At 45.4% G+C, this 144,179-nt stretch overlaps 1 protein-coding gene across 1 annotated transcript; it reads right to left on the reverse strand.

Moving 5' to 3' along the window:
- Positions 1-18,832: 18,832 nt before the first annotated feature.
- Positions 18,833-111,335, reverse strand: LOC125467437 (carbohydrate sulfotransferase 3-like). Its single transcript, XM_059640262.1, has 3 exons — positions 110,991-111,335; positions 25,387-25,655; positions 18,833-20,054 (listed from the first exon to the last, which is right to left on the reverse strand). Exons 2-3 carry the CDS (start codon positions 25,470-25,472, stop codon positions 18,833-18,835), a joined length of 1,308 nt encoding a protein of 435 aa, XP_059496245.1. The 5' UTR covers positions 25,473-25,655; positions 110,991-111,335.
- Between the last annotated feature and the right edge of the window lie 32,844 nt (positions 111,336-144,179).

The following is a 144,179-nucleotide window of genomic DNA, read 5'->3' on the forward strand; positions in this document are numbered from 1 at the left end:
CCTCTCTACCTATCTTGTTTTCTCTCCATCTTCGGTCTGCCTCCCCCTCTCTCCCTATTTATTCCAGTTCCCTCTCCCCATCCCCCTCTCTGATGAAGGGTCTAGGCCTGAAACGTCAGCTTTTGTGCTCCTGAGATGCTGCTGGGCCTGCTGTGTTCATCCAGCCTCACATTTTATTATCTTGGATTCTCCAGCATCTGCAGTTCCCATTATCACTATTTCAAATCCTTTTGTGACATTGTTTTCAAATTTACTGTTTCCATGGTTCTGAATGCATCGCAAAAATGCCTCTAGTTTGCTGCTGTGGTGTCTAGTGAACATGGCAGGGTCAGCCTTCAACTGGAAACATCCCCATTGGAATTTTAAGACCATGCTGAGAAGAACCAAATTCTAAAGGTATCCGTCAGACTAAACCTATGTTGGATGGTAAAGAATCATTTTGCTCTTGAGCTGATCTTCCTGCAGAGATGCAGTGTTAATATCAATCGATCTACATTCCCAAGTAATTGAGCCTAACAAAGCCAAGAAAACCTTCAAAGTTTACTTGCAATCAGTGAGTCTATTCTTATACACTGGTTCCCCAAGTTTCCTTCAAACCTTCTGTACCAACCTTGCTTTAGCCTTTTAAGACTTATCAAGGGATACCTTTTATAACTACACCCTTTGAGGTGATAGTGCTGGCTATCTGGCTCATCTATGTACATCCCAACTTCTCTCCAGCTTTGCATTTCATGCTATTTGACAGTTAATTTGCCTTCTAATTTGTTCGTAGCCACTAAGACTGCCAGCTAACATTCACAACTGGACCTGGTGACATTCCTGGCCTACACCGTATTCCTTGACCTTGTTAAATTAAACCCTCTGTCTTGCCTTCTATCTCTTTCTGGAATGTTACTGTTTGGTCTTCTCGTCCTATTAAGAGGGTTCCTTTCAACGGTTTGTGATCACTTTCCGGGGGCGCATTCACCACCAGAGTCACTGTCTGACGTTACCCCGGGTTATCCTCTCTTCTATTTTTGTGTTTCGTTCTCCCAATTGTGAGCATAAGCTCTAGCCCCTCATCTTGTACATTCACCAAGTTGTTATATTTTCTAGTTGCCTTCCCTGCTCTACTTCCAATAGTCATGTTTGTCCATTGTCTAGCTCCTTCTGGCAAATATTTGAATTTTGTGGAATGTCTGGCGTATCCTTGATTATCAGAATGTATCTGTTCTTCATGCATCAAACTGCCAGTTCTGACCGCTTTGTAGCTGTATAATGTGTGGTATCTCGTTTCCTCAACACTTCCTATAATTCTTCAAGAATCAACAAAATTGTAATCTAGGCCCAGGAACTTTGAAGAGTATATTCAAATGCTCAGAAAAGGGAGAGCTAATTGTAATCCCTTCCCAAGCTGGGGGCTGATCAATTATTGACATGGACATTGATGATAACCTCAGGCCTTCTGCAGGGAATGCAGCCGATAATTTAGTTTTGCTGATTTGCCAAACTATTCTGAACGATTTTGTCTGGATCTGCACAGTTAACTTTCAGATGTTGTCGGAAATCTCTCACTAACGAGAGCGACTGTCCACCTCAGAAATTCCATGTCATGGGTCTTGGGTTCTGTGGGCCTTTCTGTGGCTGATGATCCCTATCATAGAGGTGCATCTCTGACTACAGACATGGCAACTGTTCCCTGGAGGTGGAAGTGAGCCTTGGCTTTGAGACCATTGGCATTCACCTCTCCAGCTCCTTTGCCACTCTTCCACGTGCCAACAGGCGTTCTTGAAGAATTGTGTCCCTTCATACAGGAGTTTGCTCCAAATCAGTTTCTTCTGAACAGGCTTCACCCATGCATGTTACGTTTCTTGATGGAGTCTTTGAAACACTTCTTTTGTCCCCCTCTTGTTGAGTGCCTTCCTTGAGCTGGGTCAGAAAGATTTGCTTTGGCGGTCAGAACTCAGGCATCCTAAACACGTGTGAAGAAAAAAAAAATCAGAGTTAATGTTTCAAGGTCCTTCCTCAGAACTGGGTGACCCTTACTCAGAACTTCAGAAACGTTAGCTCTGATTTTTTTCTTCATAGATGCTGTCAGGCCTACTGATCTTTACCAGCAACTTCTGTTTTTGTTCCTGCTTTATAGCATCTGCAGTTCTTTCAGTTTTTATCCTAAACGCGTGGCTGGCCTGGCATAGTGGGTTACAAATTATCATGGCCTCAATGTTGGTGCTATTGGCTGTTTCAAGGATGTTGATGTTAGCCCATGTCCTTCCAGGTGATCCAGAGAGTCCACCTCAAACATCATGGTACTGCTCAAAGATCTCAAGTTGGCATCGATATGTAGTCCATGTTTTGGAGCCATTTGAAGAGTTAATAGGATGACTGCCTTAGACACAAGGCTCTTGGTATCTGCACAATGCCATGGTCATGCTTAGACATCTAAAGATGGTACTCACAGATTGGATGTATTGTTGAATTTCCCATTCATATCATCTGTGGGTGAGAGGTAGCTTTCCAGAAAGGGGAAATGGGAAGGGTCTCTCATTTGACTTCAATGGAGGGATGGACGCAAACTTGACCTGGGATGGGTTGGACTCAATTTGTGGTTGAAGTTGAGATCAATATGCTTCCACAAATGCATTAAGCAAAACTTGAAGATTCTCTTCGTGACAACAGAGATGGTATTTTCATCCCTATGCTTGGGAAGTTCGTTCTTGATAAGATGAAGAATGCTGGCGATGAAGATGGAGAAATGGGTTGGGAGGTGAGGACACATCCCTGCTTAACCCCTGTCTTCACCTCAAAGGACTCTGTCATATTACCATCAATGATGACCATTGCCAACAACTTGTCATGGAGGAGATGGAGGATGTTGATAAATTTCATGGGACTTGCTGGCCCTTTGACAGGACCTTCCATGGCATTTCTTGACTGAGTCAAAAGCTTTGGTCAGACCAATAAAGGCAATGTAGAGTGGTTGATATTGCTCCTGGAGTTTACTTGGAGTTGCCAAACAGTGTAGAATCATGTCCACAGTTCCATGGTTGGATTGGAAGCCACATTAGCTTTCAGGAAGGCTTTCCTCAAAGCCAGAGAGAAGCTGCTAGGTGAGCTTCAGCAGATGATCTTCCGATTGAGGGACGGTAGAGAGATTCCTCAGTAGTTCCCACAATCCACTTTGTCTCCTTTTTGAAGACAGTGATGATAGGAGCATCTCAGAAATCGGCAGGGATTTCATCTTTCCCAAATATTTTTCGGGAACAGTTGATGGAGTTGTTGGGAAAGCACTGCTTTCCTAAATTTGAAGATGTCCAGTCACAGTCTGCGTCTTTTCCATTCTTCAGGCATCTTGTAAAGGCTTCAATTTCTGCCACACCAGGTGGGAGGCCTTCTTGCGAATTACCAGATGTCCTCAAACATGCCTTGTCAAAAATTATGTCGTGATTTACGAGTTCACTGAAGTGCTCTCTCCATTGGGGGCTAATGTTTTCCCTGTCGCTCAAAAGTGTTCCATCTTTACTCTGCACTGGTTGAAGCCAAGGCTCCTTGGTCAGAACATCAGCTCGGTGACACTGAAGAAATTCTGGGTGTCGTGCTTGTCAGCAAGGATTTACAGCTTCTTAGTTTTCTCAGTCTGCTATTGATTCTTTATTTCCCTTGCTTTTCTTTCCAACTCCAAACCTTCAATTTGAGTTAACAAAGTGTGGAGCTGGATGAACACAGCAGGCCAAGCAGCACCTCAGGAGCACAAAAGCTGACGTTTCGGGCCTAGACCCTTCATCAGAGAGAGGGATGGGGTGAGGGTTCTGGAATAAATAGGGAGAGAGGGGGAGGCGGACCGAAGACGGAGAGAAAAGAAGATAGGTGGAGAAGAGAGTATAGGTGGAGAGGTAGGGCCTCCTTCAGTGCCACAAGGATGCCACCCGAAGGTTGCAGAAACAGCAACTCATATTCCGCTTGGGAACCCTGAAGCCCAATGGTATCAATGTGGACTTCACCAGCCTCAAAATCTCCCCTTCGGAATATGAGTTGCTGTTTCTGCAACCTTCGGGTGGCATCCTTGTGGCACTGAAGGAGGCCCTACCTCTCCACCTATACTCTCCTCTCCACCTATCTTCTTTTCTCTCTATCTTCGGTCCGCCTCCCCCTCTCTCCCTATTTATTCCAGAACCCGCTCCCCATCCCCCTCTCTGATGAAGGGTCTAGGCCCGAAACATCAGCTTTTGTGCTCCTGAGATGCTGCTTGGCCTGCTGTGTTTCATCCAGCTCCACACTTTGTTATCTTGGATTCTCCAGCATCTGCAGTTCCCATTATCTCTGACTTCAATTTGAGTTCTTCTCTTTGCCTTTGCTGGAGATGTTGTTTTGCTAGGAATGGACAGTTTTCTTCTTCTTGTCAATGATATCTTCGATGACATGGTCATTCTCGATGAGACAGTTGTCTAACACCTCAGTGACCAATACAATGCCCTCTTTTTGATCCACATTCTTTCCATCTTCTGTTTTCATGTCTCATTTCAAAAACGTTTACCATTGTGCCTATCCATATCATAATATTTTGAACCATACTTAAAACATTAATTGTCCATGACCCGGGTATTTCTTGGTTCAGTTTTAAATTGTAAGCCATAAATTCTATCTGCTTCTCAAAATTGTCATAAACATTTTTGCCCCTATTTCTCTTATGAAAATTTCTTCTTTCACCCTGTATCTATGTCTCTCCAGCCCATAAGGATAGTATCCTCGATTTTCTGTCAAATGGCCAATAACCTCACTTGCACAAGCATGCTGTTGGAATGGAATGCTTTTCAAATAATTTCATTTCTGTGTTTCCTTCAGTTGTTCCAGCAATGTGTGTTATCTATAAAATTAACTCCCATTTAAACCTGAACTCCAATAATGATTCTCTGGCAAAGTCTCATAATCTAAATGTTAGAACAAACTGGAAAATTTCCAGTTGAAATTTCTCCAGTCTTGTATACAATGTATTAATTTCCATTATTTACTCCTTAAAGGAGCAATCCTCACTCTTTCTGTATTTGTCAAAATCTGTCAATACCTCTTAAGTAAAATAGTCTTTCTTGGTACTTTTTTTATCAATTGAAAAATAAGAATTTGTCCAAACATTCATTTTTGTTCAAAGCGCTAACTTCCATTCCTAAACAACTTTGCTTCTTGTCTGAGTTTTGTGTGGGGACAAAGTACCAAGACCATGTTTGTTTCCTCTTTGATAAAGAAATAACAGGCCCACAGGATTACTTCATTCCTCTACCGCTCATAGGGTTCACTTTTGGAAAACAAAGGTGTATAAACATACCTAATTACTTCACATTTAGATTCTGCAATCTAAATAAAGTTTTCTTCAAATTGCTCTTGGGTTCGGATATTGCATAGTTTACATGGAGCCATAGAATCATACAGCATGGAAACAAACCCCTTGCTCCAGCAAGTCCATGCCAAACATAATCCCAAACTCGACTAGTCCCACCTGCCTGGTCCTGGCCCCGATCCCTTCAAATCTTTCCTATTCATGTATCCACCTAAATGTCTTTTAAATGTTGTAATTGCACCTGCATCCATCCATTCCTCAGGAAGTTCCACCCTCTGTGTAAAAAATTTGCATCTTACGTCTTTTCAAAATATCTCTCATCTCACTTTAAAAATGCGCCCCTTAGTCTTGAAATTCCCCATCCTAGGAAAAGACAATTCCCATTTATTCTATCTATACTTTTCACAATTGTATAAACATCTGTCAGGTCATCTATCAACCTTCTACGCTCCAGTGAAATACCTCCCAGCCTATCCAGCCCACTATCCTCTGCGACCAATGTTAACTACCGGAGATTAAAACGCACATTAACAATATTTAATCATATGCTTCTCCTGCCAGAGTTTTGGCTCAAGTTGACACATCACAAGCACCAATCAAAATTTGTTTGCCAAATTTACAACACGATCTCATCTAATTAACCCTTAATTCTATTCATGAGCCTGTGGCTTTGTTCCATTTGATTTCAGACATCCCTCCCACACGAAATCTAGATGATGTGGAAGTGTCGATGTTGGTCCGGTGTGGACAAGATCAGAAGTCAAATGACACCTGGTTATAGTCCAATAGGTTTATTTGAAATCACAAGCTTTTGGGCTACTGCCCCTTCATCAGGTCAGGCAGCATCCATGGACAGAGAGCAAGTTAATGCTTTGAGTTTGGATGACTCGTAATCAGGGCTCAATGACTGATGAATTTGCTTTAGAAAATGTGACAAACAATAGCAGAGGAGTAAAAATGAGTTAATTTCTCAGCTGACATCGGATGGGTTAGAAGGTTGGGCTCATTAATATCTGCCAAGAGATTTTACTCATGAATGAGATGTATCCCTTGCTCTGTCTCTGCTCCCGTAACATCTCGAGATTACATCATATTGTGGCCTAGTGTGAAAGTTTTAAAAGAACAAAGAATGCAAATGCAACAGGAGCAGACTGGAAAAGTGTTGGAATCCCATGCCCAGTATACTTCTGGAACCAATTTTGAGTCTCACTGCATTGAAGAGTTTAGAGATTGTAAGGGAGGAAAGGCCACAGGTCCTCCCCACAGTGAAGGTTAGAGATAATCAGACATTGAATTTCTTTCAGGCTGAAGTAGAGTCTTGGACTCTCAAGGAATCAAGAGATCCAGGAAGTGCGCAAGAAAGCAGAGATGAAGCTGAAGATTAGCCTTGATCATACTGAATGTCACAGCCAGCGGAATGATCTTCTCATGCACCTATTACAGTCCAGTCTTGTTACACATCCCTTACCTGACTGACTTACACATTGTCCACCTCAGCCTAATGTTAAAGGCTAGCTCTCTTCAGAAACAAAAACAGAAATTTCTGGAAAAGCAGGTCTGGCAGGATCTGTGGAGAGAAATCAGAGTTAACGTTTCGGGTCCAGTGACCCTTCCTCAGGGCAAGGGTCACTAATCCAAAAACATTAACTCTGATCTCCCTCCACAGATACTCCCGGGCCTGCTGAGCTTTTCCAGCCATTTCTGTTTTTGTTCCTGATTTTCAGCATCCACACTTCTTTCAGTTTTTATTTAGCTCTCTTTGGAGTTGACATCTTTCAGGGGCTATGATTCTGAGGCTTAATCCACTTGTGTGATGTTAGATCTAAAAGGGTAACAATGAGGCCAATGTAGCCTCTAACCCTCTCTACAGCCATAATCCAGTGGAGTTTGGCTTTCCCCATAGACCCATTGGTCCAAATAGAGCATGCCCCATATCGGTTTGATACATGTAGCTCTGGTATGAGTTGATGGCTGTGATACCCTTGGCGTTATTGGCAGGGGCCATACTTATTTTGAATGTTCTCTGCAGATGTCCTCCCATCAAGCTCTCCCACTGGCACCCTGGAACCTATGGGGGGCATTGCCCTTACTTGTCAGAAAGTGGATGTAACCACAGTCTGAGGATATGGTTAGTGGCACAATGGCAGCTCTAGGACCTGCTGATCTCCCTGTCAATGCATTCTTTCATCTGATATCATTCCAACAGTTATATACCAGACTGAGGCTCATTCAGACTAACTTAACTCTGCGCATGCACTGCGAGTTTTTGCACCTTGTGCCTCAAGCTGCTGGTGTTACTGGAAGAACGGTCTTCTCATTTTATCTCCTTTGCAATGTGTTCCCCATCTAACAATCTCTCAGGAAATGTACAACCTGGCACACAGCAATGATGGGTAAGGTCAGGACGTCACACTTTTCAATGCTCTAACAGAGAGCTTGCAGGAAAATGGTGATAATAAAGGCTTTCTTTTCCACTGCAATACCTTCCAGGCATCCTCATGTGAGAATAAGAAGCACCTCCAAAATGTTCTTCCAAAACTATGCATCTAAAACATTGAAGAAATCTGTAACAGTTCTGTAAATAATGCAATAAAATTATTGCAAACCCTATCATTCATTAAGCACCTGAAAATGCGAATGAAACTTCTCAATCAGTTCTGAGGGTGTTATAGTCATTGAAGTGGGGTGCAGGAGTAAAAATGTCTTTAGCAATTGTATAGACTCTTGGTGAGATTGCACCTAGAGATCTGTGTGCAACTTTTGTCTGTTTATCTAAGGAGGTAGGTGTGTATTTTCCACAGAAGGAGTGCAATAAATGCATTAAAGGCTCATCAGACTAATCCCTAAGATCGTGGGACTGTCCCACAGGAAGTGAACAAAGTCAGAAATCACATGACACCAAGTTATAGTCCTGCAGGGTTATGTGAAAACACGAGCTTTCATAGCGCTGCCCACTTGTCGGGTGACTTCACCTTATGAAAGAGCAGCGCTTCGAAAGCTTGTGATTTAAAAAGTAACCTGCTGCTGTGTAACTTCTGACCATGAGAAGCAAGAGGAGAGACTGATCCTGGATCCTCTTGAGTTCAGAAAAATGAGAGGTGATCGCATCAAAACGTTCAATATTCTTACCGGGGTAGATGCAGGAAAGCGGGTCCGAGGGCCCTGAGCCAGGAGATACAGTCACAGAATAATGGGATGCCATCTATAATTGAGATGCTAGGATTATGAATCTTTAGAATTGGCTCTCCAGAGGTTTACTAAGCCTCATATATTTTGCATGCTCAAGGCAGAAAACGATAGATTTTCAGATATTAAAAACATCAAGACACATGGGGATAGCAGGGGAAAATGGTGCTTAGTTAGAAGATTAGCTAAGGTTGAGTGGATGGAAGCTCAGGGGCTGAATGGACAACTTCTGGCATTTCCTATGACTCAACATGTTCTCTGCTTTTCTCTCCAGAGATGCTGCCAAACATGCTGAGTATTTTTCAGCTCTTCCTGCTTTTAATTGTTCTTTCAAACACCTTATGGGGTTGTTGTAACTTTTTGAATTTGTTTCTGCTTTTCATTCCAGATTTTTTTTTAAAAAATCAATTTAAATGTATTGTCATTCAAAACCACAGCGCTAGTTTAGGCTGACATTTCATGCCTAGTCCCTTCATCAGAGAGGGGGATGGGGAGAGGGAACTGGAATAAATAGGAAGAGAGGGGGAGGCGGACCGAAGATGGAGAGAAAACAAGATAGGTAGAGAGGAGAGTATAGGTGAGGAGGTAGGGAGGGGTTAGGTCAGTCCAGGGAAGATGGACAGGTCAAGGAGGTGGGATGAGGTGGTAGGTAGGAAGTGGAGGTGTGGCTTGAGGTGGGAGGAAGGGATGAGTGAGAGGAAGAACAGGTTAGGGAAGCAGAGACAGGCTGGGCTGGTTTTGGGATGCTGTGGGGGGAGGGGAAGAACTGGGCTGGTTTTGGGATGCAGTGGGGGAAGGGGAGATTTTGAAGCTGGTGAAGTCCACATTGATACCATTGGGCTGCAGGGTTCCCAAGCGGAATATGAGTTGCTGTTCCTGCAACCTCCGGGTGGCATCATTGTGGCACTGCAGGAGGCCCATGATGGACATGTCGTCTGAGGAATGGGAGTGGGAGTTAAAATGGTTCGCGACTGGGAGGTGCAGTTGTTTGTTGCGAACTGAGCAGAGATGTTCTGCAAAGCAGTCCCCAAGCCTCCACTTGGTTTCCCCAATGTAGCGGAAGCCACACCGGGTGCAATGGATACAATATACCACATTGGCAGATGTGCAGGTGAACATCTGCTTGATATAGAAGGTCATTGGCCTTGGGAACCCTGCAGCCCAATGGTATCAATGTAGACTTCACAAGCTTCAAAATCTCCCCTTCCCCCACCACATCCCAAAACCAGCCCAGTTCTTCCCCTCCCCCCACTACATCACAAAACCAGCCCAGCTTGTCCCCTCCCCCCACTGCATCCCAAAACCAGCCCAGCCTGTCTCTGCTTCCCTAACCTGTTCTTCCTCTCACCCATCCCTTCCTCCCACCTCAAGCCGCACCTCCATTTCCTACCTACCACCTCATCCCACCTCCTTGACCTGTCCATCTTCCCTGGACTGACCTATCCCTTCCCTACCTCCTCACCTATACTCTCCTCTCTACCTATCTTGTTTTCTCTCCATCTTCGGTCCGCCTCCCTCTCTCTCCCTATTTATTCCAGAACCCTCGCCCCATCCCCCTCTCTGATGAAGGGTCTAGGCCCAAACATCAGCTTTTGTGCTCCTGAGATGCTGCTTGGCCTGCTGTGTTCATCCAGCCCCACACTTTGTTATCTTGGATTCTCCAGCATCTGCAGTTCCCATTATCACCGTTAGTTTAGGCATTGGTCAAGTGGTATTATCACTAGACAACGAATCTATGGATCTGTGTTCAAATCTTGCTGCAGCAAAGGGTGGAATTTGAATTTAATAAAAATTAAGAATCTAATCATGACCTGAAACTATTACCAGTTGTTGAGGGGAAAATCCCATTTGGTTCACTAATGTCCTTAAGGGAAGAAAACTGACATCCTTACCTGGTCTGGCCTACATTTGACTCCAGACCCATAGCAATATGGTTGACTCTTAATTGTCCTCTGGGCAATTAGGGATGGGCAATAAATGCTGGACCAGCAGTGATGCCCACATCCATGAATGAGTAAAAGAAAAGCTCAATGGAGAAAGAAGTCATTGACTGTGTGAAATGCACCCAAAATGCCACAAATAATGAGGTAGCTGGAACTGCCCCATGAACAGATTTAGGAAATTCCTTTTCAGGACAGACATACCTTGAACCTAGAAAAGGACAGAGAGGTGGTGGGACTTAGAGATTTTTGTTTTGAGGGGCAGATGTAATTCCCGAACTTAACACTGATAAGAAGCTAAAGGCACAGTGTAGTGGAAATTGGGGATGCACAGGAAGCTAGGAATGGAGAAACAGAAGGATTCCAAAAGATCCTCAGGCTGAAGGGCATTACAAAGCCACTGGAAGGATGTTACTCAGGAATGATTGTGAGAAATATCCTGAGGCAGAGTTGTAAAAGCAATGAATGTTTGAGCATTGCAAGTAGAGACAGGCCACCTTTTAAGAACAACCAACAGCACAAAGCAAATTTCTGAATCAGAGGATGTGAAGCCACACTCCCAACCCCCAGTGAACATCTAAAAATGTTTCACTTCTCCTGGTCCCTGATGCAAGTTTTGCAAAAATCCTGTACTGTATTGAGCACCAGGGCTCGCTGTTTGAGGTTTAAAATAGTGTTGGAATCCGAATGATATCAATGTGCATTGGCTATCAAATATTTATGAGATGCTCACCTGCATGTGGATGTCAGATCTGCCCTGATGACCCAATGGTTTCCAACGGTCCAGGAATGGAGCCCCCGGCATTGAAGATTGATCTTCCAAGCACCGAACCAACTCAGGGTCAAACAAAAATCATTAAGAGTGAGTGCGTCTATTTCTGTTTCCTTGACACACATTCATTTATAAGTTATTAAAAACACTGGAAGAGGAAGCTGACGGCCAAACCTCAACCAATATTAGTATAGGATGGGGCTCATAGATGTGTTGAGCAAAAAAGTGGCAGGTGGGTAGGGTAGAAGGTCCTGTGATGAAATCTCCTGGAATATGTTGAAGCATTATTGATATCCCCAATAAACCCAGAAACAGGAATATGATTGCAGTGGCAATGGGATGGCCAATCCGCTGCATGCCTTTTGGTGTGGCATGTGGGGACTCAGCCATTTTGGTTCATTTTGAATTACATCAATTGATTTGCGTTGACTGACAAATCCAAAAATTCCCATATCTTGAGTATTGCTGGAAAAAGAGCGACATATGGGCCAAGCATTTCATTTTGCACTCATCAGGAATCAACTGCAAGAATACAAAATCTTAAAGGGAACAACAATTTACAACAAATAAAACCTGAAAGAACTGCAGATGCTGTAAATCAGGAACAAGTACACAAGTTGCTGTAAATGTTCAGCAGGTCTGGCAGCATCTGTGAAGAGAAATCAGAGTTGACATTTTGAGTCCAGTCCATTCTGAGAAAGGGTCACTGGACCCAAAACGCTATCACTGATTTCTGTTCACAGATGCTGCCAGGCCTATTGAGCTTTTCCAGCAGCTTCAGCTTTTGTGCGTAACTATTTCTACGGTATGAGAAGAGAATGCTGATTATTGAATGGCAAGTTGGGGTAAGATCAGTGTAGAGGTAATGATCCTAAAGCAGTAATTCTGGCACGATTCTCTGAGAAAACAAGTTCAAATCATAAAAGCTGATAAAATTTGAATTTGATTGTCAAATCTGGAATTGAAGTTAGTCTCAATGATGATGTCCATAGCTATCACTGATTGTTACAGAAGCCCTCTTAATACCCTTTAGAGAAGGAAATATGCCATCATTATTTGGTCATACGTAACTCCAGGCCCACAGCAATATGTCTGACTCAATTGCTCTTAAGGGAAGTTAACGACAGGCAATAATTGTTGGCCATATCAGCGACAAGTTTTTAGAAGAATATAGAAAAAAATTCACGTTCTTGTCAATTTAATTTTTGCTTATAGTACCACACTGACCATTGATGGAACAATTTGACAATTAGCTTCATTGTTTGGACTGTGTATGAATCTTGACTCAGGAATACTGAGCACTACCCAGGTGCACCTACTTTTAAAAAGACATTGGCACATTGAAGAAGTTTCAGAGAAGATTGGGTTTGTGGTTGAAGAGGTTGAAAAGAATCGAATGATGAATGGAATCCCACTATTTGGAATACCTCTAGACTGGAACTATGGCTAACAGGGAAGATAATGTGTGAAGTGATGCGGTATATTCAACTGGGCTGGTAGATGCAAGCACAACATTAGCAAATCTTCAGCAAATTTTTTTGCAACTCTAATTCACCACCACATGGAACAGATTCTCATTCGAAGTGCTCAAAGCCGTTAACTTCCCTGAAGTAAACTGGCAAAGTCGGGTGCATGTGGCACAGTGGTAGTGTCCCTTCCCCTGGACCATGAGGCCTGGGTTTGAGTCCCTTTTTGTTCCAGAGGTGAGCAGTAACATCTCTTAACAGGTTGATTTCAAGAAACTGAAGTAGGTGGTACCAAGAACAGAGCCTGTCTGCCCCCTTCCCTTTAATGATACAGTGGCAATTCAGCTCTGCTTATGAGACTGATACAGTTGCGATCTGTAAGGTGGTACTACAAGAAAAGTAACTTTTCTCAAAGCAGTTGAAAGATTAACAGCACCACTCCAGTCAGCCTCTCAAACCACCCGAAGTAGTTTGCTATGGAATTAATTGACAAGATTCTATCAACATTTCCACAGCATGCGGCTTCCTCCATTGGAAACAGGCAATCACAAATTCATGTCTTAGATTCCAGTTTAAAAGCTCTTCTTTTAAAAAAAATCTTGCATACAATGAGGGCAAAGTTGGCAGCTGTCACTCATTCCCCGTTGCCCTTCAATAGATTGGCTTTTGGGTCACTTCAACAGGCAATTAAGAGTGAGCTACATTATTATGGGTCAGGAGTCACATTTGGGCCAAATTAGATCTTTCCCTGAAGAGCGACGAAACAAACCAGACGTAGTTTTGTGACAGATTTCCAAATCCCCGGAATATGAGCCTGGGCTTTTGGATCGCTAATCCACTGACATTATCACTGTGCCAGAGTCGCCTTCCAGTGTGTAGAGATCGTTGTTTCATTCATCCACATGATGCGGGCATTGCTGACCAGGGCAGTGATTATTGCCCATTCCTAATTGCCCAGGTGGCAATTGGGAGTGAACCTCGCTGGTGTGAGTCTGGAGTCACGTGTAGGCCAGACCAGGTAACAACAGCAGACTTCCCTTCCCACTGGATAGTTTGGACCAGGAAGGTTTTCAACAACAATTGACAGTGGTCACAAGGCTGCCTCTACTCTCAATGGCTCTTTTTCCTGATTTTTACTGAATTAAAATTCACTACTGGCCATTGGAGCTCATGCTCCCCTGAACATTGACTGGGGCTTCTGGATTGCTCGTCTAGTGACGTTAGCACTGCACTACCTCCCTTAGACTGATACTGACATGGAGCTCAACCACAAACTGTTATATATCTCACAGGAGGTACCACTGTATCCATTAGCCCACAGGATGAGTACTTGAGAGTTCAATTGAGATTGTGTTTAGCACTGCTGACTCACAGCGCCAGGGACCTGGGTTCGAATCCAGCCTCAGGCAACTGTCTGTGTGGAGCTTGCACATTCTCCCTGCGTCTGTGTGGCCTCCCTCCGGGTGCTCTAGTTTCCTACCACAATCCAAAGGTGTGCAGGTTAAGGTGGATTGGCCATGCTAAATTGCACATCATGTGTCGCCAGGCCCGGACCAGATTTGTCCTCGGCTGCTTTGGGAAGCGAGAAATGCAATTGCTTCGCCACTTGCGAAGATCTTTGCATCCTTGCTCTCCACTGGAGTCGTACCTGAGGACTGGAGAGAGGCAAATGTAATTCCTCTCTTCAAGAAAGGAAATAGGGAAATCCCCGGCAATTACAGACCAGTAAGTCTCACGTCTGTTGTCTGCAAGGTGTTAGAAAGGATTCTGAGGGATAGGATTTATGACCATCTGGAAGAGCATGGCTTGATCAAATACAGTCAACATGGCTTTGTGAGGGGTAGGTCATGCCTCACAAACCTTATCGAGTTCTTTGAGGATGTGACTAGAAAAGTTGATGAGGGTCGAGCTGTGGATGTGGTGTATATGGACTTCAGTAAGGCATTTGATAAGGTTCCCCATGGTAGGCTCTTTCAGAAGGTCAGGAGGAATGGGATACAGGGGAACTTAGCTGCTTGGATACAGAATTGGCTGGCCAACAGAAGACAGCGAGTGGTAGTAGAAGGAAAATATTCTGCCTGGAAGTCAGTGGTGAGTAGGGTTCCACAGGGCTCTGTCCTTGGGCCTCTACTGTTTGTAATTTTTATTAATGACTTGGGTGAGGGGATTGAAGGATGGGTCAGCAAGTTTGCAGATGACAGAAAGGTCGGAGGTGTCGTTGACAGTATAGAGGGCTGTTGTAGGCTGCAGCGGGACATTGACAGGATGCAGAGATGGGCTGAGAGGTGGCAGATGGAGTTCAACCTGGATAAATGCGAGGTGATGCATTTTGGAAGGTCGAATTTGAAAGCTGAGTACAGGATTAAGGATAGGATTCTTGGCAGTGTGGAGGAACAGAGGGATCTTGGTGTGCAGATACATAGATCCCTTAAAATGGCCACCCAAGTGGACAGGGTTGTTAAGAAAGCATATGGTGTTTTGGCTTTCATTAACAGGGGGACTGAGTTTAAGAGTCGTGAGAGCTTGTTGCAGCTCTATAAAACTTTGGTTAGACCGCACTTGGAATACTGCGTCCAGTTCTGGTCGCCGTATTATAGGAAAGATGTGGATGCTTTGGAGAGGGTTCAGAGGAGGTTTACCAGGATGCTGCCTGGACTGGAGGGCTTATCTTATGAAGAGAGGTTGACTGAGCTCGGTCTCTTTTCATTGGAGAAAAGGAGGAGGAGAGGGGACCTAATTGAGGTATACAAGATAATGAGAGGCATAGATAGAGTTGATAGCCAGAGACTATTTCCCGGGGCAGAAATGGCTCGCACGAGGGGTCATAGTTTTAAGCTGGTTGGTGGAAAGTATAGAGGGGATGTCAGAGGCGGGTTCTTTACACAGAGAGTTGTGAGAGCATGGAATGCGTTGCCAGCAGCAGTTGTGGAAGCAAGGTCATTGGGGTCATTTAAGAGACTGCTGGACATGCATATGGTCACAGAAATTTGAGGGTGCATACATGAGGATCAATGGTTGGCACAACATTGTGGGCTGAAGGGCTGTACTGTTCTATGTTCTATGTTCTATGTTCTATGTCTGGGGATGTGCAGGCCAGGTGGGTGAGCCATGGGAAATGTGGGGTTATCAGGTCAGGGGATGGGTCTGGGTGGAGTCGATGGGCCAAACTGCCTGCTTCCACGCCATGGGGATTCTATGAATTGATTGGAAATTCTCTGGGCTAGGAAGAATGGCAAGCGAAGGACAGGACGTTAAACAAGGCTGCAAGTATAGGCAAGTTGAGTGAAATAGCAGTTGTTTAATGACTTACTAGCCATGGTACAAAGGTTATTCCCAACGGCAGGTACAGCTCAAAGAAACACAGTATCAGAGGCTCACCTCACGACTCCTACATCCACAGAATGCTCGAAAATGAATACTCTGCAAGCCAGCTGCAGAGTGACTCTCCAATTCTCCTTGTAAAGGAATCACAGCGAACACAAACATGAGGTAAAACAGGTGTCCTCTCGCAGCGAGCATGGGTCTGAGTTTTGAGCGATGAAAAACGAAGACTCAGCTTTGTGTTGCTATGACTATCAGGAGCCACTCAACCAGAAATGAAACAAACCCAACAGGTTCGGCAAACCACAATCACACGGTTGACCAGATGTTTCACAGCCTGACAACATGGCTCCAGAGAGGACAGCTTTGAGTGTGAACTTGCCCCAGCACAATACCGTGAAACTCCTGCCTGGCCCCCATCTTACGAGGAACCGTCGGATCAGCAGGTCAGAGTTCACAGGAGGAAGCCCTCCCAATGTCAAATATAAGTACATTTCTTTTTTAAAAAATAAACAGAAACAGACAGCTTTGAGGCACTCTGAGTAAAGTGCTGTAATAAGAGGTGGGGCATGAAGATCTGTAGAGGCTTAAACAGTTACAGATTATTTCCGAAGGAGAACAAAATAAAAACAAAACATAACTTTAAACAGACGAAGCACTGTGCAACTAAAACACACTCCTCCCTAATAAGCTGCGAACTCCACTGGTCCAAGGGTGAATAGTGGGCTCTCAATTTAGGACCTTTCTTGAAATCTGAGATCCTATCTCTTCAGAAGGATTTAGCCAATTGGCTGTGGTTTGATGATGCTTCCCTTAAGGCCTGTCAGAGTGGAGTTTCTGAAATGGCCACAGCTTTTTGCTAGTCCACCCTAACATGGATGATAGTATGGAGGGTAGTTTGATCTTAGTAGGATAATAGGTCAGCACAACATAGTGGGCCGAAGGGCCTGTGCTGTACTGTACTGTTCAATGTTCTATGTTCCACCCACTAAAGCAGGGCCTGTGAAGAAAAAGAGTGTTTTCCACTGTGACGTGATTTAGGTGTCAGATGTTGGGAATTTGAATCCAATTAAAAAATTATATGGATTCAAGATGGCCATCATTGAGGAAAACACCAGACATTCAATAATGTCCTTCAGGGAAGGAAACTGCCATCCTTAACTGGTCTGGCCTACATGTGACTCCAGACCCACAGCAATGTGGTTGACTCTTACTGGTTGGACACAGCAGCCCGAGGATCATTAGGGATGGGCACCAAATGCTGTCCATGCCAGAATTCCCATGTTCCATGGATGAAAACAAAACAGGGCCATCATCTATTTTCTATTTCACATTCAGGCACGGCACAGATTCCAATTTCAATGCATTGGTATCTCCTGATAATTTAAAGGACAGAGCAGCATCAAAATTCCATGGGGAAGTGTCCAACACCCTGTGTTACTGGGCATCAGAGCCGGGGGGATTCCAATCTCTTGCTCCAGGCTGCAAAGTCTAGAATCTAGTGAAATGTAGCTCTCACTTTTAAAAATCGGGTAAAGAACGATGTTTCTGTATCACTGTCACTCCAAAACTCCTTGCTGGACGGGCAAGTTTGGTTAAAATTGCCACTCAGTGTTAGCACTTCCAATATAAATTTCCAGAAACAGTTCCCCATACCTGAGAGATTAACATAGCTAGCACAGGGAATGCTGGAGAAACACAGTTGACGTTTTGAGTCTGGTATGGCCTTTTCTTCAAAATAACACAACTGCTCAGCCAGAGACATTCAGTTGGGAATTCTCTTGACCGATGGTGATCTGTTGCTCCTGGACCAATACTTGGAGTGTAACATGAGGGTTGTGTTAAATTCTTAGCACATGTATCCACTTGTTGCTTCTTGAAGCCTCCAGTTACCTGTCACATCCTACTAGGCACCTATTGTACACCCTGAGAATGAAGGGGAGCCTCAAATAAATAAAACAAAGCATTTTGTTTTTGGGTCTGTGTAACCAATTCATTCTTGGACCAGTGAGTGCTCTGCCACATAGATTACAATAGTATCTAGACTGATATAAAAGTCCAAATAGAACATATGCCTGAGTTATCCTGCTCAGATACATAGAAACTCCCACCTACTCCCATTTAGAAAGAAATTCCTGCTTGCAAAAGAAAAACGACATTGGTGGGCATCCCAAAAATGTAGCTCTAAAACCTCAAACATATACTGCAACCCCCTCGAATTTTAACTCCAATGTAAAATCAATATCTCAAAAATAGAATCTTCAAGTCCTAAAGCCAATTGTATTTTAGGATGAAAAGACTCCTTAAAATTCTAATAAAATATTCTGTAACTTAAAACTGAAATGGATTCAAGCCCTCTTCTATAATTCAATCTAAAGGCAAAATTCAATACAAACAAGCTTTAGGTTTTTCTGTAACCTTGTCTCATACCCTACTCTAACACCACACTAAATCTTTATAAAATCAAGTCATAAAAATAATCTTTTTTCTCCTTAATAAATAAATCTCTCATTTTGCGTGTGTTTAATAAATCTGTGTTCCCATTGTCAGCTGTTCTTCCAGCGACTTGTCTCGCTGCTTGCAGGGTGCCTTCAAAGGGCCATTGCACATCTAGGGTTTGTCCTGCACTTATTATCTTCTTTCTGGAGGTTAAAAAGGAATCTGAAAGTCTGCAAATGGTGAGCCGTTGGTTGATGCAGCAATTTCCAGCCAGGTTTGCAGCTGCAGATGCCTGGCTCTCCTCTGTCACCCCTCCAACCCCACTTGCACCAACCGCACCCTCCCCCACCCCTTAAAATACTCTCCCCCTACCCCCAGCCCCGCCCGCCCACCAGGGTTAAGCCACCCCAAAGTGTCTCCTCTCTTCCAGCAGGCTGGCTGATCGGTTTGCCAGGGTCTCCGCGTCTTTGGCCAGTTTGTAGCCGAAGAGTTTCATGGTCGGCTCACACACCTTCTGGACCACCTCAGCGATCTTGAAGGGCAGGGTGAGCCGCCACTTCTCAAACTGCTCCGAGGAGTTCTTATGTGTCGAGTAGAGGTTGTCACTGCCAGGCGAGCTCTGGGTGTTGATGTAGATCCACTTTTTCACCTCCGAGGTGATGGGAATGCCGGCGAAGCGGTACATCTCGTGCGCTTTCTTCATGGGCTCCAAGGCGACATCCTCATACCGCATCAGCATGAAGCGGTCCTTGAGCCAAGGGGGCTGACTGAGGCCTAGCTGAGCCGACGCTCGCAGGTTCTCGCAGTTGCCGCGCAGTTTGCCGAGCTCCTCGTCGTCGGGCACCACCCCCTGGTCGGCCCACTTCTTCCAGGCCTCGTACTTGCTGGGGAAGGCCACCATGCGGGAGGCCAGCACGGCGCGGGGGTCACGCACCAGCTGGATTACCCTCAGGTCAATGCGGAAGTCTTCCACCAGCGGCCTCAGGAACTCCAGCTGCCGTAGCCGCACCGTTTTCATGGCGACGTGCTGCTTCTGCAAGCAGGCCTGCATCGCCAGCGTCATGTTGAGTAGGCCGCAGCGACGTAGGCGGCACGGGAAGCGCTCGCTGGAGCCCCGCTTGGGTGGCGTGCACACGGGGCCCTCGCACAGCGAGCGGCTGGAGCCGCGCCGGAACAGGAAGGCGGTGACGTGGCGATCGGGCATGGGCAGTAGGAAGTTCTCCAGCACATACATGTCGCAAAGCATCAGCTGCTGCACCACGTCGCGGTAGACGATGGATGAGGCCACCGCATTGGCGCCCTTCGGCTCGAAGGTCACTGTCCTCTCTACGTGCCACAGGGGCTCAAACAGGTAGAAGATGTTGCTGTTCTGGTTGAAGAACTCGCCCACAAAGGATGAACCCGTCCTCGTCGTCGCCATCAGAATCAGGTGCTTCCTACCCGAACGTTCCTGTGTGTCTTCCCACTTGATGGCAGCCTGTGGCAATACACAGTTCAGGACAGATGAGCTGGTGCTCGCAAGTAGCGAGTCATTCTCTGTCAGCACCCGGGCTGAAATGGTGTTGTTTAACCCCACAACATCCACCTGCGGGAATTTCAATGTTAACTTGTCAGAAACCCTGAGGGAGAAAAACAAAACTTCGCGTCAATAGAATAAAATCGTTTGATCTTATGAACACAACTAATTGATTGTCCAGGAAGAACAGTGGGGTTGTGGGCTGGGGGAGGGGGGTTCAGTTGCGTGGAAAATTAGAAAATCAAAGGTAAATATAAAATTGCAGGCTAGCGAGAGTGGCTGTTACCAGAAAATAAAAGGAATGAACAGAGGGGCAGAGGTTTAAGGTGAGAGGAGAAAGGTTTAAAAGGGACCTGAGGGGCAAGTGTTTTTTTCATCCAGGGGGTGGTTCTGATGTGGAATGAACTGCCAGAGGAAGTGGTAGAGGTCCAATTACATTTAAAAGACATTTGGACAGGTACATGCATAGGAAAAGTTTAAAAGGATGTGGAATAAACAGGCAAGTGAGACGAGCTCAATTTTGGAAATCTGGTCAGCATCTGTTTGCGCTCTGTATATGTCTACGACTCTATGCGTGAAGGTCACATCTCACCAAGAAACTCGGGCAAAGTGAAACAAACTTTGTATCTTAGTGCACAAAACATTTGGAACAAGGCAGATGAAACTGATGGTGAAGAGTGAGGTAAATGAATATGATTTCATTGCCATTTTGGAAACATGGTTACAAGATGACAACTGCAACTTAACATTCAGGGGTATTTGACCTTTCCAAAGGATGCGAGGGATGGAAAGGTGGTGAGTTAGCACGGTTAATAAGAGATGAAATGAGGACAGCTGTGAGTCAATTTAGGTGCAGATAATTTAGACTCCGCCTGGGCAGAGGTAAGAAACAGCATGGGAAAGGAGGCATTGCTAGACGCCCAACAACAGTCAGTCTATGGGAAAGGCTACAAATCAACAAGTAATAGGAGCATGTAAAAAGAACAGTGCAATAATTATGGATAATTAATCTTCATATTGATTAGGTTAACCAAGTTGGAAAGTTAGAAACAACAATAACAAATTCATAGAGTGCATTCGGGATAGTTTCTGAGAACAATGTGGTACTGTCCAATCTGTAGGAACTGTTCCTTTGATGATAACCACCATTGCTACTTCTTGGTCCACCAGTAGTCTGGGATATAGATCACCAGGCCCTGGGAATTAATTTGCCTTCAATTCCATCAATTTCCCCAACCATATTTCCTAAATAATATTGATTTTCTTCAATTCCTCTGTCTCACTAAATCTTGCCTTCCCTTGGTATGCTATTTATCTCTCCCTTGTAAGCACAAAACCAAAGCACGTCTTTAGTTGGTCAGCCATTTCTTTGTTCCCAATGTTAAATTCCACTGTTTCTCACTGTAAAGAATTTATATTTGTCTTTTACAGTCGGTTCTTGTGTTCCTCTTGGTCACTCTCTTACTCTACTTTCCCTTTCTTATTGAATGCATTTGTCTTCCTTTTCTGAATTCTGAAGCGTTGCCACTCCTCAGGTCTGTTGTATTTTGTTGGCCAATTTGAATGTCACTTCCTTGGTTCTAATTGCAAGCCATGGTTTGGCCATCTTTCCCATTTTACTTTTGAACAAAGATTGAACAATTGTTGCAACTTGCAACTGTTACATATAGATGATGAATCATTGAGAGTGAGGCGGTAATGTGGTTTCATTATGCGAGCAGTAATTCAGCCCCTGTGCTTTCAAATCTGACTGTATTTGTTTGAGAATATGCAAACTGAGAGCCAAATGACAGCAAGGAAGCTCCCCGCCATCAACATCCTGGGGACAGCACTGACCAGAAACTGCTATGTGAATTCCACAGACATTAAAGATTACAGAGGCTGGATATCCTGTAGGAAAAGATCCATCTCCACACCTACAAAACCCTTTCCAGCAGCTACAGGGCACAAGTCAGGGGTGTGACTGAGCATTCTCCACTGTAGCCATGTCTCTGAATACAAATAGGATAAAGAAATCTGCCTAGCAACAGGCAGTAGGTACTGGCCTTGCCAATTAGGATGAAAACAAATTCTGGACACATGGGTATCCTAAATGGAATCTATTGATAGACAAGTACTAATCCTGGAACCAATTGATAGATTGGGATTACTTTGAACAAAAACCAGAAAATGTTTGAAATGTGCCGCACCCCGTCGACTGGCATCTGAACAAGGAAGGCTCATGCCAAGGGCATATCTTGCACCCAGCCTTTTGATTCAATTTATTTTAGTCACAGTTTACTGAAACTATTTCAAACAAGACTTGTTCATTAACATCATTCTACTTCAACCAATTCCGTCACCGATAGCCCATCTGTGTGGTCTATGTCAAGGGCTCACTCACTAGCAGTAGGAATGAGTTTCAGTTTGGATAGGAACAGGATTAGACCATTCAGCCTCTTAATTCTGCTATACCTCTAATTTGAACAAGGTAGATCTGTACCTTAAGCCCATCAGAAATAGGAACAGGAGTAGGCTGTTCGGCCCCTTGAGCCTGCTCTGCCATTCTATCGGTTTATGTAATTTATTATTGTCACATTTACCAAAGTACAGTGCAAACTATTGTTTTGTATGTTATCCAGACAAATCATAATTACATAAGGGTAATAGAACAGAATGCAGAATATAGCATTACAGCTACAGAGAAGCCCCACAGCAAGATCAACTCTAATATATGAGAGTTCTGCTCATAAGCCTGATAACAGCAGGGAAGAAGCTGTTCTTGAATCTGTTGGTACATGCTTTCAAACTTTTCTACCCTCTGCCCGATGGAAGAGGGTGGAAGAGAATGCAACTGGGGTGGGAGGAGGGTCTTTCAATGATGTTGGCTGCTTTCCCAAGGCAGCGGGAAGTGTAGATGGACTCGGTGGAAGGAAGGCTGGTTTGTGTGATGGACTGGGCTGTGGTCACAACACTCTGCAGTTTGCTGTGATCGTAGACAGAGCAGTTGCCATGCTGAGCTGCGTTGCATCTGGTTAGGATGCTTTCTATGATGCACCTAAAAAAATTGGTAAGAATCATTGTGGACATGATGAATTTCCTTAGCCTTCTAAGGATGTAGAGGTGTGTATGTGCTTTCTTAACTGTAGTGTCGATGTGGATGGACCAGGACAAATTGTTGGTGATATTTACTACTAAGAGCTTGAAGCTTTCAACCATCTCCACCTCAGCACGATTGATGCAGACAGGGACATACCCTCCACTCTATTTCCCGAAGTCAATGACCAGCCCCTTAATGCTGACATTATCATTGTTGTCTTTCTACTCCCACCCACCACAAGTTGGGCATTGGTTGGGAAGACGGCAGGAACGCTACCCAGTCAGATCCTACTTTCTCCTCCTGGTCACTCAATGCAAAGGTCATCACCCTGCCATCAAATTGGTTTACTCCAGCATTTCACTTCCACCAGTTTTTTTTGTACATGTCATCGGACTAAAATAAGGAATTGTGTTTGGAACTCATTTCATGACCTCAGGATGTCTGAAACTACATGACGGATAATAACGAAGGATAAATGCTGACAGGATTTTTAACGCAGTCCACGTGTGTTTACACCAGGCTGTTGACAATGTTGCACAGGCAGTCTGGGTCAAAAATTAAAAACTCAAATGATGCGAAGGACAACTGCAAATTGGATCCAAATCTAGGCTCAGTACCAGGAAGCATGTTGTAATGGTCACAAGGTGGTCATGTGATAGCCCACATGGGTCAGTACAAGGGCTCTTCTTTATGTTTATTATCAAAGATGAAGACTGAAACATTGGGATCCATGATTAACAATTGATCAAAACTTTGTGATTGACAGTGAGGAATAAAGTTATAGACCACAGGGCGATTTAATGGACAGCAAGGATGGATGGTGACTGAAAGATGACAAATGGAGTCGCTTCAGAGTAGCTCAAACCAGAAGAAGGAATGCAGAATAAATCCTGGGATGGTAAATAGTGTACTGTTTCTGCAAGGGAGCAAGCCAGTTCCATAAGGTGGCTATGGGAGACTTCATAATCCGAGACATGGGGCTGCATCTTGCTGCTTTTACAAAGCGTCAACTTTGCCAAGTTTCATGAAGGGTTTCTCTCTGCAAAGCCTAGCCAATTATCTCTTATCTTCCCAGACTCACCTCACTGGCTATCTACCCACCATTACGGCAAGCCCGTTGAGTTACTCTAGCCTCATTCTGCCGCTGTAACCTGGAATAATATACCACGGTCAAGATATCTTGGAATGAACCAGCATCCCCGGCACCAGTGCCATCTTTAAAAGACCATTGTGGACCTGGACAGGGTCCTGTTGGTCCCAGTCTGCACCACATGCTTCCTGACATTTGGCTCAGACATGAGAAAGAAGGCAAGGTTGTTGCCATGCTCTGCGGGCAAGAACCTGGAAGTCATGGCAGACGGAGGGGTGCAGAGGCAGGAGCCTCTTCCTTCAGGAGCCGCAAAAACATCTTGTCAGCCTGGTACAAGGCTGTAACCTGGGTCAGGTTGGAAATGGCCAACACTGTAGGAAGAATGCCAATGACCTTCTCCACTTCGCCAGCGTAACTGCCACCATACCTCACACTCACTCTGCCAACATGCCCACCTCCCACCAAGCCTCATGGTCTCCCACCCTCCCTATTACCAGGAACATTTTCCCTCGCTCGATCCCACCCTCTGACCCTGTGCTGCCCACTCACTTTGTTCAGGACAAATCTCCACCTACTGCAACAGCTGTGCCACCTACATTCATCTCCTGTAACTCCTACCTCTCCTTCTTTTCCAAACGGGTAAACAGCCCACAACAGAGCAGAAAGGCCCAAGATGAGTTGTGGCTTGCCTGCTTCTTAGTTGCTCACCGCGTATCTAGAGAGCATCCTGACACTGACTGCTCTAAAAGCTGACTGACCATCCAAGCCCCTGGACTTGTTTTGGAGGCTGACCTTGACTCTGTGTGCCAGGAACCCCTGACAGAAGGCTAGCCCCCATAACCTGACTGAGGGCTGTTTACAACCATGACAAACTTTCCTCAACTGTTCTTGTGGACAGGGACTGAGGAGTCAGGAGGTGATTTACTCACTGCAGAATTCCCACCTCTGATCTGTTTGTGTCGACACAGTATTTATGCGGCCAATCCAGTTCAGGCTAAATAAAAACCAGAAGAAATGTGGATTCTGTAAATCAGGGACAAAGGCAGAAGTTGCTGGAAAAGCTCAGCAGGTCTGGCAGCATCTGTGAGGAAAAATCAGAAATAATGTTTCAGGTCCAGTGACCCTTGATCAAAGTAGACCTTCTCTTCTCAGATGCTGCCAGACCAGCTGATCTTTCCTGGCAACTTCTGTTCCTGTTCTAGTTCAGACCAACCCATACCATTACATGAGATGTAGAGTATATAAAGGGATGGGAAAACGATTTACCTTGAAATGATATTATTTTCTTTCTCAATGATCACAAGAGCAGCAACAAAAAACAGAATAATTGCATATTTGCTCCTCATTCTCATTGCTACTGGCTGTGAGTCTGCTGTCCTGTATGATCACTACACAGGGAGCCCCTGTGTACCCAGGTCTTCAGTTGTCTGTCAGCGATTCTGTAATGCCAGCTTCAGTGCCAGGGAAATGCCAGTCGACCAGTGGAGGCATCTGTCACATCAGCTTCTCCCACTTTCCGATGACAGCACGCTGTACTGCAGAGTGAACACAGGGAAGCAGAGTTAGCATTCTGCGGATGCCGGAGCACTAGCTGGGCACTTACATCCAGATGCCAACACTGAAGTTTCCCGAAACACAACCTTCACCCTCTAATCTCTCCATCCAGCCACACACGATTGGTTACTTGATGCACATCTGGCCCTCCCTGCCAGTCACCCAGCCATCGATCATTCCCAACACCTCGTCATCGCCAGATAATGATCGGCTGGCTATTTTTCTTCCCTAGTTCCTGGAGCTTATGGGTGACAAGGTCTCAGACTTAGAAAGGGATGCAGGAATTTAAAACAAAAACTACATGCTGTTTGCCCCTTCATTCCCCAACCCCAACCCCACCCTGTCGTGATTTTCAGCAGTTGCTCAGGAGACTTTAAATCTTTAATTCCTGCGGGCACAAGGCCAAGATTAGAGGATTGACAGTTATGTCCACTCTCCTGTTTAAAAGCTCTGTCTTTCTCTCTTTTGTCTATTTAATTATAAAATTACAGCAGCACTGTACTTGCCAAAACAAGCTGGATCAAGACCAGTCATGATCAACTGGTATAATTCACAAAGAACTTGATGGCAGTCTTTTGATTGTAATTCCTCACCCCCCCACCCCCCACCGAACCCCCCCTCCCCCCCACCCCACCATGCTGGCTGACGCAGTGGCTCAGTGGTTAACACTGCTGCCTCACAGCGCCAGGGTGCCGGGTTTGATCCCACCCTCGGGCGACTGTCCGTGCGCAGTTTGCACATTCTCCCCGTGTCTGTGTGGGTTTCCTCCGGGCGCTCCAGTTTCCTCCCACAGTTCAGAAATGGGAGGTTAGGGTAGATTGCCCATAGTGCCCAGGGGTACACAGGCCAGGTGGATTAGCCATGGCAAATGTGGGGTGACAAGGATGGGGGACAGGGGTGGGTCTGGATAGGTTGCTCTTCAGCAGTGCAGTGTGAACTCGATGGGCCGAATGGCCTGCTGCCACAGTGCAGAGATTCTGTGCTGATGTCGCACACTGAACGCAAAACCGTAATTAAAAAGAAACATTGCCTGGATAGGTACTTCTCTTCCTGAAGTATCTCAGGGAAACTTCCAGAAAGTGCTCAGTCAGAATCTGTCTGACCATCAGGCAAGACGTGGAACACTCTGGTAGGCTTGGCTCTAAGCTGAATATAGTTTGGATCTCATTTTAGGTAACTGCTGTAATTTCTGGATTGGGAGGTTTCCCTCTACCCACGAGTGACTTTGTGGTCAGTACATCGCTCTCGCACAGATAGACCCTTCTCTCTTCTCAGGCTTACACATGACTGCTGATGTCCCTGTTACATCATGATACAAAATGCAGTCGCTTTATGATAATGATTAACCGATTATTTTATGACATTTCTATAAATGAGCCTTGCAACTGTCTGTGTGGAGTTTGCACATCCTCCCCATGTCTGCGTGGGTTTCCTTTGGGCGCTCCCGTTTCCTCCCACATCCACAAGTGCACAGGCTGGATGGATTGGCCATGATAGATTGCCCATTTGCAGGCCAAAGTGATCCCATTAGGTTTAGCAACTTGACTATAAAATGCCAGATTCCTGAGTACACTTAATTATACACTGCAATGTTGCGAGGTTTTGTGAAATGCTCTTTAATTTGCTCTCTCAAGTTGTTCCCACTACAAAACACTTCAATTTAGCAAAAACAGCAAATTGCAGCAGAAATGGAGGGTTTGAGACATAAAAAAGACCAGAAAGACTGAATAGACAGGAACAGCACTTCATTTTTCACTTGGGAACCCTGCAGCCCAACGGTATCATTGTAGACTTGACAAGCAAAATTTCCCCTCCACCAACCGCATCCCAAAACCAGCCCAGCTCGTCCCCGCCTCCCTAACTTGTCCGTCCTTTCTCCCACCTATCCACTTCTCCCAACTCGAGCCCCACTCCACCTCCTACCTGCCAGCCTCATCCCCACCTCAATAGCCTGTCCGTCTTCCATTGACTGGCCAACCCCATCCTAACTCCCCACCTACCCTCACCTTTACTGGTTCCATCCCTGCCTCCTTCACCTGTCCGTCTCCTCTACACCTATCTGCTCCTTTATCCATCCTCCATCCGCCTCCCCTTCTCTCTCTCTATTTATTTCTGAATCCCCTTCCCCTCCCCCATTTCTGAAGAAGGGTCCAGACCAGAAAGGCCTGCCCCTCTGATGCTGCTTGGCCTGCTGTGTTCATCCAGCTCCACACCTCGTTATCTCTGGAAAGACAGCAAACTTTTTCACTAGAGTCGGAGGTTGAGGGGTGACCTTGTAGAGGTTTATAAAATCACGAGGGTCATGGATAAGGCGAGAGTAAGACTCTTTTCCCTAGGTGAGGAAGTTCAAAACTACAGGGTGTATTTTTAAGATAAGGGAAGAAAGATTTAAAAAGGACGTGGGGGCAAACTTTTTACATAGAGAGTGGTTCGTACGTGGAGTGAGCTGCCTGAGGAAGTGGTGGATGAGGGTATAGTTACAACAGTCAAAAGACATTTGGACAAGATCATGAATAGGAAAAGTTTGGAGGGATATGGGCCAAGCACAGGCAGTTGGGACTAGTTTAGTTTGGCAACATGATCAGCATGGACTGGTTGGACCAAGGGGTCTGTTTCCATGCTGTATGACTCTATGACTCTATAAATGATGCGTTTCTCCTTAAATCTTGATTTTTGTTTCAGATTTTTAACATCCGTAGTGTTTTGCTTTTAATCAATTTATATAGTGCAGTTTAACAGAATAAAACACCAGGAAACTCAAGATTGCTCCCAAATAGTGGTTTTAATTTGATGTCGAACATACTCTGAAGAATGCAATTTAAAATGTGGAAGAAGGATCTACGAATGGGCAGAGTATAGAGCTGGATGAACACAGCAGGCCAAGCAGCATCAGAGGAGCAGGAAGGCTGACGGATCGGGCCTAGACCCTTCTTCAGTAAAAGAATACTTTTTATTAAAGCTTCCACATCCTTCCCAAAATGAGGGTTTTACACAGAGAATGGTTCGTACATGGAATGAGGGTTTTACTGAGCTGCCTGATAACCTCACGGCTCTTAAACTCAACTCCCCTCCCAGTGAAAGCCAACACACCAAACACCTTCATATTAACCCTATCAACGTGGGTGGCAACTTTGAGGAATCTGTGGATGTGGACCCCAAGACCCCTCAGTTCCTCGACACTGTCAGAATCCTGTCATTAACCTTGCATTCTGTATTCAAATTCAACCTTTCAAAATGAATCACTTCACACTTTTCTGGGTTGAATTCTATCTGTCACTTCTTTGCCCAGCTCTGCACCCTATCAATGATAAGAGATAATGGGAACTGCAGATGCTGGAGAATGCAAGATAACAAAGTGTGGAGCTGAATGAACACAGCAGGCCAAGCAGCATCTTAGGAGCACAAAAGCTGACATTTCGGGCCTAGACCCTTCATCAGAGAGGGGGATGGGGAGCGGGTTCTGGAATAAATAGGGAGAGAGGGGGAGGCGGACCGAAGATAGAGAGAAAAGAAGATAGGTGGAGAGGAGAGTATCGGTGGAGAGGTAGGGCCTCCTTCAGTGCCACAAGGATGCCACCCGAAGGTTGCAGAAACAGCAACTCATATTCCGCTTGGGAACCCTGAAGCCCAATGGTATCAATGTGGACTTCACCAGCCTCAAAATCTCCCCTTCCCTCACCGCATCCCAAAACCAGCCCAGTTCGTCCCCTCCCCCCACTGCATCACAAAACCAGCCCAGCTCATCCCCTCCACCCACTGCATCCCAAAACCAGTCCAGCCTGTCTCTGTCTCCCTAACCTGTTCTTCCTCTCACCCATCTCTTCCTCCCACCCCAAGCCGCACCTCCATCTCCTACCTACTAATCTCATCCCACCTCCTTGACCTGTCCGTCTTCCCCGGACTGACCTATCCCCTCCCTACCTCCCCACCTATACTCTCCTCTCCACCTATCTTCTTTTCTCTATCTTCGGTCTGCCTCCCCCTCTCTCCCTATTTATTCCAGTACCTTCTCCCCATCCCCCTCTCTGATGAAGGGTCTAGGCCCAAAACATCAGCTTTTGTGCTCCTGAGATGCTGCTTGGCCTGCTGTGTTCATCCAGCTTCACACCTTGTTATCCTATCAATGTCACCTTGCAACCTACAACAGCCCTCCACGCTGTCCAAAACTCCACCAACCTTCGTGTCATCGGCAAACTTACTAACCCACCGTTCCACTTCCTCATCCAAGTCATTTATAAGGATCACAAAGAGGCGAGTTGACCCTGACTTTGGGATCCCAAACCATGATAGAAATCCTGCGCTCTGTAGTTCAAGAAGGTTCAAGAGAGCAGCGCACCACCACCTTCTCAAGGGCACCTATGGACAAGTAATAAATACTGACCCAGCCAGCGATGCCCGTTCCTCACGCAAGAATTTTTAAAAACCCCCTCCTTAGCCTCTGGAGCACTCTTACCGACCCACTTCCCAGTTCTCCTTCCTTGCCCCATTGCGAGGGATGGAACTGAAATTGACTGAAACTCCTTCGAGAAACGTCGTTGGGCCTTTGGGCAAGTCTCTTGGAGGCCAAGGGGGGTGTAGGAGCTGAGGTGGGCAAGTGGCCAAGCTGGCAGCATCATCCAGTGTAACTGGTTTGCCAACACCATCCCAATGCCCCACAAATGGAAGGAAAGCCAAGTGGAGGTGGGTCAACCAATTGTCAACGAGCAGCAGATAGTTGAGTTCACGAGAGGTAGCTTAACGTTCCTTTCCAGGACTGACTGTAATTTACCAGGCAGGTCCCAAGCTGGGGGAGGGGCACCTTTCACTGCACTGGAACCCCACCCTTTCACCCACCTTCAGAAGGTGCGTCCATCGTCAGGCTCAGAGGAAGGCATGGCCCGCATCAGCCCAGGGAGGGGAGAGGGGCCTGGTGTTGTAGGCTTTGGTGGAGGGTATGTTTCTCAGGCAGGGCAGGGGTCATCACTGGAGAGATGCTGGCTGAGCCTCCTGTTTCTTAATTGGGTGGGCTGGTGCCCTCTGGCCAAGATATTTAATCAGCCAGGGAGCCAGGGTAATGGGGACAAGGCAGTAAACATGGAGCTGAGGCTGCACAGACCGGCCATGATCTCACTGAATGGCGCAGCAGACGCGATGGGCTGACTGGCCTTATGGCCAACAACTGGCCAAGGCACAGAATTAACCAATAGGAAGGGTTTAGAAGGATATGGGACTAAGTCGGATTGGGATATCTGGTTGGTGCAGATGTGTTGGATTGAAGGATCTGCTACCATGCCCTATGACTCTATGACTGCCGCTGGCATGATGCAGAGGTCAGGGCCCCCACTTAGAACATAAGAACATTGAACAATGCAGCACAGTACAGGACCTTCAGCCCACAATGTTGTGACGACCTAGTATCTTACTCGAAGATCAAACCACCCTGCATACCCTACCTTTTACTGTCATCCATGTGCTATTCCAAGAGTTGCTTCAATGTCTCTAATGTATCTGACTCCACTATGACTGCCAGCAGCACATTCCATACACCCACCACTCTCTGTGTAAAGAACCTTCCTCTGTATCTCCCTTATACCTTCCTCCAATCAACTTAAAATTATGTCCCCTCATGATAGCCATTTCCGCCCTGGAAAAAAGGCTCTGGTTATCCACTCTGTGCCTCTCATCATCTTGTACACTTTTAGCAAGTCACTTCTCATTCTTCTTTACTCCAGCCAACCTTTCCTCACAAGACCTGCCCTTCATTCCTGGCAGCTTCCTGATAAATCTCCTCTACACGCTCTCTAAAGCTTCCACATCCTTCCCAAAATGAGGGTTTTACACAGAGAGTGGTTTGTACATGGAATGAGGGTTTTACAGAGCTGCCTGATAACCTCACGGCTCTTAAACTCAACTCCCCTGCCAGTGAAAGCCAACACACCAAACACCTTCTTAATAACCCTATCAACTTGGGTGGCAACTTTGAGGGATCTGTGGACGTGGACCCCAAGACCCCTCTGTTCCTCGACACTGTCAGAATCCTGTCATTAACCTTGCATTCTGTATTCAAATTCAACCTTTCAAAATGAATCACTTCACACTTTTCCGGGTTGAATTCTCTCTGTCACTTCTTTGCCCAACTCTGCATCCTATCAATGTCCCCTTGCAACCTACAACAGCCCTCCACGCTGTCCACAACTCCACCAACCTTCGTGTCATCGGCAAACTTACTAACCCACCGTTTCACTTCCTCATCCAAGTCATTTATGAAGATCACAAAGAGGCCAGTTGACCCTGACTTTGGGATCCCAACCCATGACAGAAATCCTGCGCTCTGTAGTTCACCCATCTTAATAAAGCCCTGATTAAAACCCAACTTTTCAAGTAATTTTGCAGGTGCTCATGTAATTCCATGAAATTTACAGGACAGAAACAGGCCATTCAGCCCTAACTGCTCTGTTCTAGTATTTATGCTTCTCCCAGCCCTGCTCACTTAACTTGTGCAACAGGAAATATCTTCACCACATCTACCCGATCCAACCTGATCATAATTTTAAGAACTGTTACTTTTAAGAATGCTGGTTGACTCAACAATGACTCACTAGCCTTCTCTACTTCAGAAATGACAGCCCATGTTAATAGATATTTCCAGATAGTTTTGACTGTTCACTCCTGGTCTCTTTATTGTACATCTCTGTTGCACTTAGACCTCTGCTTCCATACTCCATATTATAATATGGAGTCCAAAAATATGCACGGTCTAACAAATGAAGTTTGTTGTAATTACTCTGCTTTTCCTTTTCTTACTTATTCACAGGGCATGGGCATCACTGGCCAGGCCAGCATTTATTGCCCCATCCCTAATTGCCCTGAGCACAGTTAGGAGCCAATCACATTGCTGTAGGTCTGGAGTCACATGTAGGCCAGACCAGGTAAGGATGGCAGTTTCCTTCCCTGAAGTACATTAGTGAACCAGACCGGCTTTTCTGACAATCGAAAATGGTTCCATGGTTATCATTAGATTCTTAATTCTAGATTTTTTTAATTTCAAATTTGGAAGAATTTATGAGGCCATAAAAATAGGCGCAGGAGTAGGCCATTCGGCCCCTCAAGCTGACTCCACCATTCCCTCGGATCGTGGCTGATCTGATATTCCACACATTCATTTTCCTATGTATAATCAGGAACCTTGATTCTTCTATTGATAAAGAATCTCTCTATCCCAGTCTGGAATATACACAAGGACTCTGCCCCCACAGCTCTCTATGGCAAGAAGTTCCAAAGACTCACATCTCTCTGAGAGAAGATATTCCTCCTGATCTCAGTCTTAAATTGGTGCCACTTTACTTGCTCTCCCATGAGGGGAAACATCCTCTCAGCAGTTACCCTGTTAAGACCCTTAAAAATCCTATATCTTTAATGAGATCACCTCTCATTCTGCTAAGATCCGCTCAAACGGTTTAAACTTCGCTCCTAAGACAATGTCTCCATACCAGGGATCATCCCAGTGAACCTTCTCCAAAGTGCCTGCAAGGAAATGGCATCTTTCCTTAAATAAGGGGAGCAAACCTGTTCACAATACTCCAGATGTGGTCTCACCAGCACCTTGGCCAGTTGTAGTAAAGCTTCCCCACTCTTATACTCCAACCCCCTTGAAATAAAGACCAACACTGCATTGGCCTTCCTAATTCCCTGCTGCTCTTGTGTGCTGGCTTTCTGTGGTTTCATACCCAAGTCCCTTTGTGTTACTGCATTCTGGAAGCTTTTCTTCATTTAAACAATATTCTGTTCTTCCGTTCTCTTTTCGAAATTGAACAACTTCACATTTTCCCACATTATACTCCATTTACCAACAATTTTCCCATTTACTTAACCTGTTAACATTTCTCTGTTAACTGTTTGTATCCCTCCCATAGCCTGCCTCTCTGCCTACTTTTGTATCATCTGCTAATCTAGTTACAGTATTCTCACTGCCTTCCTCCAAGTCATTAACTTATGTTGCAAACAGTTTGTGGTCCTGGCACTGATCCCCTTGGAAACCCACTGGTCATGTGTCACCAACCTGAAAAGGAACTCCTTATCCCACTCAGAGACAGTAGGAACTGCTGATGCTGGAGTCAAAGATAACACTGTGTGAAGCTGGAGGAACCCAGCAGGCCAGGCAGCATCAGACGAGCAGAATAGTTGATGTTTCAGGAAATTTCTGAAGAAGGGTCCCGACCCAAAACATCAACTTTCCAGCTCCTCTGATGCTGCCTGGCCTGCTGTGTTCCTGCAGCTCCACACTGTGTTATCTCCTCATCTCACTCGCTATTTTCCACCCGTGAACTAATCCGCTAGCCATACCAATGTACTATCTCATGGGCTCTTATGACTTAACGCCTCATGAAGGACCTTGTCAAATGCCTTCTGGAAATCCAAATCCAACACATCTATTGGTTCTCCACTACCCGCTCTGATTGAGACTTCCTAAGAAAACTCTAATAAATTAGCCAAACACAATTTGTCTTTTAGGAAGCCATTATGCTTGATTAGATTATGATTTTCCAAATATTGTCCTCCCACTTCCTACGGAAATTGATTCCAATACTTTCCCAGCAATATACGTTAGGCTGATCGGCCTACAGTTGCTCCCTTAATGTCACCCTCTCTTTTTGAGTAGGGGTGACCCATTAGCAGTTTTCCAGTTCTCTGGTACTTCTCCAGAATCCAATGATTTGTGGAAAATTACAACTGATGCATCTACTATCTCTGTGGCCATCTCTTTTAGGATCCAAGGATGCAGGCCCTCAGAGCCAGAGGATTTATCTGCCTTTAGCCCTCATTAGTTTGGCTAATATCGCTTCTCTGGTGATGGTGATGGTGCTTAATTCCTCCCCTATATTCCTCAGTATTGGTGCTGTGGTGAGATTCATTGAGTTATGACTCTCAGTGCTAAAAGGAACATCAACCTGTTACAGCATATTACAATCCTCAGGCATTACCACTGTGCTACAAGACTGTCCACATCATTGATGCTCTCCTTGTAAACATTTTTCTGCCTTGTTCACCCACTTGTATTTCCAACGATTTCCAAATCTGCACCCACCCCTGCTGGTCAACCCCTTATAGATTCTGACTTTGTCAGAAGTAAGTGCCTCCCTATTCCTGGTGCATCTTGCAAAACATCCTCCTGGGGCTGGTGATCTTATGTCATGCCCCCTACTCTGCTATCGCAGCTGTTGATCTTGTCAGTTTCTTGTCCACAATCTGAGAGGATAGACAGCAGACGCATGGAGCCTACTATTATTTTTCCCCCAAGTCCCGAAAAGGAAATGAGTGTTGATCAATTCCCAGCCAGTACGGAAGACAAAGCTGTATTCCGGATTACTTTAGGAATGTTGTAAGCTACTCCCTCTGTCAAAAAGATGAAACCGGTTCTAAAATAACAGAACTGAAAATCCTTCTCCAGCAAATGTAAAAGCTCAACAGTGAAGAGACTACAGAGGAAGTGGGGCATTGCAGTAGCATTTGCTTTGATGGTGGTTTGTATCTAAGACATAATGTCTCATAATGGAGCAGAATGTCCACCTAGTCAGTTACTATCCCATCCTTCTCTCCTGAGTCCCGTTGTCTCTCACTTAGAAACTAGAAAATAATGAAGGCTAAGGGCAAACATGACGGCAGGGGTATTTTGTTCCCATTGGCAGAATGATAAAACAAGGAAAAGAAGAAATATATTAGAAACAAATCATGAAGATGATATCCATTTAGCTGCTCGATTATAATCAGTCCTTCCAAAGGCCTAATGTGACATTTCAGACCGACTATTGCTAAGGACTGTATAGTTTAGCAACAAATGGGGCGGTATATGTTGTTGGCTGTTTGGTGAAGGGGTTAAGAAACAATAGATTACAGAATAGATTCCTTCATCGTCACCTGTACTATAATACAGAAGTGTAGGAGTACCATGAAATGCTTTCACAATGGCTGCCTCTTAACTGTAACTCTTAAATGTGTCTCTTATTGAAATGTAATCAGTAGGAACGGACAGGAAAATGGGTCAGTGGTAGTGGTGGACAGGATATTGATTTAAACAGAAGTTTGGAAAATAAAAAAACACAGGCAAAGAGACGGAATGAAAGAGAGAACAAAAACAGAAGTTGCTGGAAAAGCTCAGCAGGTCTGGCAGCATCTGCAAAGGGAAAAAAAGCAGAGCTAACATTTTGGGTCCAGTCAGTAACTTTGTTTTTGTTCCTGATTTACAGCATCCACAGTTCTTTCGGTTTTTTTTATATAGAGTGAAAGAGTGATTGAGAACCAGGTAAAGCTGATCAAATATTCAAACAGAAAATGCAGGAGCAGCGTGTTGGAACATTTTAAAGGATAGGCAGTGTAGATGCAGGAAAGATGGCTCCCCTAACAAACACAGAAAATATTGGAGGAACTCAGCAGGTGTGACAGCATGTGTGGAGTGAGGGAGAGAGAGTTAGTGTTTCGAGTCCACTATGACTCTTCAGAACTGCAAGGTTCACAGTCAGGCTGATCAGTAAGCAGTGTGCAGAGTGGCTACAACATTCATTCACACTTGCAACAATATGGACCCCACTTTAAAGCAATGCTTATGAGACTGGGAAAAGATGTTACCAACAGGAAAACTGTTCTTCCTTTGTTCACTGGGATTAATAGCTGTAGTGGTTCACTGTGAAGCTGCTACCTAAGCACCTTAACTCAATTTTTGAGCTCCAACTGATCTACCCCAGAGGAACAACAAACAGGTCTCCAACAATTAGCACGGTGGCTCAGTGGTTAGCCCTGCAGCCTCACAGCACCAGGGATCCAGGTTTGATTCCACCTTTGGGCGATTGTCTGTGTGGAGTTTGCACATTCTCCCTGTGTCTGCATGGGTTTCCTCCGGGTGCTCCGGTTTCCTCCCACAGTCTAAAGATGTGCGGGTTAGGTGGATCAACCATGCTACGTTGCCCATAGTGTTCAGGGTTGTGTGAATTAGGTGTGTTACAGGGGAATAGGTCTGGGTGGGATGCTCTGTGGGTCAGTGTGGACTTGTTGGGCCAAACGGCCTGTTTCCACATTGTAGGGATTCTATGATCTCCACACATTCCCCTGAAACAGAACAGTTGATCATAAGAACACAGTATGTAGGGGGTAGGAATAGACTATTCAGGCCTTCAAACCTGCAACAACTTTCAACAAGGTGATGTCTCATCTTGTATCTTACTTCCAGCTTCCCATACGATCCTATTATTTCTCAATTCTCTGAGAACCCAAAAATCAGTCAATCTCTCTCTCTCCTTTTAACTTAAAACAGCTAGTCTCCCACATCCAACTTTCTGCTGTAGGAAACTTCCCAAAGATTTACAGCAGCATCATTTTCATGTCAGCCCTAAGTGAGGGGACTCTGTCTTGAGCCAGTGGCTCCTAGTTCTAGTCTCTAAGGAATCAGCCTCTGGTAAGGTCTGTGATGAAAACTGTGTTCAGTTTTAGTTCGAAGAAACTCAGATTTGAAAGAAAAACTCGCTCTTCAATGAGGTAAGGAACATTTTTGGTCCCTTTACCCAATGAAAGATAATGTTACTATTGGAGGAAGCTCAGAGAAGGTTCATCAGGTTGATCCCAGCTATGGTGGGATTGTCTTATGAGAAGGAGTTGAGTAGGTTGGGCATGTATTGATTGGCGTTTAGAAAAGTGAGGGGGTGACCTTTTTGAAACAGATAATTTTCTCACAGCATTTGACGAGTTAGGTGTGGCGGTTTTGTTAACCCTTTGTGGGACAGTCTATCACCAGAAAACATAATCTCAGAATAACCACCCAATTAAGACAGAGATGAGGAGGAATTTCTTCTGTCAGGGGGTAATAAATCTGACCAATTCCTTATCACTGGACGCTATGGAGGCTGGGTCATTAAGAATATTCAAGTCTGAGATACAGGAAAGGAGTCAAAGGTTATGTGAAAAAGATAGGAAGTGGAGTTGAGATCAGTCATGATCTCATTAAATGACAGAGTTGGCTCAAAGGGCTGAATGGCCTACTCCTGCTCCCTACGTCTTGTGGTCAAATGAACAATCCAAGTCTGTGCAGGACATTTTATTTGATTCCTGGATATAGAAAGGTCTTAAACCAAAGGGCCCACAATGTCGACCTGAGTTCCATGATATTTCACTGGAGCTCAAAGGTGGTGAAGTTTGGTTTTGTAACAGTGGACACGTTGTTACCTGGCCACATTGTGATGGATTTCCACAAACAGGTGGGATTGGCAGAAACCCGTCTGTACAAGCTGCTGCTGTGGTCAGTTGTGTAGGTGGGGACCAGCTTGATCACAGAGTCTGAACATTGTGTACGGCTCTAACCCTATCGCACTATCTGATTCTATAAAGAGTTCAGGTCTTGTACATAAGATAGTCTACATGATCAATGAAATATGATCATGCAGCAATTACTAGATGTTTCTATCTAGAAGCTTGATATAAAGCCTTGTCCTTATATATTTGGAAGGTAACATTTAAAAAAAGGTAGCTTGTTGACAGCTAGCCTTCCTATAGTTTGTATCAACCCCAAAACAAGAGATGACCAAAATGACCTCCACAGATGGTGATAACAGAACCATCCCAGGATAAGTCATTATTTGGGTATAATCAAATTGGAGCTTGTGTAAATATATGAAAATAGAAGCAGGAATGAGTGATCTCAGCCACTCTGTCCTCCTCTACCAACCCGCTGGATCATGATTCATCTGTAATCGCACTTTCACCTGGCACACGACCTCTCAAATCCCTTGTCAATGAAAAATCTATCAATCTTTCCCTGGGACATGTTCAATATCTGAGTATTCAGGACTCTCCAGGGGAGACAGAACCTGGGAGGAAAGAAAAATTCTCCTCATTTCATTCTCAAACAGCAGAACTCTTGGCCTGAGGCTTATCATTGGAGTCACTGTATCAGGAGTTGGGAATTTTCATCATGGAGGTGGGAATCAGGGATGGAAACTCTGCAGATGTCACAATTTACCCTCTGTCACAGCCAGAAAGTGGGATTGTCTTGTCCTTGATTGAAGGACGGTCTGGAGTCAGGATCGAGGCAGTAATGGGAGTGGGTTTAAGATGAGGCAACCAGATTCAGAGACACAAATGTAGTTCTTCACATCTGTATAAAGCCAGGTTTTCATCCTCAACCCTTAACACACACCTACCGTACATCAACTAACCCCCTTCTAAATTCCAACACACTCCCTTATCCCCTAACCCTGTGCCCCCTCTTTGCATTCCAACCCACTTTTATAATCAACACTCATAATAATATTTGGAAGTCATTTCAAATGCAAATATCCAAATAAATGCAAAATAAAAGGCTCCAACAGAATGTATCCTTTTGCAGCAATAGATTTTAAAGGAAACAACACAATGTTCAATCAGCTTTTACACTCTACCTGCCTCGATGAATCACTCTGAGATTTTGAGAAAAACAGCCATCTCACTGAAAATGGTTGATATTCTGAAATGGCCACTTCCAGAATGGTGACGCAATGGTCTGCGGAACTTTTGACCTATCTTTCCTTTCCCACTGCACTGAGAAAGGACAGAAAGTCTGCCTTTTCCACAACAATCATTCATTTCCAGCTGCCAAATCCATGCAGATCCTGCAAAACCTAGCCCTAAGACTCCTACTCGTAGCAAAGGGATACAGTTTCTGATGCAATAGACCGAGACAAAGGTCCCAGCTAATTCATCAAATACAATGTTTTAAGTACATGGCTTTTAAGAAACTATATGATACCCTGCAGACTGATTACAGATCTCATATAAGCATGATAGTATTTCAAACCTTGCTCCCAGATCATATTCCTACCCTGCATCATGTTATTTGCAGGTAAATGTTTGGCCTTTCCAGTGTAGGGTGCAATATGATATGGGTATTAACTGCTATCTGATTAAGCAAGAGAAGACACAGTTCCTTGTGTTCTCCTGCCAACGAATTGATTGCATTTGAGAGTTCATCTTTAGATTTTATCAGTCCCTGCCTGACACGGTGTAGAGTTGACACAAGTCTGCTGTCTCCTTACAGAGAGTTTTTAAAACCATTTTGACAAGCTGAGGTGTTTGGAAAATAGCCCAGGTTAAATGAGGCTGGTGACTAAAGAATTTCTGTGTCATTTTGTTATGATCGAAAAGTCTCTGAAAGGAGCAGCAAATTTGATTTGAAAAGCCCATAGTTTCGAGCTGTCCTCATTGCAATATGTTCCTGCTCAACTTATTCCAGCAAAACATGTTAAGAATTTTCAATTATAATTTTATCTGGGTCTTGCTCATTTAATTGCTGCCACATATGGAGCAAAATTGACCAGCAGACGTCCTTTCGATCAAGGAATGAGAACATAATGAACCCAACCTGCTAAAAGGCAGACTTCAAGCCACCTTCAAATGGTGAAAGCAGTCCCTGCTGGATGGAATGAGGTTAAATAAGTGTCACCATGCCATCAACACTGATGACTGGGGCTTCACTCCACACCCATCAAGCACTCATGGAGAGATACAAACAATTTTGCACATTATTAATGAGTTTCTCCTCTACAGTCCAGCCTAAAGAGTGATCTAATTACCTTAAACATAACAAATGAGGAGGCTAACACTTGGCTGTGGGGCTTTGCATTGACTAAGTGAACTATCCAGCCAATGCCTTGCACCCCCAAGCTCCCTCTTTATATCTTACAGTCCTGCCATTTACTCTCTCCTGTTATTTTGCATTTGGCCTCCCGAAATTAATTACCTCACACTCATCTGGATTAAGCTCCCATTGCCCTTTCTCCATCCAACTTTCCAACAGATCCATATCCTGCTGTATCCTTTGACAATCCTCCTCACCATCCACAACTCACCAATGTTCATGTCAACTGAAGATTTACTAGTAAGACCACCTCTATTTTCATCAAAAACAATCATTCCATTACAAACAACAGAGGTCCCAGCACTGATCCTTGTGGAACACCACTGGTCACAGACCTCTCATCAGAAAAACACCGCTGCGCAACTGCATTCTACGAACAAGCCAATTTTGTATCCAAACCACCAACTCATTGTGACTTAACTTCTGGCCCTGCCTACCATGAAGGAGTTTGTCAAATGCTTAATCACTTGCTGTAATTGATTACAGTGGGCCATACTGACAAATGGGTCAGCTGCAATGTCAAACTCAACTGTAATAACGTACTCATAGAATCACGGAATGCCCGCAGTGTGGAAGGAGGCCACTCGGGCCATTGAGTCCACACAAACCCAGCAGAGAGCATCCCATCCAGACCCACTCCCTTACTCTATCCCTGTAACCTTTCATTTCCCATGGCCAATGCGCCTAGCGTGCACGTCCTGGACAATATGGGCAATGTAGCATGGCAATTCTATGTGCTCTACCTTAAGATTAATAGAGGCATGTAAAGGAATTAATTTTTTTTAAAAATCATAATCTCCCAGAGGCTGTTAAGCTTCCAGATCCTTTTTCTGTTTTGTTGACTATCTCTTCCTCATGAAGCAGAGGAATGAATAAGCATAAAACTGCCAGCAATGTGCTGTGGGTTACTGGACTACAGAGGAAGCAAAGTTCCCTTGCTGTACACACCCAGATCAGTTAGCACCAACCTAAGGTTTGCGGCAAAGCACTCTACAACAATTGCTTTCATTTATGTCACATTATTAATGTAATAAATCATCTCAAGGCACTTCACAGGGGCATGACAAATGAAATACAAAAATAACTCATGAGGAGATACTGGGTCAGATGACTATAAACTCGGTCATAAAGAAAGGTCTTAATGACTGGCCTAAGGGACGAAAGTGAAAGACTGAGACAAAGAGGGAGTTCTGAAGCTTAGGGCTCACATGGAAAAGGCTCAGCCAACAACTGTAGCCATTCTGTAATCAACTTAAAGTCACAGAGTCACACAGCACAGAAACAGAGTCTTCGGTCCAATTCATCCATGCCAACTAGATATCCTAAATTAATCTACTCCCAATTGCCAGCATTGGCCCATAACACTCTAAACCCTTCCTATTCATGTACCCACCCAGGTGTAATTTAAATGGTGTACTGGTGGAATTGGCAGCTCATTCCATACACGCACCACCCTCTGTGTGAAAAAGTTGCCCCTTAGATTCTTTTAAATTGTTCCCCTGCCACCTTAAACCCATGCCCTCTAGTTTTGGACTCCCCTGTCCTGAGGAAAAGACCTTGACTATTCACCCCAACCATGCCCCTCATGATTTTATAAAGTTCCATTAGCTCGGCCCTCAGCCTCTGACCCTCCAGGGAAAATAGCCCCAGCCTATTCAGCCTCTCCCTATAGCTCAAACCCTCCAACCCTGGCAACATCCTTGTAAATCTTTTCTGAACCCTTTTAAGTTTCTCAACATCGTTCTTACGGCAGATAGACCAGAATTTAATGCAGTATTCCAAAAGTGGCCTAACCAATGTCATGTACAGCTGCAGCATGACCCCCTAACTCCTTTATGGAATTCATTGACCAATAAAGGCTGAAGTACCAAATGCCTTCTTCACTATTCTATGGACCTGCAACTCCACCTTCAAGGGGCTATGAATCGGCACGCTAAAGCCTCTTTGTCAAGTAACACTCCCCAGGACCATACCATTCAGTGTATAAATCCTGTCCTGATTTGCGGTCTCAAAATTCAGCACCTCACATTTATCTAAATTAAACTCCATCTGCCACTCATCAGCCCCTTGGTCCATCATGGTTCCCTTGCTTGGAATGTCCAATATTATAATGGTACACACCTCAGGCAAGTGGGAATTGAACCCAGACCTCCTAGCCCAGAGTTAGGGATACTACCACAACGCCTGTTGGCCTTTATTATGGCTGCTAAATTGAAGAGTGGTATAAATTGGCGATTCTCAAGAGGCCAGCATGAGAGGTGCACAGATATCTTGGAGGGTTTTAAGGCCTCGTCACAGAGTCTGGCGCATGAGAGGGGCCTGGAGAGGTCTGGAAACAAAGATGAAATTTTAAAATCAAGATGTTGTTTAGACAGAAACCAGTGTAGGTAACTGAGCACAGGGAAGAGTGGGGAATGAGACTTTGCGAGTAAGGACATCAGCAGCAGAGATTTCAATGACCACAAATTTATTCTTGGCAGACCAGCTATTGACACACTGCACTTAAAATCAAATGAGGACAAATCTCACACAGACCTGGAAAACTTTTCACAGATAAACACTGGACAAAAGTAGTAAAAATATTCTTAATGACCGAAGAGTCCAGAATTTAAGGATGCAGGACAGGCCAGATAGGACTGAGATGAGGAGAAATGTCTTCATTCAGAGAGTGGGGAGTCTTTTGAGTTTTCTGCCATAGAAAGCCGTTGAGGCCAAAATATTGAATGTTTTAGAAGAAGGAGTTAGAAGTTGCTTTGAGGACTAAAGGCAGGGACAGCATACAGAACTGGATGATCAGCCATGGTGATACTGAATGGCACAGCAGGTCAAGAGCTGAATGGCCTACCCTTGCTCCTATTTTCTATGTTTCTGACTCCTGAATCACTTGTACCATGGAATGAAGGACAAATTGCGCTTTTCCTGCTGCACAACCTAAAACTGATGCAGTGTGTGGTCGTATCACAGCAGCTCAGTCTGGGGAGAGAGGAAAACCACCCTACCTTTGGATCCAGGGCCGTGGAGCTATAATGACCGGATTAGTTGACAACACACATGGGCATCCAATTATTTCCAGCTCAGTATGTTCTCTTCTGTAAGCATCTGATGCTGCAAGCCAAGTCATCAGCCAAGATTTCTTCCTAATGGTAATGCGTCTACATAAATCCACTGAGGGCTTCGTTTCCATGGTGACTGAGTTATTTCTGTTCCAACTTCAAGACAGCCATCTTCTTAGCTATTGGTTCCACAGCAGTTTTGATGGAGATTGCTAGCAGCATCAATGAGCTGCAGTCCAACAGTTCCACATAGATCCCTGCACCGGGTTCCCTGAGGAGGTGGGGAATGAGGTCCTTTTCAATGTGGTTATAAAATCCCGATATTCAGGCCACAGCAACCCTTCAAATAACATCTCACCCAGACCCATTCCTCCACCCTATCCCTGTAACCCTGTATTTTCTGCTGCCAATCCACCCAGCCTGCACATCCCTGGATGCTATGGGCAATTTAGCATGGCCAATCCACCCTAACCAGCACATCTTCGGACTGTGGGAGGAAACTGGAGCACCCAGAGGAAACCCACACAGACAATGGGAGAATCACAGAATCCCTACAGTATGGAAACAGGCCCTTCGGACTAACAAGTCCACACAGACCCTCAGAGCATCCCAAATAGACCCCTCCCAATTGCCCACATAATCTACACCTCCCTGAACTCTACGGGCAATTTAGCATGGCTAATCCACCTAGCCTGCACATGTTTAGAATGTGGGAGGAAATCCGAGCACCCAGAGGAATCCCACACAGGCACGGGGAGAATGTGCAAACTCCCGACAGACAGTGGCCCGAGGTTGGGATCAAACCCAGCTCCATGGCACTGTGAGGCAGCAGTGCTAACCACTGAGCCACCGTGCCGTCCCCTGTCTCCATGTCTCTGCTCTATTCTTTAGCTCCGGCTTCCATCCATTAGACAGTGAGTGAATGAGGTGAAGGAGTAGAGATACATCCATAAACACAAGCAGACTTCGAAATCACACTCTGTGCCTTTGCAAAGTTGGAGTTCTGGGATCTTCAGTGATTGAATTGTAAAGTGACACAGCACAGAAACAGGCCCTTTGGCCCGATCTGGGAATTCCACGAACTGCTCCACAGCATGATGAGGAATTTTAGAATGTCTTTCCAGTTCCTCAGCAGGAAATGAAATGTTTTTTGACCTTTAGCTCTTTGGAGGCTTGGTTTCTCCTTATCATAGGCTATACAGTCCCCTTGAACTTGTTCCACCATTCACTTAGATCAAGGTAAATCTGTAACTTCACTCCTTCACCTGCCCTGGTTCCATTAGTTTTAATATCTTTTTCTAACAAAGTCTATCATTTTTAAGCTTTTTGTCACCCTCCGCCACTCCCCTACACCAGCTTCAGCAACTCGGAGACAGAAAGGTCCAAATTCTCATTTCTCTTTGAATGGAGAAGGATTTCCTGACATCATCCCTGAACTACCTCAAGTCTAATATTGATTTTTACTCACACATCATTTCCAGTGTGAATGGTCTCTGAGATTCCACATCTGCAGCATGCAGCTCAGAGTGACAATGACTGAAAGCAATTAGGAAACTTATTAGGTTTATTTATTGTGAAGTACATCTTGTTACAAGATGCTGTAAAATCTGTTTATAGTGCCGCAACCCTCCAGTGCCATTTGAAGCACAGAAAAACAAACCAAAACATGGAATATAAAGTAGAAAAATAAAGAAACAAATAAAAAGCGTCCAACTTTACATGCACATTTTGTTTAGTGCTCCACCATGGGCCATGGGTCTGGTGACCATGCACGAGTCCCCTTTGCTGGAACAAAAGTTACCACTCTTACACCATCTCACCTCCACTGACGCCATCGCCACAATAAGTCCTCACTGGAACTCGCCAACGTAGATGATACTAGGTACTGGACCTGCACAAACTCGACTCCACCACTGCCCTGAGTCTGCTTTGGGCCCACCTTACCAATGATGCAGGGTCATGCACTGGGCCCAAACGTGCCTTCGTCACCGCCCCCATGAATCTGCGCTGGACACAGATGCCCACCAGGAACCCAAACTCGCCACTGAGCAGCCATGAGTCAGCACTAGACCCATCTCATTGATACAGAAGCCTCCAGTAACCCATATTTGCTTTCAATGCCGCCCACTCGAGACCGCGTTGGGCCCACTCAAGACTGCACTGGCCCACTCGAGGCCGTGCTGGACCCACTCGAGACTGCGCTGGGGCCCACTCCAGTCCACACTGGGCACACTCGAGACCGCACTGGGCCCACTCTAGACCGCACTGGGCCCAATCCAGTCCGCACTGGGCCCACTCCAGTCTGCACTGGCGCACTCCAGTCCACACTGGGCCCACTCCAGTCCACACTGGGCCCACTCAAGACTGTGGTGGGCCCACTCCAGTCCACGCTTGGCCAACTCGAATCCACACTGGCCCCACTCAAGACCGCACAGGGCCCACTCGAGACTGCACTGGGCCCACTCCAGTTTGCACTGGGCCGACTCGAGACCGCGCTGGACCCACTCGAGACTGCACTGAGCCCACTCCAGTCCGCACTGGGCCCACTCCAGTCCGCACTGGGCCCACTCAAGACTGCAGTGGGCCCACTCCAGTCCTCGCTGGGCCCACTCAAGACCGCGCTGGGCCCACTCGAGACTGCACTGGGCCCACTCAAGTCCGTGCTGGGCCCACTCGAGTCCGCACTGGGCCCACTTCAGACTGCACTGGGCCCACTCAAGTCCGTGCTAGGCCCACTCGAGTCCGCACTGGGCCCACTTCAGACTGCACTGGGCCCACTACAGTCCGCACTGGGCCCACTCCAGCCCGCACTGGGTCCACTCCAGTCCGCACTGGGTCCACTCCAGCCCGCACTGGGTCCACTCCAGTCCGCACTGGGCCCACTCCAGCCCGCACTGGGTCCACTCCAGTCCGCACTGGGTCCACTCCAGCCCGCACAGGGCCCACTCGAATTCGCACTTAACTCACTCGAGACCGCACTGGGCCCACTCGAGACTGCAGTGGGCCCAATCCAGTTCGCACTGGGCACACTTGAGACTGCACTGGGCCCACTCGAGTCAATGCTGGGCCCACTCCAGACTGCAGCAGACCCACTCACTAACAGCCACAAAGGGAGGAGTTTGATGGGAGGGAACTTTCTAAACTGACAGTTGTCAGGCCTCGCCAGAGGAGACCAGGCGAGCAGGGGTGCTTTTTGAGCTAAGAACAAAAGTTCTGGAGGAGTGGGAAACAGTAAGAACGGCAGACACTGGAGTCAGAGATACCAAAGTGTGGACCTGGAGGAACACAGGCAGCACGGGAGGAGCAGGAGAGTCGATGTTTCGGGTTTACACCCTTTCATCAGGAGTCTCGGTTGTTTAGGCCCAGGCATTTTACGTGAAGACAAACATCTCAAAATAGGTATAACACTCAGAATGTGCAGCGTTCCCTATGTAACAGCAGTGACTTTGTTTTAAAATTAAGTCAGATGTCACACAGCACCAGGTTATAGCCCAAAGGTTTTATTTAAAATCTCAAGCTTTCGGGCCACAGCTGGTTTGTCAGGTGACTTCACAGTCCCACCTGCCTATGCTTGGGCCACAATCGTTCCAACATTTCTTATCCACATACAAAGCCAAATGTCTTTTAAAATGTTGTAACTGTACCTGGACCCAACACATCCTGTCAAACTCCTCTCTGTGTAAAAGAATCGTCCCTCATGTCTTCTTCTAAATGTTTCTCCTCTCATCTTAAACATATGTCCCCTAAGTCTAGAAATCCATCACCAAAGGGAAATGACGCCCTGATCTATACCCCTTGTGATTTTATAAATCTCCATAAGATCAACCTTCAACCTCCTACGCTCCAGTGAAAAGTCCCAGCCTATCTATCCTGTCCTCATCATTCATACCCTCCACTCTCCATGGGCCCTCTCCAGGTTAATAATATCCTTCCTGTGACAGGATGATCAGAACTGGACACAGTGCTCTGGAAAAAGGCCATACCAACTTCCTGTTTGCACTTGGAGATTATATGTCACACTGAGCTGTTTTAAACAGACAGTTCAGCCTAAGCAAGTCTTACATTTCAGTGCAGTGCTGAGGGAGTGCTGCACTGTTGGAGGTGCGTTTCAGATGAGACATCAAACTGTTAGGTACTAGGGATCTTCTAGAGGTCCCTCAAAACCTGAAGTTTCCTAGTATTTACTGCATAGCATGACATTTCAATGAACAGTGGTTACAGCACTAAGGGGAGGATCACAAAAACACGGGGAGTCATGATTAAACTACCAGCCACAGGTTAGCTGTTGCCAAATTTGCTGGCACCCAATCATCAGTGCACTGTTTTGTTGAAAATAAGAGTGTTTTGTTCTGAGAAAGAATGAAAACTAACGTTCAAAAGGGGAAAATGGTAATCTGACATTGTGAGTGTCCCATTGCCAATGATCAAGAGGGTGCAGATACTGATTGGCACAGAGAGAATAGCTTCCTCCTAGCAACAGGATATACAATAAGTGCTCAGGGCAGAGGGGAGGTCTTTTTTGGGAATTCTCAACCAGCAGAATTTTGAAGCAGCAGTTCTCATCCGCGAGTCGCAATACAGCAGTCTGCACATGAAGCAGTCCTCATTATGCAGATCAAGGACGGACCAGATGGAGAGGAGGAAGACTCAAGGAAGTGTTCCCTTACACCTCGGTTACTCAATAGGATTCACAGGGTGGCGTGTGCGGCTCAGTGGTTAGCACAGCCACCTGGCAGCACAGGGACCTGGGTTCAATTCCACCCTTGGGCATCTGTCTGTGTGGCGTTTGCACATTCTCTCCATGTCTATGCAGGTTTGCTCCAGCTTCCTCCCACAGTCTAACGATCTCAGAGGAGAAGGTGCTGGACATCTTAAAATGCACAAGGGGTGGGTAAGTCCCTGCGACCCAGAGCTCTATAGGAAGCTAGGGAAGTGATGGCAGGGCCCCTTGCTGAGCCAGCTGTACTGCTGATGGCAATGGGTGAAGTGCTGGAAGACTGAAGGTTGGCTAATGTGGTGCCACTATTTAAGAAAGGTGGTAAGGAAGGGCCAGCGAGCTATAGACAGGTGAGCCCAACGTCAGTGGTGAGCAAGTTGTTGGAGGGAGTCCTGAAGGACAGGATTTACAAGAATTTGACTGCTTCTTAACAAACCCAGTAAACTATCAGGAAATTACTTACAAATCATCAACTGCCTAGCGACTGCGAGAAACCTGAAACCTATAATTGGTACCAGGAGTGGGGTTGTTCACAGAGCTCAGGGTTTAGATTTGAAGGGGGGTGGTAGCTGTCATGACTGTAATAAGGTCAATCATGTGGACCTTATGGAATATGAGTCCCCTGATTGGGGCTGTTAACCTGGTCCAATCAGGGAGCCCTGGCTGACAGATTAGAACAGGAGTGTCACACATCCTGTTCACTCTGGGAGCTGACTCTGAGGGAGCTGGATCAGTGTCAGGGGCTCTCCACATGTAAATAAAGGGTGAATGGAGAGTTACTTCAGTCTATTATTTGAAGTTCCCAAGTCACTGGGTTATTCTAAAATATGACTGATAGATAGTTTAGTGGAAAAGTTAGGCTCATCGACAGTGAGAGCTGTACTGGAAATACAGAAATATGCGATGGTAACTATGAGTATGTGTTTAATAGGTGAGTAGCTTGGAGGGGAACTTGAAGGTTCTGGTGCTCCCATGTATTGTGAATCTTTGAATGTCTCTATCCCAGACAGCTATGAAAGTCTTCATTATTGAGTAGATACAAAGTAGACATTGACAGATTTCTAAACAGTAATGGAATAATGATAAAAAGGCATCAAAGTGAATAATTAATCATGGTGTTTTCAGTGGAAATGACAGTGTAATGGGCTGAATGGCCTTGTCCTGCTCCTATGTTCCTAAAAAGAAAATGAATCTAAATGTACACTAGCCTCGCCTTTCAGCACTGGGCCCATGGCCTTAAATGTTATGATATTTCAAGTACTCATCTCAGTACGTTTTTAAAGGTTGTGAGTTTTCCTGCCTCAACTACCCTCCCAGGCAGTATGCTCCAAACTCCTACCATCCTCTGGGTGAAATATACTTTCTTCAAATCCATTCCAAATCTCCTGCCTTGTTCCTTAATATCATGTCTCCTTGTTATTGATCCTTCAACTGAAGTATCCAGTTAAAATGCTAACAACGCCTTCAGGCTCTAAGCACAGAATCGCCCCCTTGGTCCCTAAAGTGGCCCCTACTTTTTCTATGGTTATCTTCTTTCCTGCATTGAGTTATACGTTGGGAACCTCCCAAAATTTGCCTCCCATTTTTTTTTCACGTTACCCCTTTGCTCTCCTAATTGGTCTATCAAGTTCCCACTTGCATGTCTATACTTCTCTATGGCTTCCCTTAATTTGCACCCTTGGTGCATGTTGAAAGTCTTTCCTTTCCTTCTTATCCAGTCCTGAACATTCCTGGAGATCCGGGGATCTCGGGGCTTGTTACACCTACATTTCATCCGCAGGGGAAGATGATGGCCCAGTACTCTTGCCCATTCCATTTTGAACAGACCCCTTCACCCTTGTCCCAGTCATTTTCCTTTTCCAGAACAAACTTCAAATATACGGTGTTGTGATTGCTATCACTAAAGTGCTCTTCCACTGCCACCTCACTAACACCTGCCCAATTTTCTTCCCCATAATTAGGTCCAGCATGGCACCATCCCTTACTGGCCATTTGCATAAAAAGGCAGGGAAGTGGCACTAAGTGACTTTCTCATTCAGCCAGCAAGTGCAGATGCAGAAACGTAGAAAATAGGTACGGGAGTAGGCCATTCAGCCCTTCGAGCCCACACTACCATTCTATATCATCGTGGCTGAATATACAATTTCATTTATCCCACTCCCACTTTCTCTCCATCTCGCTTGATCCCTTTAGCCACAAGGGCCACATCCTCCTCCCTCTTGAATGTATTTAACCACTTGGCCCCAACAGCTTTCTGTAGTAGAGATACAACTTTCTGTGGGAGAGAAAATATGATGGGCTGAATGGCTTTATTCGATGCTGAAGTAATTCTGCCATCCTTAGATTATAGATGCCTCATCACACCTCCCATTCTCACTGTCCAACTGGGCTCAAAATGGAGGAGCCGTGAGCATAATAACACCAACAGCAGAGTAGTCAACAATCTCCATGGTAACTAACAGCTCTTGTTGTGAATTAAATCTTCTTTCATTTAGGGAGAACTTTCCCAAACGTACTCTAAAGCTGCACACAATACATCTTGGCAGAACAGCTCTTAGCTGCTGAGAGAATCTGAAATGATAATAACACACTTTGAAGCACCATATTGCTGCTCACTGCAAGCATTGACACATGAGGACTAGCATTCAATATACAGCACACAAACAGACCATCTTTTATTTTTAGCAAATATCTCCACCCTAAATCCAACACTCCTATTTGTTAAATTGTTGCTCAGTCTCCTCTCTGTATCCTCCAACAAAACAGCAAATCCAGTCTTTCTTATATCTTTCCCACTTCTCCCTTTCACATCATCTTCCTGCTCAACAGTATAACTTTTCCAATCCTCATACCCCACATACTCCCGACGAATCACTTCTGTGATCAACAGCAAGACCCTCTTGCAAACACGCGTGTGAATAATACGAGGCACTTTTGACAGGAAGTCATCCACTCTCAGGATAACTGAGGGGTGACCTTGTAGAGGTTTATAAAATCATGAGGGGCATGGATGGGATGAATAATCAAGGTCTTTTGCCAGGGCAGTGGAGTCCAAAACTAGAGGACGAAGGTATACGGCAGAGAGAAAGATTTAAAAGGGACATAAGGGGCAACTTTTTCACACAGATGGTGGTGCATGTATGGAATGAGCTGCCAGAGGAAGTGGTGGAGGCTGGTACAATTACAACATTTAAAAGGCATCTGGATGGATTTATGAATAGGAATAGGATGTTGGATTTAATACAATGCGGAGCTGGATGAACACAGTAGCCCAGGCAGCATCAGAGGAGCAGGAAAGTTGATGTTTCAGGTTGACACCCTTCCTCACAAATTTCTGAAGAAGGGTCCCGACCTGAAATATTAACTTTCCTGCTCCTCTGATGCTGCCAAGGGATGCTGTGTTCCTCCAACCCCACATTATGTTATCTCCGGCTCCAGCTTTGGCAGTTCTTACTGTCTCTGAGGAATAGAATCTCAGTGTCCCAGAGCTTTTTGTAGAGTTTGTGTGAACACCTATGTAGCACCGAGAAGACATTGGAACTAAGTGTGTGAATGAGCTGATCACACAAGCCTGTCTCTGCAAGCCTGAGGAGACTCCTGGCTCCCTGGACATTCCACACTGTGGGAAGATAAGAAGCAAAGGGGTATAGGATTATCAGGGATAGGCAGAAATGTGGAGAAATCAGATCAGTCACGATTTTATTAAAGGCACAGCAGGGTCGAGGGGACTAGTGGCCCACTCCTGCTCCTCATCTATATATTTGTAATGTATCAACAACAAATTGCATTTGTATAGCAGCTTCAGCGCAGTGTTCCATCACAAGATTAAAATGCATCAAAGAAGCGTCGTCAGAGATAAACTGAAACCAAGCCAAAGGATCACACTGAATGCTGTCAGGTTACCAGCAGGAGATCCTGGGGACTTTGTGATACATGTAAATTAAGACAGCAATGCTACTCAAACTGAGAGCGGCTTAAATAACAATGGCAGAATTAAAACCTGGGATTGGTGACAGATGATCACAATATAATGAGGCATTGTAATAGTTCAATGACAGTTCAGTATCTGAATGGATTGGGAAAGTTTAGATATCGGTTTTAGAGGGAAAGGCAACTCAGTTCAGGGAAGGAGAAGGGAACTGAACCAGTTTGCTATTATAGACGAAAAGAAATGACTCAGTGGATACCTGTGAGGATGGAGGAACAATATAAAAATAACTAAATCTAACACAATACATCTTGGCAGAAGAGCACTTAACTGCTGAGAGTGTTTGAAATGATAATGACACCCTTTGAAGCACCATGTAGCCGCTCACTGCAAGCATTGACACATGAGGACTAGCATTCAATGCACACATCATACAAATAGCCACAGCACGCAACTTTCTGAATACACTTTGGGTCTTCTGTCTTGACCTGACCTATATGGATGATTACTAATATGTTTTTTTAGATAACACATGACTTTGGGATATTTGAAAATGCTAGGTAAATGCAAGTTCATTGACTCACGTGGAAGCAGGCCATTTGGCCCATGGCTGAATACTGATGCTGTAAGGACTATACCACCCAACCTATCCCTGTGCCCTTGCATTTCCCATGGCTAATCCACCTAGCCAGCACACCCCTGGTCATCATACCTGGTATCTAATGCTCATTCCAATGTAACAAAAGATGTTTACCACTGGAGTCCATGCATCCCATTTTATCTCTGCTTACCCTATTTTAAAGGCAACCTGAAACCACTTCCCCCGCCATGCTCTCTCTCTGGAACCCCAACATCTTCATCCACCTGAAATATTTATCCAAATGTATCCTTAAAGGGATGCCACGGAATTTAAAGTTCCTTTAAAACTAAATTGTCTGCAGTATTTACTATGAGGCATGAGATCTAATTTAACTATAACCAACTTTCCAGATATCTAGCAAATAAACCCATGTCACAAAGATCAGTCAGATCACTGTACTTCATTGAGGAAACATCAGATTTATCTGATGCTGCAGGTACCTCATTGTCAGTGCAGTATTTGAGAAAATTGCTAAGTTTTATTCTAAGAAAGAATGTTAAACTAACATTCAGAACAAGACAGGGGCAAGGGGACAAGAGCCATTTGAAATCGCGTGAGTGTCCTGTGGTCATTGAGGATTCAGGTAAGTGACTGATGCAGTGTAGATTGGCAGCTCCCAAAATGAAATTAAAAACAAGGGATCTAGGAGCAGGAGTTTGTATGTATGTTCGGAGAATATATTTTCTGAAACTTACGCCCCAGGTAGGCAGGATGGTTAAGAAGGTGTTTAGCATGTTTGCCTTCATTGCTCAGACCTTTGAGTACAGGAGTTAGGAAGTCATGTTGAGGTTGTGCAGAACATTGGTGAGGCCTTTTATGGAATACTGTGTGCAGTTCTGGTCTCTTTGTTATAGGAGGTTGAAATGGGTTTATTTGCTAGATATCTGGAAAGTTGGTTAAATGAGATCTCACGCCTCATAGGAAATACTGCGGACAATTTCGTTTCAAAGGAATTCTAAATTCCATGGCATATTTTAAGGATACATTTGGATAAATATTTCAGGTGGACGAAGATGTTGGGGTTCCAGAGAGAGAGCATGGCAGGGGGATTGGTTTCAGATTGCCTTTAAAAGAGGGTAAGCAGAGATAAAATGGGACAAATGAACTCCAGTTGTAAACATGTTTTGTTATATTGAAACGAACATTAGATACCAGGCAAAATTGGTAAATGGTATTAAATTGGAGAAGGTTCAGAAGAGAATGGAGGATTTGAAATATGAAAATAGATTGGGTCGTTTTTCACTAGAACGTACGGAGTTGAGGGGTGACCTTACAGAAGTTTATAAAATCATGAGGGGCATAGATAAAGTGAACAGCAAGGACATTTTCCCTGGAGAGCGTAGCGGGCAGTTCAAAACCATGGGGCATATTTTTAAGGTGAGAGGTGAAAACTTTTAAAAGGACATGAGGGGCTTTTGTTTTAACACAGAGAGTGGCTCATGTGTGGAATGAGCCTCAGGGGAAGTGGTGAATGCAGGCACAGCATTTAAAAGGCATGATTAGGAAAGGTGTAGAGGGTTGTGGGCCAAATGCAGGCAGGGTGGGTCTAGTCTCGTTTGGGAACATGGTCAGTGTGATTGAGCTGAAATGATGGGTCTGTTTCAGTGCCGTATGACTCTATGAGCAGACCCCACTATTCGGTATGATCGCGGCTGATCAACCAACGCAGTAGCAAAAACAGAAATTGCTGGAGAAACTCAGCAGTTCTGGCAGCATCTGTGGAGAGAAAGCAGAGTTAACGTTTTGAGTCCAGTGACCCTTACTTTCTAACCGATCCACACTGTTCACGTGCAACAGTCCCACCATTCCAGGAATCAGGCCAGTAAACCTTCTTTGTACCCCATCAACAGACAGGGCATCCTTCCTCAGGTAAGGAGATCAAAACGACACACAATACTCCAACCCATTCGGAGGGATGGGCGGGAAGTGAGTGAGAGGGAGTGTCCAAGGGAAAAGACCATCACCTTCTCCATGGACTTCAGACAGGCGTTTGATATGGACTTCAGACAGGCGTTTGATATGGACTTCAGACAGGCGTTTGATATGGACTTCAGACAGGCGTTTGATATGGACTTCAGTCAGGCGTTTGATATGGACTTCAGTCAGGCGTTTGATATGGACTTCAGACAGGCGTTTGATATGGACTTCAGTCAGGCGTTTGATATGGACTTCAGACAGGCGTTTGATATGGACTTCAGTCAGGCGTTTGATATGGACTTCAGTCAGGCGTTTGATAAGGTTCCCCATGGCAGGCTGATGGAGAAAGTGAAGTCACATGGGGTCCAGGGTGTGCTGGCTAGATGGATAAAAAACTGGCTGGGCAACAGGAGACAGAGTAGTAGTAGAAGGGAGTTTCTCAAATTGGAGACCTGTGACCAGTGGTGTTCCACAGGGATCTGTGCTGGGACCACTGTTGTTTGTGATATATGTAAATGATCTGGAGGAAGGTGTAGGTGGTCTGATCAGCAAGTTTGCTGATGACACTAAGATTGGTGGAGTAGCTGATAGTGAAGGGGACTGTCAGAGATTACAGCAGAATATAGATAGACTGGAGAGTTGGGCAGATAAATGGCAGATGGAGTTCAATACGGGCAAATGCGAGGTGATGCATTTTGGACGATTAAATTCAAGGGCGAAATATACAGTAAATGGAAAAGTCCTCAGGAAAATTGATGAACAGAGAGATCTGGGTGTTCAGGTCCATTGTTCCCTGAAGGTGACAACGCAGGTCAATAGGGTGGTCAAGAAGGCATATGACATGCTTTCCTTCATTGGACAGGGTATTGAGTACAAGAGTTGGCAGGTCATGTTGCAGTTGTATAGGACTTTGGTTCGGCCACATTTGGAGTACTGTGTACAGTTCTGGTCGCCATATTACCAAAAGGATATAGATGCTTTGGAGACGGTGCAGAGGAGGTTCACCAGGATGTTGCCTGGTATGGAGGGTGCTAGCTATGAAGAGATGTTGAGTAGATTAGGATTATTTTCATTAGAAAGCTGGAGATTATGGGGGGACCAGATTGAGGTCTACAAAATCATGAGGCAGGGTGAATAGCAAAAAGCTTTTTCCCAGAGTGGGGGACTCAATTACGAGGGGTCATGAGTTCAAAGTGAGAAGAGGAAAGTTTAAGGGAGATATGCATGGAAAGTTCTTTACACAGAGGGTGGTGGGTGCCTGGAATACATTGCCAGCGGAGGTGGTAGACGCAGACACATTAGCGTCTTTTAAGATATATTTTGACAGGTACATGGATGGGCAGGGAGCAAATGGACACAGACCGTTAGAAAATAAATGACAGGTTAGACAGAGGATCTTGATCGGCGCAGGCTTTGAGGGCCGAAGGGCTTGTTCCTGTGCTGTAATTTTCTTTGTTCTTTGTTCTTGGGAGAAGATCAGGAGTTTGAGGGAAGAACAACAACTGCAACACTTCAGCACTTCAAATCACAAAGCACTATTACCTTCTGCTAATAAATTTTGCAGAACAGATTTGAAATCTATAACGTTTTCATCTGTCACAGATTGTGTATTTCTTTCATTGATTTAATCAAATAATGCATCAGATCCAAAATGCAGCATCTTAAAAGCTCAACAGACTATCTAGAAATTCATTACAAAGATTGACAGCCTATATTAAGTAACTGAGTATCATGAGCCACAGTCCCACACCCCCACAGTCCTACAGTCCGTGCCCCCTCCACTACTTGTGGTAAACCTTCCAATGTCTGGACAACCCTTGTCCTGAAAAAAGGCATATCTTAACCTGTCTTGTTGCATTCCCAGTGATATTTTTATATTTATGTCCAATCTTCACTCACTCCGCTATCAGAGGAAGCACACTTCACTGTCGCTCTTGTTTTATAAGAAAGAAAACATTTATGTAGCGCCTTTCACACCCTCTGACCATCCCAAAACACTCTGCACACAATGAAAAACATTCCATAGCATATACACCTTGGTTCCGGTGTTAGAAATGCAGCAGTCAATTGCACACAGCAAGTTCTCTCAAATGGCAATTTTGGGAAGGGGCTAAATGTCTGCTGAGTCTCCTCTCCATGGATGGTCTTCCGAGAAAGGGAGCTGCTCAGCCATGGGAAGTATTCAACAATGCCAAACGTCCCCCCACCAATAGCAGGAATCGGAGGTGGAGACGTTATTTCATGGAAAAGACTTTGATTTTCTGACCTTGAATGAGAGACACTCTCATATGCAAACTCCAAGAGATGGATGCTGGATTTGCTTGCGCTGTGAATGGCAACTACACAAGTCATTGGCATATTATACATTATGGATACATCAGTTACATTTTACCTCTTGGCCATTTGAGTTTGGGGAATAGTGACCATAATATTGTAGAATTTTGCATTAAATATCAATGTAATGTAGTTTGTAATGAATGAACAACCTTAAATCAGAAGAAAGAAAATTATAAAGCTACAAAGGGCAAGACTGATTGGAAAAATGTATTAAAATATTTGATGGTAGACAGAAAATGACCAGTACTTAATAAAATACAATGTGGCCCACTAGAGAAATCTAATTCTGTACAGACCCAAAGGTAAATCACTGGGCTTAGAAAAGAAGTTAAATATTGCTTTAGATGAAAGGAAGTATCTGTAAGAATGTAAAAGACGATGATAAGCCTGAGGTTTGGGAGCAATTTGGGGCCCAGTAATGAATTTTGAAACTGATTAAAAAATGGGAAAAGACAATATGGATACAAACTAGCAGGGAACATAAAGGCAGATTGTGAAAACTTCTTTAGATTGTGTGAAAAGTAAAGGTTGTCTTGCATGAGTGTCAGCTAATTACAGGCGGGAACAGGAGAATTTATTGTAGAGAGCAGGGAAATGGCACAGAAACTAAACAATTACAATGCACCAATTTTCATGGAAATCTCCCAAAAACCAAGGGACGTGAGAAAGTGGGGACCTAAAAGAAAATAGCATTAGTAATGAGATAATCCTTGAAAAATGAACTGAGTTGAAGAATGTTAAAAGACATGGCGAAAGGGAATGTGAATGCACTGGTGGTTACCTTTCAAAATTCTGCTGGTTCTGGAATGGTGCTTATGGACTGGTAAGGAACAAATATAACTGCACAATTTAAGAAGGAAAGAAGAGGATAGATGGATATATTGTTATATTGGTGTCAGTAGTATAGAAAATGTTACAATCGGCTGGAAAGAGCGCCACAGGTAAGCAGGCGAGAGAGGGAAGCAGCATCAAAGACGTCATCGATGTGCTATCAAAACAGCCATGAGGACAGAGCTGGAATAAGGAGCCCAAGTACCCCTCAATGAGACAGGCTTAATGCAGCTATTCATGGCCACACCTTTGATGTGAATACAGAGAGTGGAGATGAAGGAGAAGCTGTTCAAGGTGAGAATGAGCTCAGTTAAGCAGTGGAGGTGGTGATTATTGAGTCGTAGAGTCATGCAGCATGGAAACAGACGCTCTGTGCAGCTTATCTATGCTGATCAAGTTTCCCAAACTGAATTAGTCCCATTCGCCTGTGTTTGGCCCATAGCCCTCTAAATCTTTCCTGAACAAAATAACTTAAATTTTGCTTTAGATCAAAGAAAGTAGTCATAACGATGCCAGAAAAGGTGATAAGCCTGAGGACTGGGAGCAAATTAGGACCCAATAGAGAATTCTGAAACGGATTAAAAAATGGAAAAGTGAATGCATTTCATGTACATGCCCGAATAATACAACTGCACCTGCATCCATCACTTCCTCTGGGAGTTAATTCCATGTGTGCACCACCCTCTGTGCGAAAAAGTTGCCCCTCAGGTCCAGTTCAGACAGGCTCCTACTCCTAGCTCCCATTATCACTGATTTAGATTCTCATCTGCCCCGGCTTACACCAATAATCCTTTTGTTTGCCTGCCCATTTTCTCTCTCTCTCTCTCTGGGCTCCTTCTCCGTGTACCTGCTCATTCCTTTTCTCAGCTCAAGTACCATCTTTTCGTAGCTGCTTCTAGTTCTGAAGGAGGGTCACTGGACCTGAAATGTTAACTCTCTCTATCTCTCTACAGATGCTGCCAGACCTGCTGAATTTCTCCAGTAATTTCTGTTTTTGTTTGTTTCAGACCTCCAACAATCCATAATTATTTGCTCCTTTCTTGCCAGAGGCATTCAGTGCTTTTTTCCTGTGCTCAGCATATTATATCCAGGCACTGAGCGTCCATTCAGCACTGAGTACTGCTGCACAGAACTCCAAATTCATTCTTAGATCACTATTCATCCATGGGATGTGGCTCACTGGCTAAGCCAGCATTTATTGCCCATCCCTAATTGCCTAGAGGGCAGTGAAGAGTCAATCACGTTGCTGTGGGTCTGGAATCACATGTAGGTCAGAGCAGGTGAGGATGGCAGTTTCCTTTCCTTAAGAGCATTAGTAAATTAAAAAGGACTTGACGCTCTCCCTCCTATTTTTGCAACCACAAAGTGAACTCACTCGTCTTTCTACGCTGATTAGTTTATGGCATTGGGAGTAACACAGAGTCCACTAACCCAGATGTGTCATTCATGACTATTATGAGGGGGCATAATTTTAAGGTGATTGGAGGGAGGTATAGGGGAGACATCAGACGTAGGCTCTTCACACAGAGAGTGGTGGGCTTGTGGAATGCGCTGTCAGTAGTGGTATTAGAGTCAGATGTCTCAGAGGCTCTTAAACAACTCTTGGATAGGCACATGGAGGATAGTGAAATGTAGCGTATGCAGGGTAGTTTGATCTTAGTAGGGTAATAGGCCATCACAACATTGTGGGCCGAAGGGCCTGTACCGTGCTATGTTTTATGTTCTATGTTCATTATTTAACTCACCTCCTCCCGTCTGAAATCCCTTCTACTTACCCTGCTTCTGATAAGGGGCATGGCATCCAGTCATTTTCCCATCTCGTTTGTCAACCGTCTCATATCTGCTGTGCGGAATTCCAGTTTTCCATCCCTGAGGGGCATTGGTGGCATTTACAACAATTGTAATTTTATGCTCACTTTCCGAGATGAGTTTTCACTTCCAAGATTTCTACTAATTAATTGAATTGAAAGTCAATGAGCTACAATCGTGGGATTTGAACCCATGCCCCAGGCCTATCAGGCTGGGCCAGTTGATTACTACCCACTGACATTACCACTAGGCTGCCCTCAGCGTCAGGCCATTTCACAGGTGGAGGCTGTCTGCTTTATGCTATACTTTTGAAGCAGGGAGCTCCCTGAAGTTCTGGCCTCAGCTCCTGGCCTCCAACTGCAGGCAGCTTTTCAACTCCACTTCTGGCTGCTTTCCATTGGCTGCCTGCACACTTGAGTTGTTTGGGATGTCAGCATTGCAAGAATGAATCTCTCGACTAATTAGCTCCATGACCAAGTGCTCAGCACCAAACAAGGAGCAATGCTGATGGAGTCTGAAAGCAAAATGCCAGAGATGCTCAAATTCGGAAATCAAAACAAACAAAGGAAAGCAGGCTGGGGGAAATGCAGGATAATAAAGTATGAGGCTGGATGAACACAGCAGGCCCAGCAGCATCTCAGGAGCACAAAAGCTGACGTTTCGGGCCTAGACCCTTCATCAGAGAGGGGGATGGGGAGAGGGAACTGGAATAAATAGGGAGAGAGGGGGAGGCGGACCGAAGATGGAGAGTAAAGAAGATAGGTGGAGAGAGTATAGGTGGGGAGGTAGGGAGGGGATAGGTCAGTCCAGGGAAGACGGACAGGTCAAGGAGGTGGGATGAGGTTAGTAGGTAGATGGAGGTGCGGCTTGAGGTGGGGAAGGGATGGGTGAGAGGAAGAACAGGTTAGGGAGGCAGAGACAGGTTGGACTGGTTTTGGGATGCGGTGGGGGGAGGGGACGAGCTGGGCTGGTTGTAGATCGGGTATCTGCTACATGGAAAACCTCCTTCCAGCTCACAGGCACGATCCTGAGGATCCAGTTTCCTGTCTTTTATATTTATTCCCTCCTCCCAGCTCTCTATCCTCAGCCTCCTACACCATTCCAAGGAGACGTACCACCCAGTTTGAGGATTAGCTCCTCACCCTTCAAAACAACAATGTACTGGCCTCAATATTGAGTTGAACAACTTCAGATCATAAACTTTTCCCTTTTTTTGGATGGTGATGCTTCTGCCATTCCCGTTTAGTCTGATCTACACTTGTGTCTTATCTCTCGTCCTTTTGTGTTGCATCATTATCTCTCCTACCCACCGCTGCCTTTTCCATCACTCCTTCCATTCGCTGCTTCCGCACTGGCTCAGAACCTCCGACATCTTCAACATCTACTCTTCTGGCCATTGTCACTCCACAGATGATGCCTGAGGCGCAGGGAATTTCCAAAAGTTTCTACGGCTGGATTTCAATGTGGTAAGAGCAGACAATGTGGAGTAGTGAGAGAAAAACTCTAATGTACTTCCTGCCTGTTAAAATACAGCAAAATAAAACTGGAAACTGACCCTCCCAGGTACGGGATTCAATGACCTATGTTAATTTGCCCCATTGAAAAGTCTGCTGTTTTGGGCTTTTGAAAGGGTTTCATTGAACTATTGAACTTCAGGGTAACAGCTTGTCAGGTCAATGTGGCATAAGCAGGTTCTCAGGGATGATCCCTGGTAGGGAGGGATGGTCTAATGATCAAAGGCGAAACAGCTTGGGACTCTACTCACTGGAGTTTAGAAGAATGAGAGGAACATATAGGATCCTTAAAGGGTTTGACAGAGTAAATGATAAAATGATGCTTCCCTGTCATGGGAGAGTCGAGAACCAGAGGGCAAAGTCTCAGAATTTTTAAAGACATGGATGAGGAACAATTTCTTTTCCCTCAAAGGGCTGTGATTTTTTTTTTAGTCATTTACGGGATGAGGGCATCACTGTCTTAGGCCGGCATTTATTGCCCATTGCTAAGGATCAACCACATAGCTGTGGGTCTGGAGTCACAGGTAGGCCAGATCAGATAAGGATGACAGTCTCCTTCCCTGAAGGACATTAGTGAGCCAAATGGGTTTTTTTCTCCCCTGACAAATGACAACGTATTCTAGGTGTTTTTTTAAATTGCATTCAAACTCCACTATCTGTCGTGGACGAGATTTGAACCCAGGCCCCTGGAACATTATCTGGGTCCCCCCCTGAGTCCTTGGAGTCTTTGGAAGTCCCTACCACTGAGAGCAGTCAGGGCATGGTCCTTGAAGAGGACAGCTAGAGTTACGAACTGTGGGGAAAACGCAAGAGAGTGGAAATTAAGAATATTGGAGCAGCCATGATCTTTTTAAATAGCATGGTGGGCTCGAGGGGCTGAACAGCCTACTCTTGCTCCTATTTCTTATGGTCTTATAACATTCTGCACTCTTCCTTATACACAGCAGTGTTTCTGATAAGTCTAAAAACCAAAAGAACTGCGGACGCTGTAAATCAGAAACAAAAACCGAAGTTGTTGGAAAAGCTCAGCAGGGCCGGCAGCATCTGTGAATAAAACAAAATCAGAGTTGACATTTCAGATCTGATGACCCTTCCTCAGAACTGTTCAGAAGTTCTGAGGAAGGTCACCGGACCCGAAACATTAACTCTGACTTTTATTTTCTTCACAGATGCTGCCAGACCTGCTGAGCTTTTCCAGCAACTTCTACTTTTGTTTCTGATAATTTTAACTGGAGTCGCGTAACAACTTTCGGACACAATGCTTCTGGAGACAATGCAGACATGGACGCTCTCCCTTTGAAGTACTCTGATGGATAGTTTTTCTTGGTCCTATCTTTTGTTTATGTGACACCTCTAATCCAGGCTAGAATAGACATGATTAGCTAGCTCCCAGTCAGTCATGCCCATGAGATTCACTGCTTTCACTGATTTGGATTGATTCCACGTATACTGTGTGAATGTAAATATTCTTCAATTCTTCACAGCCCAGAAGCTTTCCAATCATTTTGGCCCTACTTCTGTTTGCTGTACTTTATAAAGATTGTTTTTAAATAGATTATAGGCAATTTACTACAGTTCACTGTTCAAACAGCGTCTGCTCAGCAAATAGGCTTCCAACGTATTTATTAGAGTCATAGAGGCTTACAGCATGGAAACAGGCCCCAACTTGTCCATGACAGCCAACTTTCATAATTTAAACTAGTCCCATTTGCCTACATTTGGACCATGTCCCTCCACACCTGTACCATGCATGTACCTGTCTAAATGACAAAATTATACTCACCTCCACCACGAACCTCTGGCAAACCATTCCAGACATTCACCACCTACTGTGTGAAAAATATTGCTCCTCTGGACCTTTTTGTATCTCGCCTTTCTCACCTTAAACCTACGCCCTCTTGGCTGAGGCTTCATTCTTTTGTGGGATGTGGGCAAGGTGATTTGAGGCCTATCCCTAATGGCACTGGGTGCCATGTTCAGAGGGCACTCAACCACATTGTTGTGGGTCTGAATCACAGCAGTATTATGGCACAGAAGGAGTCCATGTGACCCATGCCTGCATCAAATGATCATTATTATCCAGTGGCAATCTCCTGGTTTCTCCCCGTACCAGTGCACACTATTCCTATCCAAATAAGCACCTAATGCCACGGAAATCAGAAAGCAAAACCAAGTCTTACCCACTGAACTACATGGCCACCTGGAGTCACATATAGACCATAGAGGCACAGAGTTATACAGCAATACAGCACAGAAACAGACCCTTTGGTCCAACTCGTCCATGCCAACCAGACATCCTAATTTAATATAGTCCCATTTGTCAGCATTTGGCCCATATCCCTCTAAACCCATCCCAGTGCCACTTAAATGTTGTAATTGTACCAGCCTTCACCACACACACACACACACACACACACACACACACACACACACACACACACACACCACCCTCTGTGTGAAAAAGTTGCCCCTTTGGTCCCTGTTAAATCTTTCCCCCTCACCTCAAACCTTTGCCCTCCAGTTTTGGACTCCCCCACCCTAGGAGAAAGACCTTGGCTATTCACCCTATCCATGCCCCTCATGTTTTTATAAACCTTTAAAAGGTCATCCCTCAACATCTGGCATTCCAGGGAAAATAGTCCCAGCCTATTCAGCCTCTCCCTATTGCTCAAACACTTCAACCCAAGCAACTTCGCTGTAAATTTTTTTGAACCCCTTCAAGTTTCACAACATCTTTGCTATAGCCGGGAGACCAGATTTGCAGGCAGTATTCCAAAAATGGCCAAGTCAATATCTTGAACAGCCGCAACATGACCTCCCAACACCTACACTCAATGCACTGACCAATAAAGGCAAGCATACCAAATGCTGCCTTCACGATCCTATTTACCTGCAACTCCACTTTCAAGGAACTATGAAGCTGCACCCCAAGGTCTCTTTGTTTAGCAACACTGTCCAGGACCTTACCATTAAGTGTATAAGTCCTGCCCTGATTTGCCTTGCCAAAGTACAGTACACATTTATCTAAACTGCACCTGCCACTTAAGTAATGATGGCAGATTTGTTGCCCTAAAAGGCATTAGTGAACCAGATGGGTTTTTACAACAGTTCACAGTCACCAGTATTAAAGCCAGCTTTAATTTTCAGATTAATTAATTGAATTCAAATTCCACCAGCCATCTTGTGGGATTTGAATTCCTGTGTCCAGTGCCTCTAGATTGCTAGATAACAAAGTGTGGAGCTGGATGAACACAGCAGGTCTAGCAGCATCTTAGGGGCACAAAAGCTAAAGGTGCTGCTTGGCCTGCTGTGTTCATCCAGCTCCACACTTTGTTATCTTGGATTCTCCAGCGTCTGCAGTTCCCGTTATGTCTAGATTGCTAGTTCTGTGACACTACCACCACCACCATACACTTCCCAAAGCTCAGAATAACATACCATGGTTGCTCATCAACCACCTGCCCATCAGTGATAGGTAGTGATCGACTCTCTAAGCCTCTGTGGTATAAATAAAATAGCATGCTACCAACTGCACTGAGTTGGCACAAAGGTAATTATACACCACACAGTCCCAATGCAGCAAATCCTGAAAGGTGCCAGTGGATATGTAATTATGCCTGATAAATAATTAAGTATGTGGCCATTACCAGGAATTAGCTCAGCTGCGAAAACTGCTTTAATAAATTGAATTAGATTCTCATTACACATGTTTCGAAGATGTCAAGCATTCCGTTGTGTAACCAGCGTTTTTAAAATTGAACATGGGCTGTTAAGAGGCCATTCCCACAGCTTAAATCTCACTTAGCAAACAGAAAATCCTTCATGTCATCAAGCTGCGAGCCCTTGAAGTTCGAATTAACCTAGAAGTATGAAGCCACATTTAAGAAACTTTTTAAAGTCTGAGAAAGAGTTACATTTTCATCACACCTTTCATAGAGTCATGCAGCATGGAAAACACCCTTTGGTCCAACACATCTATGCCGATTCCCAAACTGAATTGTTCCAGTTGCCTGTGTTTGGCCCATATCCCTACTTACTTTGCAGCTGACTAAATAATTTTGTTTTAAAAGTCTACTCACTGTTAAAAGGTGGGAGCACATTAGTTAGATTACACAGTGCAAGGTCCCCTAATTTGTAACAGGAATTGACTGAATAATATGTTTTCGTGATTGTAGTTGACCACTGGATTATCAGGGAGGACGCCCCTGCTCTGCGGTGACATCGTGCCATGGGATCATCTTCTCTACCCAAGAGGGCAGAAAGCGTTTCATGTTATCATCACAGTTGGAAAGATGGCGGTGAGTACTCTGTGAAGCTCCATAAACCACGGGCATGTGACACCAGGTAACCCAGCAAGCAGCCAGCAGTGCAAACAGCAAACATGATCTACAGTCCATGGGATACTTCCAGCCAACAAAGAGGTGGCCACTGACAGCATACCCGGCAAGTTAATATTCCCCACAAACCACGTTGTTATTTAACCCCAGTGGCAAAGTCAAACAATAAATTTTAAAAAACATAAACTACGTGACACATGATGCTTTAATGTGAAGTGGGCAGATCACAAATTCTTGCACTGCCTAACTCTCTGGGCCCAGCTTCAACATGGGAGTCCACACACACACTCACGCACAGACACACACACACACACACACACACACACACACACACACACACACACACACAGACACACACACACAGACACACACATACCCACACCCACCAACACACACACACACACACTCTCACGCTAACGCATGCACATACAAAGATACGCACAAACACACACGTACACAGACACGCACACACATGGACACATATATACAGAGACACGAACGCACGCAAACACACATACAGAGATACACACAGATGCAAACATACACACGTACAGAGACACACACACACACAAACCTACACACCCATAAACACACACACATGCACACACACAGACACTCACATACACACGTGCACGCACACAAACATGCACACACACGTATACACACACACTCTCTCTCACACACACAGAGACACGCGCGCGCACACACATACACACACACACACACACACACACACAGACATCCACACACACACACGCACTTGCACACACATACATATACAGAGAGGCACACGCGCGCACACACACTCACACAAACACATGCACATACAAAGATACGCACATACAAACACACACATGTACACAGACACGCACACACATGGACACACATATACAGAGACATGTTCACACACACACACACGTGATGGGTTGAATCCATTTGATGGCCCTGTCACCCACAGTGGGCAGGAAACCAGGATTACGGAAGAAGGAAGCTGTGTCGGCAGTGCTGTTTTGGAAGGCGACATCATCCGAGCAGATGAAGGAATGAGGAGAATACGACGGAATCTTTCCAAGGCGTTGGGTGGGAAGCGCTGTAGTGAAGCTGGTTGACAGGGCCTTCAACTGCACCCAGCCTATCACCCATGTTTCTGCCCTTGCCCCTCCCCATCACTCACAGCAGCATGATCCGGACTCCCTTGTTCTCACTTTTCATCCCATCAGCCACCACATTCAAAGGATCATTCTCTGCCATTTCAGGTAACTCCAGCAAAACACGACAACCAAACACATCTTCCCCTCACTCTCTATTGTCTGCCTTTTGCAGGGATATTCCCTCCGGGACATCTCAGTCTATTCCTCAACCACCAACAAGCACCCCCCTTCACATGGCACCTTCCCATGTAACCACAGAAGGAGCAACACCGGTCCCTTCACCTCCTCCCTGCTCACCATCCAAGAGCCTAAGCAGTCTTGCCAGCTGAAACAGTATTTCATCTGTACCTCTTCCAATCTTGTGTATTATATTTGCGTACTCTACACTGAAAAAAACCAAACACAGACTGGGTGACTGCTTTGCGAAACAGCTCCAGTTTGTGTACAAGCGTGACCCTGATCTTCCAGTAGTTGGTTATTTTAACACAGTGTCCTGTTCACATGCCCATGTGTCTGTCCTCGGCATGCTGCAGTGCTCCAGTGAATCACAGTGCTAGCTGGAGGAACAGCCTCGCATCTTCACACTAGGCACTCTACAGTCTTTTGGGCTCAATATTGAGTTCCACACTTTAAAATTGTGAACCAACTCCCATTTCTTCCATTTCTTTTAGCCTGTTACATTCCATTATCATGTCCTCTCTCCCCTCTCCCTCCAAGAAGAGAAGTACCACTGGGTTGGGAAAAACAAACCTAACACTGCCTGACCCACTGTGATTGCCAGCATTTGTTGGGTGCAGTACGGATTCAGCAGTAATTTGCTCCTACGAGGTAAAGTTGCCATAGCCTCACTCACTCAAGAGAGGGGACTGGCGGTGGTTTAACGTAGGGGTCCCCACGCCTCGGGTGAGGGGAGAGATTGAGAAGGAGAGTCCTCCATGGTAACCTCAGCCAGAGCAGGAATCAAACCTGAGATAACAAGGTGTAGAGCTGGATGAACACAGCAGGCCAAGAGGCATCAGAGGAGCAGGAAAGCTGATGTTTCAGGCCTAGACCCTTCTTTAGAAAAATGGTCTAGACCCGAAACGTCAGCCCTCCTGCTCCTCTGATGCTGCTTGGCCTGCTGTGCTCATCCAGCTCTACACCTTGTTATCTCAGATTCTCCAGCGTCTGCAGTTCCTACTATCTCTGAAGGAATTGAACCCATGCTGTTAGCATCACTCTGTATTGCAAAGCACCAACCAGCCAAGGGAGCTGAGAGCTGGGAGAGATTAGATGAAAGAAAATTGGTTAAAGACTTTAAGGGGAGGGGGGGGACAGCAATGCGACAGGACTAATTGAATAGATGTGGCAGGGTGAAAACAGGCATAATGAGAGTAATGGACTCACTAGAGCTACTTAGTTCTATGACGCTGTGACTCTATATCAATCTCTTTGAGGCTAGTGTTATTCCTGTGCTGCTGGCAAGAAGCCTCAGGCTCTGGGAAATCACATCAGAAGTTCAAGTCAACACGTGCATCGATTTTCCCATGCCGGCTCTCAGCTGGCTGTGTTTCCCATCGAGAAAGACTCAATGGAGAATCACTCCTGCACAGCCAATTGGCATTCAGCTTCAATTTGTAATTAATAAATAGGGTAAATCCAACAATGTTATTAAGATCGTAGGAACAGGGTCTGGAGATATAAATTTTACTTGTAAAATTTAAATTTAAAACAGATTAATGGAAGCAAGGCCACAGAGAGTTTGGAAATACAGCCAGATGCTGCAATGGGAGAATTCTGTTTCTGAACTCTTGGTTGGAGGGGGCCAAGTGAACTTCTCGCTAATAATTTTCTTCCATATTTCTTTTTGACAGTCATCTCAAGGGCAGGGGAGATCAATCCACTGCTACATCTGTTTCATCACCAGTGGCTCTGTTACTTCAAACATGACTCACTTTTCAAGTGAGCTCATCTTTTCACTGATGAGCTTGTTACCGTTCGGGAAAAGAGTGAGGGTTGGTGGTGGTAGCTTGTGGAAGGCAGTGAGACAATCTTGGGCTTGTTTTCAGCTTGACATGCTGGCAGTTGCAGTATTTGCCCACAATTAATATCCAATGACAAGTGCCTCAGCTTAAAGTGTTAACCATGGGATACAAACAAAGATCATTCTCTGAATGACAGTTTAAATTTTGTGTCGACCTGTCTCCAGGTACAAGCACGTGCACAATATAGTCAAAAATAAATGAGCAGCAAGATTGGGGTTGATCAAAGTAATTTGTCTTGGAGCACTTAGAATCCCTACAATGTGGCAGCAGGCCATTTGGCCCACACCAACCCTCTGAAGAGCATTCCACCCAGACCTACCTCTACTCCTGTCCTTCCCATGGCTAACCCAACAGGTCTTTGCATCTCTGAACACTACAGGCAATTTAGCATGGCCAATCCACCCTAATCTGCACATCTTTGGACTGTGGGAGGAAAGCCACATAGACACAGGCAGAACATGCAAACTCACACAAAGGCAGTTGCCCGAGGGTGGAATCGAATGTGGGTCCCTGGTGCTGACAGGCAGCAGTGCTAACCTTGTGAGCCCAGTGTCCCCCCCCCTTCACTTATAGTGAAAGAAGCATTCTACCAGTGTGGGGTTAAAATACAATCGGTAAAGGCCAAATGTTTCAGCCAAATCCTTTCTCTCACTTCTGCCACTTTGAAAAATAAGCAAAATGGAGAGGGTGACCCGGTAAAGACCAGAATTGTAGGAGGGTGAAGTTGAAAAGACTTTGCTATTGAATGCAAAGTGGCCCCTTTGGGATAGAAGCTAATCAGCTGGAAACTGACAATCGAAGGGACATGGAATAAAGCTGATGATTGATCATTTTGAGCAATCAGCCATTTCTCAGAAATTAACTTTGTAATTGCCCATGGTGGAACAGTTAACAAGAAGGGCAGTAAAGTCGAATGCTATTTCTCTAAATCTTTATTTTTCCGCCTCTATTTTCTATGTTTTGGTTATTTTTTTCTGTATTTTAAGATGACACGGAAAGTTGTGACGCTATACAACACTTTTCACTGCATTTTGTAACAAAATACATGCGACATTAATTGAATCAAATCTTGTGGCAGTGGCAGTGTCCCTACTGCTGGTCCAGGAGGCCCAAGTTCAAGCTCCACTTGCTTCAGATCGGTGCAAATAGGTTAACCCTGTCAGAGTTCTCAGAGATTTTCCCGTGGGATATATGTCAGAGTTGAGCATCGATGACTCTGGGGCAGCAATCCTACAGAGAAATGAAGCAAATATTCATTGCACATGGCTGTATGAAAGGTTTCTGTGTGCCTGAGCCCTGCTCAGTGCAATCTGAGACACAGTTTGGCTGCATATTAACCTCGTCGCAGCCAAAGGTATGCCAGTGTGACATTAAAAAAATAAGTTTCTGTCTGTCATTCCTCCTTTACCTCACCTACAGACCCTTGTGGAAAGAATAACATTTTTACTGCAACTTTAATGGCCTGTTCCCAGTTCTGGTCAGCTCATTCCTTGACCACTGTGTGGTTCAGGCCAGTGAGATATCGAGGAAACGTTTATTTACGTGGTGGTAGACCAGTGAGGAACCAAACAAAGCTTCCTGCTGAGGCATAAGCTACCTTCTCTTGTGCTGGAGTGAGGAAGGGGTTGATCCTTTTGCCTCCAAAATACGTTGTGATTTTGCAAAGGGAGAGCGAGTTGTGGTGGGGAGGATCTGATTCCACTCGCTCAAAAAGTAGCAGCGTTCTAAAATAAAAGCAAAATACCGCAGATGCTGAAGATCTGAAATAAAACCAGGAGGTGTTGCTGGAACTCGGCAGGGCTAGCAGCATTGTGAAGAGAGGAACATAAGTAGGTCATTCAGCCCCTCAAGCGTGTTCCACCATTTAGTGGGATCATCGCTGATCTGTGGCCTAACTCCAAATGCCTGTCATTGACTCATATCCCAAAGTCTCATTGCTTAACATAAATTTATCCATCTCAATTTAAAATTAATAACTGATCCAGCATTCACTGATGTTTGAAGAAAAATGTTCCAAACATCTACAACCCTTTGTGTCTACAGTCATAGAGTAATACAGCATGGAAATAGGCCCTTTGGCTCAAACTGGTCCATGGTGCCCACTCAGCTAGTTCCAACTGCCCCCCATTTGGTCCATATCCCTCTAAAACCTTCCTATCCATGTACCTGTCCAATTTTTTTTTAAGATTGGCTATTGTACCTGCCTCAACCACCTTCCCCTGCAGCCCAATCCATATACGCACCAATCTCTGTATGAAGAAGTTGCCCCACAGGTCCTTTTTAAATCTATCCCCTCCCACCTTAAACCTATGCCCTCTAGTTATCAATTCCTTATCCCTGAGAAAAAGACTATATGCAATCATCCTAACTATGCCTCATGATTTTATTCACCTCAAATATGGTCACCCCTCATTCTTCTACTTTCTAAGGAATAAGTGCTTCCTAACATCCCTCTTGAATGGTGTGGCCATTCTCAGACAATTCTCCTTTTTTTCTAGAATCTCCAAACTAATGGAAATAGTTTATCTTTATCTACCCTGTTCTTTTCCTGTTAATGTCTTGAATACTTAGATCCGATCACACTTTACCTTCTAAATTCTGGAGGAAACAGGCCCAATTTGTCTATTCTCTCCTCATAATTTAACTCCTGCAGTCCAGGGATCATCCTTGTAAACGTGCATAGTACTCACTCCAAGGCCAATATATCCTTCCTGGTCACAATACCCCACGTGGGTCGAACCAGGGTTTTGTGTAACTTCTGCTTCCTTGTACTCCAGTTCGAGACATTCTAATGACTTGCCTTTAGAACTGCTGAGCCTGTTAATGGGCTGGTGAGGGTGAGAACGTAAAATTTACTCAGAAACCACAAACAATCTGGTACAAATGCTTTCAGCTTCAAAGCCGGCAGAAGTTTCTCTTAAAGTTGGAAGATTATGAGAGCTCAGGGATCTTGTACCAGACTGCATCTTTTCTCTTTCCATTTGATTGTTTGGCACTTTTACATTCAGTAAAGTTGATGGCTCTCTGAAGTGATATCCATTCTCCTTGGCAAAGCTCCAACAGGCTTCATCATGGCCACCGTCCAGGCAGCTGCTGTCCCATAAGAGGATAAGAACTAGGAGCAGGAGTAGGCCGTCTGGCCCATGGAGCCTGCTCCTCCATTCAGTAAGGTCATGGCTGATCCTTCTTGTGGACTCAGCTCCACTTACCTGCACACTCACCATAACCCTTCATTCCTTTCCTGTTCAAAAATATATCTATCCTGTAGTCTCAACTGCTTCACTAAACATCCCTACTCAACTCCGTCCTTAATCTGCTCCTTCTTATTTTGAGGCCATAGCCCCTGGTTCCAGTTTCATCTGCCAGTGGAAACAACATCTCTGCTTCTTTCTTATCTATTCCCTTCATAATTTTACATGTTTCTATAAGATCCCACCCCGTCATCCTTCTAAATTCAAATGAGTATAGTCCCAGTCTACTCAAACTCTCCTCACAATCCAACTTTGGAATCAACCCAGTGAATCTCCTCTGCAGGCCCTCCAGTGCCCGTACAGCCTTTCCCAAGTAAGGAAAGAAAAACTGTATTCAATACTCCAAGTGCGGCCTCACCAGCACCCTCTACAGCTACAACATAACCTTCCTGCTTTTAAACTCCATCCCTCTGCCAATGAAAGACAATATTCTATTTTCCTTCTTAATTACCTGCTGCACTTGCAAGCCAACTCTTTGTAATTCATGCACGAACACACCTGGTTATATCCAGTACCATAAAGTGGGCCCTGAGCTCTACTCTGGCTCAGTTTGCATATTCACATTTCAAGATGAATAACCCCAGGCTTGGGACCCAGAAGTTATCCAGGTAGTGGGTTCCTAGTTTGAAAATTAAGTTCATGATCTTAATAAGAATTATACAACAATTACTGCAATTGCAAACATATATCTAAAATCTCAGTTTGAAACAGATGGCAGGAGTAGGGTCACCTTTAGCTAAGGGGTTTTAGGGCATATGTAAGTAAGTTCTTCTTACATGATGAGTGAATAACAGAGCAATGGATAGAACAGCAGAAGCAAAAACATGAAAACATTTAAGAATCAATTGGGCACAACCCAAATGCTGGTGGCATCGGAAGAATGAGAACATATAGAATCCCTACAGTGTGGCTCTGATTAAAAGACCCACTTAGTAAGCACTGCAGTTGGGTCATGGCATCCTGGAAAGGTGATACCTCCAAATCAGGGTTTATTCTGCCCTGGGTTGTATGATGTATGGTGCAGATCCCACACGCCTCCTTCTCGCTGACTGATGGTCTCCACTATCAACATCTCATTACTTCAAGGATAAATCAGCACCCGATCCATCATATTCACCACCCACCCCCCGACCACCACCGACACTCTGTAGCAGCAGTGTGTGCCATATGCAAGATGCACTGCAGAAATTCACTAAGATTTCTTCATCAGCATCTTCCAACCCATGAGCATGATCAGGTTGTTGGTCAAGGGCATCAGGTGCCAATGAACATCCAGGTTTCTCTTCAAGTCACACTGCTTTGGGTGGCATGGTGGCTCAGTGGTTAGCACTGCAGCCTCACAGCACCATGACCCCTGGTTCAATTCCACCCTTGGGTGACTGTCTGTGCGGAGTTCACACGTTCTCCCTGTGTCTGTGTGGGTTTCCTCCGGGTGCTCTGGTTTCCTCCCACAGTCCAAAGATGTGCAGTCTAGAGGGACTAGCTACAGAGATAGGGTGGGATGTTCTTTGGAGGGTCAGTATGGATGCATTGGGCTGAATGGCCTACTTCAACACTGTAAGGTTTCTATGATTTTTTCCAGGCAGGACACAGGGCTGGCAGGGTGCTCTGACAATATCCATTTCCAGGCTCTGTGGATCACAGATACTGTGATCAATCAACTTCATGTTGAGCAGCCCTAACATTTCTGAGCGTAGGAAGCTGTCGGGATAGTGTTAAAGTCAGTCCCCTTTATTCAAGAACCTGATAGGGAGGGACAAGTGGAGCTGGACTAGAACAGCTCCTTCCTTCCATTAACTTCTCTGACACATAGAGTCATACAAAACGGAAACAGACCCTTCGGCCAACCAGCCCATCCCAACTGTAATCCCAAACTAAACCAGTCCCACCTGCCTGAGCTTGGCCCATATCCCCTCAAATATTTATTATACATGTACTTATCCAAATGTCTTTTAAATGTTGTAACTGACTGTACCCATTCCCATCACTTCCTCTGGAAGTTCATCCCACACACGAATCACTCTTTGTGTAAAAATGTTTCCTTCTTTTTAAGCCTTTCCCTGTTCTTTCTCCTCTCAGCTTTAAAGTATACTCCCAAGGGTGCGGTATTTCAAGGCCACACCCTTGGAAAAAGACACCTGCCATTCACCCTAACCATACCCCTCATAATTTTATAAACCTCTAAAAGGTCCACTCTCAGCCTCAAACGTTCCAGTGAGAAAAGCAAAGACGTAATGAACACATGTGCATCTGTTTACATAACTGCTGGGAATTTTCCAAAGCTACACCTTGCATCCTGTGGACCTCGATAGCATGAGGAGCAGGAAAGCTGACGTTTCGGGTCAGGACTCTTCTTCTGTTTCCGAAGAAGGGTCCCAACCCAAAACGTCAGCCTTCCTGCTCTTCTGATGCTGCTTGGCCTGCTGTGTTCATCCAGCTCTATACCTTGTTGTCTCAGATTCTCCAGCATCTGCAGGTCCTACTATCTCCAAGAGTAAACAGGCAGGCTCTTCAAATATTGTGCAATCATAGTCAATCACTCTTTAAATGATGTAGCAATTGAGCTGCAGCTAAGAGCTGATAATGAGGAAGGAGTGGCAGAGGAACACTGTCACCGAACGAAGAATGCAGAACAAAAACAGAAGCTGCTGGAAAATCTTAGCAGGTCTGGCAGCATCTGTAAGGAAAAATCTGAGTTAATGTTTCGGGTCCGGCAATCCTTCCTCAGAATGCAGAAGGCTAGTCTAATAATCTGGGATGCAGGTTCAAATCCAGCATGGCAAAAGTAGAATTTCAATTCAATTCACAAATCTGGAATAAAATTTAGTCTCAGTAACAGTGCCCACAATTGGAAAAACCCACCTGGTTCACTAATGTTCTTCAGGGAAGGAAACTGCTACCCTTACCTGGTCTGCCCTACATGTGACTCCAGGCTCACAGCAATGTGGTTGACTCTTAGCTCTCCTCTGAAACAATCTCATTCATTTCAAGGGCAATTAGGGACAGACCATATATCATGGCTTTGCCCACATTTCATTGAATAACGAAAAAAACAATCTGAATGGATGCCAAGGCTAAATGGATAAGATACCCTAAGATCCAGGAACAGGAGGAAACAACTCAGCCCTTTCAGGGATAATAGGAACTGCAGATGCTGGAGAATCCGAGATAACAAGGTGTGGATTTCTGAAGAAGGATCTACGACCGAAACGTCAGCTTTCCTGCTCCTAAGATGCTGCTTGGCCTGCTGTGTTCATCCAGCTCTACACCCTTTCAGCCTGGCTTTCGCACAATCATGGCTGTTATCACCTCAGCCTTTACTCCATTTTCCTGCCCCATAAAAGCAATGGGGATGGATGGAACATTTGCAATATTTGCTACCCTTTCTATAGTGTGACATGTCTTCTATAGTTATAACATTTCCACTGCACAATTTCTCCAATAAGACAGAAATCGAACCATCTCTCCTTCATGTTCAATGACAATACCATCACTGAATTCCTCACTATCACCATCCTGGACATCACCACTAACCAGATTCTAAACTGGACCAGCCATATAAATACTGTGACTGCAAGAGAAGGTCAACGGCTGGGGACTCCTCAAAGCCTGTCCACCATCTACACAGCCGAAGTGAGGAGTGTGATGGAATACTCCCCACTTGCCTCTATTAGCGCAGATCCAACAACACTGAAGAAACTCAACACCATCCAGGACAAAGCAGTCCACTTAATTAATAGCATCAATATGTACCATCTACAAGACATGATGCAGTAATTCACTTAGGCTCCATCAACAGCAACTTCAAACTCATGACCTCTACCACATAGAAAGGCAAACACAACAGCTACGTGGGAATGCCACCACTTGAGAGCTCCTAGCCATGTCATACACCATTCTGACTTGGACATATATTGTTGCTCAATTAAAATCACTGGAAGACCTACAGCACTTGGATGCAGTGATTGAAGATGGTGGCTCATTATCACCTTCTCAACGGCAGCTAGGGATGGCCAAATTAAAATGGTAACCAGCTAACAAATTAAATTAAAAAGAGTTCGGGTCCGTCAATCCTTCCTCAGAATGCAGAAGGCCAGACTAATAACCTGAAAGAATTAAAAAGAAAATCCATTGGGTGGACTTTTTTTTAACCTCATCTCAAGACTGTTCCACATTTATAAAATGCATCTTTTACTTGCAATCTAGCAGATGTAACATCCTGGCAAAGATACTTTTTACAGTGTAGTTACACATTACAATCGTGGCATTGTCATGATTCATCTGAATGAATGTAGGTACAGCTCATGCTGTGACATTTTCGGATAAACTGTAAAGGGGTGACACCATTTCACTTGCCTTCAAAATCTTTCCAGCGTCCAGTCCATGCTTCAGGCACACCTGCGCTGGTGTAAAATCTAACTGCTGCCGGAATCCAATAGCCTCTGTGCAAATTAAAATGCTTTACCTGGGCCCAGCTCTTTCCGAGCCCAAAACACGGCCATGTTTAGTCCATCATAGCACTGGAGAGCTTTTGGGGCCTGCTCCCCTCTCTGCCCTTGTACTAGTCACCAAGGTCAAGGATAGAGGTGGGACCCTCTGGCCAACCCACTCCTCCCTTGCCATCTCCATTTGGTCCTCAATACTGAATCATAAAGATCTAGCACACAGTCAGACATAATTACTGGCACACTCACATTTTTACACTCAATGTTTAACTTGTGTTCATACTTAGTAAACACATCAAAAGGCCTTTCTTTCTTGAGAACACACATATTTGAAGTGCTGTCTCTCAAAGAGATGAGTCATACTGATTCTCTCTGGCAAAGTACTCGCCCTTTCTCAAGCACCAGAATCACAGAACCGTGCTGAAAGAGGCCATTTGGCCCACTGTATCTGTGCTAGTTCTATCCCCTGGTGCCAAATCCCCTGCTTTATCCCCACATCACTGATCACCAATTCTAACCAAATAACCATCCAATACCCCTGTTGACTGCCTCAATTGAACCTGGCTCCACAGTATTTCCAGCATTACTCACTGTGTGGAAATGGCTTTCCTCAGTTCATCCTTGCATCGTTTGCACATCAAAACACCACTGTCAAAATGAAAGGCAAGCCAATTCCGTCCCTTCGGGGCTCAAGGAATTTTTCAGAAGTGCAAAGCTTTGCTCTTATTAGAGGAGAACCCTCAAGTGGGAAGGGTTATAGTCCATCACTCAGAGAGTGGGTTCCCGTTTTTGGAGGCTTACACTACAGACTACACTCTGCCAGTCTTGTTTGCTATTGGATAAGAACAATGTGGTCTGTAAAGGAGACCTGGTTTGCAACTGTGTTTTTTTTTGTTTTAATTCAGTCCTGCACAGGATATGGACCATCACCAGCTGGACAAGCATTTGGTGCCCACCGCAGATTGCCCTTGAGAAGCTGGTGTTGAGCTGGCTTCCTTGACAACTGCAGGTCCATGTGCTGTAGGGTCATCCAAAACGTCATTACAGAGGGAAGGAGATACAGGGGTTTGACCAGGGACACTGAAGGAACGGCGATGTATTTCCAAGTTAGGATGGTGCGTGGCTTGGAGGAGGGCTTGTAGATCCTTTATATCTGCTGCCCTTGCCTTTTGAGATGGTAGGAAGGGTTGGTGACCCCCATGACATGTTTCTAGCCTTTTGTACGTCATTTGTGGTCACATTTTAAAATGTGCCAAATGTAATTTTCAACTGGGACAAGGTGTATTGACAGAAAACTGAACTCATGCAAAAATGGCCCTTTTTGCAGTCACTTTCCAACTGAATATAATGGAATCCAGCTGTTCCTAAGTTCCAGTTACAGCAGCAGATACTCTGTGCCCTCATTCACACCCACTCTGAGTCAAAGACACTCTGACAGCGGTGAGAATTACTGCCCACTCTGCTCTGGCGCAGCCTACACCATAATGCAAGTCATTACCATGGTGCGTATTTTACTTTAACAACTGGCTCTTAAACTCATTTACATCCACAAAGAAGGGCATGATCCAAGCTTCCTGTCAATGAGGACTCAGAACTTGAAGGGCCTGGGGCTGCGACCTTCCAATTTTACCCTCATTAGCCCGGGTGGCCTGAAACCCTTGTAGAGCAACTATGTCCTGCATGTGCCCAGATCTCTGATAAGCAGTGCCTGGAGCTGCCCCACTATATACAGCTGGTGTAGAAAATTGGGACAGGACAGGATTCAGTTCATCTGTCACGCTCTTGAAAGTTCAATATCTCAATAACACTTGATCGCTCAGGCTCACAGGTGAAAGACGCACCACTTGAGTTGTGGGTGGAGGGGGGTAAGTGTTGGAATACAAGGGATGAAGTCTGGTCAGAGTCAGAAGCTTCAGGGCAGGATGGGAGGGGTGTGCCTGGGCAGGGGGGGGGGGAGGGGGGGGGGTGCGGAGAATGTGGTGAGGTGAGAAGTAGCCAAGGGGCAATCTTCCATCACTGAAGAATATGGCCATGTATTGTCTGCTAGCCTCATGGGAGAGAGGTTTCTCTCAGTCCATTGCCATATTGAAGGTAACACTTCAGAAGGGGTAGCATCAAAGGCCACACTTAACTGTTCAGGCCATTTCTCCGACAATCCCGGATGTATCCAGGGAATCCCCACAGGCGTGTCCACCTGTAGCACTATGAGTTTTGAATCTGTAGCTCACGGTCTTGGCCCGTGTCAACCGACTCCCACAATGGGGCACGAGTCACAGTCCACTCCAACAGTTAATGAGATTATGTCTGGTCTCAACTCCAATCTCCTGCTTTACCCCATAGTCTTCTTATTCCATTCCTGATTAAAAATCTATCTCACTTAGTGACCCAGCCCTCTACAGTAAAGAATCTCACATATCCCCTTCCCTCGAAGGGAAAAAAACTCCCTCTCATCTTTGTCCAAGAAGTGCCACCCCTTATTCTGAGACTCTGGTCCTGACTCTCCCACAAGGAGAAATGCCCTCACTGCATCTAACCTATCACAGACATAGAGTATACAGCATGGAAACAGGTCCTTCGGCCCAACTAGTCCATGCCAAGCTAGTTTCCTGAACTAGTCCCATTTGCCTGCATTTGGCAAATATCTCTCATAAACCTTTACTATCCACGTACCTGTCCAAATATCTTTTTCAAGTTGTAATTGTCAACAAGAATCTGACATGTTTCAATACGGTGGGGCTCTCATTCTTATCTTCCAAAGAGTACAGACCCAATTTACTCAGACTCTTACATAGGACAGTGTCTCCACACCCGGGATCGGCCAACACAACCTTCTCTGGGTTGGGTCCAATGTCAGCATATCTTAGATAAGGGGGTCAAAACTGATCTTTAGAAGGCATGGTACTGCCTTGAGCCACACAGTGGGCACTGCTTTCAATGCACGAGACTATGCTGGGAATCTGTGTTCTCAATTACATCATCTGTTGGCTATCTCGTTCCCTTGCTAAAGACATCGGTGGGATTTTGAAGCTCAATGCATGGCCTGAGCCATCTTGAACATATACAAGAGAGTGACAACACCATTCCTTACACAGCCATCAGCACTTTGAACCTAAATCTGAAACCGCTTACCAACCATTGCTGCCTTTGCGAAAAAAATCAGAGAATCACAGAATCCCTCCAGTGTGAAAACAGGCCCTTCGGCCCAACAAGTCCACACTGAACCTCACAGCATCCCAACCAGTCCCATCCCTCTATAAGCCACCTGATCTACACATCCCTGAACACTATGGGTAATTTAGCATGGCCATTCCACCTACCCTGCACATCTTTGGACTGTGGGAGGAAACCGGAGCACCGGACAACCTGGAAGCAGCTTATGCTCCTGTACCAGCCTGTGTCGTGCAGTGCGAGTCTTGGTCTGTGCCTCTGTACACTTGGCCCTTGCATCGTTTAGGGTTAGGGTTCGGGTTAGGATTAGGGTTAGGGGTAGGGTTAGTGTTAAGGTTATGGTTACATTCAGGATTAGAGTTCGGGTTTGGGCTTCGGGTTTGGTTTAGAATTAGGGTTAGGGTTGGCGCTGGCGTTAGGGTTTGGGGTTAGGGTTTGTGTTAGAATTAGAGTTAGGGTTCTGGTTTAGGATTAGGGTTAGGGTTAGGGGTAGGGTTTGGGATTAGGATTAGGGCTAGGGTTAGAGTTAGGGTGAGCGTTAGGGTTAGGGTTTGGGTTGGAGTTAGGGTTCGGGTTAGGATCCCTGCACTAATTTCTCCTCCTGTACCAACACAAGTGGAATGATCCCACACTGAAATCCAGCTCCAACACCATCTTATGTTCTTCTGGCTGTGTGCCAAAGGCATGAACAACTTTCGGGAGACCAAATCAACAATATCTAATGCCCGAAGATTCCACTGAATTGAGTGTTCAGAGCTGAGTTAGACTGTGGAGCGCTGGCCCCAGGGAACTGGGTAGAGATGAGATTGTAGCCACTGAATGTAGGATTTCAGACAAATACAAACGTGCAGTGTGTCTGGGCGGGGTTCATAGACGGCTTCACTCGATCGTTAGTTCAATGAGTCAGTTAGTTGCTGGTTCCACCATAAAGTCATTGTTTTCTTTCATGCAGGGTTAATAAAAAGTTAAAATTCTAAAACAGAGTTAATTTAGGAACAACCTCTAAACCCACTCTCAAAAGAGAAAAATATTCCCAAATGATTTACACTGGCCTGCTGAACATGCCCAGCCGGTCGAGGCACTCAAACGACAAAGTATGAAAACTGCCAAACACTTGGCATCAGAGTATTACAAAATCAACAACTTTTCTCCGAGAGCTTTTCAGTCATCCTGCAGCAACGGCCCCCAGTTTTACAGACTGCAGAGTTCAGAGCTGAGTTAGACTGAGGAGTGCTAGCTGCAGGGAGATTTGTCATTGTAGCTCAGTGGTTAGCACCGCTGCCTCACAGTTCCTGGGACCTGAGTTCAATCCCTCGGGGGAATGTGTCAAGTTTGCACATTCTCCCTGTATCTGTGTGAATTTTCTTTGGGTGTTCTGGTTTCCTCCCACAGTCCAAAGATGCGTACGTAACAGTGGATTGGCTATGTTAAATTGCCCATAGTGTCCAGGGATGCGTAGGTTCGGTGGATTTGCTATCGGAAGTGCAGGACTAGGGTAGGGGGTGGGTCTGGTTAGGATAGTCTTCTGAGACTCGGGGTGGACTTGCTGGGCTGAATAGCCTGTTTCTGTGCTGTTGGGATTCTACGATGGTGTTCACAAAATTCTGTAATGGGTGCTCTCAAGAGTGAGGCTACAGAGGAATATTGTCTGTCTCACTCCTCAACACCCACCAGCCTTCCTGGCCTACGCACCACTCCGTCAACAGCCACACTCACACTTGTACCAGACTGAGTATTCAGTCCCTCAAGGACCTCCGTTCCAGCAGGTGTTTGCAATCTCACCCTGCACTGTTGCTGCCGGTTTCTGGCTTGTATACTGTACCTCTCCGTCAGCTCGTTACTAATCACACTGCCTTCAGATTCCTGGGCTGCTCTCTCCAATTCTCTGAATGCCTCCTCTTAATAATTCACTTCGCTCGCCCTCAGTCCATGAATTCATGCTTTTTTTATATGTTTTAACCAAGCCTGTAGAGATCTCTCCATTATTGCCTGATGCTTAAGTTCTCTATCCGTGATGCTACTGCTTCTTGTATTAAGTAGAGATGCAAGTTGCTGTTCTAAGGTATGGAACTGCACTCTGCAGTTAATTCGCTGTACCTGAGCTACATGCTTACACTGGGTGGTACGGGGAGGAAGGCATATGCTGGCAGGGGAGCTTTATGGGATCATGGGAATGAGTTGGGAATTGGAATTGGCATGGACAGTAGGTGTGCCATTGCAGGTGGCAGTGGGGTGTTAGGGCAGGATGGATTGTCAAGGGTGAGGGCTGGAGCATCTCACATTTGACACAGGGACTGGAAGAGCCGGGGTGAATGTTTTAATGAAATAGCAAGTAAGGTGGGAAATGTTCTGGAATCAAGGGTTATGGGGATAAGGCAGGACAGGATACTGATTGTGGATGATCTACCATGATCATAATGAATGGTGGTGCTGGCTCGAAGGGCCGAATGGCTTACGCCAGCACCTATTGTCTATTGTCTATTGACTTGAGTTACCCAACTTGGCAGCAAAAATCTTGCCAGCCATCATTTCCATCTTGGATAGGCCTCAGCCAGAATAATGGATGCAGTGTTCATCTCCTAATGTGGTGGGAACGATTTAAAGTTTAGACTGGAAGGGCACAGAATTAACACCCAGGTACATTCAACATTCTGTATTGCCAAGAGAATCGCAGAATCCCTACAGTGTGAGGGCGCGTTATTCAGCCCATCACACTGGCTGTCAAAAGAGCAACTCACCCAGACCCACACCCCTACGCTATCCCTATATTTCCAGTGGGCAATCCACCTGACCTGCACATCTTTGGACTGTGGGAGGAAACCGGAGCACCCGGAGAAAACCCACACGGACACAGGGAGAATGTGTAAACTCCACACAGACAGTCGCCTGAGGCTAGAATCGAACCTGGAGCCCTGGTGCCATTAGGCAGCAGTGCTAACCACTGTGCCACCTCAGAAAAGAGACAGTGGTAAAGTTTTCTGTTTGCAAATGACACAAGATAGAAAGGCAAGCAATGGAGAGGACCTAGACTATAAAGATAAGTAGGTTGGTTGGGTGATTGGGCAAAAGGATGGTAAAAGGGTCCTGGAGCTGTGAGGCAGCAAATGCTAATTGACTGAGCCATGGTTCCTGGGCTGGACAGGAGGGTCTGATCAATGCTCTTAAGATGATGGAAGGGATTCAATTCTCATTGAGTCAACAATTTGGTTGAACTAGACATGTCAAGGAGGACCAGCTACAGCTTTGCATTATGCAAGTGCAGATCTACATTTGTCAAAAGGAGGGGAAGCCTCTCCCAGTTACTATGGTACTGGAAGGTGGAAAGCCCTTCAAGAACTGGTTCTTTCTCAGTGTGAGGCACAACTCACTGCAGGTAAGAGCTAAGTACTTATTGGCAAGGATGGAGTGTCTCCCCCATCAGTCTGGATCATCAAAGTGGCTCAGAGATGAAGTTTCAAGAACTTTATTACTGGCCTGTTTTGTTTTAACTCACTTTCACAATTCTCTTGGAGATAATGAGATTTCTGTACATACTACAGTGCATTAAGCATCACAGATGCCATGGTTATTAACTGGTTATTATATCTTTATCTGTTTATTTATACATTCATATCATCAAATCCTGCAAACATCCATGTAGCATCTTCCAAACTGACAATCATTACCATCTAGAAGGACAAGGGCAGCAGATACATGGGAACCACACCCCCTGCAAATCACCTGCAAACAACTCCCCCTCCTGACTTGGAAACATATCGCCGTTCCTTCACTGTCGCTGGGTTAAAATTCTCAAATTTGCTCCCTAATGACATTGTGGGTCAATCTACAGCACATGGACTGCAACAGCTCAAGAAGGAAGCTCACCTCCAGCTTCTGAGAGTAATTAGGGTTTGGCAATAAATGTTGACACAGCCAGTGATGCCCACAACCCGTGAACAAATTTTAAATAAAAACAAAAGTAGCATTCCATTGTCATGAATTTTGCCTGTGTATGTGCCCAGAGATTTTTACTTCATTCATTCATAGGATGTAAACACAATTGGTTAAGTAAGCATTTATTGGCCTTCCCTAACTGTCCAAAGGACAGTTAAGAGTCAACCACATCACACTGGGTCTGGAGTCATATGTAGGCCAGACCAGGTAAGTACAGCAAACTTCCCTCCATAAAGGTCATTCATGAACCAGAGGGATTTTTATGTTAGATAATAAAATGTGAGGCTGGATGAACACAGCAGGCCAAGCAGCATCTCAGGAGCACAAAAGCTGACGTTTCGGGCCTAGACCCTTCATCAGAGAGGGGGATGGGGAGAGAGAACTGGAATAAATAGGGAGAGAGGGGGAGGCGGACCGAAGATGGAGAGTAAAGAAGATAGGTGGAGAGAGTGTAGGTGGGGAGGTAGGGAGGGGATAGGTCAGTCCAGGGAAGACGGACAGGTCAAGGAGGTGGGATGAGGTTAGTAGGTAGCTGGGGATGCGGCTTGGGGTGGGAGGAAGGGATGGGTGAGAGGAAGAACCGGTTAGGGAGGCAGAGACAGGTTGGACTGGTTTTGGGATGCAGTGGGTGGGGGGGAAGAGCTGGGCTGGTTGTGTGGTGCAGTGGGGGGAGGCAGGGACGAACTGGGCTGGTTTAGGGATGCAGTCGGGGAAGGGGAGATTTTGAAACTGGTGAAGTCCACATTGATACCATATGGCTGCAGGGTTCCCAGGCGGAATTTGAGTTGCTGTTCCTGCAACCTTCGGGTGGCATCATTGTGGCACTGCAGGAGGCCCATGATGGACATGTCATCTAGAGAATGGGAGGGGGAGTGGAAATGGTTTGCGACTGGGAGGTGCAGTTGTTTGTTGCGAACTGAGCGGAGGCGTTCTGCGAAGCGGTCTCCAAGCCTCCGCTTGGTTTCCCCAATGTAGAGGAAGCCGCACCGGGTACAGTGGATGCAGTATACCACATTGGCAGATGTGCAGGTGAACCTCTGCTTAATGTGGAATGTCATCTTGGGGCCTGGGATGGGGGTGAGGGAGGAGGTGTGGGGACAGGTGTAGCATTTCCTGCGGTTGCAGGGGAAGGTGCCGGGTGTGGTGAGGTTGGAGGGCAGTGTGGAGCGAACAAGGGAGTCACGGAGAGAGTGGTCTCTCCGGAAAGCTGACAGGGGAGGGGATGGAAAAATGTCTTGGGTGGTGGGGTCGGATTGTAAATGGCGGAAGTGTCGGAGGATAATGCGTCGTATCCGGAGGTTGGTAGGGTGGTGTGTGAGAACGAGGGGGATCCTCTTGGGGCGGTTGTGGCGGGGGCGGGGTGTGAGGGATGTGTTGCGGGAAATACGGGAGACGCAGTCAAGGGCGTTCTCGATCACTGTAGGGGGAAAGTTGCGGTCCTTAAAGAACTTGGACATCTGGGATGTGCGGGAGTGGAATGTCTTATCGTGGGAGCAGATGCAGATGCAGCGGAAGCGGAGGAATTGGGAATAGGGGATGGAATTTTTGCAGGAGGGTGGGTGGGAGGAGGTGTATTCTAGGTAGCTGTGGGAGTCGGTGGGCTTGAAATGGACATCAGTTACAAGCTGGTTGCCTGAGATGGAGACTGAGAGGTCCAGGAAGGTGAGGGATGTGCTGGAGATGGCCCAGGTGAACTGAAGGTTGGGTTGGAAGGTGTTGGTGAAGTGGATGAACTGTTCGAGCTCCTCTGGGGAGCAAGAGGCGGCGCCGATACAGTCATCAATGTACCGGAGGAAGAGGTGGGGTTTGGGGCCTGTGTAGGTGCGGAAGAGGGACTGTTCCACGTAACCTACAAAGAGGCAGGCATAGCTGGGGCCCATGCGGGTGCCCATGGCCACCCCCTTAGTCTGTAGGAAGTGGGAGGAGTCAAAAGAGAAGTTGTTGAGTGTGAGGACGAGTTCAGCTAGGCGGATGAGAGTGTCAGTGGAGGGGGACTGGTCGGGCCTGCGGGACAGGAAGAAGCAGAGGGCCTTGAGGCCATCTCCATGCGGAATGCAGGTGTACAGGGACTGGACGTCCATGGTGAATATGAGGTGTTGGGGGCCAGGGAATTGGAAGTCCTGGAGGAGGTGGAGGGCGTGGGTGGTGTCACGGACGTAGGTGGGGAGTTCCTGGACCAAAGGGGAGAAAATGGAGTCCAGATAGGTGGAGATGAGTTCGGTGGGGCAGGGGCAGGCTGAGACGATGGGTCGACCAGGGCAGGCAGGTTTATGGATTTTGGGAAGGAGATAGAAACGGGCCGTGCGGGGTTGGGGAACAATGAGGTTGGAGGCTGTGGGTGGGAGGTCCCCTGTGGTGATGAGGTCGTGAATGGTGTTGGAGATGATGGTTTGGTGCTTGGATGTGGGGTCATGATCGAGGAGGCGGTAGGAGGTGGTGTCGGAGAGTTGGCGACTGGCCTCGGCGATGTAGAGGTCAGTGCGCCATACTACCACTGCGCCACCCTTGTCTGCGGGTTTGATGGTGAGGTTGGGGTTGCAGCGGAGGGAGCGGAGGGCTGCCCGTTCTGCGGGGGAGAGGTTGGAGTGGGTGAGAGGGGTGGAGAGGTTGAGGCGGTTAATGTCTCGACGGCAGTTGGAGATGAAGAGGTCGAGGGAGGGTAGGAGGCCAGGGGGTGGTGTCCAGGAGGAGGACTTGTGTTGGAAGCGGGTGAAGGGGTCAGTGGAAGGAGGGTTAGGTTCCCGGTTGAAGAAGTAGGCATGGAGGCGAAGACGGCGGAAAAACTGCTCTATGTCCAACCGTGACTGGTATTCGTTGATGTGTGGTTGTAGGGGGACAAAGGTGAGCCCCTTGCTCAGGACTGACCGTTCGTCCTCAGTCAGTGGGAGGTCTGGGGGGATGGTGAAGATGCGGCAGGGCTCAGTGTGGCTGTCTTCTCTGGGGTTGCTGGCTGTGGAGGTTGTGGGCGGAGCGATGAGGTCGTCGGCCATGGGCGGAGTTCCGTTGATGACATGTCCATCATGGGCCTCCTGCAGTGCCACAATGATGCCACCCGAAGGTTGCAGGAACAGCAACTCATATTCCGCCTGGGAACCCTGCAGCCATATGGTATCAATGTGGACTTCACCAGTTTCAAAATCTCCCCTTCCCCTACTGCATCCCTAAACCAGCCCAGTTCGTCCCCTCCCCCCACTGCACCACACAACCAGCCCAGCTCTTCCCCCCCACCCACTGCATCCCAAAACCAGCCCAACCTGTCTCTGCCTCCCTAACCGGTTCTTCCTCTCACCCATCCCTTCCTCCCACCCCAAGCCGCACCCCCAGCTACCTACTAACCTCATCCCACCTCCTTGACCTGTCCGTCTTCCCTGGACTGACCTATCCCCTCCCTACCTCCCCACCTACACTCTCTCACTTATCTTCTTTACTCTCCATCTTCGGTCCGCCTCCCCCTCTCTGCCTATTTATTCCAGTTCCCTCTCCCCATCCCCCTCTCTGATGAAGGGTCTAGGCCCGAAACGTCAGCTTTTGTGCTCCTGAGATGCTGCTTGGCCTGCTGTGTTCATCCAGCCTCACATTTTATTATCTTGGAATTCTCCAGCATCTGCAGTTCCCATTATCTCGGATTTTTATGTTAATTGCCTGTGGTTACACATTTGCCATTAGACTTGTTTTAGAGTCATGGAGTCATTCGGCACAGGAACAGATCCTTTGGTCGAACTAGTCCAAAACTTTCCTATTCATGAACTTATCCAAATGCCTTTCAAACATTAAAACTGTGCCTGCATCTACCACTTCCTCTGGAAGTTCATTCCACATGCAAACCACTCTCTTGTAGAGAAAAAATTACTCATGTCTTTTTAAAGTATTTTTCCTCTCACCTTAAAAATATGCCCCCGAGTTTGAGCTCCTCAACCACCTGTGGAAAGACCCTCATCATTCACCTTATCTATGCCCCCTAATGTTTTTCTAAATCTTAACAAGGTCACCCCTAGAACTCCTATGTTCGAGTGAAAAAAGTCCCAGTCTTTCCAGTCAATTTTTACATTTCAAAGTTTTTCTGAACCCTCTCCAATTTAATAATAACCCTCCTATAACAGGGCAACCAGAACTGGACACAGTACTCTAGAAGAGGTCTCAACAACGTCCTGCACAATCTCAACGTAGCATCCCAACTCCTACACTCAAAGGTAACTTCATAAAGTTCAAATTTCACCATCTTCCAAGGTGAGGTGTGAAACCACGAGAACATTAACCTGGAGGTGTCGATCACTATTATAGATTACCACTGTACCACTGCCTCCCCAGTGTTTACAGTAAACCTGGGGAAAACCAATTACATGACATAAGTGATTGCAGATATCCAAATGCAAATAAGTTAAACACAAGATTACAAAAGGGTCTAGGCCCGAAACGTCAGCTTTTGTGCTCCTGAGATGCTGCTTGGCCTGCTGTGTTCATCCAGCTCCACACTTTGTTAACTTAGCTTCTTCAACATATTGGCCTGGATCATCCGATGGCCCAGATGGTAGTTTGGGCTAGCGTTGTCGGGAAACGCACATGGGAGCTCAGCAGGATCCCGGACACAGCAGACTCCAAGGGAACAGCCTGGGAAATTGAACATTCCAAGGGCCAATTTCCCTCTGCCTAGAACCTTCTGAAAATACCCCTTTACAGCAGAGAACTTGCAATGTTCTGCTGGAGTTTATTTAATTGCTATCCCAAAAATGTTTGACAATTAAAAACTGCATTGAATTCTTGGGGAAATATTTCAATCCCCAATTCACTAAATACAGCACCAATTACATCACCCCCAAATCACGGACACCTCCCGAATTCTGATATGACACTGCCTCCCCACCCAGGTGACACACTCTTCCCCATTACTGGAAAAATCGCCCCCCCTCTCTGCCAGGAGCCCACAAACCCCATCTCCCCTCTGGGCCAAATAATTAGTGGATTAGTCATGGGAAATGTTGGATCACAGAGATGGGGGAGTGGGTCTGGGTGGAGGGTCGCTGTGCACTTGATGAGCCAAATGGCCTGATTCTATAATGTAGGGATTCTATGACATGAAAAGGAGCATCTTTCTGTCCCAGATTAGACACACTTTCTTCCTGTTATCCTACACTACGCATAGCTTGCTGAACAAAAAAACAGTCAGCCTCCTGATCTCCCTCTGTGACATTACACCTATATTGTAAAAGAAAAGCCACATGATAGAAAACATGGGAAATAAATTCTCCTTAGGTTTAAAATATGCACAATGTACAAGCAATCACAAAGAATTTACACCTTTTTAAGTGACAGATTATGTCATTTAGAGGCCTTTTAGATGAAATTATAGCTACCATGAAATATGCAACTGCCCATTATTCTCCCCAACAGAGCTATCAGCCATGGGTGAATGCTCAGAATAAAATTGCTACTGAAAAGGAGTGGCAACAAATCCATTCCAAAGCAAACGCAAATGTTTAAAAGGATGGAGGGGCCCATAGACTGATCTCTGAATACAGAGAGAGACAGAGAGAGAGAGAGAGAGAGAGAGAGCTAACAGTGGTGAGTCTAGCCTGACGGTCACCGTGCCTCAGATGAGGTTGAGAACACAGAGTGAGCCTTTTATGACCTAACTCTTCCCTTAAAGAGGAAGAACATCAGAAAATATCACTTCCAGAATGAATGATGGTCACCCCATGGACTGTAGGCCCAATCCTGCACCACTTCGCACTCATGGGTTTTTGAATGAATTGAATGGAACAGAATTAGTTTTATTGTCACGATTGAGTACAGTTAAAAGTTTATGTTGCCATTTACAGCACCATCTTAAGTACAAGGTACAGATTCTTCAGCTCACGTTCTTAGGAAAACAGATAGAAAAATGAAGAAACAAAAAGTCCAGCTTTGCAGATTGTAGGGATGTATTAGAAAATAGGGAAATAAAATTTTCAGAATGACAGTCCTTCCAGATCAGTTCACGCTGGCTCCTGGTCTCCACTCGGCGCCAGACCTTGACTCCAGGCCATGCCAGGCTTCACCTCAAGGTTCACGAGGCCAGGAGATCGTTCTGGAAGCACCCTGCAAAGCCACACTGAGGTTACGCCCTGCTGAAAGACCGTCACAGGCTGCCGAGAGATCAGCACGCCAGGACGAAAGGTCACCACGCCAGGACAACAGATCACCACACCAGGACAAAAGGTCACCACGCCAGGACGACAGATCACCACGCCAGGACAAAAGGTCACCATGCCAGGACGAAAGGTCACCACGCCAGGATGAGTGGTCACCATGCCAGGACAAAAGGTCACCACACCAGGACGAAAGGTCACCACGCCAGGACAATAGGTCACCATGCCTGGACGATGGGTCACTATGCCAGGACAAAAGGTCACCATGCCAGGCAGAGAGACCGCCTCGGCAGGCTGCAAGATTTTGTTTACCATGAGGTATGGGATTTGGGTGTTTGTACTGTAATCTTGAGGCTGCTGTACCGATAGCGCTGTTCCTGCCCTGAGTCTACCACATCAGTATTTTTACTCAATCTTCAAGTGACTCTTTCCTCACTCCCAGTACGTTCTACAAACTTTCTAAAATGTACATCCTGGTGTACAAAATACTTAATGACTCAACTACAGCTCTTCTGTTCATCTCTTCACAAACTCCCAATACCATGTTAATTTCAAAGCCGTGTCGTGTACATTATCACCATTAACCCATTCACTTGCCATTACCCCACACTCACTGCATAAGGTTGTCATTTCAAAGCAGTGGGGTGCCACAAGGACAAGGATGGGAAGAGAGTGATTCGCTGCTGACAACTTGGGTCACATGCAGACGTGCTGTGCACTGGCAGTGAGACACTACAGCTTTATGTGTGGTTCATCACCAGCGCCAAGCCAAAGCTGCTTGCCATATATTTCCTTTCCTGTCCTGTAGGTGTTGATTCTGGCTCAGCTCATGCTCTCTGCCAGCACAGTACCTGAAGGAAAGACCTCATTCTTCAGGAGCAAACCTGGACACTATTGGGATTTCAATTCTACTAGCACAATGTGGACATGAGGAATGATGAAGCTATTTAAGGTGGCTGCTTTTTTTTGAGTATTTATTCATTCATAGGATGTGGGCAGCACTGGCAGAGGCCAGTATTTGTTACCCATTTTCAATAAACTGGGCGGCTTCCTAGGGCTATTTTAAACAGCAGTTAAGAGTCAACACCATCGCTGTAGGTCTGGAGTCACAAGTAGACCAGACTGGGGAAGGATCACAGATTTTCTTCTCTTAAAAGGATATCTGTGAACCAGATAGGCTTCAATCACAATATACAGTGATAACAAAGGTCACTATTCCTGAGAGGAGCTTTCAATTCCAGGTTTTATTTTGAATTAGATTAAAATTCTATCAGCAGGCTGTGTGGAATTCAAACCCTCAACTCCGAGAGCACCAGGCTACCAGCAATACATACTCAAACAGAAAAAAATTTCTAAAGATTCAGCTAGGGTCTGAAACCCGCAGCTCTTCAACCATGACAGGATTCACAGTGAGAGGAGCAAGATTCACGAGAACGCACTGAAACAAAACTTCCTCTTCTATAGCATGTGTCACGGCCACCGGTGGTCCCACAGCGCATTACTGACAATCAAGTGCCTTTGAAACATTGGCACTGCCGTAGTGTATGAAACATGGCAAACCTAGATTCACACAGCACAGAAACAGGCCCTTCAGCCCAACCCATCCATGCTGACCAGTCCGTTTGTACACAACAAGCTCCCACAAACATCAGCATGGTAACAGTCAAAAATAATAATTGCTTAAGTGATGCTTAGTAAGGGATAAATATTAGCTAAAAATCCTCCTTTTTTAAAACATGCCAAAGAATGTACCTAAGAGAGAAGATAGGTTTTTGCTTATTATTTCATAGATTAGATAACACTGTGCTGTCAACAATATAGCATCCTTCAATACTGTGGTAAAGTACCAGCCCAGATTTTGTGCTCATCTCTGTTGAGACTTGAATCCATAAGCACCTTATTTCAAACCGTTCCTCTCTGTATTACTGAGGTAAACAGATCTTTGCAGTAATGTACAATGACCCAGTCTTGGACTTGCACGCTGCAGAGCCAAGCTTTAAGAAAGAGCCATTCATTCAGTGGAGACAGGGAAACATTTTAATTGGCGACGCACAACTCTGATCAAATGTAGCAAGATGTTGACCCAAGGGGAATACAAGCAGCACTATGTTGCAGTATCTGTGGAGTGTGTTTGCACTAGCAAGCCCAGAATGACCCCCAAATCCACAAACAGTGACAGAAATAAGTCATTATAGAGAGTCGCCCATGGGGCAGTCTATATCAGTCGCGTTTTGACAATGTTGCCATTCCGACTTGAATTTCACTTTAAATCATATTATTTCAACATGATGACACGTAGCATGGGAATAGATCATTTGGGCCAAACAGTCCCTGCTGGTTATTTATGCTTCACTCCCATCTTTCTTCGTCTAAGTATGATATTGTAACCACTCCCGCCTCCTCCTCCCCCCCCAATTCTTCTCCTTCATCTCACAGAATCAAAAGATTAGTAAGGCACAGAAGAATGCCATTCAGCCCACTGTGTCCCTCCTACCTCTCCAAATAAGCTTCATTGTGCCTATCCCCTTCTCCCTCTCTCAGTCTGCCTCTCCTGAATTTTTTATTCACAGGATCTTGGTGTCGCTAGCTAGATTAGCACTGCAAATCCCCTAAATGCCCAGCGGGAAGTTAAGTCACCCACATTGCTGTGGGTCTGGAGTCACATGCAGGCCAGACCAGGTAAGGGCTGCAGTTTCCTTCCCTAAAGGGCATTAGTGAAGTAAATGTAGTCTTCCGACAATCAGCAATGGATTCATGATCACCATTAGAACCTTAAGTCCAGAACAGTTCAAAGGAAGGGTCATCGGACCTGAAACGTTAACTCCGATTTTTTTTTCACCGATGCTGCCAGATCTGCTGAACTTTTCCAGCAACTTCTGTTTTTGTTCCTGATTTACAGCATCAGCAATTCTTTCAGCTTTCACATTATTCAGTCCATATCTAAAAACAAAACTTGGTTTTGCCTTCACAATGCACCATCCTTGACCATGCAACTTCCCAAAGTGCTTTAGATCTAATTAGCTTTGCAGTGTGGTCCCTGTTATAAGGAAGGAAGCATTGCAGTCAAATTGCTCATTACAACTGGAACCAGAGGTTCACAGTTTGAAATATGGGGTCTTCCATTTAAGATGCAAATGAAGAGAATATCTTTTCTCCTTGAACATCATGAATCTGTGGTCGCCTCTCCCCCAGAGATTTGTTGGGGGGCTAGATCATTGTATATTTTTTAAGGCAGAGGCAGATAAATTTGTAACTAACAAGGAAGTCAATTGTCATCAGGTGCAGGCAGGGAAGTGGAGGTGAGCCTACAGGTGGGGTAGCCAATGATCTTGTTGAATGGTGGGGCAGTTTTGAGGGCCTTGACGCCTACTCCAGCTTCTACAAGCATTTGTACACACCCACAGACAACAGGTTGATCAATGAGCAAATAACCGAGCTGTAATAACAGCAAGGGACAGCTGCACTCCGTTCAGCAGCGTATCTATATCTCACCATCCATATCAGAGTACAGGTGAGGCCTCTGTTTAACATCTAGACAGAGTAAGGACCACTGATGCTGCAAGCTAGAGTCAAGAAATGTGGAGCTGGAAAAGCACAGCAGGTCAGATGGCATCCCATGGAACAGGAAAGTCAATGTTTCAGGCTGGAACCCTTTGTCAGGACCGGGGAGGGGAGCCCAGAAGTAAATAGAGGGAGGGGGGTGGAGCCACTATATCGGAGACACCAAACGCAGACTCGGAGACCAGTTCACAGAGAACCTGCACTCTACATACACCAACCAACCTAACCTTACGGTTGCCATTCACTTTAATTCCCACTCTTACTCTCCTGGTGACATGTCCATCCTTGGCCTCGTCCACTGTCAGAGTGAGGCCAAACATAAACTGGAGGAACAACACCTAATATTTCACTTTGGGAGCTTACAGCCTGAATATTGACTTCACCAGCTTCAAACTCTCTCCTCCCCACAACCTGTCCATCATCTGACTCACATTGTTTACTCCCTACCCACTTCCCATCACTATCTTCTGCACATAAACCGACCTCTTCCCAGCTACCATCACTGGGCCCAAAATGTTTTTCTTCACAGATGCTGCCAGACCTGTTGAGCTTTTCCAGCAACTTCTGTTTTTTTGTTCCTGATTTACAGCATCCACAGTTCTTTTGGTTTTTATTCAATACTTAACTCACTGCCACATCTCTTGTAGGGCTGAGCATCTTGAAGATGTTCTGCTCCTTTCTCCAATGGGATTTCCGTTCCAATCTTTCTTCTTGTCCATTTCATTATTGACATTAATTTCCCAGTCACCCCTGGTGTTTGAGCAGGTATTTGCTAAAACCCATTTCCACAGCCATATCACATTCTTTAGCAACTGCCTCCAGCTCAGGATCACCCCACGTGGATTCCAACTGAAGTTTCATCCCTCGTGTTTTGAATCCTCCCAGAATCACAGATATCTCCGTGATGTTCAACGCTCCACAGACAGCTGCTCTCGCTGCATCCTGAGATCCACACTCAGTGCCATGCGGTGTCACATGCACACCCTCGACATTTCGCTCCAACAGCCTCTTGTCACACTGGCTCAGGGCTACACCACTCTGCAGTTCCACTTCATCCTCCGGTTCATTCTCTGGGCTAAACAGAAACTTCTTCTTTGCCCACAAGATACAACAACTTAGAGATACCCATGACCCTCTGGAAACTTCCTCTCCTCTCCTTCCCTCTGACTCCGTTCCCTTCCCTAACCCCACCTCCTGTTGAGTATGTAGTATCCCTCCCAGCCTCCCGGTCTCCCAGGCTGAATGTTCTGTACACAGCAAAGGCCTTAGCTTTATTCCTCTGTGTCACCACCTTAAAGAATTTCAAATACTCTTCCATCATCTTCGTCTGTGTGTCCATTTCTTCAGACAAGAGTCCTCTCCCCGTCCCACAGACTCCTTTGCCCACATCCAATACTCTCCCTCAACCCAGACCCCTGCCTCTGACTTTCTACCTGCCCTCAATCTGTTCACTGGGAACCGTTGACATGACATTGATCGCCTCAATTTCTCTGGCCCCCTCACCCAATCCAACATATCTCCCTCCGAACTGTCTGCACTCTGTGCACGTACATCCAATCCTGACTTTGTCATTAAACCTGCCAATGAGGATGGTGCTGTTGTAGCCTGGCGAACTGACCTCTACCTTGCAGAGGCTGCACGCCAGCTCTCAGATATTTCCTCCTACCTTTCCCTGGACCATGACCCCACCATGACACTTCAGGCCATTGTATCTACTACAGTAACTGATCTCATTTCATCTGGTGACCCCCACCACCACTGCTTCCGAGCTGATAGACCCTGAGCCCCGCTCAGCTTGCTTCTACCTCCTTCTAAAAATCCACAAACAGGACTGTCCAGGCAGAACCATTGTTTCAGCCTGCTCCTGCCCCACAGACCTCATCTCTTCCTACCTTGACTCAGTCTTCTCTCCTCTGGTCCAATCCGTGATCCCTTTGACACGTTACGCCAGTTTCAAAACTTCCAGTTTGCACATTCCAGCCACCTCTTCTTTATCATGGGCGTGCAATCCCTTTACACATCCATTCCTCACCAGGAGGGTCTTAGGGCTCTCCACTTCTTCCTGGAGCAAAGATCTGAACAATCATCGACCTCCTCCACTTGGCTCATCCTCACCCTCAACAACTTCTCCTCTAATTCCGCTAATTTTCTTCAGGTAAGAGGCGTTGCCATGGGTACCCACATGGGCCCGAGTTATGCCTGTCTCTTCATGGGGTACATGGAACGTTCCTTGTTCCAGTCCTATTCCAGCCCCCACCCACAACTCCTTCTCCGATACATCAACGATATCATCGATGCTGCTCATGTATGGATGAGCTGCCAAAGGAAGTGGTGGGGGCCAGTACATTTAAAAGGCATCAGGATGGGGACATGAATAGGAAGGGTTTAGAGGGAGACGAGCCAAATGCTGGCAAATGGCACTAGATTAATTTAGGCTATTTGGCCAGCATGAATGAGCTGGACCAAAGGGGCTTTTTCCATACTGTACATCTTTATGACTCCATGGTCTGGATGGAATGCTCCTGTGACAGTGCAGCACTCCCTCAGTACTGCAATGCATCTGTTCCTCCAAATCAACTGCATTGGCATCATGAGAATACCTTGAAGGAGCAAATCCTGACTCAGAACTCAACACACGCAGCCACTCTCGATATCTTTACATTTTATGCTCATTCAGGGACTGATTTTGTTTTTGTAATGTTCCCAAGCAATGAATGTTAAAGTTAACTTCCATTGAGCCAAGTGGATTAGCACCCATTTAGTTTCTTGTTTTTTCTGGAGTCGTGCTGTGCAAAATTTCCCATTCTTTAACCTGCTAACGTAGCCTAGGAACCTCATCAAATATAGAGTTTTACAGCACGGAAACAAGCGGCAGGATTTAGAGACCATTTTGGCCTATTTGTTCATGAAGGGCTGACTGAAAACTGCCCGACCTCATTTCCTACTGGGTCAGGCAGATCCTGAACACTGACTCCTGTGTGAGTGCCTCCTGCACCTTACCAATGGGATTATTCAATAAACAAGAATGTAGAAAAGACAATACTTCTCAGCCTGCTGTCCTCTTACTGTGCCACGTCACGAAAAACATTGCAAATAAATCTTTCTAAGTTTCAAAGTTTAGCAGTTTGCATAACTTACAGACAATTAAGAACTTACACCTTTTTCAAGTGACATTTTACTGTACTTTTGAACTATTAGAAGAAACTTACTTTCAAATTTTGCCCATAGTCTAATCATTGTAAATGTTAGCCTAAATCTGAGCATACTTTTGAAAGTTCCTCTCTGCTGAGGCTGCAGTAAGTGATCTGAATTCACAAGCTATAATCTTAGGCACATCTGCTGGGAAAAGGCTAATGCTGTTGAGCTTAATTTTACAGCCAACTCTTTTCCAGTGAAGGTTAATTGAATCCCAAGTATGGGGCTTTGAAATACCAATGCTTCTTTGTTTATTAAACTAGAGGGCAGAGAATTTGGACAGATGTTTCTCAGGAATTGTTAAAATTGATTAAGCTGAGCAGGATATTGTCTTGGTACAAGTCAGTCAGATGTGTCTTAGCAAACATAACCTGGTATGTAAGCATTGGCAGCACAAAGGGATCTCAAATTTCAGCTCTATTTTACCACAAATTGGGGCGAAGAAAACTCCTCACCCATTTCCCACGTGTCTGCAAAGAAGAAAATAGGTGCTGTTCAACTGGACGCCATAGATCAAGCGGCCAAGCCATTTACCCTCACCAAAGCTACTGATTCTCGAACCATAACACCGTAAGAAACATGAACAGGAGTAGGCCATTCAGCCCTTCAAACGTGCTCTGCCATTCAATAGGATCATGGCTGACCTGATTCTTTTTATGTCCAACTTCTGGGGTTTTCCCTGTAACCTTTGATTCCCCGACTGATCAAGAACCTATCAATCTCGGCCTCAAATATACACAAGGACTCTGCCCCCACAGCTCTCTGTGGCAAGGCATTCCAAAGACTCACATCTCTCTGAGAGAAGAGGCAGCAGGAACTGCAGATGCTGGAGAATCTGAGATAACAAGGTGTAGAGCTGGATGAACACAGCTGGCCAAGCTGACGTTTTGGACCTAGACCCTTCTTCAGAAGAAAACCCTTTATCTGAAGAAGGGTCTAGGCCCGAAACATCGGCCTTCCTGCTCTTCTGATGCTGCTTGGCCTGCTGTGTTATCCAGCTCGACATCTTGTTACCTTTGAGAGAAGAAATACTTCTTCACTTCATTCTTAAAGTAGTGTCCCTTAATTCTGAGACTATGCCCTCCGGTCCTAGAATTTCCCATGAGTGGAGGCATCCTCTCAGTATTTAACTTATTAAGCTGCTTAAGAATCCTGTATGTTTCAATAAGGTCACCTCTCGTTTTTGTGAACTCCAGTGAGTAGAATCACAAACTGTTTAACATTCGCTCATAAGACAATCCCTCCATACCAGGGATCATCCCAGTGAACGTCCCCTGAGCTGTTTCCAATCAAACTACATCTTTCCTTAAATAAGGGATGGAAACCACTCACAATACTCCAGCTGTGGTCTCACTAGCACCATGTACAGTTGCAGTCAGGCTTCCCTACACTCATACTCTAATCCCGTTGAAATAAGGGACAGCATTGCATTAGCCCTCTTGTTTACCTGCTGCACCTGTGTACTAGCTTTCTCTGTTTCATGCACAATTTCCACCTCCCTAAAGTCCTTTTGTGTTGCAGCTTTCTATAGTTTCTCTGCAGTTAGATTTTCCTTTCTTCTTCCTTCCAAAATGAGCAACTCACACTTTCTCACACTATACTCCATTTGCCAACTTCTTGCCCACTCACTTAACCTCTCCGTAGCTCTCTGTACACAGTCTGTATCCCTCTCACAACTTGCCGTTCCACCTGCTGTTTTTGTGTTCTGCGCAAATTTGGCAACTCCCCTACCCCCCACCTACAGGTTTTGACTCTGAGACAGTACCGACAGTGTTAGCTCCTGCGTCAGTTCTTCTTTCCTTTCAGGATATTCCCGTTTGAAGTGACTATATTTGAAATGTTGTCACTTACTGTGCCAGGGCCCTGCCGTAGGAGCAGGGAGAGTTTGTGGTGACTTGTTCAGCCCTTTTTGTTTCTCCAGAGTCTTTGCTCAGTGCGTCGGCATGAGCTTGCAGGCGAAAATGTGGCAGATCATTGGTCCTGTTCCACTATTCAAACTGATCATGGCTGATCGTCCAACTCAGTCCCTGTACCTGCTTTCTCCCCTGTACCCCTTGTTCTCCCTAGTCCTTAGAATTATATCAACTCCTTCTTTAGATATTCAATGTTTTGGCCTCAACTGCTTTCTGCAGCAGACAATTCCACAGACTCACCACTCTCTGGGTGATGACAGTTCTCATCTCAGTCCTAAAAAGGACCTAAAGATGACCTTTTAGATTGTAGCCCTGGTTCCAGATCTCAGGAGCACCCTTTATGCATTTACCATATCTAGTCCTGTTAGAATTCTCTGGGTTTCTTTAGATCCCCCTCACGCATCTGAGTTCCACTGAAAATATTCATAAACATTCCAGTCTTTCTTTTCTTGTCAGTCTTGCCATCCCAGGAATCAGTCTGGTAAAAAAATGTTGCACCCCCACTGCAGCCAGAACATCCTGCCTCAGATAAGGAGATAAAAACTGCAACACTACTCTCGGTGTGGTCCCACTGAGGCCCTGATAAATTACAGCAAGTTATCCCTACTCCTGTTCTCGAATCCTATCACTATGAAGGCCAACATACCATTAGTCTTCTTCACCTCTTGCTACATGATTACTTTTAGAGGCTGGAGTCCAAGGACACATAGATCTTGATTCACCTCTAAATCATTCCTATACATCGTATCCATCAACTGAAGATGGCACAACCACATCCCTTGTGTTTCCCGCACCTCTGCCTTCACACCCTCTCCCCCCAACAAAAGCAAAGACAGAATCCCCCTTGTCCTCACATATCACCCCGCCATTGAATATAATCCTTTGAATGTTAACATAATTCAAGTTAGCGTGTAATGATATTAATGTTGTATTTTGTAAATGCTGAGAATCGCACTAACATTGTGTTTTATGAATATGGAGACCACGAAAAGGTGACAATGTTTCGTTTTTTTTTGGGCTTTAAGCTCTTCATATCTGTTCAATGAACTCAAGGCAATGAACTGGTTTCAACTCCAATTTCTAAGGTAGATCACAAACATTGCCAATTCCTGACGGTCATCTCCTTTCCCCCAATTTGTCCATGGCGTGTGGATGTTGCTGACTAGTACAGCATTTACTGCTCATCCCCGACTGGTCTGGTAAAGCACTGTTGGTTTATCGAGAATCCATCTGATCTTTACTGGTGATGCCAAAAGTGAAACTTGAAAGGATGCAGAAAAGATTTACAAGAATGTTGCAGGGTTTGAGCCATTGGGAGAAGCTGAATAGGTTGGGGCTATTTTCCCTGGAGCGTCATAGGGTGAAAGATAATCTTGAGTGGCTAAGATGGATAAGATGAACTTATCTGGGGTGGGGGAGCCAATACTAGAGGACATAGGTTTAAGGTGAGAGGGGAAAGATTTAAAAGGACCTAAGGGGCCACTTTTTCACACAGAGGGTGGTGTTTTTATGGAACGAGTTGCCAGAGGAAGTGACACTATTACAATAATTAAAAGCCTCAGAATGGGTATTTGAATAGGAAGGGTTTAGAGGAATATGGAGCAAATGTCAGCAAACAGGATTAATTTAATTTAGTGTGTCAGGATAGCATGGACAAGTTGGATCTAAATGTCTTTTCCATGCTGTATAAGTGTATGGCTCTATGACTAACCTGAACGCATAAAGGTCAAGAATATAAGGGTCGGGACTAAATTCATAACATCAAGCGCAAATCATGTCACACCAAAAAGACCCAAGCACTGGCAACTGTGTAAAAGGGGCTAGAAACCATTTGTCAGAGTGGAGTTTCGGAACATTAGAGAGGGCAGCTGCACATCAGCCAAGACTACAGGTGAAAGGAGGCAGCATATATCCAGTACACTCAACTGCCTGTGGTCAACCTGAGATTTAAAATCTGTAATGACCTATAAACTACTGGCAGGTTTGTTGTATTGTGGTAATAGCATTTAGAAGGATAAAGGCAGTAAACACATGGGAACATTGTGCAAATGCAGTCTCCCTCAGCTCAGTATGATAAAACAAGAGAGTGTTATTTGCTGAATCTAACCCTAACTCTAACCATGACCATACTGTCCCGGAACTACATCAATGTTCCTTCACTGTGCTGAGTCAAAATCATACAACTGTCTCCCCAAAAGCATTGAAGGTGCGAGCAAGGAAAGGTGGTAGCATTCTGATAATGTCACTGGGATACTAACAGCAGACTCCTGGCTAATGTTGTAGGGACATGGGTTTGAATCCCACCATGACAGATGGTGAAATTTAAACTGCTGTATCTGTTGTTAATCTTAAATCTGAGGTAATTGTTTTGGGATGCGAAGGCATTAAGAGATATGGGCCAAAGGTCAGCCGTGATCTCACTAAATGCCAGAACATGATTGATGGGCCGAGTGGCCTACTCCTGTTGCTATATCCCAACGTTCCTACATTTCACAGACTGCAGAGGTTCATGGGCATTGCTCACCATTACCTTCCCCAGGGACAATTAGAAATGGATAATGCTCACATCCCGCAAACTTTCTTTTTAAAAAATAAGACTTTATAATTAATTCTCCTGACCTGCTGATCTAAAGTATAAGAGATAGCAAGGTGTAGAGCTGGATGAACACAGCAGGCCAAGCAGCATCAAAGAGGCAGGAAAGCTGACCCTTTTTCAGAAGGATCCAGACCCGAAACATAAGCTTTCCTGCTCCTCTGATGCTGTGGTCATCCAGCTCTACACCTTGTTATCTCACATTCTCCAGCATCTGCAGTCCCTGCTATCTCTGATCTAAAGTACTTCTCTGTCGCCTTTCAGTCTTGCGCTCAAAATCTGTTTAAAACCTGCTCATCTGCTTCAGCTGTACAGTTGCAGCATTCTCTCTCCGTGGGTGCAAAGGTTTAAACACGGAGACCTTGAGGGTGAGAGGTAGTGTATAAACCCAATCTCAAACATTGCTCACCCTGTATCTTATTTCTTCAGTTGCAGATATGGGTTTAGCATTATCCATTGAGGGAGTAATGAGGGCAGCAACAACTCATTCCAATTCTAAAGACCAAAGGGCACTGAAACTGGGCAAAGCCGGGTTTGTGTCCCACTGGACCAGACCCTGCTGGTCTCCTTGGAGGTTGGTGTTACTAGCTAAGTACAGTCAGCTCATTGATATGACCAGGGGTTCATCTTGTGGGGTGGCTGTGTCTCCGCTTACCTGAGCTCTAGGCTCTAGAATTCCCTCTGCAAACCCTCTGACCCTCTGTCATCCTTAACAAAACCTCTCTCTTTGACAAAGCTCCTAACATTTCCTTGTGAGACCCAGTGGGAAATTGTCACACTCCTGTGAAGTGTCTTGGGACATTTTGCTACAGTAAAGTCACTCCACTGATCATTGTTTCTGTTATTGATTGGAAAATATTGCCCACATTCTAGTATCCATGCGTGGAACTTCTCCACATCCAAAAATGAATCACGCAGTATCATTCAGTGAGGCTCTGAAGCGGATGCTCAACTCGTGCCTTCACTGTGAATGATCCATTAAGCACCGCACGACACACTGCCTGGAAATCCAACCAGGAAATTAGTGCCAGAAGAAGCAGATTTATATCAAGACACTAAAAGAAGATGAAAGAGGCTCTGGGCCATTTGCTGGAGGCAAGTGAAGTTCTGTATCCACACTGACAGTGAATTACAATCCTTGAAACTGAATATTTCCCAGCAGGTCGAATATGTTCAGCCCCCAGGAGATCTTTCTGAATGTGGACCAAGCTGAACGCAATGATCAAGAGGGTATAGTCAGTCTGCACGCTCCTATTGGAATGCAGTCCGGCAATCATTGCAACCTTGTACAGGACTGGAGGGATTCATGCAAATCTTTAACCTGCCTCCCAACTCCCAAGATTAGGAATTTGAGCTCTCTGTGGTGGTCTTTCGGACTCTGCCAGACAGAAGGAGGTTGGGCAGATGACTCCAGTTTCACAATCAATCCATCATCTGTATTTCTCAGTAGATGCAGTAATTGTGGTCTGTTTGGCTTCATTGATGTCTGTTTTACCTGTGTAGAATGTTGCTCCTATGCAACAAATAGTTCACATCAGTTCGGTATAACTCTGGCATTTTCAATCCAAATGGGGCATGCCCCCAACAAGGATGTAACATCTGATATATCACCTGTCCATAATGAGCTCGGTCTCAAATCCAAACTGGCTGTTGTGGCCGGAGGTCAAACTGGGTGATGTCTGCCGCAGATTCCCATCCAACTGGAATGACAATCATTCTCTTTCACCCCTCACTTTGTCCAAGCCATCCACGTACACACCCATGAATGTGTGTGGGAGCTGAGCAAGCTGGGTCTCAATCTTCTTCCCATGAGGAGTTCTCATGGAGCTCATCCATTCTGGAGCTGAACAACAGCTCAGAATGGCAAGTTGGACATTATTATTCTTGTTCAGCATTGCTCCCACTGCACACATTCCTCTTTCAGCTTCACTGCTGGCTTTTGAAGGGATCATGGAGAGTTAGTGATGTGAACAATTCCATATGATATTGTGAACTCTATTAAACTCTCATTGCTTCAGTCTCTGAGATTGCAAGGCCTCGGATTCCATGTTTTGCAAATATCTTGTTCAATGATGTCATCATTGTTTGAGACAAGAGATGGATCTTTAATTTCTATCCATCTGACATCACTGTATAGACTGATCAAGGTCATGTTACCTCTGCATTCACAGGTAACAATGAGGCAAGAACTCACTAACACAGTTTTAAGATGAGGTCTTGTTTTTAAGAAAGGAATGAGAATTTTTTTTCACTCAGAGGGTCATAATTCCCTTCCCCAAACAATCCTGGACATTGGGTCATTGAATTTAGTCGAGGCTAAACTTGACAGATAGCCAAAACAGGAATTATAAGCAGTGGCCACATCCAGATCGGTTTGGTTATGATGAATGGTGGAGCAGATTAGAAGGGCTGAATGACATATTCCTCCCTGCTTCTAAGTCCTACGTCCTCACAACATACCTGAACTGCACCAGTTAATAGGCATGGGAAAGAAACCACATCAGAAGGAACCTTTCACTGTACTTAGGTGCATGTGTCAATAATAAACCAAATCACATCAAATCAGAAAATTTATGGCCAACCGGCAGTGACTGATGGCTATTACATCCAAACACATGGTGCTGGGGAGACGTCACACAGACATTATCCAATATTTTTGTTCATTGTATCCTAGAATGGCTTGCTGTCATTAGTGCTGACACATTTCTCTTCTTTTACTCATGAGTTAACACAATGTCTTCAGCAATACTTGCCCATCAATTAACATTAAAAACAGATGAACAGGTCGCTATCACATTTCTGTCTGTATGAACTTACCATACACAAACTGGCTGCTACTTGACTTACATGAGGACTGTGATTCCATCACAAGGCAGCGTCATTAGCTATAAAGCACTTTTAAACTTCTGAAAATTGCAATACAAATGCATGCATTTCTATCTTTTTTTTAGTTTAGATTACCTACAGTGTGGAAACAGGCCCAACAAGTCCACACTGTCCCTTGATATATCCCACCCAGACCCATCCCCCCTATAACCCTCATACCCCTGAACACTATGGGCAATTTAGTATGGCCGATCCACCTAGCCTGCACATCCTTGGACTGTGGGAGGAAACTGGAGCACCCGGAGGAAACCCACGCAGACATGGGGAGAATGTGCAAACTCCACACAGACGGTCGCCCGAGGCTGGAATCGAACCCGGGTCCATGGTGCTGTGAGGCTGCAGTGCTAACCACTGAGCTACTGTGCCACCCTACTGAGCCACCGTGCTGCCCTAACTGAGCCACCGTGTCACCCTCTGAGCCACCGTGCCACCCTCTGAGCCACCGTACCACCGTCTCAGCCACCGTGCCACCCTCTGAGCCACCGTGTCGTCCTAACTGAGCCACCGTGCCACCCTAACTAAGCCACTGTGCCACCCTAACTGAGCCACTGTGCTGCCCTACTGAGATTTTTACTATTCTACCAACACCAGAAATTTATATTGTAATCAATGTTTTCCCAATCTATAATTGGTCCACCTCATGTGAAAGTGCAAACTGACCATATGTGTTCAGCTGTGGTTGAAAGCCAATCTCAACACCATTAACATTTAGCCATCTTTCCCCCCTGCTCTTCCTTAAGTCATAGAGTCATAGTGATATACAGGATGGAAACAGATCCATCAGTCCAACTCATCCAAGCCAACCAGGTATCCTAAATAAATCCAATCCCATTAGCCAGCATTTGGCCAATATCCCTCTAAATACCTCCTATTCATGTATTCATTCAGATGCCTTTTAAATGTTGTACCAATCTCTATCACTGCTTCTGGCATCTCATTCCATACATGCACACTCTCTGCATGAAAAAGTTGCCCCTTAGGTCCCTTTCAAATCTTTCCCCTCTCACTTCAAACCTACACCCTTTAGTTCTGGCGCCTCCCACACCAAGGAAAGGACCTTAGATAACAAAGTGTGAAGCTGGATGAACACAGCAGGCCAAACAGCATCTCAGGAGCACAAAAGCTGACGTTTTGGGCCTAGACCCTTCATCAGATGATGATGCTGCTGGGCCTGCTGTGTTCATCCAGCTCCACACTTTGTTATCTTGGATTCTCCAGCATCTGCAGTTCCCATTATCACTGAGGAAAGGACCTTGTCTATTTACCCTCTCTATACCCCTCGTGATTTTATAAACCTCCATAAGATCACCCCTCGGCCTCCGATGCTCTGGGGAAAATAGCTCCAGCCTATTCAGCATCTCCCGAAAGCTCAAACCCTCCAACCCCGGCAACTACCTTGTAAATCTTTTCTGAACCTTTTCAAATTTCACAACATCTTTCATTTCGCAGGGAGACTGGAACTGCAGGCAGTATTCCAAAAGTGACCGAACCAATGTCCTGTACTGCCACAACATGACTCCCAACTCCTATATTCAATGCACTGACCAATAAAGGCAAGCGTACCAAACACCTACCTATCCCATCCACCACTTTCAAGGAACTATGAACCTGCTCCCTAAGGTCTCTTTGTTCTGGAGAATGCTGACAGAAGGCTCCTATTTTCCTGAATACAGAGTTGGCACAATGGGCCAGCATGCCGAGAACAGCACCACACTTATGTCCTCACATAGTTTACCGGCTTCATTCCCATTGTGGACTCAGATGGTTGAAGGCTCAAGAGACCTCGGCACAAATTCTGGCTTGACCCCTCAATGTAGTACCATGGCAGCGCTGCATAACAGCCCTGCGATGCTCAGGAGATGTTAAAGCAAGGTGCCTTCTCAAATGGATGGCAGCAATCAATAAAGCGCTTTCCCAGCCCCCGGGCAATACATCTCCCTCAAGCAACATCATTTGAAAACATTTCTTTAAAAATAAATCATTTTCCACTATCATTTATAAAACACTGCTTTGTGCCAAAATAGCTGCCCCGGTTCCTACAGTGACGTCACTTCAAATGTATTTCATTTGGAACACCAAGTGTACCAACGTAACTTCTCTTTCCAGTCTTAATTTAGCCGGTTGGCAGCAACTGGGCAGGAATTTGGTCTCAGGCGAGGGTGAGAGGTGCAGTGCAAGACTCCCTTCTCTTGCACTGACCTCGCTGGGATACAACTACGTCAATCTCTTCACTGAGAAAACAAACAGTAAGAATTGTAGCCAGCAAACACGGAGCACAGTACATGGAAAAGCAAGACCAACATTTGAAAAGTGAACTCCCCCCTATCTCTCAGTTCCATGTCAAGGGCAAAAAACACAGACTGGAGAAGATAGGGCACAGGACAGCCTGTCTACTTAGCATGACAGCTTTTGAGATTTTAAATGGATTGATTCAATCAGATAGTTGGAGAACAGTCAAAATAACATGAACAATGTGGGGTTAACTCCTAAATCAGGGACCTGCTTCCTCTGAGATTGAGAGGCAATCAGCTCGGATTGAAACCACCAAGAAAAGAGCTCAGCATAAGGAGCTTCAGCAATCAAAATGGCTAGGACCTGCCTTCAGGCAGAGACACAGGACACAGGAGTCCTGATTTACAGCTCATTAAACATTTATACACATCTCAATTCAGACAGACGGACATTCATGCACAATTCAAAACTCAACGCTGCCACTTATCACAGCTCTGGGATATTAGTAGCTTTTCCAAACATTTACTTCACCAATGACAGCTCTCTTTGAGAATGCCAGCGACAATCCCCGGCCGTCAGACTGAGCAGCAGATATTGGCTCTCAGGCTGTCACGTTCTTTGTTCGTTCGTGGAAAGCTTTGCAGACCAAACGTCTGTTGAGTCAGTGTTGCTGCTATTTGTGGACCTTCGCACTCTTTCTCTTCGACAACAGATTGGAACAACAACGAGGCAAACTTGATTCTATGTGGTCTTCCCTAATGTCCCAAAGCACTTTCTATAGCCGATTAACCAGTTTTGAGGCATCGCTATTGGAAGGCAGGGATGTATCAGGAGGTTGTGCAGATTACAATGCCACAAACAGTTATGGGACTGCATTTAGGAGATGTGTGTATGAGATATTGGTTGAATGATAAATATTGACCCTGATATACCAGAAGTGAACTTCTCAGTGACACTTCAACATAGAATCATTGAATCACTATGGTCTGGAAGCAGGCCACTCAGCCCATCAAGTCCACGCTGACCCTCCAAAGAGCATCCCACCCAGCCGGAGCCTATCCCTGTAACTGCAATTCCCACAGCTAAAGCACCTAGCCTGTAAATCGTGGGCAATTCCCCATGGCTTATCCTCCATTACCTGCACATCTTTGGACCGTGGTAGGAAACCGGAGCAAACCCATGCAGACACGGGGAGAATGTACAAACTCCACACAGACAGTCACCTGAGGCTGGAATCAAACCCAGGTTCAGGCACTGGAAAGCAGCAGTGCTAGCCACTGAGTGAGGGATTAATTTAAGTCTATCCAGTGCGCAACTGGGGTTTCAGATTTAACATCTCATCTGAAAGGTGGCACTGTCCGAGAAACTCTGACAGATCTGCCCACATCTGAATAGTGGGGCTTGATCCATAGCCTTCTGATTCAAGTTGGTAGCAATGCCAACTGAGCCATGGGTAACACTGCAGAAAGATTTGGTTTGATTTTGATTTAACTTATTCATTGTCACATATATCTCGTTAAAAAATACAGTGAAAAGTGTTGTTTGATGTTGATTTGCAGGTTGATTGCCAGAAAGTGCTTGTGCAGTGTGCATCACCAACATTAAGCCAGTTGAAAGAGGGGTTGAAAGAGGGTCAGTCGTACATCATGCATGGCTATCATGGTCCCATACAGTGGAGGGGTTGCGGAGCCCCTCTCACATCACCTTCCTTCGTTGCTACAGGATTGAGTTTAAAAACAAGAAAGTCTTGTTTAAAACAGGGTATTGGTGAGGCTGCACCTGGAATACTTTGCACAGTTTTGGACGCTGTATTTAAGAAAGACTATACTGACATTGGAAACAGTTCAAAAGAGATTCGCTAAGCTGACTCCTGGGATGAAGTGGTTGATTTATCAAGAACAGCTAAACGAGTTCAGCCTTTATTTTTTATGAAGAATGGGGGGAGGGGTTATCTTATTGAAAAATGGAAGATTAAGCGGGGCTTGACAGATGTTGAGATAGTAAGAGCTGCTGATGCTGGAGTCAGAGACAACATAGTGTGGAGCTGGAGGAGCACAGCAGGCCAGGCAGCATCAGAGGGGAAGGAAAGTTGACATTTTGGGTCGGGACCCTTTTTCAGAAAATGTTTCCACTCATCTCAAACTAGGGGACACAGTTACAGAATAAGGGGACACTCCTTCAAAACTTAAATGTGACGGAATGTTTCCTCTCACAATGTAGTGAATGTCTGAAATTATCCACCCTAAGGGTGGAAGGTGGATTTTTATTTGAAATAGTGTGGAGTTTAGAGCTTTGAGGAGTTAGAAAAAAGAGGAGTTGAAGCCAGGAGCAGATAGCCATGACATGTCCCAGATGGCAGGGGAAGTTTGAGGGGCTGAATGGCCTAATCATGCACCTTTTCCTTGCAATAGAATTCCGAGCCACAATTCCAGCTTTTTGGGACTGTCTGGAGCTGGTGTTCAGACCTGACGCCTTTTGACTGGGAGCCAGGTACACAACACAAATCATGACGCCCACACTTCATAGCAATGAGTTATTCCAAAAAAAAACAACCTTACAACCGAGCACCTCATTTTGTACATATTCAAAACCATCTTAAGTCTGAAAAACTGCAGCCAAACACTGCTGGCGCAGGGAGACTGAAAAATGCCCAAACCTCTGAACCAGCAGAAACAGATGGTAGGCACTCTTTATTACGACTGAAGGGAACAAGACAGCAAATACTGAGCCCCAGAACACTGGTTAAAAATCCAGAATGCCACGCCATTGAAATAGAGTTTGACTTGAATTGCTAAAAGATTGTAAACAGGGAAACTTGGGGACTATTGTAAACAGGGAAATTTGGGGTACATTGTAAACAGAGAAACTCAGGGTACGTTGTAAACAGGGAAACTCAGGGAATATCGTAAACACAGAAACTCGGGGAATATTGTAAACAGGGAAACTCAGGGAATATCGTAAACACGGAAACTCGGGGAATATTGTAAACAGGGAAACTTGGGGTACATTGTAAACAGAAAACTCAGGGTACATTGTAAACAGGGAAACTCAGGGAATATCGCAAACACAGAAACTCAGGGAATATTGAAAACAGGGAAACTTGGGGTACATTGTAAACAGAAAACTCAGGGTACGTTGTAAACAGGGAAACTCAGGGAATATCGTAAACACGGAAACTCGGGGAATATTGTAAACAGAGAAACTCAGGGAATATTGTAAACAGGGAAACTCAGGGTACATTGTAAATAGGGAAACCCGGGGAATATTGTAAACAGGGAAACTTGGGGTTCATTGTAAACTGGGAAACTCGGGGAATATTGTAAACAGAGGAACTTGGGGTACGTTGTAAACAGGGAAACTCTGGGAATATTGTAAACAGGGAAACTTGGGGTACATAGTAAACAGAGGAACTTGGGGTACATTGTAAACAGAGGAACTCGGGGTACATTGTAAACAGAGGAACTCGGGGTACATTGTAAACAGGGAAACCCAGGGAATATTGTAAACAGGGAAACTTGGGGTACATTGTAAACTGGGAAACTCGGGGGATATTGTAAACAGAGGAACTTGGGGTACATTGTAAACAGGGAAACTTTGGGAATATTGTAAACAGGGAAACTTGGGGTACATAGTAAACAGAGGAACTCGGGGTACATTGTAAACAGAGGAACTCAAGGTACATTGTAAACAGGGAAACCCCGGGGAATATTGTAAACAGAGAAACTAAGGATATGTTGTAAACAGGGAAACTTGGAGAATATTGTAACCAGGGAAACTCTGGGAATATTGTAAACAGGGAAACTCAGGGCGCATTATAAACAGGGAAACTTGGGGAATACTGTCTACAGGGAAACTCAGGGTATGTTGTAAACAGGGAAACTCGGGGAATATTGTAAACAGGGAAACTCGGGGAATATTTTCCCAAAACACCAATAAAACCCCAGGGATCAATTTTATTTAAAAAAAGTTTGATTTGTGCCTGTCAATCAAATGTTTACAGTGACACAACTTTTCAATTGTAAAGAGACACTTTAAGTAAAAGCCACTGCCATGGGACACGGTTAATGGCCCTGGACTAGTCACCCAGAAAACCCATTTAATGCTGACGTGTCGGAGGGTTCAAATCCTGCCAAGGCAGTTGAGAGGTTTGAATTTAATAAACAAACAATCTGCAATGAAAAGCTAGCCCAATGGTGACTATCTAACCACACACGTGAAAACCCATCCGAATGACTAGTGCGCTTTAGGGAAGGAAATCTGCCATCGTCGCCCTGTCTGACCTACGTGCGACTCCAGATCTGCAGCAATGCGCGTTTGACTCCTAACTGCCCCTCTGGGCAATACGGGATGAGCAATAAATGATAACCTAGACTGATTTCAGCACGGACGGTCAACGTAATGCTGCAGCGTGGGTTGAACCTAGAGTTAATTTCAGTGCACTTGGGCTGAGAGACTGTAACTGCTCTGTTAAACAGTCTGTAAAACAAACCCTTTGATCAAGGATAATCCAGACCATACGCGCCTCATTTCGAATCTGGAATGATTGAAGTTTCTTCTTTTGAAAGAAAGTCTCCCCCAACCCCCCAAAACCTCGCCTCCACCCCCAGCTCTGGGAACATTATTCCAAACTACTGCGGTTCAAACAGAAACTTTCTCGCAAGCCCCAGTATCCAAAAACACAAACACTTTAAAATGAAATAAACAACATTATTGACCGTCTCTCTAACAGCGAAGGGAACAGGAGAGGGAGAAATTAGTTAACGGGACCAAAACATTTCTATTATGACAGTTGCAAGAAGTTAGAGGGATTTTAATAAACCAATCGAGTTTGTATAAAAAAAGCCAATTATACCCATCCCCCTACCCAACACGGCACTCTGAAAATCTCACAACTTCCAGATCTTTTTGCAAATAAAAACAGTTGCCCTCGCTCTGCATTAGTTTCTACCCGAGGATTTTCTAGCAGGTATTTTTTGTGACAAAGATAACCAACGTGTGTGTGTGTTTTAAACAGAAACAACCTAACCCCAACAATGTGTTGTGGACACCTCCCCTCATAAAGACGGCTCAGTTAGTTACACAGCTCCCAGTTTCAGATCTCTGCTGAACAATGTCACCTACCCCCAGCCCCAGGCAGCACATCGCACCCCGCTCCAGCGCAGGGTCCCACGTCTCCACGCCGCTGGCTCGGTTCTTCCTCACACAAAGGAGAAGGACGACTTGGGATCGGGCAGGAGAGGAGATCGGGTTCAGAGCAACAAGCGGACGATCCGGGACAACGCAGCGCTTTGGAACGGTTTCTTCTGTGCACGCATGGTGCAGGCTGAAGGGGAGAGGGACACACACACACACAGGGAGAGATTGCACCGTGCAATGAATGAAGGACCACCACCCCCCCCTCCTCCAGTGGTGTCGGTTTCAATGGGGCTGCGGTTAAATACGGGCGGGGCGGCCGCCTGCTCCGATCCTGGGCCAGCCCCCTCTGAGATAGATCCTGGACTGTAGGAGCCTGAGAAACATCCCAGAGAGTCCGAGCGGGGGAGGGGGAGGAAAGGACCCGACCTCTTCCAAACGCCTGGGACGCGAAACTTTTTATTACAGAGGGGCGCAGTATCAGTGAAGACCATACAAGGTGGTAATATCCCAACAGAACACAGCACGGTGCAGTGGGTGAAATCCCAACAGAACACAGCACGGTGCAGTGGGACAAATCCCAGAACACAGCACGGTACAATGGGTAAAATCCCAACAGAACACACCATGGAACAGTGGGTAATATCCCAGCAGAACACACCACGGTACAGTGGGACAAATCCCAACAGAACACGGCATGGTACAGTGGGTAATATCCCAGCAGAACATAGCACGGTACAGTGGGTAAAATCCCAGCAGAACACACCATGGAACAGTGGGTAAAATCCCAACAGAACACAGCACGGTACAGTGGGTAATATCCCAACAGTAAACAGCACGGTACTGTGGGACAAATCCCAAAAGAATACAGCACGGTACTGTGGGTAAAATCCCAACAGAACACACCATGGAACAGTGGGTAAAATCCCAGCAGAACGCAGCACAGTACAGTGAGTAAAATCCCAGCAGAACACAGCACGGTACAGTGGGTAAAATCCCAGCAGAACACGGCATGGTACAGGGACGGTAAAATATAATCAAGAGAACAACATATGGCATTAGTGGTTAAAATATCAGTCAAAATATATATGGGAATCTGATAAAGAAGCTAAAAGCTCATAGATAATAAAATGTGAGGCTGGATGAACACAGCAGGCCCAGCAGCATCTCAGGAGCTCAAAAGCTGACGTTTCGGGCCTAGACCCTTCATCAGAGAGGGGGATGGGGAGAGGGAACTGGAATAAATAGGGAGAGAGGGGGAGGCGGACCGAAGATGGAGAGAAAAGAAGATAGGTGGAGAGGAGAGTATAGTTGGGGAGGTAGGGAGGGGATAGGTCAGTCCAGGGAAGATGGACAGGTCAAGGAGGTGGGATGAGGTTAGTAGGTAGGAGATGGAGGTGCGGCTTGGGGTGGGAGGAAGGGATAGGTGAGAGGAAGAACAGGCTAGGGAGGCAGAGACAGGCTGGACTGGTTTTGGGATGCAGTGGGTGGAGGGGACGAGCTGGGCTGGTTGTGTGGTGCAGTGGGGGGAGGGGACGAACTGGGCTGGTTTTGGGATGCGGTGGGGGAAGGGGAGATTTTGAAGCTTGTGGAATCCACATTGATACCATTGGGATGCAGGGTTCCCAAGCGGAATATGAGTTGCTTCAGGTGGCATCATTGTGGCACTGCAGGAGGCCCATGATGGACATGTCATCTAAAGAATGGGAGGGGGAGTGGAAATGGTTCGCGACTGGGAGGTGCAGTTGTTTACTGCGAACCGAGCGGAGGTGTTCTGCAAAGCGGTCCCCAAGCCTCTGCTTGGTTTCCCCAATGTAGAGGAAGCCACACCGGGTACAATGGATACAGTATACCACATTGGCAGATGTGCAGGTGAACCTCATAGAGTCCTGTTAGTAGTTTCTGTCGAAAACTCGCTTTGTGACAGGAGACAGAGGATGGTGGCAGGAGGCAGTTTTATCACTGGAGCATCCCCACCCCCCCCACCTCCCACCAGTGTGTAGGGGCATACTACAGGAATCAGTATTCTGACCCTTATTGTTGGTAATATAGATGAGAATGTGGAAGGGAGGAAAGTTAACGTTGTGGGTGGCACAAAGATTGGCCGGGTGGTTGATACTGAGGAGGAAGCCACTCAGTTGCAGGAGGATATAAATGGATTGGTCAGATGGGCAGGTCAGCGACAGATGGAATTAAGGTGTGAGGTGTGGTACTTTGGAAGAAGGAACAAGACAACAGCAAGACACTAGGAAACTCAGAGTAACAGAGGGATCTTGGGATGTTTGCCCACAAATCCCTAAAAGTAGCAAGATGGGTTAATAGGGTAGTTAAGAAAAGATACAGGACATGTGTCTATTTCAGTCATGGCACAGGCTACAAGAGCAGAGAGATCAATGTTGGGTAATAAAGTGTGAAGCTGGATGAACACAGAAGGCCAAGCAGCATCTCAGGAGCACAACAGCTGACATTGCGGGCCTAGACCCTCGTCAGCTTTTGTGCCCCTGAGATGCTGCTTGGCCTGCTGTGTTCATCCAGCTTCACACTTTGTTATCTTGGATTCTCCAGCATCTGCAGTTCCCATTATCTCAGATCAATGTTGGGGCTGTTCAGGTCTTTGTTTAGGCTATAACTGGAGTACTGTATGCAGTCCTGCTCACTACACTGCAGAAAGGATGGCTTCTTGCATTTGAAGGGGAGCAGAAGAGATTCACCAGGATGTTGCCTGCAATGGAGCATTTCAGCTATGAAGAGAAACTGGTTAACATAGAAACAGGAGCAGGCCATTCAATCCCTCATGTCCGCTCTGCCATTGAATAAGATCATGGCTGACTGCGGCCTAACTCCATATGCCTTCCTTGGACCCATATCCTTTGCTTAATAAAAATTTGTCCATCTCATTTAAGTTTAACAATTGAAGTAGCATCAACTACCATTTAAGGAAGAGAGTTCCAAACCTCCACTATTTTTTGCAAATAGAAATGCTTTCTAACACCTTTCCTGAATGGCCTGGCCCTAATTCTTAGACCATGTCCCCTGTCTAGATCCTTCAATCAGTGGAAATAGTTCTTTAGAACCCTGTCCTTCTCTGTGAATATCCTGAAGACCTCAAATAGATTACCCCTTAACCTTCTAAATTCTCGAGCATAATGTTCTGATTTATCTAATCTCTCCTCACAAATTAACCCCTGAAGATCAGGTATCATGTTTCTAATCCTGCAGGGAACTCCGCCCAGGGCCCAAAACATCCATTGAAAGATGTAGTGCCCAGATCTGCTCATAGTACTCAAAGTGGGGTCTAACTAGGGTTTTGTATAACTGCAGCATAACATCTATATCCTTGTACCCCAGCTCTTTAGATATGAAGGTCAGCATTCCATTAGCCTTCTTGACTATTTTCTGCACCTGTTTATGGCGTTTTAAAGAGCTATGCACCTGAACTCCCGAATCTCATGGTACATCCATTGTATTTAACTTTGTGCCTTCTGAAAATATACCCTGATTGATCCTTATTTTTGGTCCAAAATAGATTATCTTACATTAAAATCCATCTGCCACAGCCCATTCACCTAATCTAATATATCCTGTGTAATTTTATGCTGCGATCAGCACTGTGAATAATGCTGCCCAATTTTGTATTGTCAGCAGAATGTTGTGAATAACTGAGACCCCAACACAGGTCCTTGCAAGACATTGCCATTGTGAGTACTTACCCATTATTCCAACTCTTTATTTTCTACCACTCAACCAATTACTTATTCATGTCAGTTACCTGCCTTCAATTGTGTGGGCTCCTACTTTAGCTGACAGCTTTTTGTGTCTTTATTAAAAGCCTTCTGGAAGGTCATTGAAACAACATCCATCGGCTCACCTCCGTGCACAACCCTTGTCACCTCGTCAAAGCAACTCTGTGAGATTTCTTAGGCGTGACCTAGGCCCCAGGAATCCATGCTGACTCTCCCTGATTAACTGACGTTTTCGAAGCGATCAGTCACCTTATCCTTGATTATAGATCGCCACCACCGACCACAAGCTAACTGACTTGTAATTCTCTGGTTTCCCTCTGTCAACTTTGCCAAAGAGCAGACAGAGGCCAGTGTGAGGGGACAATCCTTACCATGTAATGCTCACTGTAATGTTCACCCCTTAATATGTTCCTATTTTAACTTATTTTGAACTATGTAATTAAGCAACTACTTTTATTCCTCTGCTGTATCTAAAAGTTGTACCCAGGTACTTGTACCTAAGATATTGTTGTAAGAAGGCAGACGCTGTAAATGTTTTTCACTGCACATGTGACAATAGAAGGATATTGAATGACACGAGCAAATTTCCAGTCCAGAGGTACAACTCCCGAATCCAGAGAACTCTGAAAGATTATGGTTTGGGTAGCTATAGTGTGTTTTCCTACTTCCTTTAACAGCTGTGCGTGCAAGGCAGCAGGTCTTGGGGATTTGTCACTCTCCAGTTCCAATAATTTCCCCATTATTGATGATTTTCTTAAGCTAATTTTATTTAGACCCTGTCCCCGATCCCCTGTTACTTTCCTTGGGACTTCTGGTGACTTAACCTTCTTACCTGTTGTGGATACTGAAGTAAAATAATTATTCAGCATATCTGCCATTGGTCATTGAAAATATCCCAACTCTCAGCCTTCAATAGATCAATTGTACTTTTAACCAGCCACTTTCCCTTCATGTAACTATAGAATCTCTTCTTATGATCGGGTTGTCTCCTTTGGAGCTGAGAAAGTTGATGGGGGACCTGACAGAGGCCTCTTTGGGAGTACTGTGTGTAATTCTGGTCATCCTGTTATAGGAAGGATATTATTAAATTGGAGAGGGTTCAGAAACGATTTACCAGGATGTTGCCTGGAATGGAGTGTCCTAATTATAAAAATAGCTTGGATATGCTGGGAGGTTGAGGGGTTACCTTGTGAAGGCTTAGAAATCATGAGGGGCATAGGTAAAGGGTTTTGTTCTCCTAAGGTGGGGAGTTCAAAACAAAGGGCCATATTTTTAAAGTGAGATGAGAAAGTTTTAAAAAGGACAAGAGAGCCAACTTTGTTACACAGAGAGTGGTCCGTGTGTGTGGAATGAACTCCCAGAGGAAGTGGTGGATGTGGGTACAGTTACAATGTTTAAAAGACATTTGGATAAGTACATGAATAGGAATGGTTTGGAGGGATGGGGCCAAACGCTGGCAAGTGGGACTAGTTTAGGTTGGAAACATGGTCAAACTCAGAAGTCACACGACACCATGTTTATTTGAAATCACAAGCTTCTAGAGTGCGGCCCAGCCCTTTCATCAGGGGCAATGAGAGAGAAGAACATGCAGACACAGAATTAATAAGTAGAGAGATCAAGGGCAGAGAGATCAAAAGATCATACGCCAGGTGTGAGTGGAGTGTCAGATGGTAAATCTTTGCTGTCACACCTATTGCAAATTCCTCAATCATCTCGTACACCAACTCTACAGCAGATGGTGCAGCCTTGAAATCGAGACAGAGTCCATATTCTCAGGTTTCGCTCAAGGTACAGCAGAACAGTTATGAGACAAGTCCAAGTAGACTAGGCACAGAACTGTACCACCTACATGCAAACCAGGAACAAGAAACTGGAGAAAGTTAGCATCGCCGCCAGCAGTAACCAGGCCTCCCCGGCACCACAGTTGCAAGCAGTACCACTGCAGGGAAATCCATTATTAACTTATCTGACCACACCCTTCAACCCGAGAGCGAAGTTCTCAGCCGAGGGCTCAATTTCTCCCCCACCACCAACATGGACCCTATAGATCTCATGGCAGGCACGGAGGAATTCATCAGGCAAATGAGGCTCCGAGAATTCTTACACAAACCCCAAGATGTCAGCAGTGAGCTCAATGAGACAACCAACGAATCAGAGCTGTCGCCAGAGAGATCTGTGGCGCAGACACCAAAGAACAAGGAACCCCCCCCAACCAGAAGGCCGCTGCTCTAGGCTCGGTGCGTATGCTCAAGCCATCGAGTGATGCGTTAACACCAGATTCATCAGCCGTGCTCCTAAGGTCGTGCAGAACATCACCAAGGCACAGCACAACACCATCCATGTTCTCAGGACCAACCACAACATTGTCATCAAACCAGCGGACAAAGGAGGAGCCATCATTGTACAGAATAAAACAGATTGTTGCAGGGAAGTGTACCGACAGCTGAACAGCCAGAAACACTACAAACAACTGCCTGCCCATCCGACTAAAGAACGTGCCTGTCAACTCAGCAGACTGATCAAGGCATTTGATCCAGTCCTTCAGAGTACTCTACACACTCTCATCCCACGTACTACTCACACAGGAGACTTCTACTGCCTTACAAAGATACACATAGCCTACACACCTGGATATCCCATCGTATCAGGGAATGGGACCTTGCGTGAGAAACTCTTTGGCTATGACGAGGGCATCTTGAAATCATTGCATAAAGAGCCCCCACCTTCTGTAGTGACACTACAGGACGTATAAAAACTCAGCACCCACTGACCAGTCGAACCAGGAACATTCCTTGTCACAATGGATGTTTCAGTGCTCTATACCAGCATCCCTCCGAGATGGGGGCATTGCTGCAGCAGCCTCAGTACTTAGTACCAACAACTGCCAATTTCCAAACAACATCCTACAACTCATCCTCTTCATCCTTGACCACAACGTCTTCACCTTTGACAAGTGGCTCTTCATCCAGACACACAGAGCTGGTATGGGGATAGGATATGCTCCCCAATATGTCAACGGTTTCATGCACAGGCTCAAACAAGACTTCTTTGCTGCACAGGACCTCCAACCAACACTATACACCAGATGTGTTGATGACATTTTCCTCCTCAGGAGCCATGGTGAGGAACCACTGAATCGACTATGTAGCAATATCAACAAGTTTCATTCCACCATCACTTACCATGGACTACTCTTCAGAACTAGTCTCATTCTTTGACACACACATCTCCATCAGGGACGGACACCTCACTCTACTGCAAGCCTACAGATAACTTCACGATGCTGCACTTCTCTAGCTTCCACACAAAACATATTAAAGAATCCATTCCCTATGGACAAACCCTACGCATGTACAGGATCTGCTTAGATGAGGGGAACATGACAGACACCTAAAGGCGTTTGAAGGATGCTGTCGTATGAATGAGATACGATGCTCAACTCATCAATCACCAGTTCCAACGTGCCACAGCAAGAAACCATAATGAGCTCCTCAGAAGACGGATGCAGGATATGATCAATTGAGTACCCTTCATTATCCAGCACTTCCCGGGAGCAGAGAAACTACGTAATGCCCTTCACAGCTTTCAACACATTATCAATGTCAATGAGCCAAGATCTTCTACGCCTCCACGTCTTGCCTTCAAACAACGACCAAACCTTAGGTAGACCATTGTTCACAGCTAGCTTTCAGGACAGCATCGACTACAACACTATACAGCCCTGTCCTGGCTACTTCCGCAAGACTGTCAGATCTTCAACATGGACACTACCATCGCACATGGAAACATGCCCTACCAGGCGCAGGGCTGATGCGCAAGTAACTCGGCCAACATTGTCCATCTCATACACTGCAGGCAAGGATGCCCCAAGGCATGGTATATTGGCGAGACCATGCAGAGGCTACAACAATGGATGAATGGACACTGCGCAGAAATCGCCAGACAGGAGTGTCCCCTTCCAGTGGGGAAACACTTACGGTCATGGACATTCAGCCCCCGATCGTTGGGTGAGCATCCTCCAAAGTGGCCTTTGAGAAATACAACAACACAGAATAGCCGAGCTAATAACGATGGCCAGGTTCTGAATCCATGAAGATGGCCTCAACTCTGATCTTGGTATCATGTTGTGCTCCCCACCCACCCACACAGGTGACCCCACCCACTGTTCTGTATCTGTAAAATCTTCCTTACTGTCCTGCTTTGACAACATCACCTTGCTAAATTGTTATGATCGCTCTATCTTAATTAGTTTGCACAGTTTATGGATTACTTATTACTTTGGTTAGACCGTCAGCATGTGACTCTTTTACCTATCATGTTATTCCAGTCATTTGGTTTGTCTCCAAGCACCACCTTATTTTTAATATATGCAATTATCTCTTCACCTCACTTAATCAGATTATAAATCATCACTTTGCTAGTTATTCAGCTGGTGACACTTTAGTCACCATCTAACATTCTTGGTCACCTGCCGACACCTATTTTCTGACATTCCACTAACACCAGTTGTACGATCTTTTGATCTCTCTGCCCCTGTTCTCTCTGCCTATAAACTCTGTGTCTGTGTGCCCTGCTCTCTCACTACACCTGATGAAGGGGTTGTGCTCTTAAAGCTTGTGTGATTCCAAATAAACCAGGCTCTGTGTGACTTCAGACTTAGTCCACCATAGTCCAACAGCGGCACATCCACATCATGGGAACATGGTCAGCATGGACTGAAAGGTTTGTTTCTGTAGAGTGTCTGACTCTATGATAGAGGGGTATAAGATTATGAGGGGCATGGGCAGGGTGAGGGAGAGCAGCTGCTCCCCTTACTCAACTGGTCAAGAACAAGGGGGAGCACTCTTAAAGTGAGAGGCAGGTGACTTAGAGGGGAGTTGAAGAAAATATTTTTCACCCAGAATGTTATTGGTTGAAGCAGAAGTATACTGCCTGGGGAGAGGGAGAGGGAGAGGGGTGGAAGGTAGATGAGTAAACTCACAATCATTCAAGAGTTCTTGGATGAGCATTTGTAGTGTCATAATATTTAAGACCACAGGCCTAGTGCAGGAAATTGTAGCTAATGCATACGGTAGTGTGGTTTTGGTGATACAGACTCTCTAGGCTGATGAGCCTCTTCTGGACTGTATGATTATCGTGGAATCCCCATAGTGTGGTAACGGGCCATTCGGCTCATTGGGTCCTCTGAAGACCATCCACCCAGACCCACTACCCTATCCTAACCCCGCATTTGCCATGGCTAACCCACCCAACATACACATCTCTGGACACTACGGGCAACTTGGCATGGCTTAACCACCTAACCTGCACATCCTTAGACAGTGAGTGGAAACCAGAGCACCCAGAGGAAACACACACAACGCGGGGAGAATGTGCAATCTCCACACAGACAGTCACCTAAGAGTGGGAATGGAACCCGGATTCCTGGTGCTGTGAGTCAGCAGTGTTAACCACCGAGCCACCTATGATTCTAGCTGATAGAATGGAGTAGACTACCAGTGAAGAATGCAAAACTCAGTGCAGCAGGCAAAACAGCAGCCAAAAGTATATGACACTGTATAAAGTACCAGTCAAGAAACTAAACATGGTACAGTAGGGTCTGAGTACCAGTGTAGGGGAGGATACAATGTGAATACAGTGCGGCTGAGTCGCAGCCAAACGGAGGAAACTACAAAGCTCATACAGCCTTGGTGTAATGCTAAATGTTCTTGGTCTGCACTGAATCAGTATGTTACATCTTTAACTGCACAGAAAATAATCCAAACAAAAACCGACAGAACTGGGGATTCCGTAAATCAAAAACCTAAAAAAAAACACAGAAGTTGCTGGAAAAGCTCAGCAGGTCTGGCAGCATCTGTGGAGAGAAATCAGGGTTAACGTTTCAGGTCGGGTGACCCTTCCTCAGAAAATAATCCAACCTGCCATTTCACTCTGAAGGCAAATAGCACTATCAGAGGAGCCACCTTTGGAATGAGAGACTAAACCAAGTCTCTGACTATCAAATCAGATAAGGCATCCCAAGGCAGCAGTTTGAAGTAGAACAGGAGTGTTCTCAGGGTGTCCCAGCCTATAACCACTCTCCCCTCACCCTCTACAATCAACATCACAAAGAAGATATTTCATGTTTATGGAAGCTTGCTACCAGTGACTACATTTCCAAAGAACCACATCACCTATAACACAGTTCGGGATGCCCTGAGGTGATGTAAGTGTTGACAAAATGTAAACTCTCTTTTACATTTCACTTGTACCATATCAATGATTTTCTAATTTATACGTGGTATTTGGACATTGTCAGCAGGGCCAGAATATATTGACCATCCTTGAGAGAATGAGTTGCTTTTTTAGACTTCTACAGGCAATACACAAGGACGTGGAGAAACTTTGATCCAGTGACAGTGAAAGTGTGGTAATATAACTCCAAGTCAGGATGATACGCAGCTTAGAGAGGGATTAACAGTTGAGGTGTTCCCAATTATCTACTGTATTTGTCCTTCCAGATAATAGAAGACTGTAGGAAGGGTCTCGGCCCAAAACGGCAGCCTTCCTGCTCCTCTGATGCTGCTTGGCCTGCTGTGTTCATCCAGCTCTACACTGTGTTATCTATAATAGAAGGCTGTAACAGATGAGCTGCCAGCCGTGCAAACTGCTTTGCTCATGGAGGTTGAGATTCTTCAGTGTTGTTGGAGCTGCATCCATCCAGACAAGTGGAGACTATTCCATACACCGTTCTGACCAGAAGCTTGCAGATTATCATGATCTTTACATTGCCCAGTCAGCAATCTAAAGGCACCATTTATCAACCAGCTCATGCCCAATGGGGAAGCAGGAATGATGACTAACTGTGCATGTCTATGAGGCTCCTTGGAGATTTTGAAAAGGCTGTCCATTCAAGATGGCATGGTTTCACAGGACATTGGTGGGATCACAACTAAGTTTTGGTCACCTTACTTCAGGGGAGACATAATTACAAAGGAAGTGGTTCAGAGACAGTTCATAGAATGACTTCAGCTAGGAAGGAGGCCACTTGGCCAGTCATAACTCTGCCTGCTGTCTGTATGAGACTACTTTTTCACCGTAACCCTGCAGTTTTCTTCTCTTTAGCTAATTATCCAATTTCTATTGGAAAACTTTGAATAAATCTTCATCAGACTCTCAGGTAGGGCATTCCAGATCTTAACCATATCCCTTCTGTTTCTTTCATCAAGGCTAATTTCAAGAATGAAAGGGTTATCTTAGGAAGGACATTGGAGCAGGATTAGCCAATACTCCTCAGAGTTTAGAAGAATGAGAGGTGATCTTAAGATTCTGAAATGGCTTGATAGGTTAGACACTAGGAGCATGCTTCTCCCTGTGGGAGAGTCTAAGTCTATGGAGAGGACAGATTCAAAGTAAACATTCTATCATTGAAGATGGAGATGAGGATGAATTTCTTCTCAGAGGCTCCAGGAGAGGGGAGGTAGTAGCTGGATGGCTGGCTTGCAATGCATCAGCTGAAATTACCATAAAGGACCTTTCTCACCCTCTCCCCTCATCAGAGGTAGAGTGACCCTCAAGTCAAACCAGTCATGGTGGCTCAGTGGTTAGCCTCACAACACCAGGGTCCCGGTTTCGATTCCACCCTCCGGCAACTGTCTGTGTGGAGTTTGCACATTCTCCCCATGTCTGTGTGAACTTCCTCAGTGCTCAGTTTCCTCCTACAGTCCAAAGATGTGCCGGTTAGGGTGGATTGGCCATGCTAAGCTGCCTCAAAGTGTCCAGGAATATGCAGGCTAGGTGTGTTAGCCCAGGGAAATATAGGGTTACAAGGGTGGAGTGGGGGTTTACGTCTGGGTGGGATGCTCTATGGAAGGGTGGTGGGGACTTAACAGGCCAAATGACCTGCTTCCACACTGTCAGGACTTTATGATTCTCTATTTAATGAGAGAGCAGCCCTATTGTCTTATAGGGCTATTGTGCCTTTACCTTTAGTGTTTGGAATTTCCTTCCCGAGAGAACAGTAAACTCTGGGTCATTGAATATATTCAAGGCTAAGTTAGCCAGATTTGTAATCGAAGGGTAAGTGGGGTTTGGGCATTCAGGATAGAACAGCTAAGGACACATCAGATCAGGCATGATCTTACAGCCACAGAGCTGTACAGCACAGCAACAGACCTTTCAGTCCGAGCCGTCCATGCCAACCAGGTATCCTAAATTAATCTAGTCCCATTTGTCAGTCTGTGACCCATATCGCTCTCATCCCTTCCCATTTACATACCCATCCAGATGTCTTTTAAATGTTGTAATTGTACCAGTCGCCACCACTTCCTCTGGCAGCTCATTCCATTCATGCACCACCGTCTGCGTAAAAAAGTTGCCCCTTAGGTCCCTTTTAAATCTTTCACCTCGCACCTTAAACCTATACCCTCTGGTTTTGGACTCCCCACGCTGGGGAAAAGACCTTGGACATTCACACTATCCACACTCCTCATGGTTTTATAAACCTCTATAAAGTCAGCCCCTCAGTCTCTGACACTCCAGGGACCATCATGCCTCACTGATTGCTGTTCCTTGCTGTTGTCAGTCATGCCTTAGTTTGAGGACAATGTCTGTCTACTCAGTGTCATGAGTCAGCACTGGGGGTCTTCCAGTAACAGAACAGCACACCCCCCCCCCCCCCCGCCCCCCACCAGGTGAATAGAATGGTAGGGTAGGATGTTAGTGCATGAGGTGGTATGGTGAGGCTGCAGAATCTGTTTCCTTCTCCCTCCTCCACTGATTTGGCTCTGCCTCATTTTGGGACTCGAAGCCTGAAGCAGCTTTGATGGACAAGTTGTGACATCAGGAAAGAAATCAATTCCCAAACCATTGTCTCCCTGGAAAATGGCCACCGTGCGGTAATGGCAACGTAGGCTCAAAGGGGCCGAATGGGTCTATTCCTGCTCTTATGTTAAGCATTTCCAGTCTCATTTGCTTCCAGCAGAGAATAAGTTCATGAGCTGTAAGGTGGATATTGAGCAGATAGTGCAAACCCACCCATCTCAAGCCCCTACCCCTTTGCAAGCCACAAAGTAACCAGCCTTGCCAAGACTGAAGACTGGCACACCTTTGGACTGTAGGAGGAAACCTGAACACAGAGGAAATTCACACAGGCACGGGGAGAATGTGCAAACTCCACACAGACAGTTGCCTGAGGGTGGAATCGAACCTGGGATCCTGGCGTTGTGAGGCTAACCACCGAGCCACCATGACTGGTTGGTAGTTTAACCTGAGGGTCGCTATACCTCTGGTGAGGGAGAGGTTGAGAAAGGTTCTTTATGGTAATTTCAGCTGATGCATTACTAGATCACACAGCGATAAGGAGAAATTACAACACAGAACTTAACCATTGTGTAACTAAACAGCCCTGATCACATTCTTCTCATGCCCCATAATACCATTCTCCTTCATCAAAGAATCACAGAACTGTTGTGGTGCATTCAGCCTATGGTCCCTGTGCCAGCTTTCCAAACAAACAGTTCGTACCTGCGCTTCCACTTCTGCAATCTATTATTGAACATTGATGCTGGTTCTACCACTAACCTGGGAGTGAGAACCCAGGTTCATAACACACTGCCTGGAGAAATATCTTCATCAAAACTCTGAGCTTTTAATCTTCTCCACAGCCCCTTCTTCCAGATCCCTCAGCTAATGCAAACTGCTTGCTGCCGTTCAACTAGTTCCTTTCACAGCCTTGATGTCCACAGGATCCAATTGGCTCACAATCTGTGCTGTTCTGAGGAATTTTCCACAGCTGTCCTGGTATTGATACCTCAGTTCAGAGCACTCAGAGCTTTATAATGGAAACTCCTGAATCTCTTCAGTGAGAATGAGAGCCCAGTAGAGCTCCTCCTCCTCAGTTTGACTTCTCAGTTGTGCAGCCAAAAAATACGTTCCTGTGTAAACCAAATGGCAGATGGAAGGCTTAAGGAAGAAATAATCTTTCGCAATCTGTTTCAATGTGTGAAACGGTCACTTTTTCATCAGTTGGCCTGCATCATTTTTGTTTGCAACTAATGCTCAGAAACATCGAAAGAACACATGCAAACTCAGATTAAACCAGCTCCATACCCCCATTCATTCCTGCCCCTCACTGATACACACATTCATACAGATCCATCATCTCCCACACACTCCTGCCCTCCCTGATATACAAGCACACACACACACACACACACACACACATACACACACACGTGTCCATCCCTCCACAGATACTCCTGCTCCTCACACACATCTACCCTCTCTGCTCAGACCTCCAGCCATCCCAATAGACCCCTGACCCCTCCCACACTCTTCTCGTCTTTCCCCCACCCCTGACCCAACCATGACCCCTAAAATGTGAAACTGAGGTGTAATTTTGAACAGCCATAAAAAGGCCCCCTTGTGATATAACAAAGTGTGGAGCTGGATGAACACAGCAGGCCAAGCAGCATCTTAGGAGCACAAAAGCTGCTGCTTGGCCTGCTGTGTTCATCCAGCTCCACACTTTGTTATCTCGGATTCTCCAGCATCAGCAGTTCCCATTATCCCTGATACAATTTTAACAACACCCCTTGTGATATTCAAGGAGCAGCGCTCTCATATTAATGGGCTGTGGCTATCGAATTGGACAAGAGTCAGAAAGTGAAGTGTAGAGGGCAAACAGTCTTCCAATGACAAGAAGTGGACAATGCTGTCATCCAGAGCTCGTGATGAAGAGAAAATGAAAAGGTAGAATTTTAAAGGAGATGCAGACACAAAGACTAGTGGTTGTGCGATGTGAAATTCACATGTACAAATCTAATAGGATTACAGGATAAGTTGGTATCGCTCCTAAATAAAAAATACATGGCAATCCCAAATTTTATAAAAAGAAGTACAGAGCATTGAAGGAAGAAATTTATGATAGGGCCTTTACAAATAGAAGGGCCTAGGCCCGAAACGTCAGCTTTTGTGCTCCTGAGACGCTGCTTGGCCTGCTGTGTTCATCCAGCCCCACATTTTGTTATCTAGGAGCCAGTTGGTGCATTGTGTTCAATTCTGGGCATTATGCTTTCTGAAAGCTGCCCAGGGTTTAGACAGAATCTGCTCGAAGATTTGCTTGAAGCGTCTCAGAGATGTGAGGTTTCCCCTCCAGGTAGGGACTGGAGAAGAGATTCTCTCTGAAGCAGAAGTTGTGAAGGGAGTTTTGACAGAGTAAATGAGAAGAAACTGCTTCCACAGGATGGAACCCAGGTTAGGAACCGGAGTGCATAGATTTAAGGTAAGTGGGATTGCCAAATATTTGGTGCCACTGCAGTAATGCTACTGGACTAGTAATCTAGAGATCCAAACTAATGCTTTAAGGAGCAAGGTTTCAAACTCATAAAATCCCACTACATTTTGGAAGCAGGCCATTCAGTCCAATGAGTTCACACTGACCCTCTGAAGAGCAACTCCATAGATCCCTGTGGCTAATGCACCAACCAACACATCCCTCAATACCACAGGGTAATTTAGCATGGCCAATCCACCTAAGCCACATATCTTTGGACTGCGGGAGGAAACCAGACCACCCGGAGGAAACAGGCACAGGCATGGGGAGGACATGCAAACTCTACACAGACAGTTGCCCGAGGCTGGAATCAAACCTGGGGCCCTGAGACTGTGAGGCAGCAGTGCTAACCATTGAGCACTGTACCTCCCTAGTCCACTGTGTCAACTGTCAGAAATTAAATCTAATCAATAAACTATCAAATAAAAAGCTGGTCTCATTAATGATGAAACTACTACTGGTTGTCATAAAAACCCCTATGATTCAGTAATGTCCTTTAGGAAAGGAAATCATCTGCATATACCTAGCCTGGCTAACATACGATTGCAGACCCACAGCAATGTGGTTGACTCTCAATTGCCCTTTGAAATTGCTCAGCTAGCCTCTCCATTTGGTTGCAGTTAGGGATGACAAACAAATGCTGACCTTACCAGCAACACACCCGTCCCATAAAAACATAAAGAGGAACCAAGGAAGATTAGGGTCAGGGTTTTCAGCTCTTAGTATTGCCCTGGAATCTCTACGAATTGATGACTCATTTCTTGGGTCTGATTTCAGACAGATGTGAGAGGAAAACTGAAGAAGCTTAAGAATTTAATTGTGTTTGATCCCACCCTTCTTTTATAATGATGCAAATGAGCAACAGACTTATTGGGAAGAACATTTGGAGACACAGGGTCACGTGATGGGGCCAGGACTGCATCCAATTTGAGTTGGCAACCCAAGAGGAGATGAGGACCATATTTTGAATGCAGCAAGCTGCTGTGATCTGGAGTGCATTGTCTGCAGGGATAGTGGGAGCAAGTTCAACAGGGCCTTCTCGAAAAGAGGATTTAAAATGAAAAGAAAAATCCAGCTACAGGAAAAGAACAAATTGGTAGAATTACGTCTCAAATATCAGCATCGGCACAATGGGCCAAATGGCCTTTTTCTCTGCTGTGTGTTTCTTGGGATCTAGGGATCCAGTCAAAATTTTACTCACAATCAAAATCAAACATTGTCATTCACTGATTGGCTGCTATATTTCCCTCGATTATGTCAGTGACGGTCCTTTTGTACCTCATTGGCGGTGTAGCATCTGGGTCATGTTTTGAGATGTAAGTGGAGAAATGGAAATCCAATTGGGACAGGAATTCTGGAGGATGAAAATGGAAACAAATAACTTTGAACGGCGACATTCAGTGCAGGCACGAGAAAGGATTCGCTGCAACCAATATGAGCTGTTGCAGCCAGGTAGGAAACAGACCCCAGCAACTGGACTAGCCCCTCCTTCTAGTTTTATCCCCCATCCAACATCCAATGTTAAACTGGAACATCAAGGAAAGCAATCCAGAAATGTAGCGCAGTCCTATCCTTGCCAGTATTCAGAGTCATCGTGACTCAATTTGAATGCACAAAAAGATTTCCTTTCATGACCAAACGCCATGGACAGAAATCTAAGAACATTTGATTCTATTCTATTAGGCTTTGTGAATTGTGCGCCTTTAATCTCTGTATTTTATCTGTATCCTCATACCATTTATAACTATAAATGAATGTGACTCTTGTAATTTAAGCTGTATGCTTTAGGCAGACAGGTTATTCAATTTCAACTGCTGAGCTGGCAAAATATGACATCCCCCTATCCTGGTAAGTATGAAATCTATTGTGTTCAGGCCATCACTATTTTCTTTTCTTTTTCTGATTCTTGGTTTGGAACAAAGAGTTGAAGTTGAGAATTAAATTTCAAACTTTGAAGTGCAGCTTGATTTTTTTTATAAATGAGGAGAGAACTAAAGACAGATGTTTGCCATTGGGAACTCTCTTGGAAAGATAGTGCAGGTCAGTTACTGCTCTGAGGACACTGCAGATGATATACTCTTAAAACAGGCAGCTTGTTGACTTAGCCCACCAAGGGAGGGTTGGTGCCAGCCAGCTTATCACAGAGAATGCTGAAAAAGAAACAGGAAACAAAGAGTGAAGAAGGGTCTGAATAAGGGTCTAGGCCCGAAACGTCAGCTTTTGTGCTCCTGAGATGCTGCTTGGCCTGCTGTGTTCATCCAGCTCTACACTTTGTGATCTCAGTGAACTGACTGGGTTTTGGGCAAGAGGCAGGTTAGTCAAGAAAGATTCCAGACAGGTATTTGTTTTTTTTTGTTTTGCTCTCTAATTTCTCTCATGTTATCAATTCATTGAGTGTTCTGAGAAAAGAATCTCAGTCTGTAAGAAATAAGTGGCCTCCAGATGACTCCTTTAGTTATAGAGCCACAGAGTCATATAGCACAGAAACAGATCCTTGACCCTACTGATCAAACATCCCGATTTGACGTCATCCTATTTGCCGGCATTTGGCCTGTATCCCTCTAAACCCTTCTTATTCATGTACCCATCCAGACACTTTTTAAATGTTGTAACTGTTCCCACTTCCACCAGCTTCTCTGGCAACTCATTCTGTACACACACTACTTTCTGCGTGAAGAAAAGGGACCCTTCAGGTCCTTTTTAAATCTTTCCCCTCTCATCTTAAACCTATGCCCTCTAGTTTTGCACTCTCCCAGCCTTGGCTATTCACCCTATCCATGTCCCTCATGACTTTATGAGCCTCTAGAAGTTCACCTCTCAAACTCCAATACTCCATGGAAAAACCTCCAGCCTATTCAACTTCTCTCTTTAGCTCAAAATCTCCAATCCCAGCAATGTCCTTGTAAATCCTTTCTGCATCCACTCAAGCTTAACAAAATTGTTCCTGTAGCAGGGAGACCAGAATTGTACACAGTATTCCAGAAATGGCCTCGCCAATGCCCTGCACAGTTGCAACATGACATTCCAACTCCTGTACTCAACGTTCTAATCAATGAAGGCAAGCATGACAAATGCCTTCTTCAGCACCTGGTCAAACTTTCAAGGAAGTAGTACCTGCACCCCTGGAGCCCTTTGTTCAGCAACTCTCCCTAGTGCCCAACCATTAATTGTATAAGTCCTGCTCTGATTTGCATTACCAAAATGTAGCACCTCACATAAATCCAAATTAAACTCCCTCTGCCACTCCTCACTCCACCAGCCCATCTGATCAAGGTCCCATATCATTCTGAGATAATCTTCTTTACCATACACAACACCACCTATTTTGGTGCCATCTACAAACTTACTAAACATACCTCTTATATTCACATCCAAATTATTGAGATAAATGACGAAAAGCAACGGACCCAGCACCAATCCTTGTGGGACACCGCTGGTCACAGGCCTCCCGACTGAAAAGCAACCCTCCACTACCACCCTCTGTCTCCTACCTTCAAGCCAACTTTGCATCCAAATGGCTAGCTCCCCACACAATCTAGCCTTACTAACCAGTCTACCATGCAGAACATTGTTGAACACTTTGCTGAAGTCCTTATAGATAACATCTACTGCTCTATCTTCATCAATCTTCTTTGTCACTTCTTCAGAAAACTCAATCAAATTAGTGAGGCATGATTTCCCACACACAAAATCATGCTGACTATCCCTGATCAGTCCTTGCTTTTCCAAAAGCGTGTAAAACCTGTCCTTCATAATCTCCTCCAACAACTTACCCACCATTGAGACAAGGTCTTCAATTCCCTGGCTTTTCTTTACCTCCTTCCTTAAGCAGTGACACCTCCTTAGCCAATTTCCAGTCTTCCAGCACCTCACCTGTGGCTGTTAGTGATAAAATATCTCGACAAGGGGCCCAGTGGTCTCTTCCCTAGCCTCCCACAAAGTTCTGTGAAACACCTGACAAGGTTGTGGGGATTTATCTATCTTTATGCATTTTACGACCTCCAGTACCTCCTTTTCTGTAATATGAACTCTTTTTAAGACATCACTATTTATTTCCTCAAGTTCCTAGTTTCCACATCTTTCTCCACAGTAAAAGTGATGCAAAATATTCATTTAGTATCTCACCTGTCTCCTGTGGTTCCATACATTGACGGCCATTTGATCTTTACTGGGGCCCTATTCTCTTCCTAGTTACCCTTTTGCCCTTAATGTATTTGTAGACTCCCTATGGATTGTCCTTAACCCTATTTGCCAAGTCTATCTATCTCATGTCATCTTTGGCCCCTCCTGATTTCCCTCTTAAGTGTACTCCCACTGTCCTTATTCACTTCTAAGGATTCACTCGATCCCTGCTGTCTAGACCTGACATATCCTTCCTTCTTATTCTTGACCAGAGCCTCAATTTCTCCAGTTTGCATTAACCAACAATTCTGGAATTCAAGCCAGATATTCAGTACTATGTACCTGTAACTCTACCTATCATTTCAAGGTTTGCAGAAAGGCCTGGTATGCCTCGTTGAAATGGTTATTGAGCTAACAAATTGCAACTTTTCCATTTTAAAAAAAATGTACCCCTAACTCTGTCTGTCAGTATCTAAATTGGGGGCAGGGTTCTGATCAAAGAGGAGTAACTAGGAAGAGAATAGGGCCCCAGTAAAGATCAAATGGCCGTCTCTGTATGGAACCACAGGAGACAGGTGAGATACTAAATGAATATTTTGCATCATATTTACTGTGGAGAAGGATGTGGAAACTAGGGAATTTGGGGAAATAATCATTGATGTCTTAAAAAGAGTTTTGATCAAAGAAGATTATATTTACTTCATGGTTATTAACTAAATTACCTTGTTGTTGATCTGGACTCTGCTAAAGTTACTTATTAACAATTACTTGTTACATTTTGTTTAGGTTATAAATTTGGTGCTCAAGATCCATAATTCACAAAGTCTGGTTAGAAACGATTGAGATAATTTGAGGGCTATTGAATGTTCTAATTTTACCCTGAATTCAGGGACAGTGTTTCATAAAGGACTCTCGCTGTTCACAAAAACAAGTCCAGCTGACAAAACTAAAGGAAAATTGAAAATGATTCCTGTACTATCAAGAAAAGTTTGATGATGTTTCTTGGACAAGGGAAGATACCAGCAATGCATGAGTTCTTCATTCAAGGAATCAATAGAGTTTGAAAGCAATAGCAATAAATGAATAGGAGATCTCGGTGTGAACAGAATGCCAGGACTAGCGGCTGAAGCCACATGGAGCTATTTCAGAGCAATTCAGAGAATTCCTGGTGCAGCTGAACAGAAGGAGGTATAGATGCATGATTTAGTTGTGTTAGGAGCTCAAATCTTTTTGTGAAAGTGTTGTGCTGAAGTATGTGAGCCTTAAACTGGAGAAGGTTGTTGATGTCATAGGATTGGCTCATATCATGGAATGAGATACAATGCCCCTTAATACTGAGAAATCCAGGCAGGTGGGAGCACAGCGCCAAAAATAAACCCCAGGAAAGTACAGATAGCAAGATGTAGAGCTGGATGAGCACAGCAGGCCAAGCAGCATCAGAGGAGCAGGAAAGCTGATGTTTCAGGCCTAGACCCTTCTTCAGAAATGGGGGAGGGGCATGGGGTTCTGAAATAAATAGAGAGAGAGGAGTAGGCAGATAAAAGATGGATAGAGGAGAAAATAGGTGGATAGGGGACAGACAGGTCAAAGGCCCGGGGATGGAACCAGTAAAGGGGAGTGTCGGTGGGGAGTTAGGGAGGGGATTGGTCAGTCCAAGGAGGACGGACAGGTCAAGGGGACGGGCTGAGACTAGTAGGTAGGAGATTCTAAAACAACAAGGTCTAGAGCTGGATAAACAGAGCAGGCCAAGCAGCATCAGAAGAGCTGGAAAGCTGACGTTTTGGGCCCAGACCCTTCTTCAGAAATGGGGGAGGGGAAGGGGGCTCTGAAGGGGGTTCACACCCTGCTGTGTTCATCCAGCTCTACAGCTTGTTATCTCAGAACCCACCTTTACTTGTTCCATCCCCGCCTCTTTGACTTTCCTGCCTCCTCTCCACCTATCTTCTTCATTATCAATCTTCTATCCACCTCAGAGAAAAAATCCTCCTCAGCTCAATCCCAAAGGGTTGTCCCTTCACTTTGAGGCTGTGTCCTCAGGTCCTAGCCTCTCCGGCTGGAGGCAACATCTTCTCTATGCCCATTCTATCCAGGCCTGTTGGTATTCTGCAAGTTTAATTCAGATCCCCCCCATCCTCTAAACTCCATTGATGACAGAGTCCTCAACTGATAAGAATTCCTCATATGATAGGCACTTCATTCCTGGGATCATCCTTGTGATATTCCCAAAGGTTATAGAGAAGGCATGCACATTGGTTTCTACAGAGCCTTTAATATATAAGAAATACACAACAAGATATGTGGGTAGAATGGTATGAATATAGATACAGAGCCAAGGTGCTGTGTGGAATGACCAAAAGCTAGGATAAACAGGAGGGTTTAAGTAAACCAGGGGAGTGTCCACCAGATATAAGTTGTACTAAGAGTGAAAACTGGAGAAGCACAGAGACGCAGATACCCAATTTATCTCTTTTTATCAGCACAAAATGCAGCCTACAAGTTCCTACTGAGGACAGAATGACTGTTGGTGCAACTTGTAACTTCAGTCCCAGAATGTGGTGAGTAAAGGGATCACAAAACATTGTTCCTTCAGTGTCATTGGCATGTGAATGGTCTATTGGAATATCAGGGATAACCAAAGAGTGGCATGGTGAGTGGTTAGCAGTGCTGCCTCAGTGCCAGAGACCCAGGTTCGATCCTACCCTTGAGGCACTATGCCATATCGTATTATCATAAAATGTCCATGTGAAGTTTGCACATTCTCCCCATGTCTGTGCGGGTCTCCTCCAGCTGCACCAGTTTCCTCCCACAGCACAAAGATGTGCTGGATGGGTGGGTAGATTGGCCATGGGAAATTGCCCATAGTGCCCAGGAATGTGCAGGCTGGGTGAATGAGCCATGGGAAATGCAGCTTTACAAGGATGGGGTGAGTCTGGGGTGAGATGGTCTACAGAGGGTCAGTGTGGACTCAATGGGCTGAATGGCTTGCTTTCACAGGTTAGGGATTCTATGATGATTCTAAGATTCAAAGGGGTATGTGATGCCAGTCTGCAAGAAAAAGATGTGACACCATATCGCAAAAGGAAGAACCAGTAAAATTACGACAATACTCAGAAATGAATGTACTGGTCTTACTGGAGCACTGTTCTGAGGGATACAAAACAAGTCAGACCAATACACATTCTGAAGAAAAGTCTGAAGAAGAGTCTAGGCCTGAAACATCAGCCATCCTGCCCCTCTGATGCTGCTTGGCCTGTTGAGTTCATCCAGCTCCACACCTCGTTATCTCAAAATCAAACAAGGAACTGGTTTTGCCTCACTCTGCCAATTTTTTTGGCCTTTACTTTTATTATTTAAAACTTTGCTATTAGCAATTACGTTAGAAAGCTCATCTTTTGTTGAATGCTCTCCCTTCCCCGTCCCCCCCAATCCTCTGCTGCCGGGACAAGACTGTCAGGGATTCAGCAAAGGGAACACATTGAATAACAGAAACAGTGGTTACATTCTATTGGAGTTGGTCATTGTCTGGTCTGTGTGTGGTGTGAATGTCACCTGCCACTCGTCAAGCCTCAATATCGTTGGGATTTTGGTGCATTTGGACACAGACACATAAAGATGTCATAACGTGCAGAAAAGTGTGCGCTGCAATCACTGTGCATCAATTAAATTCATTAGATTAATTCCAGAGATGAAAAACTTGTCTTATGAAAAGTGTTTCAGTAGTTTATGTGCCTAAACTCTCTGGAGTTTAACAGGATGAGAGGTGATCTCATTGACGTACATAAGATGCTAAAGGGGATTGACAAAGTCAATGTAGGAAGATGTTACCTCATGTGGGACAGAAGAAGGGTCTAGGCCTGAACCATCAGCCTTCCTGCTCCTCTGATGCTGCTTGGCCTGCTGTGTTCATCCAGCTCCACACCTTGTTATCGCAGATTATCCAGCATCGGCAGTTCCTACTATCTCTAGAATGAGAGGTTATAGTTTTAGGACAAGGTGCAGCAGATGTAAAACAGAGACAAGGAGGAATTATTTCACTCAAAGGAATGTGAATCTGTGGAATCCACTCCCACAGAGTGTGGTTGATGCTGGAACACTGAGTAAATTTAAGCAGGATATAGACAGAATGTTAATTAGTAATGGGCTGAAAGGGTATGGGCAGCGGGCAGGAAAGTGGAGCTGAGGCTGAGATGAGATCAGCCATGATCATATTAAATGGTAGAGCAGGGTCGAGGGGCTGAATGGCCTATTCCTGCTCCAATGTACATGCTCCCAAATGACACCCCTATGCCCAAATAACAGGTGCTCTTAAGTCAAATATAATGCCTGGCATAATCTAAATCTCACTCCCTGCCTATCAATGACTAATTGTTCATCTATTTGTGTCTCATTTCCAGGATATCTTCACTCACTAGATATTTGGCCCTGATTTTCACTTGGGCAGAACTTCCAAGCTGGAAGGTAGTGTTCTGATTGGGAAGCCCCAATTCCTCAGATTCCCTAAATACCATGGATTTTTGACTCCAAGGAAAGTGTGGCTTCTTTTCATCAAGACCCCGGCCTGGAAGCCATCTTGATTTGCAAGCTCAGCTCTGTGTTGGGTGGGGAATGCTGGCCAGGGGCTGGTAACTTCATGCCAGATCATGAAGAGGTGGCATGTAGGCACAAAATAGCTTGGGAATATGGGACAGAGGGGAGGAGGGGGTGGGGTGCGATCAGAGATGCATCTTGAGCAGAGACAGGGCCATCGCAGAAAACAAAAGTCAACATTTCGGGTCCAGTGACCCTTCTTCAGAACTCTACTTCCCTCTCCACAGACGCTGAGTCTTTCCAGCAATTTCTCAATTTGTTCCTCATTTCCAGCACCAAAGTTCTTCAGGGTTTGTTGTGGTCAGCTGGTTAGAACATTGCCTTCCACTTTTTCAGGACAGCCTCTTTGTTTTTGTGAATGGCCCCCACTTTATTAACCTCACTGTGGGCCAGATGGAACACTGACCTCTCAGAGAATAAATCAGACTCTGCAACAACTGAAGACCCCAGCTGTTAGAAGTTGACTGGACAACAAAGTCGTCCATGGTTTGTACTTTACTCTGTGTCTTGGGATTTCATTTGCCAAGTTTTTTCAGTGAAGTCCGCAAATGGAGTCACAAGCTTGAGAACTGAACAAGGATCTCACTTGTGTTATGCTCAAAACCTATTGTGTCCTTTCCCATTTGAAGGAGAGAACGTCTCAGAAATAATCATAATTTAAGCGAATGAAACAAGAATGCCCCAAAGCTCTATCAGAACAAAATGAGAGGTCAGCCTCACCTTTCCTGTCATTATTACAATGTTGACTGACCTCCCAAAACACAATAGTCTTTGGCGAAGTAAATCCTCTTCCATTCAGGATACGCTGATATGAGCCAGCTTGGTCACAAATTCTTCAGGAAGGAAAATATGTTCTATGTTCTATGTTTTTATTTAGCACTGAAGGTTACATCAACTGGGAAAATGCCAGCATTGGTAGCCTGCAGGAATCACCTGGATTACACAGAACAGCACCACCATTCAGGTTAAACCTCCTGTAAACATGTAGGCCAGTCATCAACATTCTCAGGTGACATGCTGTGGTTCCAGTGGTTTCAAAACCACAAAAGCTTTGGATAGAGTAGAGAGGAAAACATTGTTCATATTAGTGGCTGGATTAGGAGTGAGAGTCACAGATTTGAGGTAATTGGCAAAAGAAGCAACGGAATCATGAGGAAAAAATGTTTTCATAGCGTGACTGATTGAGACCTGGAGTGCAATGGGTGACTGGTTTATTTTATTAATTGGCAAAATGCAGGCATTGCTAGCCGACTGAGCCATCATTTATTACCCATCCCCACTTTCCATTGAGAAGGTGATGCCTGGTGTAGGTAGACTCGCAGTATCTCACAGAATGGAATGCCAGAATTTTGACTCAGCAACAATGAAGGAATGACAATATGGTTCCAGACAATATTCATGCCACACTGTTGCCAATGCCCATGTTCAATGATAAAGAATCTAATCACCACCCCTTGATATTACCATTGCAGAAATACCAACTTTCAATATTCTGGGGTTTGCCATTGACCAGAAACTCAACTGGTGCAGCCAAATAAATATACTGGTTACAAGAGCAGGTCAGAGGCGAGGAATACTGCAGAAAGTAATCCACAAAGCCTGTCCACCATCTACAAGACATAGGTCAGGAGGATCGCGGGATATTCCCCAGAGATAATGAGCACTGCAGATGCTGGAGAATCCGGCCACTCCCGCACATCCCAGATGGCTGTATTCTTCAAGGACCACAACTTCCCCCCGACAGTGGTCGAGAATGCCCTTGACCGTGTCTCCCGCATTTCCCGCAACACATCCCTCACACCCCACCCCCGCAATAACCGCCCTAAGAGAATCCCCCTCGTCCTCATATACCACCCCACCAACCTCCGGATACAACACATCATCCTGCTACACTTCCGCCATCTACAATCCAACCCCTCCACCCAAGACATTTTTCCATCCCCACCCTTGTCTGCCTTCCAGAGAGACCACTCTCTCCATGACTCACTCGTCCGCTCCACACTCCCCTCCAACCCCACCACACCCAGCACCTTCCCCTGAAACCACAGGAAAGGGCTATACTTGCCCCCACACCTCCTCCCTCACCCCCATCCCAGGCCCCAAGATGACTTTCCATATTAAGCAGATGTTCCCCTGCACATCTGCCAATGTAGTATACTGTATCCTCTGTACCCGGTGTACAGGCTTAGGGGCCACTTTGCAGAACACCTCCGCTTGGTTCACAATAAACAACTGCACCTCCCAGTCAAGAACCATTTTAACACCCCCTCCCAGTCCTTAGACGACGTGTCCATCATGGGCCTCCTGCAGTGCCACAATGATGCACCCGAAGGTTGCAGATCAGCAACTCATATTCCGCTTGGGAACCCTGCAGCCCAGTGTTATCAATGCGGACTTCAAAAGCTTCAAAATCTCCCCCTCCCCCCACTGCATCCCAAAACCAGCCCAGCTCGTCCCCGCCTCCCTAATCTCACCTATCCCCTCCTCCCACCTCGAGCCGCACCTTCATTTCCCACGTACTAACCTCATTCCGCCTCCTTGACCTGCCCGTTCTCCCCCGACTGACCTATCCCCTCCCCACCTCCCCACCTATATTCTCCTATCCACCTATCTTCTACTCTATCCATCTTCAGTCCGCCTCGCCCCTCTCCCTATTTATTTAGGAACCCTCTCCCCATCCCTCTGTCCGATGAAGGGTCTAGGCCCGAAACGTCAACTTTTATGCTCCTGAGATGCTGCTTGGCCTGCTGTGTTCATCCAGCTTCACACTTTGTTATCTCAGAATATTCCTCAGTTGCCTACCTCGAAATCAGGCAGACAAAGTACCGCAGTTGATTGACAGGCCATCCACCACCTTAAATATTCACTCTTTGCACCAATGATAGACAGTATCAGCACTCTGATCTACAAGATGACCAGTGTTAACTCATAGAGACTCCTTAGACATCACCTTCTAAATCAGGAATGTTTCCCTGAAGGACACAGACAGCAGATTTCAGGGAACACCACAGCCTTGCTCTTTATTTCACACACCATCCTGACTTGGGAAATATATGTTGACCTAGCCACTGAAGCCCATATGCCATGAATGGAGTTAAAAGATGGTAATATTTTTGAGTGTTAAGGGAAGTAGTTAGATTCTCTTTTGTTGGAGACAGTTATTCCCTGGCATTTGAGTGGTGCAAATAATATTTGCTGCTTTAAGCCCAGGCCTGGAAATTGCCCAGTGCTTGCTTCATTTCGCTGTGGGCTGCTTCAGCCTGAGGTGTCTCCATGGTGTTGAACATTATGCAATAATCATCAGAGATCTCCTCCAGAGAAGGCCTGAAGCTGAGCTGACTGACCTTCAATAACCTCAACCATCTTCCTTTTTGCACGATCTGCCTCCAACCAGCCGTTGGAATAATCAACCTTAAATCAGTCTTCCTCTGATTCTCTCTGACTGCAGTTTAGCTGGACTCCTTGAAGCTACATTTGATCAAATGCAGCCTTGATCTCAAGACCTTTTCACTCTCATCTCACAATAGGAGCTCAACTGCTTTCTGTAAATCAGTGAACCAGTAAAGTGATGGAAGGCATCAGTAACAGTGCAGTCCCTGCTCAGCAATAATCCACTCAGTGATACTGAGTTTGGGTTCTGCCAGGGCCACCCATCTCGTGATCTCATTACAGCCTTGGTTCAAACAGGGACAAAAGAGCTGAATTCCAGAGGAGAGGTGAGAGTGACAGCCCTTGATATCAAGGCTGCATTCGACTGAGTGTGGCATGAAGGAACCCAAGCAAAACTGGAATCAATGGGTATCGGGGGCAAACTCTCCAATGGTTGGAGTTATACCTGACACATAAGAAGATGGCCATGGTTGTGGGAGGTCAATCATCTCAACTCTAGAACGTCTGTGCAGGAGTTCCTCAGGGTAGTGTCCTAGGCTCAACCATCTTCAGCTGCTTCATCAATGATCTTCCCTCCATCATAAGGTCAGAAGTGGGGATGTTTGCCAAGGATTATACAATGTGCAGTACCATTCGTGTCTTCTCAGATACTGAAGCAGTTTGTGTTCAAATGCAACAAGATCTGGACAATATCCAGGCTTGGGCTGACAAGTGGCAAGTGACATTCGTGCCACACAAATGCCAGGCTGTGACCATCACAAATAAGAGACAATCTAATCACCACCCCCTGAAATTCAATGGTGTTACCATCACTGAATCCCCCACTATCAACATCTTGGGGGTTACCATTGACCAGAAACTCAACTGGACTCACTACATTAACACAGTGGCTATAAGAGCAGGTCAGAAGCTATGAATACTGCAGCGAGTAACTCCTGACTCCCCTGAGCCTGTCTGCCATCTACAAGGCACAAGTCAAGAGGGTGATGGGACAGTCCCCATTTGCCTGGGTGAGTGCGGCTCCAACAACACTCGAAGCTTGACAGCATCCAGGACAAAGCAGCCACTTGATCGGCATCACATCCACAGGCATCTGCTCCCTCCAACACAGAAGCTCAGTAGTAGCAGTGTGTACTATCAACAAGATGCACTGCAGAAGTTCATCAAAGATCCTCAGACAGTACCTTCCAAAACCACGACCACGTCCATCTAGAAGAACATGGGCATCAAACATCTGAGAACACCACAACCCTCAAGTTCCCCTCCAAGCCACTCACCAGTCTGACTTGGAAATATATTTCCATTTCAATGCTGTCGTTGGGTCAAAATCCTGGAATTCACTCCCTAAGGGCACTGTGGGTCAACCCACAGCAGGAGGACTGCAGCAGTTCAAGAAGGCAGCTCACCACCACCTTCCCAAGGGCAACTAGGGATGGGCAAGAAATGGGCCAGCCAGCAACACCCACACCCCACAAATTAGTAAACCGAAAAATACCTTTCATAGACACAATATGGAATCAACCAAACGTATTGCCCATTTCTGGCTGCGTTGAGAAGAACTTGGTAAATCCTGAGAGAACTTATTTAAGAGAGATAATGGGAACTGCAGATGCTGGAGAATCCGAGATAACAAAGTGTGGAGCTGGATGAACACAGCAGGCCAAGCAGCATCTTAGCAGCACAAAAGCTGACATTTCGGGCCTGAGGAAGGGTCTAGGCCTGAAACGTCTGCTTTTGTGTTCCTAAGATGCTGCTTGGCCTGCTGTGTTCATCCAGCAGAACTTATTTAAGGTTGGGTGGGGGAGCAGTGGGGTCATGTCCATAGCTCTGCATTCTGATATTTAAATCAATTTAAATCAAGGGCTTTCAGAGTTTAAACGGGGAGATGGTCTACTTGCTGGGAACCAGTAGAAATGTGGAGAAGATAGCGAGATTTTCTGAGATATGCTAAAGTTATCAAGCGAATCAATGGAAGACAGCAGGACAATAATTAGTACTGACTTTTTCCACCTCCAAGGAATAATTATTTTCCTTGTAGCTAATGGCTTCATGATATTTCTGTTCATCCAGCAGCTACACAATGCATTGAAATTACTGGTTGCAGAAGTTGATCAGTATGCTGTTTATCTTAATTGGCATGGCAGAGGGAAATAGTTCCAAAAATGGACCACAATATTCTAGTTTTGAGAGGCGACTGCAAGGTGAGATTCTGCCACATGATGCTGTTGCTGTATTATCACAAGTCCAAAAAATCATGATGTGTCAAATTCTGATGGCACCATTATTTAGCCTTGTGTGGAAATCAACTACCATTCCCAACAGCTCAGTAGCAAATCCAGTGGAATAATAGGTGGAAGTTCTATACTGGATTCGCTGAATTTGTCCAATTCCTGCAAATAACATCCAGTCCAATGCTGCAGGAAAGTGGAGTCGTCCTGGCAGAGAGGCTGGGCCATAATGAGTTCTCCTGCAATGGTAGATTGCTGGGCTAATTCAAGACAAGGCAATGTATCACTTTTTGTGTGCTCAGTGGTGAGGTTGCAATAATTATAATGCTACTGACTCAATCATTACTGACCTGAAGACGGCATGGTAACAGATTAATGAGTTTTTCTGATGAGCTGTCTGAAGCACTGGAAGCAGGTCTAATGACAACATTTAAAAGTCACCTGGATGGGTATATGGATAGGAAGGGTTTAGAGAGATATGGGCCAAATGCTGGCAAATGGGACTAGGTCAGATTGGGATGTGTTGGACTAAAGGGCATATTTCTGTATTGTATGCCTGTATGACCCTCCAACTCCAACTCCTGACATTTAACAATGCCCCTACAAGGTCAACCCAAGGAAGAAATTGATTACTTTGTTTTGCTTTGTCACTTATTTGTTGAGATCATGGTGATAGGTAAAATTAGGTTCCAGTGGGGCCTCCCCACCTATTGTGAAGCTCCACTAAACACAAAGTGTCCTGGAATTTGACTTACAAGGTCTTTACTATAGTTGAATGCCTTGTCCATTCATTGCCTCAAGTGTTAATTTTAGAGTGGAGGCAGATAGGTCAGGATTTTAACATTGTAGTGCTACGCATCGGATGTTTGAGAGGCAGGAGAGCTCAATCCTGCCAAGTGTTCACCTGTCCTTGTTTTCAATCATAAGAGATGCATTCTGGCCAAACAAGGGAAAACGAAGGTGTCATATGACAAGCAAGCAAGATCCAGATTGGCTTGAAGGTCAGAGCTCTCAATCAGGCTATAGATACTTTCTAATCAACCTGTTCAGAGATGTTATGATACACTCCTGCAGCAGGTGGGACTTGAACACAGGCCTCCTATTGTTTAAATATAGGGACACTATCACTGCACCGCAAGAGCCTTAAGCCAGCCAGGCTGTAAAAATGCAAAGCCAATAACCGCACATTGATACAATCACAGGCAGCAATGTAAGGATCTCCACCCCCATACTCGCCAAAGGAATTTGATAGAGGAAATGAAGCTGTTTCCAATGAGTCAACAGACTGTAGCCATGCATGAATAATAAAAAAACATGGTATTAGTAATGATGAGGCTGAAATTTGAAGTCAGTGGCCATTTATCTCTTATCCTCTCTCTCTATAGCTTTCCTGCACATACAACAAACCAGGAAGCTGGAGCTTCATTCTGGTGCTGCCTATCTGTTACTACTTCCCACTTGTCCATTCCCCTTTATCCAAGTATTTTTGATGTCTTGGCTTCTATGACTGTAAGACAAGGAGAGTGAACCTTGCTGAGACTTGAGTCTGTCAATTGTTGCTCAGATGCAGAATGTGTGATCTGATCCTGCTAATGAACTATTTGGGGTTTCAATTACACTCAATGAAAGCTATCACAACTGACGCCAGCGTTCAATTCCAGTTGTTTCAATTAACTGAATTGAAATGCCATCAGGTGCCAGTGTAGGATTCAAACTGATAACCCACAGGGCATCTGCCTGGATTACAAGTCCAGTGGCTTATCACAACACCACCATCTCTCCCTCACGTGATGTACAAAGCTTGGCAGTTATGTGTGCCAGGCTGGACAAATTAAAAGATCTTAGCATTTTTCTCCCTGTCTCTACAGATGCTGGCAGACCTGCCGAGCCCTCTCTTGGCTTTCTGGTTTTATTCTCAAGCTCCAGCATCCATGGTGTTTATTTTTTACACACATTTTTCCAGTCCTTATGTTTGCATGCGCAGAGATGGTAGCTTTTAAAGGAAAATTCAACTCTTCCTAAGAGATGAGAGGTTAAAAATAATGAAATGAGATCACAGGGCAGAGTCGGAAGTTGGGACTACTTGTGAATCTTAGAAAACTGTGAGTTGAAGGCAGTACATTTGAAGATAAGCAGATGGCTTGCAAGATGACAACACAGAACTCTCTTCCATCATGACTAGGCACTCCTTCTGCTGGCACTGACTCAACTCTCGTCACAGCCCCCAAAACTGTCACAACTTTTATCTGTGTTAGGTCCTGGAAAAAAATATTGCATTTTCATTAAATTCTTTGGTATCTCAAGCTGCGTACGCTTGCCTTCATCCAATGACTCAGTTGTACACGCTCTTGCTTCTTTCAAACAGCATTCAGATGATGCCAGACTGCTCCACACTTTGCAAATTCTTTTCCGCTCTGCTTCTTGCTCCAGATGGCTCACAGCAGGAATCAGCAGAACCTGCAGGTGTGGTACCAGATTGCCAACTCTCAGTCCTTGGCATCATTGACAGAGGGGAGACAGAGGGGCAGCAAATACATGGGAACACCACCACTAGCAGTTTCGCCTCCAAGCCGCTCACCATCCTGACTTGGAAATGTATCGCAGTTCCTCCAGTGTTGGTGAGTCAAAATCCTGGAATTCCTTCCCTAACATTATTAGGCACCCTGGATGTTGCAACAATTTAAGGAAGCAGCTCAACACCACATTCTCAAGGGCAATTTAGGATGATCAGTAAATACAGACCTAATTAGTGATGTCTGCACCTCATATACGAATAAACAAAACCACATGGTATTAGTAACCAGGCTGAAAGTTAAAGGACAATGGCCATTTTTCTCTTATCCTCTCTCTATTGAGCTATCCCGCACGTACAACAAAACAGGAAGCTGGAGCTTCATTCTGGTGCTACCTAACTGTTACTGCTTCCCACTTGTCCATTTCCTTTTATCCAAGTCCTTTTGATATCTTGGTTTTTGCAACTGTAAAGAGAGGGAAGGTGAGCCTTGCTGAGCAACCATTGCCATGCATTGAAACAATCACAAGCAGCAATGCATGGATCTCCAACCTGGTACACACCAAAGGAATTTGATCTAGGAAGTGAAGCTGTTTCCAGTTTTTCAAGGGACTGTAACCAGAGCACACAGATGTAAAATGCTGACGAAAGAACAAGAGGTAATATCATGCACACTGACCTTACACAATTCTGTCCCCACTTTTATCATTCCTTCCACCTTACATTATCAGATCGTTCTCTGATTCCTGGTCTTAGTTGAGACACAATCTCATAAGAAGATAAGAAACAGGAAGCTGGAGCCAATCAGCTGATCAAGTCCACTCCATCATCCAATGAGAACATGGCTGACCTATTACTTCAACACTCACTTACACCCTCCTCCCGCCCCACCGTCTCTAATTAATATCTAGAAATGTATTGATCTGGTTTGAACAGACTCATTGACTGAACTTCCACAGCTCTTGTGGAGCAGAGAATTCCATTGAGGCACCTCTGAGTGAAAATTCCTCCATACCTCAGTCCGAAATGGCCTGCCCCCTTTTCTCTGAGACAGTGTCACCTCCACAATAACAACTGGAAGCCAAAGGTGCAATTAGCAGAGCACTGAAGCTGCTGCACACAAGTGCAGTCTTGTAGCTTAGAGAGAACGCTGTTGCCCCCCCCCCACCCTGCGCCCCCACCAACCCCACGCAATGCCTTGGGAACAGTGGGAACATCTTTCCTGTATCGACACCATCAGCTCCAGTAAGAATTATGGATGGTTGATTGGGGTCAGCTCTC

This window comes from Stegostoma tigrinum, chromosome 37 (assembly GCF_030684315.1).
Source record: "Stegostoma tigrinum isolate sSteTig4 chromosome 37, sSteTig4.hap1, whole genome shotgun sequence".
Taxonomy (NCBI): domain Eukaryota; kingdom Metazoa; phylum Chordata; class Chondrichthyes; order Orectolobiformes; family Stegostomatidae; genus Stegostoma; species Stegostoma tigrinum.

Coding starts and splice junctions, on each gene's coding strand:
- LOC125467437 (XM_059640262.1), bottom strand. CDS start 25,472: ATGAGAATGAGGAGCAAATATGCAATTATTCTGTTTTTTGTTGCTGCT. Junction 20,055..25,386: donor GAAAATAATATCATTTCAAG/GTAAATCGTTTT, acceptor TTTCTCCCTCAG/GGTTTCTGACAAGTTAACAT.